General features: G+C 39.6%; 2 protein-coding genes across 3 annotated transcripts; one reads left to right on the top strand and one right to left on the bottom strand.

The window, feature by feature from the left end:
* Window positions 1–50,482: 50,482 nt before the first annotated feature.
* On the bottom strand, window positions 50,483–81,078 carry NHLRC2 (NHL repeat containing 2). 2 transcript variants are annotated; one of them, XM_030453095.1, is made up of 11 exons: window positions 80,837–81,075; window positions 78,532–78,684; window positions 73,796–74,251; window positions 71,351–71,472; window positions 69,580–69,709; window positions 59,925–60,024; window positions 59,289–59,520; window positions 58,713–58,835; window positions 57,444–57,653; window positions 56,124–56,349; window positions 50,483–54,428 (listed from the first exon to the last, which is right to left on the bottom strand). In XM_030453095.1, the coding sequence occupies exons 1-11, from the start codon at window positions 80,997–80,999 to the stop codon at window positions 54,163–54,165; spliced, it is 2,181 nt and encodes a 726-aa protein (XP_030308955.1). In that variant the 5' UTR covers window positions 81,000–81,075; the 3' UTR covers window positions 50,483–54,162. The 2 variants fall into 2 exon arrangements, with proteins under 2 accessions (XP_030308955.1, XP_030308956.1); XM_030453096.1 differs by lacking the exon at window positions 78,532–78,684 and having other exon boundaries at window positions 80,837–81,078.
* Window positions 81,079–81,489: 411 nt separating this feature from the next.
* On the top strand, window positions 81,490–98,901 carry DCLRE1A (DNA cross-link repair 1A). Its single transcript, XM_008490121.2, has 9 exons — window positions 81,490–82,594; window positions 84,198–85,760; window positions 87,665–87,798; window positions 88,983–89,101; window positions 90,746–90,889; window positions 91,773–91,918; window positions 92,642–92,796; window positions 97,497–97,638; window positions 98,276–98,901. The coding sequence occupies exons 1-9, from the start codon at window positions 82,177–82,179 to the stop codon at window positions 98,440–98,442; spliced, it is 2,988 nt and encodes a 995-aa protein (XP_008488343.1). The 5' UTR covers window positions 81,490–82,176; the 3' UTR covers window positions 98,443–98,901.
* Window positions 98,902–108,778: the final 9,877 nt, after the last annotated feature.

Raw genomic sequence — 108,778 nt, 5'->3', positions numbered from 1 at the left:
TGGGTGGATCTGAGCCAGTGGGTTTTGACTTGAAAACAAAGAAAACTCTCCTATGAACTGAGAGGTCTATTACTATCAGTTTGTCATTGTTTGAGAAGAACCATTATCTGCTTCCTTAGGATCAAAGGTGAATAGTTCATGAACACAAGATAAAAGGAAAAAGGAATTCTCTAGCCAGAGAACTGGACATTTTGAGGCAGCCTGGTGACATCTGAGGCAGTCATGGGATGGCACGGCATGGTGTTCCCATTGTCACAGATCTGATCAAACAGAGAAATAGTTTTTTAAAAAAGAATAAATTCAGTTGTTTTCATAGCCATTGGCTTCCTGCAGTGATCAGCATCCAGGGGCTTCAGGTAGTGGCTGTTGCATTTGGACACTGTCCCTTTAATTTCAACTCAACCAGCCTGAGTGGGTGAGTATTGTGCCACAACTCCACATGTGTATTTATTAGTGCTTGTGTGGAGTTCTCTTCTCCCACTCTATATTTTCCACCTCTTTTACAGTCTCAGGGCTGTGCTGCATGTTTGATCCAGAGCTGCTTTTTGCACCTTTCCTGGTTGGATGGGTTGAGTGTGGCATCGCCACCACGCAGAAGAGTCAGTTTGCAAGTCAGCCTGGAATGGGTAGTGCTATATTCTGACTGCTGTTCTTCTAAGCACTAAAGTCTCCATCTAAATTATAGAAAAATGCCAATGACAATGTTAATAAACATGACAATCCCAATAGGTTTGAAATAGCAATTCACAGCTTCAACAAGCCTGCCTCAAAATTTCCTTGCAAATGAGAAAGTTAACACCTGGCTGGAAAATTTATTAAAATTGCAAATGCTAATTTGTTTCTAACTTGACTTGGGTCACTCATTCTCTGCAAGAAGATTGGTCTGAAAAATTTGACCCAAACCACTGAATTATTTGAAGAATACTTCAATTTCAAGAATATCTGAATTGGTAAAAATTTTAATGGGAACAATTATGTACTTGAGAATACATTGATCAGAGCCAACCCTGATGCTACAGAATTTTCCAAAGTGGCCTGGTAGCTGCTACCAGAGTCTTTACCTATGATCACAGCATGGAAAATTCCAGTTACACAATTATAATTTTTTTTTCCCTAAGAGAAGTAGTGCCCCTTCAGGCACCTGCAGTGCCACAGCAAAAGGTCCTTGGGAGTCCCACCCATGGTGAAGTGAAGCTGTGTTTGACACATAATGAGATTTAATTGCAAGTGGGTTTGTCTCTGGGGAAAGAATCTTCAGCCTTAAACCACCCCCTGAACCACTCACAACCACGGGACTTTCTGCATCACTAAAATATAACACAAAATTTGTGTTATTGTGTGGCCAGTGATGGGAATGAAATGTCTTTAGCTCTTGGCATGCTGAAGACACCACATAATAGGATCTGGGTATTAAGTTGGATGGAGGATCCTTTCTTTGGGCTGATGCAGTGAAGATCAAAGGAGAGCAAGAAGGATGGTGAAGGGTCTGGAAAGGATGACTTATGAGGAGCACCTGGGAGTCACTTGATTGTTCAGTCTGGAGAAAAGGAGGCTGAAGGGAGACTTCACTGCAGTCTGTGGCTTCCTCAAGAGGGGAAGAGATGGGGCTGGCACCAATTTCTTCACTCCTATGACTGAAGACAGAATGTGGAGAAAAGGTAGGAAGCTGAATCATGGGAGGTTTAGGTTAGATATCAGGAAAACATCTTTCACTCAGAGGGCAATAGCTCCCCAGGGAAGTTGTCCCAGCACCAAGCCTGCCTGAGTTCAAGAAGCCTTTGGATGATGCTCTTAGGCCCATGGTGTGATCCTGGGGATGTCCTACACAGGGACAGGAGTTGGACTTGATGATCCTGATGGGTCCCTTCTAACTCAGCAGATTCTATGATTCTATGATATAAATCAGTCACATCTCCAAGTTTCTTAATCTAATTTGGTACCTCAAGCAGTGGCTGCTGGATCTGGGGAGGATCCTGGAATACAATACTGCAGCTGCCCTCACTTACAGCTCTTGTGGCTCATCTGGTGGAGTAAGGCAGGCAGACCATATCTCCTGGTGAGGTCCTTGCCACCACTATTTTCTGTCCTTCTGTATAAATTGCAACAATTTGCCCAATACAGCTGCCTGTGTTGAATTTGCCCATCCCACAGCAAATTCTGCCCTTTCTGGTACATGACCTCATCTGTTCCATACCCAGGGGGCACAGATATCTTCCCAGAGGGTCTGTCCAGATCTCTCTGGCTCTGTCCTTCTGCCTGATGAGGCCACTTGGGTGCCAAGACTCACAGATCCTCCCTCTCAGCAGCTGCTGTTACTTCAGCATGAAGAGAAAACAAAGTAGGTTGAGCTTGATTTTAATTAAACATTTCCTGCTTTCACAATGAAAGTGGAAAACACATGTGGGTGTCTCCTCACTAAGTATGAAGGACAAAACAATGCCTTATAGGAAAGGCGCAGATGTTAAACCCTTTGGCACATCTTGTCCAGCTCACTTTCCTTTGAAGTCAGGCTGGGGTGATTTACTTAAAATGCTTCCCTCCTGTGCACGGCCTAGAGTCCTGTGGATGGTGAGGAAAAATAAAGACGACCATAGTGAGAGTGCTCTTTCAAGCAGAAAGGATTCTTCAGAGAAACAGCCTGCTTTTCCCCAGTTCCTGGCTCTGTAAGGGTGTGAAATAGCATTTAGATGCAGTCTGAGGAAGGGGCGTGATATTTGGATTTCAGGATGGCCGTAGGGAATGGGTTGTTTCCCGTGTGCACAAATTGTGATGCTTCTACCTGGGCAAACCCATTCCTGATTGCAACTGCTACTAGTGCCCTGCTGCATCCCTGCCACTTGCCAGGTCTGGAACTACCTCCAAAGGTGGCTTCCTTCATGGCATGATAGTCTACATTTCCTAGAAAACATGGGGTTAGTGCCTACATCTACTGTTGTTTTGGCTAAAGTCCTATAACTGAACCCAAACTCGTTGATCATGTGAACCCATCAATGCTCTGGCAGAAGGTTGAAGCTACTTGGCCTCCTGAGCAAAGGGATTAACTGGGGGCACTGAAGGTTATTCAGGGATGTTTTCCTTGGAGTGCTGCCTTCTCTTCATGTTGTACGGCCCTGTGGGCAATGAATTAAAATGAAGACACACTGGGGAAGCACAGGAAAAACACTCTGTTCTCCTGTACAACCCATGATCCTGCACAAGTCCTGTGGACGTAACTGGCTCTAACCCCAGTTGATTCTGAGAGCTCAACAGAATTCCAACACAGACACCAAAGACAGGACCATGGAAAGGCTTCTCTAGCCCATGCCCCTCTTCCAGGACAAATCCATCTTTGTCTTCGTCTTTCTCAGAGTCCTCACTTGTTTTTTCAGAATCTCTTGTGATGCAGGTTCTGTGTCATCCTCAGTGCCACCTACTGCCCTGCTTCCCTACACTGTCATCTGAATCTCCTGTGTTGCAATTGATTAAACTCAAGTGTTTCTAACCCACGTGCAGGAGGGTTACCCACCTGCCTTTGCAGACTTGGCTCCCAGCATGGTGCTCACCTCTTTTCCAAAGGGACAACATCAAGCTCAGCATGGAATTCACTCCCTTTTTTGCAGTTATGTTTGATTATCTCTGCCCTACTCTAGTCCCTATGAAATTATCTTTTTTTTCCAGATGTTTTCCCCCTATGTGCCAAAATATTTTGGCATTTTAACTGTGATTTTCTTGCAGCCCGTCTCAGATCAGTGGCCTCTGAAAATTTCGCAGGTGTAGTCTCTCTCGGTAAAATCATGAGATTTGAAATACAGCAAAGCTTTGAAACTGGAAGGTAACCTGACACCTGAATTGTCCAGCTCTCCCAGAACCCGAGGGGCACTGGCTGAACTTTCCCTTTTAAAAGCCTGCATTAGCACCAAAAATGCAACTGTGGCCTGATACAAAGCTATTGTTAGAGATGTTTGTGCTTTCCTAACAGAATATGAATTTCCTCAGAAAATAAAGCTGCAGCAAAGCTTTGTTATAGCAGTCTAGTGAAGCTCAGGGGATGGAAAGGGTAGCTGAAGGCTTTCAGGTGTGAGCCCTTTCTGTTGTCTGTCTGCAGCTTTATTTCAGTGTTTATATTATATAGAAACCCCATTTGTGTGTGATCAGGCAGCAATAATTACTACCTCATTTTTGGACACTGCAGGGAACCAAAGCATATTTCTTTCTTATGCACAAAGGCAAATGTTTCAGGATAAGGTAGATTATAACCAAATATTAAGAAAATAACTTCCAAAAAGAATTTTTCTTTCCTGACCTTCCTCTTGATTTTAGTCTAGTTTTTGTGTGTTTTTTTTCCTCTTTTAAATAATTCAAAAAGGCTATTTACTATTACTTTGACAAGGTTTTGTGAGATTTGCAGCCCTGCACTGTCAGGCATGAAGAGTTACTGTGACAGCATAAACTGTAATACCATCCATCTAGCCCATTGATCACACTTCCCAAAAAAACCCATGAAAGAAAGCAGTGTTCTAGCCGCTTCCTGACTGGTTTTACTCAAAAGAAGAAAAACTACATGAGAATTTCCTGAAGTTGTGTAAACTGATCCAATGCAATCCTGACTCCATGAAGACAGATGTATTGCAGTTGCAGACCATGTTGATGTTTTGATGGTGTTCACTTCTGTTAAACAAACTCTTCCCTTTCACTCTCGTTCCAGGGACCGTACATTCCCTCTTAGTAAGGCCACTCCAAAGGCAGGGACAAAGACTTAAACTCTGGTATCAGGTTACCCTAATGCCCTGTGGGTCTCCTTGCCAAGTGGCAGAAGAACCTGACTTGGAATAAGAATTGTCGGAATTCTGTTGATTTCTATAGAGTTGGGAAAATCTGTGCGAGCAGAAGTTTTCTCAAGACTCTTAAGAGGAAAGAAACTAAAGGATTACAGGGAAAACTGTACTGGTATTCATGGAAAAGGCTAATATTGTGTGTGAATATTGTCATGCTCTGGCTAAAGTAATTGCTGGCACTAGAAAGTAACAGAAGTCAGAATCTGTCACTGAGAACAATCTGTCCTGGCTCATGTTGCAGTGGTTATCATGAGAGTTGTGGATCGGGCAGATTATGCTGACCCAGTCCCATCTGGCAGGGCTGGCTTGTCTGGGACTGGGGTGCTCTGGGGACAGCACTGGAGGGATCAGCACATGAAGCCCCTTTGCCCTTTTAGAGCAACTTCTCTGTGCTCTTGTGCAGCCTTCTGCAGAAGGCAACAAAAAGCATAGTAAGGGAGAGGGCAGAAGATGCGTGGTGTCTGAAGACAGGAATGCTCTCCTCCATGTTTCATCAGTGGTTTTAGTGATGCTGAGGTCTTGGGAGGACAAAACAAAAGAAGGGGACCTGTTGTAGTGTTTTTTAAGAGTAGAGACCATCCAAGGTCAGCAGGGATAGCTGGCAATATGAAGAGTAAGTAAACGTCCTGAGATACCCCAAATCTCCTCAGAAGTCAGAGGCAGAGCCAGGAAGAGTGCTTTTCTAATGATTGATGCTTTTGTTTATTTTTAAAAATTATTAAAATCCTTCCAGCTCCCCACCCCAAAAGTTTCTGGAATTTCATGTAAAGAAAACATTTAATTTCAGATTAAATAATTGCAAGATGTTCCAACATCTATTTTCTTGACTAAAGGGTAATGAAATTTCTAAATGAAGAGCCATTTCCAACTGGAAACCAAATGTTCTGGCTGGAGTTGCAAACATGAACAATTTCAGCTTTCACCATTTATTGTGGTTTGTTATTCATGGACAGTTGAGCACAATGGAGACAAATTCAGAAAAGGGTTATGTCGCTGGCTGATCTTCTGAAGCTCTGCTGAGTCCCATCATGAGGAGCTCTTCCTGCACGTGGCCTGCCAGGACAATTTGCTTAATCTATGGCTTTCCAGTTGGCACCTGCCTTACCAATATTATTGCCTGTGTCCTAAATCACTTCATGTGCTGGTAGCAGAAGACAGGAGCCTCTGTACAGCTCCTTTCTAGACCTGGGAATTCTAGAAACCCAAAGGGATGTTAGTTCTCTGTCTGCCTTCAGTGGGTATGGTCACAGTTTGAGCCCATGAGAGCCACCTGCCCAAGCTGCACTGCAAATGTTGGGTGCTGCTTCATGAAAACATAAAACCCTTGAGAATCTCAGTCAGAAGCTGCTGTTTTAGTTGAAGCTAATTTGTGGCCAGCTGGAACCTGCAGCTCAAAAAAGTCCAGAGTTTGCTGGACTGAATCATTCCAGGGGCATCTTCAAGTTGGACTATCTGCAGGATGGCTTAGGTAAATTCAGTAGCCAGCAAATTTCTCTGAGGCATTCAAAAAGCCTTCAGCTTCCCAGTTCTGATTCTAGATTAAATTCTCAGTCACCCATATCTTTCTTAGCAAGTTCATTCTCACCTGATTTAAAAACCCATTTAGTTTAAGAGGGCCTGATCCTTTTTGCCACAATATCACCATAGTGCTAACAGAAACTTAAGTTAAACTGGATATTTGTGGAAAAAAATGTGTAGCAGCTGCTGCAGATGCATTTAGCTTGGCAGATATTAAAATGACATAAAACTGTCACCTCCTTCAGACGAATCTTAAAGCTATTTATAGCTCCTAGCTATTTATCTGCTATTATTATATTATTACTACTTATCTCTTCATAGCTGTGTGCAGCATCATGTAGTTATGAGACACAGGACTTCAGCACCACTGGGTGTTACCATGGGGTTTGCAAGGAACAGGACATGAAGACCTGAATTTTGGTACTATTTCCATTTGGCAGCACACAGAGATGCACACAGACTCTTTCAGGGCCAGTTACTGGCTGGTACAGAATCATGAGGCTCCCTGGTGTGCCCAGAACAGGACCCATTTGCATGAGCTGGGAGTTTGGCCTCTCTGATTTGTGCCATGCTGCCCCAGACAAGTTCTGTGGGGTCTCTGCTGAAGATGGGAATGAAAAAATTATTTCACTCACAGCAGCTGCAAGAAGATATAACTCAAATTCATCAAAGTTTGTATGAAGGTTTCAACAGCTTTACTTTTGAATGGTGTTCTGTACGTGCTCCTGGGCTTCTGGGACTTGTGTCAAAAAGAACTTCAGAAAATTATGAAGTAGAAACCTCCATCTCTGTGTTGAGAACATAAAATTTTGAAAAGTGGGAAAATGAGTTATCTTGTATGTCCAAAGTTCTAGCAGCTCTCTGTTTAAGAAGAAGAGAAACAGAGGTAGACCTCTGCTTTTAAACATGGACATTTCCTTTGTTAACACTTTTTTTTTTCTTTTCTTTTTTTTTTTCCCCTTAATTTTTTTTTCTTTTAACCTGCACTGGTGCCTTCTGTTTTTTCCATCTCTGACCATTTTGGGTAAAGACACAGATAAACAGAATTCACTGAGTCTGGGTTTAAGCTCCTGGCACATGTTCCCAGGACAGTTGCCAGCTCAGTGAACTTTGCCCCTGGTTCTGTTTGGAGTTTTCACCCATGGTTTGACAAAAAGTGAAAGGTATTAATGATCTGATGATTTAGTGCTTTTCATCTAAGATACCAATGTTGTATCACCAAGTTTCATAAACAAAGGGACAGATTCTTATTTATAGTCCAGATGCTTTGTGCAGAAGTCAGCATGGCATGCACAGAAGCTGCATGAAGTTTGTTGCCATATTCCTTTAATTTTGCTCCTGCTCAGCACAGGCTGGTTCACCTGTGCTATTTTCAAGCTGTTCATTTTTCATTACCTGTCAATGGTAATAAAAGGCCAGAAACAATTCAGACAATGAGTGGGAAGTCAATTCTGGTCACACAGCTCCCACAGCCTCCCACAGAACAGGAACTCTCATTTTACTCCTACACTTCTGGGAGATCATTCTTGCCTCAAAGTGACCCACACTGGGATGGGGTGTAGGAGCAGTGAGAAACTATGGCTTTGCACAGGAAAATCTAATGCCTGTTCACTAAGCTAACTAAAAAATAAATATCTCAATATTTCTGTTAAAACTGATTTGGTTTGGTTAAGCTTGTTATTTCCCAGCTTATAGAAAAGTTAACCCAAGGAGTAAGCAACCTAGAGTTTACATCTCCTCTGAAATGTGCTATATGTGAGCATTCAGATTTATTTTCATGAGGAATATCACAATCATTTGCCATTTGCTAGACAAGGGGCACGGTCAACTTATTTTCATTACCCAGGCAGGTGGGGAGTTTGCTTTCTCCTGAGTGATCAGAGCTACTTGAGAAATTGTTTATATTCCCAGGTACACTTATTGGATAATATTGCTTGTATTTCCTAATACTTAAATACTCTCAAGACTTCTCCTGAGGTGTGTAACACAGGCAAAGTCTACTGTCTGCAGCTGTAGATAAAACTAGGACACATGGAGTTAAATCCTCCTAAATATCTGGAAATTACCACCATAAAATCCTTGTCCTACCTTTTGAGTCCAAGGAAATAGGATTGGTAATGGTCCTATTTTTATATGTACTCTTAAATATATATGTTATACATTAAAGACTGCTCAGGCCACTCAAGCCCAAGAGGAAAGGCTCTGCTCTCTCTAGGCAGCAGTGGCATTACAAGGACCCAGACATTTATTTTTCCCTTTGCTTTAGGATAAAGATGATTCAAAGATATCCTGGTGTGTGAGACATGGCTGAGAGAAATAATGGGTCTTCTGTGACATACAATGACTGGATGGGAGGAAATGGAAATATCTAAAATTGGCAAAAGTTGGTGTGACACAAAGCTCATGCTCCTAGTAAGACTTCCAAGAGGCCATGGTGAGCTCTGGAGTGGTGACATCTCTGCAGAGCCTGTGGGAGCAATGCTGTGGTGCAGGGATAGGAAGGGAACTGCTGGGAGTCCTTGGTGACAGATCATTGATTTCCTGTTTTTTTCCCCAGCTTATCTGAACCTCTGGACTCACTCATATGGAGAAAGGGGAAAAAAAAACAAACTGGCACTTTCTATTGTGTTTTGCCAGGTTTTGTTTGGTTTTGGGTTTTGGTTTTGTTTTTTGTTTTTTTTTTTTCAACTGCTCTGTGATTTACAAAAAAAAAATCCATTTCAGCTTGGAATAGCAGAAATGGTATGAGAGAGTTTGCAGACAAAAGGAACTATCTCTTTTAGGTGCCATTGAAAAGGATTGTTTTCCCTAAAGCAATTAATCATCTACACTTCCTTCAGGCTATTTCCCTGCAGTAAATGGAGGTGTTTCCCCTGTGTAACACGTGGAGGAGGGGATGCTGAGACCATGTTAGCCTTGTGTGCCACGAAGCATCAGTGTGCCAGGTGCTTTCAACAGGACACAAGTGTACTGTGGGTTTAGGAACAGGAGTGCTCACCAGAAATCAGCAAATAGTTAGGAAGAGGAAAAGATGAGGTGTAGAACTGGGACTCAGAATAGGACTCAAATGCTGACAGGTATCAAGAGGTACAACAGAGATTTGAAGAGAGTGTTGGTGAGGACTTTGGTATAGGTTTTCTTTTCAGTGTGAAATGGAGCTGCGTGGACGAGCTGCTGGGATGTGTTTGCCTTCTTACTACAGACATGGTAAATCTCCATCTTCCAGAGCCTTTCTTTCACCTCCCACCTTTGGTCTTGGTAAACACTGAGAATGGTTTGGAAAGTTCTTTCTATTACAAGTCTTCAAAGACCCCACAAAAACAAGACCACAAGTCCCATCTGGAGACCCTTCCACCAACTAAAACATAGGACTTCAAGATTCTTTGTCAATGAGTTATCTCCCCTCCGGTCACACTGTCTCTATTTATTGTTATACAGAACCTTATGTAAGCAGAAAAGTGTGGAGTTTGCTAATGATTGCATGGATAGTAAAATTTTCACTAGCACCAAATACCACGAATTCCTTTTCCACAGTTGGCTTCTGCTGCTGATCTCCTACACTTGTTTTTTCACACGATGTTAAGCTTTTGACTTCTTTCAGGAACAAAAATTATCCAAATCAATATTTGTGTAACATCAGCAATTGCAGGTCCTAACAAAGGAGTTTAAAAAAAAAAAAAAAAGTTTAAAAAGTGAGACTTGGCAGAGAGCTCTGTTAGATAATCCCCAGAGTTACCTCTATAGAGGTCCTGCATGTGCTATGCCCACTCTACAGCACATCCCACCCAATGCTAAATTTTGGATTCCACCTTACAGTTACCAAAGAGTTAATTATTGGCACATATAAGGAAGTTAAGAATAATGAACAAGAGGCAGGCATAGAGACAGTAAACCACATTAGCAAAGAATTAAGACTTTGAGGTCCATTTTTCTATGCAGAAGAAACATAATCCCTGACTATCCTATTGTAGCTCTAGATCCAAGCACCTGTAGAGTATCATGGCTGTTCTTTTGGTTGGTACTTTCCCTGAAGAGGAATAAAGTACCAACACTTGCTGGGGGATGAATGGTTAAGAAGTAGGAGCCTTAGTTTGCATTTTTGTTAGTAACTGCAGTGGAGATAGTGCAAGACACTCTTAGCATGCAGGAATGAAGAAAGAGTCTGTCCCAAAGAATTTTCTGCCCTAACTCAAGTTATAAACAGGAGGAGGAGAGTAAATTGAATTTGATTTTTACTCTTACTGAAGTGTAGCTGGCTCATGAGATCTGGGAACCTTTGGTATTAAGGATCATAACACACATTAAAAAAAAAGCAGCCAGCTTCCCTCAAAAGACAATTTATCTAACATTCATGACTGCAGAAAAGCATGAAAACATAATGTATAAGGACAAAATATATGTTTTTTAAAATACTTATTAAGTCAAATTTTTGACCTGGAGAAAGAGCAAGGAAGAACACATCATGTTTTATCTGCATGATGTCAATACACTTACTGTGAAATTAGGGTTTTTTTGTGAGAGGAGAATCAAAACCTACTTCGAAATATTTTTATGATTTCTGTTGATTTTTTTTCACCAGAACTCTGAATTGCTTATTAGAAGCTGAGTCCTATCAACTGGTAAGATCTCTGAAAAGAAGCAAGTGTGTTTCTTCTATCCAGTTCTATTTATAAAAATACCCAGCAGCTGGCAAAAAATGAAATCTCTGTATCTCCCACTGCCCCAGAATTTGTGAACAGCAGCTAAATGCAATCCTCACAGGCCAAGATGCTGTGAGCCAGGAGCTGCATCTGTTCAGTTCCACCATGGGAATAGATGAGTATAAAGGCAGAGAGCAGGAAACCTCTTTGGGCTCTTTCTTCACTGTTTGTTGCAAAGAAGTGATGGAGGAAACAAATTTCCTAAACCTAAGAGGATAGTTTGAAGGTAGGAGAGTGACAGGGCTGATTCCCTACATTCTAGCTGAGGATTTTGAGTCTTTGGAAAGCCACTGCAGTTAGTTCAGGAAGCTGAATTATTTTCACTCTTGCAGCTCTGAAACAAAATTAGAACTTAATTCAGAAGCCTTAATTAGGACCCCAGCTGGCTGTTGCCAGCACAGCTTCTTTGAATTGACAAATTCTAACAAGAGAACAGAAACACAAAGCAATGCAGGAAAGCTTGTGAGGTGTCAGGAAGATGGCTCTGGTCTTGGCCTCACCTCTTCCCACTGCAAAACAACAAAAAAAGAAAGTTAATTTGCAGGTTTAATTTCATTAGCTAGTCATTATTTACTACACCCCAAACTGTAATTGGTGGCAGGTTTTACATTCTGCGAAGTTAAGATATCACTTATTACCCTAATAACTGATCTTGAAAAGCTTTACAATGCAGTGGCAATTTTTTTTAAACATATACAGAATTCCTGAATGCTCCTTCAAGCAGAAATCAGAATGCAGGTGTAAAGGAACATGCTATTACACCTACATTGCACAACAATGCTGTAACCATGATGTTTAAAAACCAAATCACAAGCATTTAGTTAGAACCAAAAAAAAAACGACATCCTTCTGTAGTTTAAAAAAGCATTAATATAAGTAAGTCAAATTTTCCCCTGCCTCCCTGAAGTGCAGGGCAGAAATCACAGCCTGCGGACAGAACATAACAGAGCTCGTAATATTGCAGAGAGATATTTCCATCCCATTACTTTTTCTTGAAGCCTGGACCTTTTCTGCTGACTTCTGCTTTCAAAGAGAAGCCTGGGAGCCTGGGCATGCTCTTGGTCTGTAGCTCCCAGGGTCACAGAGCCCACCCATGGGTTACAATGCCCGGGGAGGAGCAGGAGACCCCGGGGCCGGGTTCAACCCCTTCTGAGAGGCACAGTACTACCCAGGAGTCAGAACTCTTTTTGTCTGACTTTGAACATAGCTCTTCACATGCGATATTAGGTGCATCAGGAGGTGATATTCTGATAATTAAATATCAGAAAGCTGTCACTTCTGACACTGTGGCCTTGCCGTATCATGTGGCCCTTGTGTCAACCCCTAGGCTACTCCTTTCTTCTCACCCACTTTCCAACCACTCACAGAAGCTTTTTATTATTTCACCTCAGCTGCAGACCCAGCAGCTGACAACTGCTGTGCCAACTGCAAAGGTTTCAAAGGTATTTTTAATATCTAGACCTGGCTGATGCCCACAGCACTCGCTGTGCCTTAGTGAAACATCACAGGAGGATAGTATGAAGCCACTCCACTCCCTTCTGGTTCAAAGCTGTAATAGAGGAGGTTTAGACTTGACATGAGGAACTGGACATTCTTACTGAGAGGGTGGTGGAACACTGGAGCAGGTTTCCTAGAGAGGTGGTTGATTCCCCGAGTCTGTTGGTGTTTAATGGGGCATTTGGTCAATGCCCTTAATAATGTGATTTAACTTGGTCAGCGCTAAGCTGGTCAGGCATTTGGACTAGGTGGTTGTAGTAGGTCCCTTCCAACTGAGATACTATTCTATTCTAGTCTAGTCTAGTCTAGTCTAGTCTATTCTTATGCCCATAGGCCAATAAGCTAAAAAATTTAAAGGCTGTGAAATGCATGACTAAATTTGTATGGAAAATGTGTTGGTACTCATCTCCTTATGTTATTCGTGCCGAATAGAGAAATTTGCTCTCACCCTTGATTACCTGACGTTCAAAGTATTAATTTTCCAGTTTTCATTTGCAATGTGAAGACTCCCTTCTCTTTCCTTTCCTTGTAGTTGGCTTCATGAAGTCTTTTAGTTTCTATTACCCACAACTAAAACCCTGTGAATGTACACAGAGCTATCCTTTCAGTCAACATGAGCTTTTGACTGCTTGTAACCCCCAAACTTTTACGGTTTACTGAGCCATGCTGTGATGCCTGGCTGGCTTCTGCTCTCCAAAGGCAGAGACCTGAACCAGCTTCAGCAGAGATTTTCTCACGCATTTATAACATATTTAATCGGTGAGAATTCCTCACCACAAGCTGTGGTTTCAGCCAAGGGTGGAATTCAGGACTTGTATCTGGTGAAACACCACCACCTCAGGCTGTTCCAGTCCTGTATAACCTCAGGATGTTAGAGGAAACATCAACTACCAACTTGAGGCTGTGTCACCTCTGGATTATGCTTTTCAAGTGAGCCCTTACCAGGAGGCAGAAGGAACTTCTCTACTGTTGAAAGATTAGTACCAAGTCTGACTGACAGGGTGTCAAGCTTTCTGATTTAAAGCTCTGGTTTAAGAAATCATGCAAATACACTCGTATTGTTTTATAGACACAAATCTCTAGGAACAAAGAGCCAAATTCTCTTCCCCAATGTAAACCCTGCACCATTCCAGGTGCCAGATGTCCCGTTTCTTTGGGATTATACCAGACAAATCAGGATTTGCTGGTTGCTTTTTTGTACAAGATTTATTTTTCTCCTGTTTGGTCCACCTCTGATGTCAGTTTAATTTGGTAAACAGAATAGCAAGAAGAAAAATAACCTGCTGCCTAAAATGCTTTTGTTCTTAAAAACAGCAACATTCTCACTTCCTTTGCCACCTTGCTTACTGTTCCTCATACAGTAATATTAAAAAGAGCAAATTTCTGCAGCCAAGGTTTTAAAGTGCAATCACCTTTAACCAGTTAAAAGAAAATTAATTTGTCAAGCAGGCTGACAGCTTAGTCAACCCAAGCAGCTGTATAATCCTACCAGGGCAAGTTCCCAGCTCTGTGGCAGCATTAGTAATGTTGCATCTGCTGAGTTGATTTCATTTTTCTGTTGTGTCAGATGTAACTAAAGAAGGAAAAGAGAACAGAAATTTATGTTGGCATCTGCCTGCTGCAATGATCAGCAGCAGAGGTTAGGCATTAAGGAGGAGAAAGGCATAGAAAACAACTCCAAATTGGTATTGCCTGGATTGCACATTATAATTTAATAAGTTCCCTCTGGTCTCCTTTATCGTCTCCCTAAAACACCAACCAAACAAAAAACCCAAACCCCTACATTGAAAGGTAAAAACACACCCTTATGGCTAAAGATGTTATTCTTTTAGCAGTGCATTTCACTCTGGAATAGGAAGGAACCAGAGATTGAAACTTTCTTTTGTGTTTAAGTAGGCTTTTGAATCACAGTGGGGTTCTTTGTATCATGGCTTTTCTGAGGGCTGCAGCTGAACTTGTTGCTTGAAGGTTCTCTGAAGCCCAGTTTTGGGGGTGGGGGTCAGTAGCCAGTCCCTAGTTATAAACATCTGATCTCTCTCAGAGAGGGAATTGTTCTTTCTTCTTCAAGGAAAATTAAGACTTAGAGGAATGAAGCTATGAATGATGTCTGGAGGGATCCAGGTAGAGGTGGCAATGGACTCCATAATTCAGCATTCAGTGCTCTGGTCTGGATATTATAGATTTTTCTGGGTAGGCATTTTTTTTTTTCCATGATGCAGCAATGAAATATGAAGCCAGTCCATCACAAATCAGCTACATGACTTTTCTTGGAAGGGAAAGACAGGATTCTTATCTTTGATGGCTTGCCATGCATCTAGGTTGTTGTCTATATCTTTTCAATCTGTGCAGGGGACCATGACACTAGTTTCAGCCGTGGAAATTTTCTTACATGAAAGAAAAATGACTTAGAGACTGTACAGAAGCAAACCACCCATAACTAGAAGATACATGACAGAAATCACTTTATTAACATGAGAAGCAGATAGGTTCATCAAGGATTCTAATGTCTCAGCCCTCTGCAGAATACAACTTATCTTTGAGAGAGAATTTTCCATGTTGTATTAAGATAGAATGTACATCAGATTTGTGATTTAGTCCTCCCACAGCTGCACATGGGAAAAGTCTCCAAAAGGCTGACTAATCTTTTCGCATGGTACCTGGGAAAACTTTGGCTTCTTAGCATTAGAAGCATAGAGAAAAGATACAAACAGCAATTAGCTTACTGCTGAAAATTCAACCACTTCCTTGATATCTGATGCAATTTTTTGCCTGTTGCTGGGATATTTTGAATGTGGGGGAAAAAAAAATAACTTCAGAAGCACTACCTACTGTAAATGGCATATAAATAGGATTTTGGAAGCCTGTTAGGTTTGTTTAGTGCTATATTTTCTGGCTGAACACAGTATGTGCCATGCTGAGGATGATTTATGAGAAGAAACAGCTAAAGAGATCTGAAGATACAAGGCAAAAAGCTTTGGAGGAACAGAAAAGCAGGTATCAAAGCAACCAGCCTTGGAACAGAGATTCCCATGCTGAACAGTTCTTTTATCTGCTTGACTGGCACTGGGGATGTAGTTAGACTGACACTGGCAGTGACCAGAGAAAGGTCTGTTTGACTCTCAGCTGATCCACTGAATGACTGAAAAAGGTAAAGAACTGCTGAGATGCTATGAAATTTTCTTCTGTGCTTTTTTTTTTCAGTGTAATTTAAGAATTCACCCATATCATCAGCATTTGTTGATGAAAAAGAACATAAATATATCTGGCAGAGCAATCATAGAAGAATAACCCCAAGGCTCTGATGCCTGGGGGAAGCTGAACTTCACAAAATCACAAAATGCTTGAGGTTGGAAGAAACCTCTGGAGAGATCTTCTCTAATGCCCTACTCAGAGTGTCTCCTACAGCAGGGTGGCCAAGGCCATGTCCACTGGATAATGTTCACTTCAAATCCCATGTTCATTGCTACGATGGGGATCACACTGGCAGAAGGATTTTTGCCTTGTGTCTCACTTGAACCTCGTGGTCCATTTGTGTAGAAACTCTGCTGAGCCAAGGAGATGTTCTGCATCACCAGAGGGACCAAGAATGACTGTATGAGTGAATGAAGTTCCAGGGCACAAAAGAAAATACAAATCAGCTTTTAAAGTCTTATACCTCTGAATTTTCAGCATGTAGAGCAGAGCATGCTAACCCTCAGAGAATTTGTTAATTTGCCCTTCCAGAAGCATGCAGGAGGTTTCAGACTGCGTCAGCCCGCCCGGGCTGCTCCATTTACAGCATCAGAGGGACACGAACTTGAACCTCTGCTGAAACCCAGACCATTCTAGATAGTGCCCCAAGATTAAGCAATGTTTTGAAACCAAGTTCAACATAAGTCTTCTGTCCTCTGTGGAGTACCTTATCACTACTTCTGCAAACAGAAAAGAGTATCTGAGGTTTCCCAGAGTAAAAGGAAGCCCACAGGCTGAGAATCCAGGCAAAATCAGAACAACATCACAATGCATCATAGTTTTTTTAGCTGTATATCTTGGGCTAATGAAGCAATCACTCCTGCAATGGGCAAAAGGACAATATTTATAAAGGTTCAGGCAACCAAGAATTCAAGGTTTTATGTGGATGCTCACCACTTTCTGAGGAAGCAAGCATGCAGCAGCCTGAATATTTTTCCCTCTTTGAAATAGAAGGAAAGCTGAAGAGGCTGAAGAGCCATTGTGTTTTAAATACCATTAAATGGATAGGTGCTTTTCATACCTATATTTAGCAATGACAAACATTGCACACAGAGATTCATAAACCTAAAGAGGTTACTGAAACACCTTTTGTGCTGCTGTGTGAAACACAGAAATACCTTTTCCCTTTGTGAGGCAAACTGCAGCAACTGTTTAGCATGAGGGAGATATAACAGTTCCCCAGGAAACTATCTTGTGGTTAGTGCAGGTATTAAAAGGCACCTTTAATTCACAAATCCTGTTGGAATCATGCACCATTCTTCCTCCTTTTTATTCTAAGATGTAAGGATGTGAGTCAGAGCCACTTTGCATTCTCACTCAATCTGAAGAGACTGAAAATTGAGTTAGAGGCCTGAGGAAGACACCACAAATCTGCCCACCTCTGACATCTGTCCTGAACCAAATCATTCAACATCTTGTGACAATCTGTGCTGTTTCTGTGGGCATTATCTAGTATGCTACGACGGGGCTTTGAGCAACCTGGTCCAGTGGAAGGTGTCCTTGCCCATGAAGGTGGGTTGGAACTAGATGATCTTTAAGGTCCCTTCCAAGCAGAACCATTCTATGATCTCATAAAGCTCAAAAGGCCAGCATCCAAAATGTCCTTGTTCTACTTGGGTGCAGATGAGGTGTTTCCTTGTGTGCCTAAGTTGGTTAAAGAAGAATTCAGAGGCAAACAAGGGCAGGTGTGGTTTCTTGTTCTGCACCTGCACATTTCCAAGCATGTTGCCATGGGCTGGATGTGCCTCCCAGTGACACTTTGGAAGCCCAGGTGGTAATCTGAGTAACAACCCGAAGTAAAATCTTTTACTAAATTTAACCACCCCTGATACTCAGTATTCTGTCTCCTTTGTCTGTGTCTGTGTACAGAGGTTTGGCCAATGTGTCTCTGACTCATACCCAGAGACAAGAATAGCATCAATGAATTACTTGAGTGTTTATGGCAGGACTTTGCCAGAAAGGTGCCTCCTTCATAATTTTAGATGAGGCTCCAGCCCTGGTTTGTCACATGAAATCCAATTGCTCTGAAACATGAAAAACTCTGTGACTTTATTAAGCTCATCTCAGCTAAAAGTTGCTATTTCCCTATCTTACATTAGCTGAACTTCCACATGGGTCTCGTATTATTCCAAGACTGTCAGAAATCTCTCAGCAGGAGCAGTAAATGCCAGTGAACTGTGGAAGGAAACCATCCATTTCTAATAGCATACAGAAGGAGGGTGATAACTTGCTGAGCAGATTATCAGGAAACCTTCTTATGTGATGAATCTCTGTAGTCATTCGAAAACATGGAGAGTCTGAAAAAAACCTAGAGAAAACGACTCCTGTCATGAAGATCTTCTCAGGTCCTTCATCAGGGCTTTTCCCCAGTCCCAGCTTTACTAACAGAGAGTTACCACTGCTCTCCAGAGATGACCAGAGATGCACATCTTATCTATAAGCAGCGCACTTGTGAAACAGGGGTACCAGTCCCAATGTTTGCTGTTGTTCCTGGTATTAGAATGGCAAGTTTTCTGCAGAGAATGCTCTTGTCAGATGCAAAGATATTTTTATTAAGTTTTGATTTGAAAAATGTTTGAAATCAAGTCCAGTTTGGTGGTAAAAGACAATAAGTTGCAAATTATTTAATCTTTGACTATAAGACTATCCATGGGACTTTATCTTTAGGTGGTTTCTTAAGGGGTCAAAACCTGTATCCCTCTTAGGAGCAGAACTACAACCACAGATAAAAAGTAACTATTGGATTGCTCCAGAAATCTCCAGAAAGAGTTAAAAATCTGACATGTTTAGTGATTTTAAAATAAAATACGTGCCTTTTTCTTTTTACTTCCCATGGATTATTATGAAAAACAATTCACTTTGAATCAATATTTATGTGCTAGAAAACTTCAAGAGCTGTGAAAGGGCTGCTCTGGGGTTTCGTGTTTACAGGCATCTTCATTCAAGGATCTCTAATGTCTCCATGCTCCCAAGGTCTGAATTGCTCTACACAAATATATCTAGGGACACAAACACTGTTCAGGCACAATTCTACTGGCTTGAGCTCTTCCTTTCCCTTTTCTGGTAACGCCAAGGTGAAGTTTCTGTTCCTTGTGCCCATTGCATGACTCCTTTGGGGTGGTAGCAAAGCCTACTCATCTGTGAGTCTGCTATGGAACTTGTGGTTTCATAACTTAGCAACTTCAAACAGAAACAGGTATGGTACAGCTCTTCTACCTCTAGCCAAGTAAATAAGTGTCTGAATGTGCTGTGACCAGGCTGACACAATCAAGTGTTGTGGAAAAAAAAAAATAGTATTCTCTCTGCAGCCTATCACTTCATTCTTCTATTTCCCAATCCCATCCACTCTTCTATGCTTGTTCAACATCTCATCAGTTCATTAAACAAAATATTTTAGTTCCTGTGGGTAAACATCTCAGAGAACATGTTTTTTGGTGCTGGGCAGAATAAGGGCATGGGACAACAGAGTCACCATTCCTGACCTTTACACAGTCCCTAGCTACCACTTGTCTCCCTAATGTGCTTCTCTGGGTTCTATTTTATAAATCACTTTAACAAAGCTTAACTCAATTCCCCATGTAATTTCCAGTACTTCACTATTCCCAAATGCACAGTCTCTTTTTGCTTACTATTTCTCCTCTACTCCTCAGTCACTCGAGGATTACTGATAAGTCAATGAAGACCAGAACCCACTGTGCTGCTATCACACTTACATCTGTTCAGCTGCTCCTTCACCTTGGAGTCCTTATATCTACATACACCAGGCAGATAAAGGAAAAGAAGTGGACAGATGGTGGGCTCTGCAGTGAGGGTAGGATCAGCTATAAATCCAAGTCCCCAGTAAATCCTATTTCTTCTTATAAAATGGTTTCACTTCCCCTTCCCTTTCCCTTTCCCTTTCCTTTTCCCTTTCCCTTTCCCTTCTCCTTTTACTTTCGCTTTCTTTTTCCCTTTCCCTTTCCCTTACCCTTTCCCTTTCCCTTTCCTTCTCCTTTTCTTTCTCCTCCTTCTCCTTCTCCTTCTCCTTCTCCTTCTCCTTCTCCTTCTCCTTCTCCTTCTCCTTCTCCTTCTCCTTCTCCTTCTCCTTCTCCTTCTCCTTCTCCTTCTCCTTCTCCTTCTCCTTCTCCTTCTCCTTCTCCTTCTCCTTCTCCTTCTCTTCTCCTTCTCTCCTTCTCCTTCTCCTTCTTCTCCTTCTCCTTCCTCCTTCTCTTTCTCCTTCTCCTTCTCCTTCTCCTTCTCCTTCTCCTTCTCCTTCTCCTTCTCCTTCTCCTTCTCCTTCTCCTTCTCCTTCTCCTTCTCCTTTTCTCCTTTTCTCCTTCTCCTTTTCCTTTTCCTTTTCCTTTTCCTTTTCCTTTTCTTTCTCCTTTCCCTTTCCCTTTCCCTTTTCCCTGCATCTTTTATCTGGAAATCCTTTATTTAGCTCTGAAGTTTTCAAGTGGCACTAGTTCATTTTGCGTGTCTTTACAGTAAACTCATCTCAGTTGAGCAAGTGGGAAGACCTGAGCTGAGCTGGGAGAAAACTGTCACCCATGTCTGTGAGTCACACAAACATTATTTGCATTTCAAGCTGACCTGGTGCATCTAGCTGTTCCTTAATGAGAAATGTACTGAAGTGATGCTGTGCCTGCCTACACAGCCCCCCATAGCAAAGCACTGATTGCACTGGGGATCAGAGTGAGCAGCTTTCATCTGCATTTTGGGACACTTGCCAGTTAAAAAAAGAAAAAGCTAATAAGTGTGTTTTGGGGTTTTTTTAACTGAAAAAAGGTTACTCAGAGGAAAACAAGCACTGTTTCTGGTCTTCAGAGTATGTTTTGCCATGATACTTATATTTATCCTGCCCCTTCAGCAGTACTGAAGCAGCAAGTGCCCTTAGTTATATTAAGAAGGATGGCATTTGGTGGCCATTAAAGTCCTTACAGAAGGGAAACAAAACTCACATAACCAAAGACTGAGCTGTCAGGGAAGGAGTTTGAACTCCATCCTGCTTCCTTATGGCCAAGGATTGTTTTATTCTGAGGCTGCAAACCAGTCATTGAGATTTTGTTGTATTTATACTGATTATTAAAGGCCATTTCTCTGCATTACAGGACATTTTATCCAACATGAGGTACTTCTAGCAGAAGAGCTGAAGGAAGAACAGGCAGGAAAGCTAAACTTCCCTCTCACCCTAGGCAGACAGAGCTACAAAGAGGTGAGTGGAGCTCCCAGGCAGGTCTAATAGCAGCAGACTTGTGTCTCCATGGCTGTTAATTCAACACCCTTCCACTCACTGCAGCCCAACCAATTTCCTTCTTCACCCTGCTCCCCACTGAGGGTGTGAGCCTCTGAATTTGCACGTCTGAGCCCTGGTGGCAAAGAGACAAGCTAAGTGCTGGCAGATGCTTGCTCAGAGTGTACACATGCAGTGCTTAAAAAGGAAGAAAAAAAAAAAAAAGAGAAGTAGCACTGGGTGCAGTGATAGAGTCTGCCCTTAGTTTTGGCTTAAAGATGGGGAAGATAGAAAAGAAGATAGGTGGAAAACTTCAGGAGGATGGTGATGGAGGTATAAGATAACCAGTAGCTATTTCTGAATGAGAAGCCTTCCAGGGGAACTGCAATTAGGTGGAATTAGGTTGTACCCCATGGCTGAAAAAGCTGATTGAGGGTATTTTTCTTAAATGTAAACACATTTTCCTTTGACAGTTTTTAAAATGAAATGTTTCCTCTTGGAAACAGTGGAACATTTTTTTATTCTGATGTTTTCCAAATGAAATTTCTCCTTTTGAAAGGGCATATTTTGCTAAAATTGTACTTAAAACTAAATGTCTCAAAAAAGAGCGTTAGATGAACTGAATTCTTCAAAAAGCAGAGCATGGAGGGTAGTGAAACATAAAATGTCTGTGTCCCTGAAATATTATCTCTGTTTTGTCCAGAATTAAATCACTTTCCTCTGACTGTTTTTTTAGAGTTGGGATACACTGAGTGAACCCCCCCGATATTTTCCTACAGAGTGAAAAACATCAGTTACAGAACATGAATGGAGGTTAAGCTCTGCAAAGCCTTCCCAGGACTACTGCAAAACCACACCCTTGTCACTCTTAGGTCATTTTGCTTCACAAAATCAAAATAAAATGGTTTGGAAAGATGATAGACTCTGTGTCAGTGGCAGTAGGAGCCCACAGGAGCCCAGCAATGGAAAATGTTCCTGCAGAAGATGCTGTGTTTGCTGGGGCTCTTCTTCCCTCACAAGCTAAGTTTTAATTAACACAGCCAGTGGTAAAGGCTTGACTTTTAGTGGTTTCACATAGATGGAAAACTTACTGTGAAGCTTACTTTGACTGCACATATTCTTGTTGTTTACTATTTGTGGGAGTATGCAAAAAGCTGCTTGTTGTTTAGCCTCACAAACTAAACAGGGGATTTCTCTCAGATTTTGTTGTATATTCAGGTGGCTGGACCTAAGGGGACATTTTCTTTTCATTAACTGTCAATGGCAATAAAGAGCATGAAGAGAAAACTGGGGTTGCTCTGAAGTTATACTGAAATATGCTACTTGCAACCTTGCTGAACGAAGCACATAGTAATACACTGTTTCATATGAATTCCTACTCTGCAGAAAAATAAAGCACAGACAGGGCACTGTGACTCCCTTGAGATCCCTGGAGAAAGTCAAAGGACAGTTCTGGGCTGCCACACTGACACTTTCTGCTTTTTAGCATCTGTTATCATCAAATGACTGCACTGCACTGGTTTATTGCCCACATCTACATTTTCAGCCCAGTTCAGTCTCTAAGTGCTGCCACGGAGCAAACCAGAAGTCTGATCCATGTCAGGGGAGTTTGCAGTGTCCCTGAATCTGTCCTGACCCTGTATGCCATGGAACCCTGTGACCACACACGTCAGTGTTGGGCTCTAAGGCAGACAAAGCTCTTTGCACCTCTCAGAAGGCTGTGCCAGCCCCACAGAGCTCTCCTGTGACACCAGCTGTGGATGGTGTGTTCCATATCCGAGAGACCTTTGTGGAGAAAGTGATCAACTCAGTAATTTTTACCAATTTTTACCTGGGGATTTTGGAGAGCAGGTTACTGACATTGAACAGGGATCAGAAGGTCCTTTTCCTCCCTTACGGTAACACAGAGAGGTTTCTTCATATCCCGCTACTCAATAGCTAAAAAACCACTACATGGCACTTTCTATAAAATCATTATTTTTCTGCCTGTTACTAAGCAAAAAAGGTACTTGGTTCTATCAGTCCACCCTGCAATGGACTGGATATCTCTAGTTTGCCTTACCAACTTTTTATGCAGCTCAGAAACACAAAGCATGAAGTCACAACAGCTGGCTCAGCAAATCACTCAGTGTGGCATGATTTAATGCAAATATATTAAAATATGATTTTAATGCAAAACGAATTGCATTTCATTTTGATTCATCAATGTGAAAACAATTCTAAACCAACATGAAAGCATCTTTGTTAGATGTCTAAAGGAGCACTGAAAAATGTCAAGAGAGTGGGGGGTTCTGGCATATAGTATTGTATAGGTTTAAAACTGAGGAGACCACATGCATTATGTGTGTGTGTGTGTGTGTGTGTGTGTAAAAACCTTCCTCCCCATATCTCTAGTAAGCAAGCAGTGTACTGGGATTCTGAAAATCAGTGGCTTTAATTTTTAGCATCACCATTGGCCTGGCAGGTCAATTTTGACCAAATTAATTTTCTTTCAGTCCACACCCCTCAAATACTTTGATGAAGTCTCAACAGGATTAAAATTCAGGGTACTGGCAGTGTTGTCGAGTCATTACAAACACCTGGACCAACCAGTTCAGCAGCAAATCTGGGTGCAGATCTGTTTATCTCTGTTTTCTGGGTGCAGTGGAGGTCAGGTAGGGCCAGCTTGCTGTTTGAACCCAGAGCAATTCAGGCTCAGAGGGTCTCTACAGAGCAGCTTTGAGCTGGAGCACAAATCAGTTCAAGGTACTGGAGTGACCTGACCACAGCCAGGGAGCTCTTCAGGAGTCATTCAGCCTGGCTGTGCCATAACAGTTGCCTTGTTATGCATGTCACATTTTAGTTAAACAGTGAAAGGCCAGGAAATCTGGGATGGTCCTCTAATATGTTGTGCTCCAAATGAAAAATTAAGCATGGCCAGTGCCCATGGTTGTAGGAATGTAGATGGTTCAAAGATGTGTTTCTAAGCAAAGGAGTCAAATAATGGTGAGCTGAATGATTTGTAGTTCCTTGATAGTGTGGCTTTCTCCAGGCGAAACCCAAGAACTCTCTTTTAATTGGTGGCTTCTTTGCAGAGAAGAGTGTGCTCCCTCCTGATGCTTGGATCACAGACAGGCCTGAACCAGACCACCAAGCAGCATAAACTTTGGCTGGTGACTGATGGGAAAGCAGACTCAGATCCAGGAACAGGACACACCTCTGTCATTTGTCAAATTCAAGCAGTCAGGGAGTGTACAAGTTCCAAAGCTTATGAAATCCCATAATGTTTTGGGGTTTTTTTAAAGGCTCAACAGGAACCTGGAATTTAAATGCTGCTCCATGCCTGCAGACTAATGCAGGAGCAAACTTAGATTTCAGGAAGGTATCCCAGGTTGATCTGCATTTCTCAGTTTTTATATAAACCTTCTTTGCCACTTGCTTTCTGTAATGGAGGAGAAATGAGGCAAAACCTGCCTCTTCTGGTCTGAAACATAAATGGGGATATAAAGGGGGAGTTGGGCACAGGTCCATCCTAGCTGTATTTCTGTCATAAATAAATAGTCTGTTCTGCAGGTGCTCATCAACATGCCAAGTCTCCCGAAATACAGTGTTTCCTTTATACCCCAAATTTCTTTTTAGCAGTGGAAATAGAAGGCACTTTATTAAATCAACAGTGGTATCTCATGGTCACTGGATGGCATATACAGTGCTTTCCAGCTCTCTCTGAAGTTTGGAAAACAACAAGCAGGTTGAGTGTAGCCACTATTCCTTGCAGATCTCCAGCTGTTTTGTGAAATAGTCTATCAAAAGGTTGCAAAAATGAAACTTCTGTCTCTGGTTCCTAAGTCACTGCTGGAGAGCAGCTGTTCCCAGCCTTACTTTATATCCTGCCTCCAGCTTGAAAACAAAAAAATCACCAAATTATTATTTTTTTTTTCCACATACCTAATCCTAGGTTATTGCTTGGTTTTGAACACCCTCGTGTTGCATTAGATGTTTAATATTAGCACAGCATTAAATCACAGGCACAGAGCTGAACCCGCAGAAAGCATTTCCCAGTCCCAGGCCAGCAACTCCGCTGATCCTGCAGCTTGCTGGGTGGCTCCCTGGCACAAAGGGAGTGATGGAAGTGGGTGGGAATGGCAAGGAGCACCATGAATTCCAGCAGCAGAAAGCAAAAGGCAGCAGAAAGGCAGCAGCAGAGGCAGCACTGAAACAGCCCTTCAGAAATCAGATTAATTTATGTGGAGTCAAGCCTGAGTACTTCTTGCTTTCAGCCTCAAGCTTTAGAAGTGGTGTTGCTGGTTAAAGGGTGACAGAGAAAATGGCCAAGAAAATGTGTGTGGCAATCAGATTTTGATCCACACAATGTATGAAACGCCAGACACTTCAGGTAACACTTGGCAGAGGAAGCAGAGTGGCTGTGTGATTGTTACACAATCTTTACCTTACAAAAAGGTCCATTTGTGGACATTTACCTGTGAGGAATCAGAAGCATGAGCTCTTCAGCTTAATGAAAATGGAATTCCACCCTAGCGAGACCACATGAGAACAGAAGGTCCTATACATCTGTGGCCATCACAGTACCCATGCATGAAGGTGAGTTTCAGGTAGGCTTTGAATCCATGCCTGAGTAGGTGACAGGGGACAGTTCATGTGTCTCAAGTTCTGTTCCTTCCTGGCAGAGCTGGAAAAAAGCCATATCAAGCAGTCATTCAGTTCAGTGGTTCTACCTAGCTAAGGGCTTGGGGAGAAGGAACCCCCTCCATTATGTTCAGGTTTTCTTTGCAACACAAAAGGATGCAGATAATTACTCCAATTAGACTCCTGTGAAACCACTGAGTCACTGGAGAAACACTGGTAGGGAAGTACCTCTTTGGTACAACACACACTCCCCTGATACAAATTACCAAATGGAACTTTAAGCTTTACTTTAAGAGAAAACTCGGAACAGCAGAAGTACCAAGGTCCACAGCAGCTTGAACCCTGGAGGCTGAATGGAGCCCTCAGGTAACATTGTTCTTGCTAATGGACTTCATGGCCCCCAGCCCAGCTCCTGCCTCTGCTTCCTCTTTCACCTGCCTTTCACTTGGTCTCTCCCCTCTCACTGAAGACAAAAGGTATTTTTAGAGCCCATTAGTTCTTTTCTGTAATTTCTTTTGTTCAGGCTTAAAGCCCATGTAATTGGTTCATTGTGAAGGAGGTGTGAAGGGGTTGGGTTCTTAGGACACACCTTCTTGTCTGGGTATTTTCCTTCAAAACTAAAAAGGAATGAAAAGGATGCTGAACACTCTCCTAATTAAAACAAATATGCGTGGCTGACTAGGGTATTTAGATTTAAGGAACAGTAAAGGGGAATAAGACCTGGCTTTTCAAAAGGATTTAACATTTAACTTTCAAAAGGATTTTAACCTTGCAGCCTGCAAAAGTTTGCAGACATGTTCAACAAGTCTCCAGATAATCAGGGCAGTTTCTGGCAGACCAAAGCAAGTTGTTTAGGTATTTGCCCCTTTTAAATCACAGTATCTGGAATGCCCTCATTGATAGCAGAAGGATGAAGCTCAGAGGCATAGAATATTTTGTGCAAGAAGACAACACAGCTGTAATGGTCTTCTCCATTAAATTCCATGAACTTCATTCTTGGAAGAGAACCAGGCAGCTCTCAGAGCTGTGCATTTACCTATCTCTGCTGTACCTGTAACAGGAGCAAGAAGGGGCAGCAGCATCTCTGATGGATGCAAAAAGAGCAGCTGAGTGATCTCCACTCTGCCTTCTCAGAGCCCTCTAATGTGTTGCCATTTCCATTATTACTGAAACGAAAACATACAGGGCAATCCTGCTTATGGCTAATCTATGGATTCTCATCTATGCATGCATGTGAAGTCGATTAAAAATTAATAAGAACTTCATTTTAATACCATGCTGAAAAGGTTTTATTCTCTGAATCTCCTTGCCTCAAAACATGCTGCAGCCGTAGAGCAGAACTCCCACTCATTCTGGTTTATTACCAAAGCTCATAGTTTGTAGCCAATTCTTAATCCTCATGTTATTTTGTTACTCAGACAAATTTATCGAAATCTATCTGCAATTTTTTTTTGCAAATACAGACTATGCTGTCTGAGGATGAGGGAGTCTGGGACAGTTGCATAAGGGAATACAAATGTCGTGATTTTCATTTGCTTAGAAGCCAGGAAGCTCCTGAGGCCATTTGAAAACTCCTCTTTGCTGCACTTGGGGACACAAGGGCTGGCCAAAGGAGGCAAAACAAACCCCACCCCAGTCCAGCTCCCATGATAGGAAATGCTCCAAACTTATTAAAAGGAACTCCTGGTCTCTCCTGCCAACTGCCACTTTTTAATTCTGGGGAGGAAACCCTGCAAATTCTTGATAACTCAGCTTTATTATATATAAAATGATGGAACAAGATTGTGGTTTTAACCCATACATTGACTCCTCCAGATGCAGAGCACATGACAGTAGAGCACATGACTTAGATCTTTCTTTGCTGTGTGTATTGATTTCTGGATGATTTTCTCAGTCTACAACAGCTGAGAATCTGTCCAAATGGTTGTCAGAAGTTTTGTTCATAATAGCTCTTCCTTCAACAGCAATGCATAATTTAAGCGTGTCCTTCTATTGTTCCTTAAAAAGGTCAAAAATCCTATACTCTGTTGACTCAGGAGGATGCACGAAAGAGGGTTTTAGGAACAGATTTGATTTTTTAGTGTCCATTTAAAAACTACCTACAGTTTCTTTGGGGCTATGGGAAAGGTTGAAAGCTCTGTCAAAGCTTAAATATTTTAAGTGGAAGGCTTTCCAACACAAAGCTAAATAAAATATGCACTGGAGCAAAAGAGAACTGAACCATTGTTTCATGTATTATTTCTATATGTGTATTTGTAAAATGTTTTCCAGTGGATGCACAGATTCATTTATTGCATATAAGCAGATTCACATTAGGCTTCACACAACACCCACATGATGTTCCACCAAAATACAGGGACTCATGGATCATTAGATGGAAACAATTGAACTAGATTTCCAAATAGTTACTTATGCTGCTCACAGATACATGCATCAATTCCCCACACATCCTGCTACAAGATAAAGAAATGGACCCATAGTATCCCATAGTTCACCCAGTAAGGATGGCAGAGAAGAGGGTGGCTAGCAGGACAGCTCAAGGCATTGGGTACTTGCTACTTGTCATGAACAGGGAGAAAGAAACAGCTCCCCAGCTCCTGATCTCAGCTACTTCAATGTCATCCTGAAGCAGCTGCTCTGAAATTAATGGATTTGCACTTGCATGATTGAGAGCAGACTCTGATTCTCAATTTATAATTTAGAGGGGGATTGCACTGGTACCTTGCTATTTTCCACATTTTGGACAGCTCTAAAGTGCATTTTGCATCTTTAATGTGCATCATCGATTTGGGGAAAAGGCATCATTAAACTAATTTCCTTTAGACAATTCTTTTCACCTGAGAGTTCTTATACTTTTTATTCCATAGAGAGAAAAAAAAGAAAGGAAAAGTAAAAGGACAGAGTCTCTAGAAAACCAGGGCCATCACCTAATCATAGTGTTGAGATAAACTATCAGCTTTCCATTTCAGGCTTGTTGAATATGAAAATTATAGAACAGTTGTAGCTATCAGTTATGGGGATAATTTGAATCCACATTGCAGATATCATCTTGTAAAGATGTTAAAAAGCAGTAAGATGTGGGTTTGTGTACAATCTGTTAAAAACTGCACAGGAGAATCTTAGTGCTAAGCAAATGACAATGCTCTGGGCTCCCAAATGCCCTGAGAAGTATTGCCAGGATTATGTGAAAGCAAACTTCATTATCATTAATTTTCACATGTGAGGCACAGAGGTTAGTTAAATGATGCAGCTTTTAATTTTTGCCCTTTTAAATCTCTGTACAGTACTTGTGATTTAATAGTTCACCTCTAGCAGTCTGCCTGCTGAGAATACTGATGTGTAACAGGAGTTTGCTTTCTCACTTGAAACTTTGGAGTGACCAAACACATACACAGCAACAACAAAAAAGCTCTGAAAGGATAAATAGATCCACTTGGTGCTGCTGAATGTTTCCCACTGAAAACTCTGTAAGGATGTAGCAAGAATAAAACCAGGATGTAATAACTGGTCTGGATTTTTTAGAGGAAAGAAGGGAGAGAAGCCATAGAATCGTAGATTCGTCTGGGTTGGAAGGGACCTCTGAGATCATCAAGCCACTGCTAAAGCCTCAGGCTGAATTGTGGTAAACCAGTAACATGCAGTTTAACAAACCTCAGCTGAAGTGTGATAGATACAGCAACAGAGGGATTGCTCCCTTAGATGAAGTCTGCCATCTCCCTGAACACACAGACAAAGAGCCAAGAAGTCCTGGAATGGGCATGTGCAGGATGCTCTGCCAGGAAAACCTGTGCAAACTCTGGAAAGTTACAGATGGCTTTAAGATGGAAAACCCATGGAGCTGGGTTTTCCCACTTCAAAATCAATGTCAGTGTGTCAGCTCTTATCACTGCTGAAATTCTCAAGTGCCACTCTAACATCCCATCTACATGGACCATCTGCCTCTTCTTCTTGGAGCCTCCACCAGTGGCTGGGTGCAACCTCAGAGCTGGCTGCTGCAGTCTGTCAGCTCCCAGCAGTGAAGGGCCACGGGGAGAAAATATTTTCATTATCAGAAAATAATAAAATAGGGAAGAAGCCCTGTGTAAACAAGCAGGCTTTGGGATGCAGCTCTGTAAGTGAGCAGATCAGAAGAGCAAATAATCCTTGGTGCTGCCAATGAGTCACTCCCCCTGTGTAAAGGATAGAGATTTTGTGGAACTGTTATTTCACAGCTACTCCACCAAAGATAAAAATCTTCATTAGGCTATATTTATTTTTTCTCAAGCTACAGGAAGAAAGAGGATGCTATGATAAAAGCATGGGCTGGAAAGGACAGGAGGGTTCCAATCTGAACTCCGTTAAATTATTTTTTTTAGGAGCCTGTTATTTTCTCTCATCCATCTTTCTAAGACAGCTATATCCATGATACAGCTGAGGTCTGATGCATTACTGTTTGAAGAGATTTTAAATAGATGTGAAAGAGCTGCGTTTAAACAAAGATACATGCACACCAATTCTGTGCTGACTGGCTGTCTTTGTATACAAATTTCTAATAATGCCTTCGTGTTTAGCAGGGCTTGTCTGAATTCTCAATGTCATAAATAAGATTGAGATTCCATCTTGAAAAAGAAATGACTGTAAACATGAAAGGGTTGGGTACACTAATTCTGGTTCACTTACTACAGGGCTATAAAGCTATGTCTGTAGATCATTTGCATGAAACTTTATAAATACATGAAGCTGGGAGATTCAATCTTCCTTTTGTTGTCATATGAAGTGTATGAAGTCCTCTTTGTGTTTTATTAGGAACACAGGACAGCAAAAGGACATGTACATAAAATGTCTATATAAATGTTACTGCTCTTCATGTGATCTGGAGAACTTAAGGTTAAGCCTTAAAGCAGAATCTAAAAAATTCAACTTTTTTTCAACTCAGTTTCCACCACTTTAGAAAGCTAACTTAGCTTATTTTTCTTTCTCAAAAAAGTTTTAAAGTTTAGATTTGTTTGTTTCTGCTTCTCCTACTGGTATTGAGCAAATTCAAGAAAAGAGGGTAAAAACTGTTCTCTGGGCTGGGGAACCATGGCTTGTTTAGAATTGTGAGCTAGAATTCTAGCTAGGTGCTACAATTACAGCTCTCAACAACAATAGAAATGAAGTAGATGTCCCTGCATTGACCAGGATCATATGCTCGTGTGCCTTTTTTAATCCTCTGTTTAGCAAAGTGAATTGCCACATTATGTTCATTTCCATAGACCTCAGAAACAAAATAGTTTACATTTAAAAGCATGTGCTAGAAAGAAAGAAATAGAGAGAGAGAGAGAAAGAGAAAGAGAGAGAAAGGGTGAGAAAGATGTAAGTTTAATAGAAAATGGCTACATTAGAGAAGGTAGTGCGGTGGTGAGGTCCTCTGCTCAGCTATTGTAATGGAAAGTACATTTTAAGGCAGAAAAGGAGGAGATTAAAGAATTGCTCAGAGAGAAATAGAAAGCCAAATAGTCATACCAAAAAAAAAACCCCAAAACTATAACTGAGCTGGCAAAGCTATGTGCCAAGTTTCAGCTAAGGACACTGAATTTCAGCTGACAGGTTCATCTAATTTACTACTTTGTTTTGGACATCAGGTTAAAACTCTTTAAAGAAAAGCTGGACCAACACAGCTACGTCCTGAGTTTTCCAAGCATGATAAGCTCAGCTTGGAGAAGGAACTGGGTATTTGACCTTACTCTGCAGGGTTCTCCATTTCTTTTTTTTTTTTTTTTTTTTTTTTTTTTAACAGGTTATTAAATCCTGTATCTTATCAAGAGAATATGTTTTCAGGGCAAGGATTTAAAAGCTCAAGGAAGACTTCAGACAACACTGAAAGAAGGACTTGTGCTTCATGGTGAAATTCAGAATGCTTACTCAGGTGGTGTGTAAATCCAGGCTTGGGCAGCAGTCAGATTGCTTACACACCACCAGGCTGTGAGGGGAGAAGAGGGATCCACTTTGGTACCATTGGCCTTTCCTACAACTAAACAGAGAAGTCCTGGCATTTTGTTTAAGTATTCTCCATCACTTGCAGGCTTAAGTATCAGTTAGCAGTGGTGGGATGAGCCATCTCTTAGGCATTCAGTTCCCAAGCAGGGTGTGTAGCAGAACTCATGCAATTGGGTCAGTTTTAAGCACATATCCAGCATCTAACATAACACCATTAAATTACTCCTTTATCAAATAATACTCTAATACAAATTATTAAAATAGGGGCACTGTCTCCAGATACCAGCTAAGGCAGTTACTTTCACTTCACCTCTGTTTTTCAGGTGGTAGTATGGCAGGAAGCAATATGGTTCAAGTTGTTACCTGTGTCATGTTCCTGTACCACGTGCCATAGGATTGTGTTTCCATTTGACAAAAGGGGTATATTAATATGCAGGACCGTATTTCTAGAGTCCTTAAATGATCTCTCATCATTTATGCAATGTAAACTTAATTGCACATTAAGAACTGCAAACTCACATCCATAAAGCCTTGTCTCAGTCTGTCTAAGGCTTAGCTTGAAAGTCCAGCTCACAGTTGCAGTTCCTGGTGTCATCTTATGTCCTGTCCTCACTTTCCAGACCTTAACAGAAAGAAAGACACTTTACATATGGACCTTGCAGCTCCCAATGCCTTCTCTTTGCAACTGATGTGATTCTAGCACTGGTTTGTTATTGAATCCTAGATCTAACTTGCAGAGTAGACCACCAAGCCAAATGAAGTTGCTCATCCAACTATATTCTTCATGAGCATATGTCATTTTTTTAATATGACAAACAAAAGAACAGACAAAATGTTTTGGAATGCTGCAGCATGACTGAAGAGCTCAACCCCAAGGATGTCTTGTAACCAAATAGTAAGTGATGCTGCAGATGATGACTTGGATGAGCTGGCAGAACAGCCCAAGGTCTGGCTACTCTGTTGCCTACCCACATTTTTAAATCATTCTAATTACCAAAATAGTTTAGAAAGTCAGCTTTCTCTTTCACCTTCCCAACATAAATAAAATCATGAACATGTTGGCTGGATTTAATTTGCTTTCTGCACATTCTTTCTGGTTTGGGATAGAGAGGTATATTCCTCTCATCCACAGCCCCAGTGCTGGCAGCAGCTACTCAAGATAAACCACATCTGGGGATGAAATGTACTGCATAAAAATGGCTGTTATTTTCTCTTTAGCACTTCTGGAAGGACCTGCTTAAAGGCATTTCTCTTTCCCACTTTTCTCAGTGTTTTTCTTCTCTGCAATCAGACCAATGCCAGGTTAGTTATGAAGACTTATTCTTGGGGGGGTGGCTGCATGACCCCTGACACCACCAGTAATTGATATTAAGCAGGTATGAGGAGGGCAATGCTTGGTTCTTCCTACATGGAAGTCTTCACCTGAAATATTATGGGCCCCTTCCAGTTGGAGGTATTCTGTGATTCTAACATTCTGTGAGTGCTTCTGTGCTTCTTAACACTGCCTGAACCACTAGAACTCGTTTTTACAGTTCATGGATATTGTTGCATATCTGCTGCATGCACTTCTGCAAATTTTGCACATGGTCTTTCTCTGAGTTCTGAATCAACTTTACAGGAGCCAAGATCTAAGGATTTTGCAAATGTGGTGGTTTAATCAACTCCAAGCCCGCATGCCCAGGTATATATTTCCCTACAGTTTCAAAATAAGTCTTTCATAGCTGAATGATTCATTCACTTTCTTGTCTGATGTATATTTTTAGCAGTGCTATTTGATGAAGAAGAAAAGCAGCAAAGGTCAAGCTTTATCTGGAAAGAAATGCACAGTTTTGAGACACTTGTCATTGTCAGGGGAAGCAATGCAAAAAAAAAAAAAAAAGACAACAAAGTGAAAACCACTTTTAGATTCCAAGGTTGTAGAAATATTTGTCAAGTATTTGCATTCTGCAATGTTTCTAATATGCCATTCTTCTAGCACTTTTTAAAATATTCTTCCTTTAAAAACAGTCAAGTTGCTTAAAATATCTCAGTGAGTTTGTCTAGAATTTGCAATATTATACACGACTTTGCTTATCTTATTGCTACCACCTTGAAGCTGTGGTCTTCTAGTCCACAGCAACTGCAGAGAAATCTGTTGTCACTGTGGGCTCAAATAAATCTTGTGGTGACACAGGCCACAAATATCCAAATTATCTTATTAAGTTACTGTACCTTCACTCAAGACATAGGAATATTCAATTTTCTTCTAAATACCCTGATGATCTGAGGTGCTAAGGGCTCTCAGTTCAAGCTTGATCCCTGTCACACTCAGTCAACAATGTTCACAACACGAGAGAGGTCTCAGGATTTGCAAAGCTGAAAGACTATGGTAGATAAACACTGCATTGCCAGATTCCCACTTGATACATAAATAGTTTTTGAACTTAAAGCTGACTGGATTATTTGATTTTTTAAAATTGTGTTTACTGGAGGATGTGCTCTGTGAAAATGTTCATAAATTTCAAAATGAAAGGAAAAGGATTCCAGGAGATTAAAGATGAGAGCACATTAACCCCTCAGATTTAGGATTATGGAGCATTGTACAGTGAACAGCATCTTGCTTACAGGATGGAGAATGTATACTACTGAACTGGCATGCATAAAAAAGTTGACAATAGATACTAACCACCTGGCCATACCACTGAAAGCTTCTGCTTTAAGACATTGTGTAAATAAACTTTGATAGTTTGCTTAATAGCATGTTCTTATCTTCTCTGAAGCTGATGAGTTAAGCAGCAGGACACAGGAGATTTGCAACATGAATCTTTCTTTGAAAGTGAAACTCAGATTCATCTGGACTTTGAACAAACTGGAACATTTATTTTTTTTTTTTTTGCCACTGTGAGATATTCTCATAGACACAGTATAGATTTGTTGTTTTGGTTTGGTTTTGCACTCCTACATATTTATTTTGCCAGGTAAATGGTACTTACAGGGTTAATTCAGGGCTTTTAACTCCTTTTTAGTGCTGCAGAAGGGTTTTATTAAGAACACAGAAAATGCAATGCAACCTTTCAAACAGGAGGCCAAGAGCAAAACAACCCAGGAAATGCTTTTTTTGACAGGGATATTTAAATATAATCACATATCTGCCATCATCCAGGCCTGCTTATAACAGGTTGTCAGGTCTCCTGGAGAGGGGGTGATCTGCAGTCCAAGGTTTTCAGTAAGAGTGTAGGACTTTTAAAAAGAGAGATCCCATCATTTTACTCATTTGTTTCTATTAAAGCAACACGCAGCAATCCCACATTAGGGCTAGAGCCCCACTGTGCTAGGCACATGAAAAAAATCAGTCTGTATACACATGCTCCTTGCCGTCAGCAGCAATACTCCTGGACAATGAAGCATGGACAGAGTGTTGAAAAGCTGAAGACCAACAAGCAGCCTCTACAAAGGGGACATTTTTCCAAAAGAAATCTTTTGCAGAGTTCATTTTCTAGGTTATTCAGCCACAGATGCTATGCCCATACCAGCAAATCAATGGCCCAGACAATAACTCTACCCTTCCTTGGACATTTTGGGGGTGGCACATGTAGGCATCAGGCAAGCCAAGAACTAACAATCTACTCTTGCTTATGGCACTGATCTGAAAAACTTAATTTTTCTTTCATTGCACTCCGTCTGTGTGTAGTAATCAACTCCTGCTCTCACTTTATTTCCAGATTGGTTCTTCTGGGCAGGCTGCTCCTTCTGAGCACTGTCTTTGCTGGGCATCTGGGCCTGGTACCAGCAGAACCTCTACATCTGCCACACACAGGTCATCAGGACACACAGTTTTGTCCTGGAGAAATGATGACACTCAAAATGGGATTTCTTTCTCAGTAGGAAAAAATAGTGAAAGTTACTTTACTCTGATTTAGAAGTGATTTCGTAAGTCAAAACTGAGAACTGGATTTGAACAGGTAGATATTCAGAGGCATGGGAAAGAAAAGTATCCCAAAGAGCTGGCTCAAATACTTTATTTGCATTCCTCTGACTGAAAAAAAAAATTGAAGTGCCATTAAAACTGTCAGTTTTGCAAAAAACAAAACAAAAAACCAAATTCCATTTGATAAAACAATAAGCAGAAAAGCTTGCAAGTATTAGTAAGCCAGCATCTACAAGAACATGTTTAATTATGGTGTAGGTGATTAGGAAATTGATATTTAATCACAGAGAACTGATCACTCTCAGTTCCCACTGCCATAACAGACAAGACCTGACTCAGACTTTGCTGTGTTTTATGACAGTTTCTGTTATGCATCCTTGTACTCTCAACTAAAATATTAACTGCATTAGTTACAGGGTTTCTTTAATCTTAAAAGTTGTGCAACTCTCTTAGGAGTGTAAAATAAATAAACCGAAGTTAGGGCCTCTGGACAAATAAAATCAAGTTCCTAAGGTAGTATCTTAAAATTTTTGCTGAATTTTATGGGTGTTAGATGCTTATTTCCCAATGTTTACTTCATGTCCTAGGTCCTTCCATTTGACAGAAAAAGGGAAACCATACGTTTGTTCCTTCTGATATTTGCCATAGATACTGTATTATCTTAAAAGGAGAATCAACTAGGGGGAGGAGTGAAGGAGTTAAGAAGGCAGCTTTGAGTGAGAAGCTAAGCTCTGGATCCCACGCATACTGGAATGAGGCTTTGCAAGCGAGTTCTAATAAAACATGAGAAAATAAGGTTAGAATATCAGACATGAATTCTTCAGGATTAAAGGTAAAAATAAACCAGGCCAGGCCAGAAGATTTCTGTACAATTGCAGAAGTTCTCCATGAAAAAGCTTCCTGACCACCTACCTGTTGGGGCACTTACCCTGCACCTGGAATACTCCAGAATTCCTCCCTGACATTGAGCTCTCACACAACTCCACCTCAGGGCAAGGCTTCCCACCTTCTCCCTTTGACCAGGAGAAGCTGATCCTGGCAGACCTGGCCTCAGGTAAAAATGTCATTCCCACTTCCTCCAAATAAATGAGTGATGCTCCAAACAGCCCAAAGCATCCCCTTGGCAGCAGGAGCTGACAACTTCTTAGGAGGATCCACTCCATTCTGAGCCACTCTGCAGGTAAGGCAGTAGCACATGTCCCCCCACCTCCCCTCCCCCCCCCAAAAAAAAAGTATTTGGTGATATGGAAGATCTTTTCAAAACTAAACTTTTCTGTGGTTCTATGGATATGGGAATGATGGGAAGCAACTCCTGCTGCAGAGTGTGTAGAAATATGCAGCTTATACAGAAGTGTAGAACTGAGAATTTCAAATCCTTCTGCTCAAAATACCAAGTAAAATCCATGAAATTGTTCATGACCTTACAGGTGCTCAGTGCCAAACATGAAAAAGTCAGGTAGGTGTTCAGAAATAACATTGACCAGTCACTCAGATATTAATTTCAGGGTAAAAACCAGCAGTTCAGGACACATCCTTGTGGTTTGTCCAAAGCCATGGAGTGAACCATTATGGGAATTATATTATGGGAATTATGGGAATTTCCAATTATGGGAAAAATAGCCACAAATCTCAGCTCCTACAGACACTCCAAATGTGCCCTTTGCAACAGCCATCAGTGGGATCCTTTACTTCCTTCACTCAGATGATTGGGATCTGCTGTATTTTGGTGGAAGACGAAAGGCACCTCAGTGCAGGATCAAACCTTGTGTCCAATACTCATTTGTTTTTTTATGTTACAATTAATTGCTTCTTTATCCACTAGAACAAACTGAAAAAAACCAGATGCATTTCTAGCCAACTTCAACATTTTTTTCAGTATCAAACATCCCTATAAAAAGCATGATAAAGTCTTTGGACCCTTTAGAACTTGAACCTGGAGAGACATGCAGTTTAGCTGAACTCTGTGAGCCCTTCCAGAATTCCTGGACTAAGGATGTAATCCCCCTGGTTCAGGAAGGTTTTTAAATTTGTTTACTTGTACATTGCTGAAGCTTCAGTGGGACAAGAAATGGAAGATTCATCTACAAATAGATAGGCAAGAGCAAGGCATTGGAATGATGGAAGAAGAACTTCAAATTTTGTAAATGTACTTTGTTTTTCTGGCTCCTGAATCTATTTTTAAAGCTGTTTTGCTAAGATTAAGCCCTGCTAGGGAAATAAACCTGTCATACCAACTGCTATTATCATTTATATCACCATAGTGTCTAGGAGTTGTTCTCGGGAAAAATTCTATGGCATTAGGTCTTGTGTAAACACATAAGGAGAAGAAAGTCCTGTGTCCACCAAGACCTTAACAAGAGATGCACAACACCAGGCAACAAATGATAAGTGCAGCCCACAGATGGGGGCTGATAGTGAACAATAAGAGAACTGTTGCTTTAATAGTGAGTGATCTTAGCTCAGGAGAGCATAAATGTTGACATTATTTGAAAGAAATGTTGTAAGGAAGGCTTTGACAGTGCTGATAAGGAAATGCTTTAGAAAATTAAGGGACGCTTCAAATGTCTTTCTTGCAATGTTTGCAAGATTAATAGTGAATAATGGTGCAGAAAAATGAAAAAATCAGAGGCAGGAGTTGGTATACGGAAAATTAGTAAAATCTCACAGGAGAGGATATGACTATGCTGTGAACAGCATATTGAAATATGTGGAGGTGCAGCATATGCTTGATACTAGCACGTAGGAAGAGCTGGCAGGGGATTCAAAAAGTAATGTTTCACTCAGCACCCTTCGGGCTACAAAACCAACACTTGACAAAGTCACATTTTGGATAGGTAAGAGCAGGGCAAGATTCTGTTAACTAACACAGTGTGTTCTACAGGCTGGACACATGAGGTAGAAAACCTTGAACAAGTGGTCAGACAAGAGAGAGGGAGAAGATGAAAAGTGGAAGAAAAATCTGCAAAAATTCATAATACTGTCAAAACCTAAGAAACCAGTGAGATGCTGAAATCTGAATGGTGAAGTTCTAAGGCTTGTCTGTCATCAGTGGGATTGCGTGATAGAAGAAAGGAATAACATGAAAGAATAATGTAGATGATTAGGACTTTTCAGATATATTAAATATTATAAAGTCAGAAGAAAATCAAGGATGAGATTTCAGTCTGATATAAAGAGACTAATCTGGAAGAGAGAGAGGGGGAGAGCTCTGAGTCCATCACAGGTGGTTGTTGAACTTTTTACCATCCAGAGACAAAGTGTGCAATGGAAAGAGGGAAGGAGGAGTGGAAGTCCAGGGGAATTCCCACCAAAAGGTGGAGATGGGAAAGACGAGGACTATTCAGACAGGTACACGATGAAGGAGCAGTTTCCAAAGAATTCAGAGAACTGGAAAAAAGGGACATACAGTAGCAAAGAATGTGAAAATTTCAAAGTTAAAAAAATGTTTTAAAGCAACTGGCAGGCCAAGCAGATTGAAGAGATTTGGCTCCCAACAGATCATTCGAAACCTTGCTGAGAGCAATCTGAGTGGTCAGCATGGGGACAGCCAAATTAGTGGGATGTAATATAGAAATCAGAGAGAAAGCAGGAGTTCCTGCCAATAGTACATTTCATGAGCATAAAAAGGAAAGGGAAAGAGGTGTACAGGTTAGAAATAATTTTTTACAATACAAGAGAAATTAAGCTACTTTTCTTTTGTGAATGAAAGGAGCTACAGGTAGACAGCCAATGGCCTGCATGCTTTAGGAGAATTAGAGAGATAAAGGTAGAATGAAAAGGCTCAGGTGACAGTCATTAAGAAACTCAGCAGAGATGAACAAGTGTGGCAATGTAGGGATAAACACATCTATTTATTGCCTGACAGAAATATATAAAGCCCACTGTCCAGTTAGAAGCAGGAAAATTTATTCCACCTCAGAGTTCAACCTTCACGTGGTTTATGTCACATAGTCAAACTTTCTACTGAATTGGAACAGAAAGAATTCAGTAGATTTTAATGCTGAGTATACATATATATATACTACAGAAATACTGTGCTGGAACACAGTCCTAATGGATTTTCCATGCTAATTTCCCTGGCTGACAAAACAGTGGCTAGGATATAGGATTATTTACAATAGTCCTCATAATTCTTAGGATGATAGGTCAGAATTGCTTCAGAATAACTTGATCACTTTCTCTGAAAACTTCTTTACTTGACTGTAAGCATTTCTCAGTTTAAAATACACAGGTTTGCTAGGTTAACAACATAAGGTACAAGGCACTTCGCAAGCCTTCTGGCTGTTAGAAGGTGGATAACAATTACTATGACAGGTTCACCTACACTAGACTTGTCTTGGAAAAGAGATGCACACCTGCTGTCAGGTAATTGTAATAAGGAAGATTCTTCTACTGTCAAAACTGTGACATGGAGAGCACCAGAGGGCACCACAGTGATTAGGGAACCACAGGCTGTGAAAGCAGGAAAGACCCTGAACCAAGTATGTAAGAAAAATACATAACATGTGAGAGGGGATATACTTACATAGACCAGAAGTAGGTCATAAAGTTGCTGAGACTCTCCATCTACTAACATAGAAAAATACATTTTTTTTAATACAGCAAGCTTGCTGTAGATCAGAAACAAAATGCTTACACTTTTTTTATAAAATATAGCACCCCTCCTACTTCTCTTGGTAGAGTTCTGTATTTTTCCTTTATTTTATGCATTTCCATGTAACAAACCATAGTGGAAAGTGGAAAGTGAATCGTTCTGTTCAGCATCCTCAATTAAATAAAGAAATGTAATGCCCTGCTAGTTTAAATTCATAACTAAACCTGTTATGATTCAGTAAATGTTTCATTTTGCACTTACCAGTGAATTTGTGAGGCAAATTCTGTCACTCTTTGAGGGACACCATTTCTAAACATTCCAGTGCATCCTCTCTACTTTCCTCATGCAATCTAAGGAGTTCTGTCACATGCATCTCCTTTGATTCAAGTCCACAATAACAACAGCACTTCTACTGCCAAATGCACAGCAAAAAAGCTAATTAAATCCATCTTCACTCAGCTGCATAAAGAAGAGAAAAAACTAAATGGAGGATTTCTCAGTAGCCCCCAGCAACTTTCCCTTGGATTTAATTGCCATTTAGGCATCAATGCTCCTACATACTGGTGCATTTCAATTTTATATTCTCTCCTGTAGTTCCATTTGTTGAATGTATTAAGATTCTGAAAAACTGGTACATCTCTCATTCTTAGTGGTATCTGTATCAACCTCAGATGACAATATGGAGAACGTAACAGCTTTAGACAAGTCATGAGTGTGTCAGAGTGCAGAAGGAGAGGGAGGGAAGGTGCTTATGCTTGCTGCTGACCATTAATTAAACTGTTGACTCTGCTTTGCTTTGCTTAAAACATGTCACACTTCTGTGCTGTCATCCCAGATGCAGGCTAGGGAAGTGATGTCCTTTTCCAAAGGAAAAAATAATATATAAAAAAATATATATTAAAAAGAATATAGTAGAACTGATGTGTAAAAACACCTTTTCAGTTCTTAAAGACAGTAATTGCAATCATAGCTTCAAAGACTAAAAATAACATTGCATTTCCATGGTGAATGCAATACACATATGAATGTACTGCGCAGGGGTAAATTGGATTAAATATTTGGTTTTACTGAAGCAACTTCTTTGTTAATATCTAACTAGTCCTTAATTTTGCAGCTTTGTCCAGTGTTTAGAAAATATACCCACTATTTACAGCCTGTTGTGAGGAGCTCTGAGAATTGTCAAGCCCACATGCTCTGCTTAAGGGAACACCTGAGATAAGAAAAATATGGAGAGATTTAAGTAAGGGTTCCAACTTGCTAATGTTTTTCCAAAGAATGAAAGAAACATCAAGTGCTGCTGTAGCAATACTTTAGACAGCTACTCTTTTACACTTGTAGGCTGAAATTTTCACCTCTATTTTGATTTCTGTACTTCAGGAAGAGGGCAAAGGAGGCGAACTGGCTCTACAAAACCCAGTTAGAGAGAGGCTGGAACTTTGCTACAGACTGCGGCACATAAAACAACCATCAGGTAATTTTTTCAGTGTCTGCTGGTACTGTGTGCATGAAATACCAGGCTGACAGGAAGAAAAGATAAAATTCAGATGAGGTAGCAGGGTCATGATTTTGAACAGCTACAGGAAACTACTTCAGCTGGGAAGGACAGGGCAGGGAGAGAAGCTCTTTAAAGCCCCATCTACCCAATCTCCGGATAAGTTCCTCTTGGCAGGAGATTGAAGAATCCGTTGCAATAACAAGAAAATATCTTGGCCCAGTTAGCCAATTTCAAATGAAAGGCTCCTTTCCCTTGTTTTCAGAAACAACCTAATTAATCGTTTCCTAGAGCAGTGACTTTACAACCCTATAGATCTCTACTGGGCAGTGCCTTCCTGGCTTCTGGCACAACACAGGAGTCCAGCTCAGTCACACAAATGCCATTAGTACACACAGAGGAATCTGTAAGATTTCACACAGAATGTACAAATCTGTGGACACACAGAGTTGTTGTTTTAAGAATATTTAGATAAAAGCTGGGGGTGAAGGTGTCATTCCAGAGATGGTGATGGAAGCCAAGCAAACTTTCAGCTTTATATCCAAGGCAAATGCTCATTAATGCTGACAGGTGACACCAAGCCTGCCTAAGCTGCCCAAGTTAGGCTTGGCACATATTTCAGATCCACTTTATAATAAAACATAGGCATTACAAATTCCAACTTACTGCATCATGCTAAGCTGAACATCTGGATGGAAATCAAAGAAAGTCAGATGAGTTTTTTAAGTAGTATTTATAAATGTTTTCAATAGTTGAATGAATTGTCATGAGGAATTATCTGTAGCAAGAAGGGACATACCTATAGTACACATGCCAGAACTGTTGGCACACAATCCTTTCATTAGTGATAAATCACAATATCAATAAAAGGATGATAGGCAGAATAAAGGATTGTCTTTGTAGGTATGTTGGTGTCACTCCTCAGTTGAACTGGTGTACATGAGAAGCCTGTATCCATTTATTCTTAGTCAAAGCCAAAAAACAATTACCGAAGGAAAACAACTACACCAAAACAATTACATTTTTTTGGACACTACTGTTAAAATATAGCTCAACCATAATTATTAAACATGTTATTGAACAGGCTCCCACATACTGCAGCCTGTGGCATATTTTAGCAACAATAACATGGATAACAAACTGAGAGAGCTGTTCCAGTAGCTGAGCCTGTTCTGGCATCTCTGCAATAACCTCAAGGCTACAAAACAGGCAGTCCAAGACTCATGCAGCAACTCCATTTCTCATCTCTCTCATGTGCAGAAATGGAATAAAACCAGATCTTGTTTCCAGACCACTGCATAACACTGAAATTGGAGAGTCCCCACAACTCCATCTGACTTACCAAACCCTTTGGTCACTGAGCATCCAGGTGACACTCACAGCTGCAGAACCCTGTGGGAAAAAGTCTGTGAAACTAACAGTACTTTTAATGACAGGATTTTAATCAAGGTGTAATCCTGTACAGCAAGTGCATTTCATAACTTCCACACCTTCATTGATGTAAAGATTGGAGACAAACCCAGCCTTGAAAGAAAAGGTGAAACTTTTAATGTTTATTTTTCCATGAAAAAGCTTTACAGGGAGAAAGAGGTTTCATAGGAGAAAGAGTACATTCTTTCAACACTGCTTATTTGTAAAATTGATATCTGATGCTGACATTTACTTGCTCTCATATTACAGGACATTTACCTTTTATTTAAAAAGGATCATAATCCATTAATATTTTTAAGAACAGTATTGGGCAATGCTGTGTATGAAGAATTTACACAATATGCATCAGCAGTAAATGAAGAGCCTTCAGTTTTAATTCTTTACCCATTTTGTAGCAACAAATATAAAACACATCCTTTTAAATGTTCAGATATTTGAAAGGCTTTGCATCACCACATACAATGGAAAATCAAGAGGTTTAGTATCTCGAAGAACAGAAAAAATATTCCAATGTCCAAAAAGTTCTCATGGAAGAAAACCAATCCCTGTCTTTACTCTTAACCCATATGGAGGCATTAAGATGTTAAGTGCTCATATGAGACTTTCTACACTACTATAATACTGCTGGGAATTTTGGACATCCACCAGCATCACAACTTAAATGAAGTTACATGGTTTCACAGTGAGAGAACCTGACCTTTTGCAGCTGCCCCTACATACAAATCTCTGCCATTTAAAGAATTTTTGCTGATCTGTAGAGAAGGAAAAAAAAAAAACAGAGCAAAGCAAAATCAAGGACAAACTCTGCACCCCTCAAACACCAAGAAGCATCATCCTCACCCTTTCAGATCAAACTAATGTTTTGCCTTCCATCTCACTCACATCACATTTTCAGCAAGATGTCTGAAATCCGCTCCAAGTTTGTTTCAAATTGTACAAAAGAACAATAGTTTCAGAAGTTGGTTCACAAGATTAAGGAAAAAATCAATTGGACAGAAAGCACCCTAATTTCAATTTAATTCAAATACCATGAAGAAAAATTCTTCATAGTTTCAGATTTAGAATTGAATTTTAAAAAAAAATGAAAAATTAGAAATCATGAAGGTCAAATATCTTATTTCAATCAGCACTCCAGCATTTCTGTAAAGATACATTTTCAAGTATTTTTATGCAAGGCACTGATTTTTTCCTTCAGCCATCATGATGAAATGAAAATGCAGAATTTTGGTCATACAGGACTGAACTACTAAAGCTATTTGCTGCTAACCTTGGAGCACCTGGATTTCACCCAGAAGCAGTTTTACAACCACATTATTCTTATTATTTAATTTCTCTATAAAAATCACATGGATCCATCACAGATTTAATGATACATGATTAATGTCACATTAGTGGTAACGATTTACAGAAGAGAAAGTTTTAATCTCATTAATTCTCCTCTAAAAGGGAAATCGTATAGCTTTGAATTTAAATACTCAAAATATAAAACATTTAACAATCCTGCTCCTCTACTATCAGTTCTGTTTTTAAAATCTAGAAGCCAGTTATCTGACATAGGCAACTCTCAGGACAGACTCCTCCAATGTATGGATCAAAACCAAGTATTTTAATCAAAAGTTTGAAAAATAAGCTATTAAAAAAATAAAAAAAAAGAATGTGGAATCAAATTGAGAGTAGTTATCTTGCTTTCTGTGAAGTCTGGCCATGGACAGATGGGCTGAGTTTCTAAATACTTAGTTTAAAAGGGTAAATACACAGTGTAGAATAGTTTTCTTTTGAGGCATGTTGAGTACAGAGCATTAAAGTAGACTTATGAACAGATTTTTACAAGTGAGATTTCTTTAGCTCAGAACTGTCAATATTTAAAAGGAATCAGGCAAGACTTTAAACTACTTCTCATTCTTTTGCTTAGCCCTATTGCCTGCAATTGGACAAAATGTTCTCTGGTACACTTGAAAGCAATGGACCAACAAAGCAGCACACTAAGCAGTAAGTAATTATATCCACACAAACACTCTTCAACTTATATTCAAGGTTTTTGGTTTTTCAGCTGTGACAAACCTCTGGAAATAATGAAGCACAATCTGCAGCAAGACAGAAACTTGGGTGTCTTTCAAATCTTCTAATACTCAAAGTATTTAACTTTGAAGTATCAAAGTTTCCTGGAATTAAGAACCATCAAAATCCCTGCATAGGCAACTCAGGTTTGATGGGATGCTCTGTGAGATCCAGAAAAAGCTTCAGGACCACAATGAACAGGGCCAGAGGTAAAGGTAAAAAAAAATGACAGTAACTGCATCAGTATAAAGCTTGATGAGGCTAACCTGAGGACATCATCTTAATCTAATGCTATCTAGATTCATGGAGGAGGGTCTAAATAGGTTCTAGAATCTGGTAGTTATTACCAGATTTTAAGAGTATCGTATAAAGAGCTCTGCAGGAATAAGAAGGGGAAAAATCTTGCCCTCTTTATGGAGCAAGGGTTTAGAGACCATAAACAGAAGCAGAGCTAAGAATCATAGAATCATAGAATCATAGAATTAGCCAGGTTGGAAGGGACCTCAGAGATCATCTAGTCCAACCCTTGACCCACCGGAGCAGTTGCTAGACCATGGCACTGAGTGCCACATCCAGTCTTTTTTTAAATGTCTCCAGGGACGGAGAATCTACCACCTCTCCGGGCAGTCCATTCCATAGCCTAATCACCCTCTCCGTGAAGAAATTCTTTCTAATATCTAACCTAAACCTCCCCTGGCACAACTTAAGACTGTGTCCTCTTGTCTTGTTGAAGGTCGTCTGTGAAAAGAGTCCAGTTCCCACCTCGCTACAGCCTCCTTTCAGGTAGTTGTAGACAGCAATGAGGTCTCCCCTGAGCCTCCTCTTCTTCAGGCTGAACAGCCCCAGCTCTCTCAGCCTCTCCTCATAGGGCCTGTGCTCGAGTCCCTTCACCAGCCTGGTTGCCCTCCTTTGGACCTGTTCCAGGACCTCTACATCCTTCTTAAACTGAGGGGCCCAGAACTGGACACAGTACTCGAGGTGTGGCCTAACCAGTGCTGAGTACAGGGGAAGAATCACCTCCCTGGACCTGCTGGTGACGCTGTTTTTGATACAGGCCAGGATGCCATTGGCCTTCTTGGCCACCTGGGCACACTGCTGGCTCATGTTCAGTTTCTTGTCGATGCAGACTCCCAGGTCCCTTTCTGCCTGGCTGCTCTCCAGCCACTCTGTGCCCAGCCTGTAGCGCTGCATGGGGTTGTTGTGGCCAAAGTGCAGGACCCGGCACTTGGCCTTGTTGAACCTCATCCCGTTGGAATCGGCCCAGCTCTCTAGTCTGTCCAGGTCCCTCTGCAGAGCCCTCCTGCCTTCGAGTTGGTCCACACTTCCTCCCAGCTTGGTGTCATCTGCGAATTTGCTGATGATGGACTCAATCCCTTCGTCTAGGTCGTCGATAAAGATATTGAACAGAACTGGGCCCAATACTGATCCCTGGGGGACACCACTAGTGACCGGCCGCCAACTGGATGCAGCCCCGTTCACCACCACTCTCTGGGCCCGGCCCTCCAGCCAGTTTCTAACCCAGCACAGGGTGCTCCTGTCCAAGCTGTGGGCTGACAGCTTTTTCAGGAGAATGCTATGGGGGACGGTGTCAAAGGCTTTGCTGAAATCCAGGTAGACCACATCCACCGCCTTCCCCTCATCCACCAAAAGGGTCACCTGATCATAAAAGGAGATCAGGTTGGTCAGGCAGGACCTGCCCTTCCTAAACCCGTGCTGGCTGGGTCTGATCCCTTGCCCATCCTGCAGGTGCTGTGTGATTGCACTGAGGATGATCTGCTCCATAACCCTGCCAGGCACTGAGGTCAGGCTGACGGGCCTGTAGTTTCCCGGGTCCTCCTTCCGGCCCTTTTTGTGGATTGGCATGACATTCGCCAACTTCCAATCGTCTGGGATGTCCCCCGTGAGCCAGGACTGTTGGTAGATGATAGAGAGAGGCTTGGCGAGCTCTTCTGCCAGCTCCCTCATCACTCTTGGGTGGATCCCATCCGATCCCATAGACTTGTGGGGGTCCAAGCAGCTCAAGAGGTCCCTGACTGTGTCCTTCAATATTACAGGGGGGCTGTTTAGATTTTTATCACCTTCTATAGGCTCCAGAAGCCTGCTGTCAACAGGATAACCTGTCTTTCTGTTGAAAACTGAGGTAAAGAAGGTGTTAAATACCTCAGCCTTTTCCTCATCTTTGATAACTATATTCCCACCCACGTCCAGTACAGAATGAATGTTTTCCTTGCCTCTTCTTTTGCTATTGATATATCTGTAGAAGCATTTCTTATTGTCCTTCACAGAAGTAGCAAGATTCAGTTCATGTTGTGCTTTTGTCTCTCTGATTTTCTTTCTACATGATCTGACTATATTCCTAAATTCCTCTTGAGAAGTTAGCCCTTTTTTCCATAATTGATAGGCCCTCTTCTTAATCCTAATTTCTTTCAGAGTCTCCCAGTTCAGCCAGACTGGTTGCCTTCCCCGCCGGCTCGCCTTCCGGGACTCTGGGACAGCCTGTTCCTGTGCTATCAGAATATGCTCTTTGAAGTATGTCCATCCCTCCTGGACCCCTCTGTTTTCAAGGGCTGTTTCCCAGGGTATACTCTGAACTAGTCTTTTGAATAGTCCAAAATTTGCTCTCCGGAAGTCCAACACAGAGGTTTTACTGACAACCCTCCTTGTATCCCTGAGTATTGAAAACTCTATTATTTCATGGTCACTAAGTCCCAGTCGTCCATCAACCACCACATCTCCCACCAGCCCCTCTCTGTTTGTGAAAAGAAGGTCAAGTGGGGCTCCGTCCCTGGTGGGCTCATTTACTAGTTGGAGCAGGAAATTGTCTTCAATACACTCTAGGAATCTCCTAGACTGCCTCCTCTCTGCGGTGTGGAGTTCCCAGCAGATGTCTGGCAAGTTGAAGTCACCTACGAGAATAAGGGATGATGATTTTGAAACATCCTCCAGTTGCTTGTAGAATATTTCGTCGACCTCATCATCCTGATTGGGCAGTCTGTAACAGACTCCCATCACGATATCGGCCTTGATGACCTTCCCACTGATTCTAACCCACAGGCATTCTGCCCTATTATTGGTGGTCTCAACTTCTACAGTGTTGAGAGATTCTCTAACATATAGGGCTACCCCTCCACCACTCCTACCCTGCCTGTCCCTTCTGAAGAGCCTGTATCCACCCATGGCAGCACTCCAGTCATGGGAGTCATCCCACCACGTTTCTGTGATAGCGACTACATCATAGCTTTCCTGCCGCACGATGGCTTCCAGCTCCTCCTGTATGTTGCCCATGCTGCGTGCATTGGTATACATGCACTTCAGCTGGGCTGCTGATTTGTCATTTATCTCAGGTAGTTCACCTTTAGGTTCCTCTCCGGAGAGCTCAAAGAAGCAGGTAATCCCAGAAAGCCAGTATGCACTAGAACTATCCACTTAGAGAAAAAGTGTCACGATGTAGCTCATCTGGAAATCCTCACCTCATCTGCATCCTTTTGGAGTGAGCTGCCAGGAAACTGGACATCCCTATTACTGTTAACATCCCCATCCCTAAAGCAGGGGAGGGGCAGGGAATGGTGGAGGGAATTATCCTACTTGGATGCCTCCATGGTAACAAGATACTGGCTGCATTTCATTCTTGGGGAAATCACAGAAGGGAAAGATGCAGCCAAAAACCTAACCAAAATCCCCCATAATATTATGACAAAGAAACCAAGATAAACTCAGGAGCTAGTGCTAGGTATGCTGAATGTCTCTTCAGCCTGGAGAAGAGAAGGTTCCTAGGAGACCTTATAGCAGCCTTCCAGTCCCTGAAGGGGGCCTAGAGGAAAGCTGGGGAGGGACTTTTTACAAGGGCAAGAAGTGACAGGGCAAGGATGGCTTTAAACTCCAAGAGGGTAGATTTAGACTAGACATTGGGAGGAAATTCTTCACCATGAGGGTGGTGAGACACTGCAACAGGCTACAGAGGAAGGTTGTGGATGCTCCATCCCTGAAAGTGTTCAAAGGAGGGCTGGATGAGTCTTGGAGCAACCTGGTCTAGTGGAAAGGGCCTCTGCCCATAGCAGAGGGGTTGGAATGAGTTGATCTTTAAGGTGTCTTCCAACCAAAACCATTCTATGATTCTATGAATACTTAACAATAACCAATCCTAATCTTTAACTAGAGTGATTTTATGTATGATAGTACAAAAACTATAAGAATGTAAGAACAGCTGCTTCTGATTGAAGACAGTACTTAAATTTGGTTATATGAACATAATGGAATGTAAGATATTAAAAATACTGTTTCTAAATTTATGATCTGTTGTAGAAAACAAAGACAGATGTGGTGGTCTAATTAAAAAATAACAGGGTCTCACATTTTCAACAGCTGTTTCCAACTTACTGTCACAATTTGTACTGTTGTACTATCACCATACTGTCACCTGCTTGGGACAAAGAAGATTCCCTAAAGAGTGACAGAACAATTGAAATTAAAATTAGAATGATCAATTCTAAAGACTACATTTTTGCTAACATTAATCAGTAGTTTTAATTGATTATTTAAACAACTGAGCTGGCAGACTTGAGAGGAGAATTACTGTGGGTGGTTGGTGAGCTACTGTGCATAACAAAATCTCCTCAGGTAGCACAGCTGCAGCCTGGAGGACATATACACAATGTGTCACAGCATCTCTTCCACATTATACAATTAATAAAACTTACTTTTGAGTTGAAACACACAGTTTATGAACATAATTCTATGGGAGTTTAGCTGCAATGTGTAAGTCACTGAGTAAGTCTCAGTGAATAACAGTGATTTTAAAAAAACTACAGACCATAAGAATGAACATAGATCTGTGCTGCTGAATGCTAAACCATCAGCTGCTTTCAACTTGATTTACCACTCACAATTACAAAGGCAGACATTTAAAGCTCTCATGTATGTAGAAATTCTTGTTAAGAATCAAATTAAAGAGCATTTGTGGTCAATAACAGAACTCTCTTTGCTAAAATAAGTAGTCAGGAATTAATGGAGCAAAAGGACATGTTCCTGCATGAGAAGGGAAGTCACTTGATTCTGATCATCCTCCTCTTACGAGCAAGATATAAGGAATAAGTTTTTCTTTATGTTCTCACAAAAAGTAGTTTTGCCTGTGGTTTGAGCTACAAGACTTGCACAGTGGAATAAAAAAAGTGCATTAGGAATATATACCGTGTACTGGAAGCCATATGCACCTTTTCTGAGGCAAAACAGACAAGACATTTACATGATGCTATAAAAATGTTCTCATGTATTACTTATCTGATCTGTACTTAATGTATGTATTAAATATGTGCCCATCAATAGGTTTACACAGACAGCTCCCTTCCTTCAACAGAAGGGAACAAACTACAGAAAATTACTACTGAATTCAACATAAAAAAGCTATTAAAACACAATACACTCCCTCTTCAAAATCACATTATCTTTCTTCTCATCTAATGAAAAATATTGTACTGTAATTAAATAAAATTTCTAAAAACATCTCATAGAACTATTAATATTTCCATTCAAAACTAAAGCTATTCCAGAAAAGCAAACATTACAACCAAAAACTGCAAATGCCACTGAACTTGCTTTCATTATATAACCACGACCAATATTCTTTACAAATTTGCTACAGTAATTTATTACTTTATTAAGATCTGATGCAAACCCTATTCAAGTCTGTAGAAAGGTATGTGTTCAAAAGACCTTGAATTATTCTTTTACTGGAAGATACAAATCTGGGAGTGATGAACCATACCAAACTGCTTAGAATTTTTGTATCAGGAAACACTAATAAACTAAATTATCATACGAAGAGATACTAGAAATCAATATATCTGATTTTTCAGTATTTAGACAGAAGAGTATTATTTTCTATTTTTGTAAATCATATTTTGAAGATGTTTTCTGGTGCTTAACTGAAATAAATTACTGTAGCTTGTACATGTTATTCTGTATGCCTGTCTCATTACATTTATGGCACTTTCTGCTTTACTGTAAGAGCATCTTGTGAACCCTGGAGGAAGCAATGGAAACAGTATCCCATTTCCACAAGCTTTTAAAAACTATTTTTTCTAATTATAGAACATTCAAATGTCTGTACACCAAAGGTGAAGCAGAAGGAGTGACTGTGGAAACGTACATGTTGTTCCTCGGACAAACCAAACACAGAAATATGGTTAAAGGCCAATCCCAGTGTGAGCAAGAAGCAGAACCCCAGTAACTTCACCAGCAAGAACTGGAGCACACTGAGAATCAGCTGCTCCTAAGATGATGAAGGAGAATGATTAGAGCAGTGTCTCTGTGTGAAGCCCACTGAGGTGAGTTAGGAAAAGCAACTCTCCTTTGCAAACTAAAAGGGTTATTGCCTGAAATGGCTTAGAACTGGATGCAAGGGGAAAGCATTTTGGTATATATAGCTTTTCTTTGTAAATAGTGGCTTGTGTGTCTTTGAGATGGCAGCACACCTTCTGCCTTCCTTTAACATAAAGCCATTACAGTGCAGTGCCAAGCCATGCTCTGAGGCTTTGTAGAAAGAGTATTAGTAGCACAGATAGAGCACACCATCCCCCACTCCCCTAGTTTATATAAGATTCAGGCATCTGCTGCAAGGAATGGATGCTAAGAAAACATAAAGAAAAAACTGGTTCAAAAAGATATATTCCTCCTCCCCACTAGTAAGGCTGAAACTGTTCCCTTTAAAAACAATTGCTTAAAATTTGGCTACATTAAATATTTAAAGGTCCTGTACAGTTTGATCCCAGACTTCATTTTGATGCTTATGCAACAGTTTTCCTACTATTTACTAGCACCTTTCCCAATAAGCTTTTACAGTGGTCCTGAGTGTGTCTACATACAGTGACTGAAGTTGAAAGCAAAAAGGGTATGACATAAATATATATATTTAGATAGAAAACATTTCCAATATTATATTGGAATATTACACACTATAGTTAAATAAAGTTAAGAATACAGTCTTTACACTAATTAAGAAGAGTCAATAAGAATATAAATTTGTTGATTATTCTTTGTTTGTTTGTGGTTTTTTTTAAGACTAGAATACAGAATTTGATGATCCCATCTAACTGAAATAGAGAAATATAATGTCATTCTAGTTGAAAATGAGAGGAAAAAAATCCATCTCCTGTATTTTATGTTCAAGATAACAGTAACAGTTTAGTTGGTTATTCCAAACTTCTGAAACTAATGCTTGTTTTTTTTCAGGAAGCAACAGAAAATTTGTGGGCTAGCTGGAAGCTGATCTGAGGTTTCCTGGCTACCATCCAAAGTTAAAAAAAACAAAGAATTCTAAAGGAGTGAGCTGTACTTTAGTGTAAAAAATGATAAATGCCCATATCATTTTCTTTACCTTCATCCTTCCAATAGCATTTGCCATCTGTGAACAAAGCAGTAAAGCTTCCTCTTTCTTCAAAATGACGTGAGAATTGAAAGGCTTACCCAAAAGAGCTGAAACACTGAACTATAGAAAAGTTGCTCAAAAAGTAAACACAAGAAAAATAATAGTTCAGCCCTTGCCTTGCTGACAGGTGAGATAATAACCATTTCTGGTACTACAGAGAACTTGCAGATAGACTGACATTTCATTTCAATGGAAGGAGAAACCAAACCAGTCCATGTGGTTCCCTTAAAACAAAAGCCTCTCAGTCTCATGACCAACATTTCACTCAGCCTTTAAGTAAGAAAGAGCAATAACAAATTATACTGGAGATTTACTGACAGTTGTCAGGAACAATGGTGAGTATTTTAGAAAAGACTGTATAAAAATTATTTCACCACTGTACTTTATTATACATGTGAAAATACTACCTTCAAACATAAAGCAAAACCATCTTCTCAGAACTGATCCTCATGACCAGACCACAGAGCCTAATCCAATTACCACCCAAGCACTGTGGAAGCTCCATTTCAAATAAAAATCCTCCCTGTTCTTTGTTTTTACTATGGAAGCTGAAGGAATTTTACTTGCAAAACACTTCACCACCAAAGGCAGAGTTCTGTAATACAGTTTTAAAGCACCAAGATTAGGTTACAAGTTTTCTAGCAAAAGCTCAGAACCTCTAAACATGAATGCAAATAACCCATTATTAAATATATATTTCAGGATCAGTGGCCACTATTACAAATTGGGGGACTAACAATGACTTCAGAAGACTCTCAGGCTTCAAGAAGATAATATTCTTCTTAGTATTACTTATTTGCAAGACAGAAGCCTGCAGACAAGTCTTTATAGAGAAATCATAAAAGTAGGAAAGGAAAGTGAACCATTGTGCTTGGAATGGGTGACATCTAATTTTTGCAGTTTAGATATTCAACCATTATCTATCACTTACTGCAAAATGTAAATTCATATGTATAAGAAAAAGCTCCAGCATGGTTTTGTGCTTCTTTTTTTTTTTTTTCTTTCTATACATACACTAGAGAGGCACATTCTTTGTTGGAAATATCATGAAATTCTTTTGTAGGAACTTGAACACTTCCTTTCACAGAAATTTTTCCATGAAACTGAGCTCTTCATATAAGGCAGTCATATCTGGATAAGCAAAACACTCACTTTGTATAAAATCAGAGCTGCACCTAGTTTAAGATGTATTTTTGAAATACATGTGTCATAAATGCCATTACAGAAAAATAAGCAAGATAGATAATCTTTCATAGCCTGGAGAAAGAACGTATTCATTTTGACATTCCATTAAAATTTAATAAGTGCACAAAAGGATTTTGTAACTTTTACTTCAAAGTTATCAGTATAGTATATACAGTGCAAAGAACCTCTTACAGTAACATCACAAAGTAACACCAGCTCTTTCAAAAGGACTCAGAATTGTTGCTCAATGCTTGGAATGGCATACATCCAATATATTTAAAACTGGCAACAGAGTCCAGAGTATTACAATATTATTAATGCTACTGTAATTAATAGAAATGAGGTTGTGATGATAAATTTCCCCATCAAGTTGCAGAGAATTACTTAACCTTACCACATATATAATTTCTCAGCTTTGCCATAAGCTCCAGGAAAATGAAAAACTGAGAAATGTTATCTATCGTTATTTTCTCCTACAGAAGCAGTGGATAATAAAGTATAAAACTGGCCAGCTTTGGATTAGTTATTTAAAAATGTGTGTATCAGTTCAACTTGAGTCAAGTTGCCTTGGTTTGTACTTGCTATGTGTAAAGGCTGATTGAAAGAGATTCCTTTCATCAGACAGGCACTGCTACCTTTGCTGCAATAGTAGAGGCATGCTTTGATAGCCAGGATAGCTTCAGCTGACAGACAGCTCCTGGGCAACTGAAAAGGAATGATTGTTTGATGGGAAACATCCTTTATTTGTCCAGAAAGACACTGTCCTTGAAGCAACCAGGTATTGTCTGTAAAAGAAAAAAAAAATTACCATTAGAATATCTAACACCATGCCTGAAACCTACAGAAATCACTAATTTTACATATAGGGCAACACAGACTTTCTCTCTATATGCAACATCAGGGGAAATTTCAAGGATGATTATGAGGATGACAAGAGAGCTGGGGCACCTCTGCTGTGAAGAAACTGAGAGAGCTGGGGTTATTCAGTCTGGTCTGAGAAGACCTTACTGTAGCCTTCCAGTATCTGAAGGGGTCCTACAAGAAAGCTGCTGAGGGACTTTTTAGGATGTTAGGTAGTGACAGTACTAGGGGGAATGGATTCAAACTAGAAGAGGGGAGATTCAGATTTTAAGTCAGGAAGAAGTTCTTCACCATGAGTGTGGTGAGACACTGGAACAGGTTGTACAGAGGTGGTGGAAGCCCCATCCCTGGGAGTTTTTGAGGCCAGGAACTAGATGATCTTAAAAGTCCCTTCCAACCTTGAAAATTTTATGATTCTATAAATTTCCTTACTGATTTTTCCAGTTGTGGAAAAAAAAAGAAGAAAGTAATTTAAAAATGCTTCTTTAGCAGTCATAAAAAGATTAGGAGATCCATAGGGCTGCTTCAGAACCATAAATACAGTACTTAAATGCAATGGAGCTGCAATTTGTCCCATATACTCTTTAAAGTTTATTAAAATTTATTCTGAGATATGCAAACAAAAATCTTTAAAGTAATGGGATGCTATGCATTTGTATCAGAGACCTGATACTCCAGGTTAAAGAAATGCCATAAATGCATAAAACTGTAAATCATTTATGGCATTTCCAAACAGAAGTGTTGGTTTCACAAGTGGGTTGCAATTTAGCAATGTTCAGACTTGATTTTCATGTTTATTTAAATATTTAGTATATAAACTCAAAAATTAACTGCACAATAAATGTATCTAGCTCACTGCATTGTACTTTGTATTTTACTGTGAGGTGTATGAAGTTCTCTTTTTGGCATTTTTCAGAAATAATCTAAAAGTTGACACTGGAATTTATATGCCTGAAATGATTTGCTGAGTTGCCAACTCAGTGTGCCAACTCTACTGGATATAGTCTATTTGAACTCCAAAAGCACACTGGGATAAAGAACTACTACTGATGCATAATTTGTTCATACAAATTGCTGTGTATTTCTTGCCTGAATTTAGAAGTACAAATAAGCAAAAATAAATGACAATAAAGCAGGTTCAGACTGGTACAGATGTATCTCAAATACTTTTTGGAAATGACTAAAGAAAAAAAAAATCTCTTTCAGGAATGTGATTGAGTTTAATAGGAAGCTTTCTCCCAGAAACAAAGGGCAAGGTTGGGATAATCTGTTCACAGTGATGGAGTGGAGAGGGCAAACATTAAAGGGGGATCAGTACCTTTGCAAACCTCCACTAGCAGCTTGTTCCAATAAAGTTAAAAACAAATAACAATGCAGAATGTATTAATTCAAGCAAAAAGGAACCTCAAGTCTTTTTTTTTTAATCTTTGCACTCCAGCTGTTGAATGTATCAAGTCTAAATAACATGTTCTGCATTATAAGATCAAATGGGGACAAAGGTTTGGGAGGTACATTTATTCATCAGAAAGAGATTTCCTGTATTGCAAGGACAACATGACATAGCCCCCTCTGTATCTTCCCAACTCCTGTTCAACTGATAAACACCACAGGAACTTTACCTTCTGCTGTGACAAACCAGGAACTGGGAGCTTCTTCATTTAATTTTGAATCCGGAGGAAGAGTCAACTTTAAGAAAAATTGAATTGTCTGGCCAGGAGCTACAGTAAGTGAAGGAAGTTGAATATTTGGTGCAGATTTAGGCAGTTTTGGAAGGTTTGTCACTTTATCCTTTTGCACTGGGAGGTTATCTGGAACATCACATGCTTCTGGACTCAGGATAGGCAACTATCAGTAGAAATCAAACAAAATATTTGTATTTGTAGTGAAAGAAAACAGACTTTAACAATACAATCACAGTTTCAAAGTTGCCATGGACTAAGAAATCTAATATACGACAATTTGGCCATCAGAATAAAACATTCTGACAAAGTGCAACAGTACTACTAATACAAATTTATTTTTTTTTAATTATAAAGATAAAACTGATTTGATTAATTCAAATACATTTTTAATATGAAAACCATAAAATCCACATTACTTAAGAGTAGCCACTGTCTAGAGTATCTTTTAAATTAAAATGTTAACCAATTGCATTGTATTTTTACTTTTAATGCATTTTATTGTTATTTCCTTCAATCTGGTGCTAAACTGCATGCTTCAGTAGTAGAATTCAAGATTTTAACCATGCACATTGCACAGGAATGTAAAGGATAATTTCCCAGAAAAGCTCCCAACATGCTATATGGTATGGAAATTTAAACACATGTTAAGGTCATGCACTATTAAATGCAAGACATATGTTATGTCATATAGAGACGTGTTTATGTATATATATATATGTATGAATGAAAACATTAAGACATAGTGCCCTTGTAAGATGGACAGAATTTTTTTGCCCTTGTATAATCAAATACAGTGTGGCTCAATTATGACAGGGGTTTTGGATAGACAACTTGGAAACCTGCTATTTATCCCACTTTAAATCTCTGACCTCCCAAAATCACCTCTTACAGCTTCATCAAAGGTCACAGTAATGGTTTCAACTTCTAATTACTACAAAGTGCTCAGAAAATGCTTTTCATACTGAAAAATGAGGCTGTATTTTTAAATAACTTATGTGTCTGTATTATTGTATTCAAGAAAATCATCACTTCCTATTTTCATGCAGAAGCTGCATTTCCAAAGCTAAGGCTTTCAACAACTCTGCAATAAACACAGACAATGCTTATCTGCCAGATCATCACAAAACTTGCTCTAGATACAGCTACTGTACCCAAGGGTTTATTTGCTATATGATTTTTATACCACTTGCCAAAGTCTGTAATAGTAATTTATATCAACAAACACCACTATCAGCCTGTTTACTAAGTATTACTTGCCATGGAAAGAATTTTTGTTTCCAAATCCAGCACTTTAATCTGATGATTATTTGTGTCTGCAACATACATCAAGTGGCCGTTTTCTTCAACACACAAACCTCCTGGTTCATTAAAAGTTGACTGTGTAAAGCTGGAACCAATAACATTGCTTGCTTCTCCTGTACCTGCCAGGGTAGCACAGTTCTTCATCTTGGGATCTACAACCTTAATCTAAGATAACCAAAGAAACAAACAAACAAAAAATTATCTGAAAAAAATGCACCAAAATTTAGAAGTTCTGTATTATCTTAAGTCTCACATTTTCAGAAGCCAGCACTAACTTCCAGTACCTTAGTTACCAAGTGTGTGTCCTAGATGCTATGTTACCCTATCTTATCAAATTACATGTCCCATCTACCCTGCCATTCCCTACTGGACTTCACTTCCTCCTCTGGCCTTCATAGTTCCCTTTCACAACTCTGAAGGCACCTCTCCCTCTGGTGAGAAGGCACCAACAACTCAATGTTTTGTTTTCTACCGTTTGTTGCCTTTCTGGAAACATTTGCAAAATAGCAAAAGTGTAATGAAACTAGTAGGCTAAGTTATAATATTAAAAAAAAAATAAAGTGTTGTTTTTTTCTTAACAAAAAAAATGTACGATACTTTATACAATATCCGAAACAAAATCTCATTTGCCACATATATTTCAATAAGCACTTAATGTTACATACTTTATTCTTCAAATTAAAACCAATTCCTTTTCTTTTAATGTATTTAATCAAAGTACAGTTAAAACCCCTCTACAGATGAAAGCTTAAATAGCAGAGAAGAACCACATAAAACAATCTCTCTTAACTCAGAGTTCCATGGAGGCAAACCATAACACTTCTAAAAATTGGAGTTAAGTGGCTTTTTAAGGGAAAAGCAACTCCTCTTTTTCTCTCGTTTTTTTTAAACCTGCAGTATTCCTGACTCCTAGCTCTTCTGCTCTGCTTCATATTTTGGAAGATATAAAGAAAGGGTCTTTAGCCTGGACTGTAACTTGGCACTTCAAATTCCCCTTTCCCAAGGGACCATCATATCAACACAGCAGCATGTGACAGCAAAACAATAGTAAAGAGAAGGACCCATAAAAGAAGGAAGGAAAGAAAAAAAGAACCCACAAAGGAACCCATATAATCTTGTTTCCTCAGCTGAAACAAATGAAGCACAATCTTTCTGTGTTCCTGAAATAATCTTTCATAGTGGTAAATACTGCAAACTGTATATAACAAGCTACTATATGCTTACCTTATGATTATAGGAATCTGCCACATACAGCAGTTTTCTTTTCTTGTCCCATGCTACCCCTAAGGGATGCTGCAGCTTTGCATTTATGCCTGCTCCATCCACATCACCAAAGGCAAACAAATTCTGAAAAAGTATTTAATTAATACATTTAATAACTCAATGTTGACATGAATTTAAATCATCACATAATAAATAGAAATTCACAGATTCAAAAAAAAAAAAATCAAGACAAATTCAAAACAAGGATACTGAAAAGTGGGAAGTGTGGATGCTAACCATGGAAATGGAAACTCTGACATTTAAATTATCCGTATGAATCCAGCTGGCTCTAATGACCACAGAAGGCTGAATCAAGTTGGCTATTTTAAAAATAAGCCAACTATTTTATTATCTGAGGAGCAACAATCTGGGCTACAACCTGAGCGTCACAAACGGCACACATTGGCATTCCAAGCAGTGAAGTTAAAAAATTGACAGCCACGGAAACTGATTTACCCTCTCACCCCAAAAGTGGTTCCTCCAGGTCAGGCTTGAGGAATATTAGTAAGGCAGTGTGGGAAGTTTTGAAGTGATTACCAATGGATCTCTCTCTCCTCCTACAAGGTGCTTCACTACTCCGTCTTTCAGAGAGATGGTTCGCACGGTGCTGCTCTCGCTATCTGCTACAAAAAGGCAATTCCATGGTTCCTCAGAAGCCAGTGAGAGGCCTGAAGGCTGTGCAAAGCCTGCCTTATGTGGGTATGCATTGTTTCTGTTCTCCTCATTTCCACTCCCAGCAAAACGAAGGCAGACTCCTTTCTTTAAATCACTAAAGAAAAACAGAATGCATTCAAGAATGAATTTGTAATACTTCAGACATTTCGAATTGACAGAAGCTACAGGACAAGTGTTTGTGAGATATAAAACCAACAGTGCTGCAGCACTGGGAATTATTCAGTGCCTTTGTGCTTATTTATTTCACCTTATCATTCATCACTAATTCAGTCATAGTTTTATATCAGAAGTAGCACCTTTATTTCATCTACCAGATGCAGGGAAAAGCAGGCTAACTTCCAAGGACACGTGTCTGCTTTACAGAAGCTTAACAGCAAGTTTCAAGCTAAGTCCAGCTGAAAAAAAGTCTACTTTAATTTTATTATCTCTCTCTTTGGGGGTTGAAAGTTGTTTATCAAGACAAATGGCAATTCCACGTCTCTTATTACAGTTCCTTACCTTCCCTTTGGTAGCTTTCCACCTTCCAACATCAGTGCCCAAATCTGATGAGTTCCTGCCATTGCTATCCATAAAACATCATCTTCTTGGCTCCCTGAAACTTTAAAAAATGGGTCTATAAAAACAGATGAAAACCCCCTACACTTTGGGAATTTTTAATGAAACAAACCAATGAGCAAACCAACCCTAATGTCACCCTTACTCCAGCTCACGTTTTGCCATGGGGATGGAAAAAAACCCAGTAACAAGCCAACTGAAAAAAACAGAGGAAGGGAAGGAAAGAATGTCTTTCATCTATCAAAATCTCTACTATTTTTCTTCAGTTCTCTTCCCAAGGAGATGAAAAATATTATTTTAGTACTCCTAAATGATAAGGCAGTATTTCAAAGAGGTTATGCTCTTTGGAACATTTTGCAATTGAGTCCGTGCTTCACCTGTTAATTTTTGATTCATACTGATCAACAAATATGTACATATCTTTGCTAAGCATGTTTTTTGGGGAGTGAAAGATACATGTTCTTTTTTATTATTATTATACTAGTGACAAAATTAGCTAGTCCAAAAAACTACTGGCAGTTGTTTACAGATTCTGAGAGAAATAACCATAGCAGTATCATTGTTACATTATACAAAGAGAACATAATGTTTTTAAGATAAGGGTAACTGATGCTTGTGTGTCATGTAGATTTATGCTCTGGAGAGCAACAAGTGCTGTTCAAACACTAAATGCGATGTGGGCAAGTACTAATTTCCCCATACAGTTCTCAAGCCCACCTGTGGCATTATAAATGCAAGATGCAGATCTGAGGAACAGTGACCTGATCAAGAAATGTTTAAGTATATGTCAAGCACCTAGGTTTTTCACTCCAAGTATCAAAATACAATTCACCAGTCCAAACCTATAAATTATACTAAGTCTCCCCAGATAATACTTTACAAATGAAATAATACAAAGAGAAAGAGAATATGTTCTACAGTTTTAAATATATCACTTCACATGCATGAAGGTAAGTTGTGAAAGACTATTGAACAACCCAAAACCTAAAGAAATTTACTCATCTTGGCCTTTTCTAAAAATCTTAAGGAAAAAAAGTTGACCTTTAATACCTGCATTAAAATGGGGATACCTGCATTAAAACGGGGACACTGTTGCCTTTCTAACACCATACTAGCCTATGCATGTGGCATCCAACTGTTCCATTTAGTTTTAGAAGTTTTTCTAAATGAATGTATCAAGTACTAGAATAACTGTTAGGCAGTGAATAGAAGAATACCTTCAAATTGCTCACAGAGGATTTTTATTCTCATGAACTTTTAAAATACTATGCATCTCACAGCTGCTCCTGCAAAGAATCTTATTGGTCCCTCCCCACTGTATTTTGGAATTTCAAAATAAAAGCAAATATATGTAAAATGATTGCAAGAATTTTAAAACTTTGTTAGTTCAAATCTGTCTTCCTAAAAGGAAATCATCACCATTCCCCCAACTTAGATCCTGCTGTTGCTCTGCTATTTCTAAACCTTTCCTACATTATACATTTCTGACATTACAGTCACTACAGGAAGGGGAAAAAAGCATCATTCTGCTTCCAGAATCAATTTCCTCCTATTACAAGCCCTCTTCAGAGTAGTACTGGTATGATTTTAACACAGTTTATCTTCATCCTTTTCTGGTTCTTGGATCAAGTCATAAGTATCCAAGATCAAATAAACTCTGCTGACTCTCTCCTGCACCTCCATGTGGCTTCATGCAAACTAGACCTCCAAGAATAAAAGTCAAAATTCCACAGCACCTGAAGTTTTTCAATGATCAGGATAATTTGCAAAATGAATTGGAAAACACACATTTTGAGTCATCAGAGATGTTTCAAAGTACTGGCAATGCCAAACCCACACTATTAATAATAACAATAAAAAACCCCACTGTACAGAAACACCTTTGATTAGAGCTTGTTTCTAAGCTAGTTAAATTGAGAAAATGGCCTGTGAGTTAATTTCTCTACTTCCTGTATATGACATATTCATCTGCAGGACTTTATGATTCCATGATGTGTATATTGCACTCTCCAAATGCTACTGCCTGAGCACCCCAGGATGAGCAATGCTAAAATCACTGGTCAATTCCAAAAGTGAGCTCTTCATCTTGCTGTGTTGTGCAGTGGATCCTGAGGGAACTCACAAAGTGCTTCGTCAATTATTTAATATTTACTTCACCCACCAATGAAATGAAAAAGCACTTTGGAAAAATTTATTTCATTCTTCATCTATCAAATGTCCTAATTCCACCCACTGAAAACTCCCTTGTGATTCCCTTTAGCGCTATGCTAAAAAACTGAAAAAGTTTTACTCTAATTCTGCACACTTAAAAGCTTATAAAATATGAGACACAGGAGAAAAGTATCAATATTAATTTCAAATTATACTGAATATGTAGGATCAATAGAAAGAGATCCTTTCTGCAACTAGAGAACAAGACAGGAGAAATAAGTAAGAGGTCCCTAACTTCTAATAGAGGTCCCTTAATTTTAATGCAACTTAAATATTTTTCTACTGGATGGCAACTAGAACAAAGAGAATGGATGCACACATGGAAAGTGCACAAACATACTTAAGTGTGGAAAATGTGTCAGCCCCTTAATTAAAAAATAATTATAAAATGTCTATAGTTGCACAGTTAAAGTATTGTCATATAATGGTCCTCAGAGAACAGAGTTTAATGCCTTATGTTCTGCAAGAAAAGATAGAAAAATCTCTTCTCTGCGGGGGACAGAACAGTTTGAGGATATCACCACTGTTATGCTTGCACTGTTCTCCCAGAAGAGGGCCAAGGAGAACTGGCATGCTAAATTATGGTAATGCCATCATTATCATAATTTCTTATCATCCTTGAATGGAAAGAATTTATTTTTTAAAAAATTTATTATAAAACAACTTAAAAGAACAAAGCAATTATTTTACATTCATTCAATTAAGCACTGCATTCCAACCGATCTTGAGCTGGTTTAAAATTCAGTGTATTTTCTCCTTATTAGGAGATGTGGCCTCTTAATCTTTAGTGCTGCATGTATCAAAGTATGGCTTGCAAATGTGATATACTCATGTTATAGATTCACTAGTGATGACCTAGAGTTCTGAATGCACTGGTGTTGCATATCAAATGATGCTTCAGTGCTTTTCAAGTTCCTGAAACTGCCTTTGCCATGTATCTGTGTTTTATGAATTTGTGGTCCTATTTGTACACATACACAACTTGGAAACAGGTTACTAGTACTGCTGATCATGAACTGAGAGTCAATCTGAACACACAAAAACTTTATTTTGTACCAGTGAACAACAATATCTGTTTGAAGAGATTCCATTCCCAGGACTATCCCCTTCTTTCAGCTTCCCTGTCTGGGGACTGCATTCTTATTTCCAGTCTGGGAATCAAGAGCCTGGGAATCTAAGTTACATTTTGTGGCTGGCACCACTGACATTCTCTAAACAGACTGAAGTTTGAAAATATTATTCTTGCCTAGTAATTTTCTCTTTAAAAAAGAAGTAGCAAGGAAGAAGTCTGTTGGTACAACTCATCCTCTGCAAAAATAAGGCAAAAAGGGTGAGACAACCCGCCCTCCACTTTACAGACAGGTGAGCTGCCTATGTGCAATGTAAATGCAAGTCTCATCTTCACTTAAAGCAGTAGAAGTTTAGCAAATTAAATCCAAATCTAAATGACAGAACAACTGGAGAATCATTGTTCTTCTTCAGTGAGACAGAGACAGCAAAGTCCCAAAAGAACGCTTAAGCACCTTAAGTCTGGACTGCTACAAGAACACATCATCCTTTCCTTTTCAGGGGAGTAAGAACTAATTTTTTTTTTTTTTCCTGTGCTGCCTGGCACTTTTTCACATAGTGTTGCATCACACAAACAGCATAACCCTTTATGAAATAAAATGCTTCTGGAATTTTCCTCCTAGGTTAACATACTTGTCCTCTCATCAAAGGAAAACCTTGGACAAAGATACCAAGGAGATTTCAAAACAATGAGAGAGAAAAAGGAGCTAAAAATTATGAGTATGATATAATACTTTTTTCCTCAAGTTTTCTTACTCAGGCTTTATAACTGTAATGCCAGTAAATAAAAAAATCTGAAATAGGAATAGTAGCATTTGTTAACATAAAAGAACAAATTCATATTATTTAGTATTGGGATTTTTCTATCTAGTATGTATTTATTCTACATATAATATAGAAAAATAGTATTGCTATAACTATAGAAAAAGCTAAGTCTGGTTATGCATTTTATGCATTCCTATTTAAGCATTGCAAGCACATGCACTTGAGGGTACTTCAGGGCTGCAGTACCCCTGATCCCCAGGACCCACATTCCATGTTCAAAAGCACTTTCAGCATTGACCAACAACAGTTAGAAACTGTGTCTCATCCTGATGCCTGAAAAGTCTCTGTAAGACTTGTCCATGATGTTTATTTTCAATATTTCTGCGTCTGGAATTTCACATTAAAAACAGTGTCTGACACCTGAACTAGTTAGTGTTAAAAAATCTGATTTGTAACTTCAACTACTTTATCATAAGCATATATTTAATTCCCAGAACAAGACTACAGACTGTTGAACAAACAGAATGAGAAATCATCATTCCAGGTACAAATATAATTTTTCACAGAGGGCAGTTTCAAATGTTACTAAATTTGACATCTGTTAACATGTTAAATTTGCTACTCCAAATGTTTCTTTTTTAATGCAGAAAGCAATCATCAACATCATCATCCATTTTGTCAAGATGTAGAGAAATCCAATTTACTAGAACAGTAGTCTGTCAAACTAGACTGTTTGGGAATGCTGTTGGATATTCAGTCACAACTCCCATTACATCCTTATGTTAAGACTTCAGTCTTTATATGTTTCTGTCAAAAGTATGTTTATACTACAATCCTAACATAAATACCTACTTTCTTGACTTGTTTCTATAGTAAACATGTGAAATATTGCTAGTTTTCATTGCTATTACTACCCAGCAATATAATAAATTCTTTAATCTCCTACTTCTGGCATGTAATACAGAATCAGAGCATTCAATCAACCATGTAACAGAGTTCCCAGAGAGACAAAGTCTGTAGGGTTGACTGCACAAAAGGCTACACAAAAAGTTCTGGAAGTTCATCCCTTCCCTGCTTTCTTTCAGGTGCTTAAAGGAAAAAATAAAGGACAGTTTAGAAGAAGGAATGAAAGCTGCCTAGGGATGACAGAACCCATACATAAATTATATTATCACATGTGAAAACTTCAGTGAAATTTATTTGTCCTCCTCTGTGATTCTGCCAGCAGTACGGAGTTGGTTGACCCACCCAGATAATAAAAAGAAAACTGTGCTTCAGAAGTCCCCCCCAAAGCAAGACTGAGTAACATTCTGCTTCACTGCAGTCCTTCACTGTAACTTCTTCATGTCATATCTCTCAAAAGACTGAGTCTAGAAAGACTTTCAAAACCTTATAACTCTTCCACTTTAGCCCTATCCTTACTGAAGAATTTACTTTTTCTTTGAAATTTCTAAATTTTAAAATAAGAAATAATTACTATTTACAAGTAAATTCAGGCTCTAGTTCAAGAAGTCAGACAATATTTTTTCATGTCAATGTCTCTAACATAGCATTCTGTGGAACTGAACTTTTACAAGGTCAGATGAAGCCTGAACCTGAACAGGGTATCTTTGAGTTTGCACTTCCATAGGAAACTGATAAAGACATGAGAAGGCCTTTTGCATTCCAAGCAACTACACATTGATACATCATACAGACATAATACACATGGAGCATATGTTTAGAGTAATTGAAATTTTGAGTTGTCCAGAAAAATGATTCCTAATTAATTCCTGATGACCACAAGAGTAACTCTTCTTTTCAGCTACTGCCAAGGAAAATTCTATTCACAGGACAGTGAGGAGTAGAGCCTCAATGTCAGAATGAGACCAGACTAGAAGGAAAAAGAAAGGTGATATGTAGAAAGAATAGTTTCAAGATACAGGCACTTCAGACATAAACAGTTCATATGTGGTCTGAGCTCATCAAGGAAGTGCTAATTGCTTATAGATGAAGTGACTATTGCTTTATTTTTTGTAAAATTACAGAAGAATCACCAGTAGCAACTCAGGAAAAAGAAAAGTTTTCATCTGGAATGCAGTGGTACTAAATAATCCTTTAGCAGAAACATGAATAAAATCTTACATACTTTTGCCTTTTAAGGAATACAAAAATTGTAACAATAAGGTAGTGTTCTTTCATTTAAATAATATCTACATAAAACCTAAATTGACAAAAATTCCCAAGTATTTTACTGAAAGCACGATCAATAACATACTTGAGAGTTTCTAAAAAAAGATTACAATCATGCAATTTAAGACCAGATTTTGGGAATGTGAAACACCCAGTTATGTCACCAAGCACAGGTCATTGTCCTGTTCCTTCCAGCAAGAATGCAGCTATCAAGAACACTTCACCCTCAGATCAACTGTGCATTGAAGTATCACTTGCTTTCAACGCCCACTGAACAAAAATAGAAGGGGACAACAGAGAAAGCTAAAAAAGCACACAGTAATTTAGTAATGTATTTTTAAGCTGCTGGCCCTCCCCCTGTATTTCCTGCACAATCTATGTCAATGCAATTTTCAGCACCAACTTGAAAGAAGCCAGAATTTAATCCATGGATTTCATTCAGGAATTTTAAAGGGGGAGGATGAAACACCAGTTCGTTGGCCACAACTGAAGAAATCAAAAAGATGACAAGGAAGAATACTGTCTGCCTGATTCCTAGCATGTGTTCTGTCCCCATTAACTCCCCTTCCTTAACGAGAAACTTTTGTGCCAACTTTCTTTTTAATGGTATTTAACAGTCACTTAACCTTTGCCTCAGTCTTCAACATCTGTATAAAAGCGGGAAACAAAAGCTTATTATCCCATGGAAATACTATAAAGATGCTTAAAAATATTCTATCTAGAAGCATCTGTTCTGAATATTAAACTTTTCTGCACCCTCATAAAATATTTTCATTAATATTTGTAATTTCACAGCCGATTATACATTAAAACTTTAAAATGCAAACAAGTCTTAATCAATCAATGCATTCTTTAAACTGTATGTAGGAGTAATCTCAAGAAATAAAAATTATACAGAAAAAGATTTTCTATTAAGAGGTAACCTTTCCTATTGAGACTTCAAAAAAGGTCAGCATAAGCTGTTTAATACTATCTTGTGTAGTAAATAAACAGCTTAAGCTTTTAAACTTGTTTTTTTTCCCCTCTCTTTCATGTTCTGGATAGCATGGCTTTGGACGTTGAAAAAGAAACACCCAGAAGTATCACTTGTTTAAAAAATGTAAAATCCATAAATCTATCTTTTGAAAAGAAAAAAATGCCTCAAGTACATAGCTTAAGCTACACAGATCTAAGGAAAATGGAGAAATGTTACTAGTTCCTGCATGTCAAGATGAAAGTCAAATTTATAGATTTCATAGTCACGAACCCAAGTTGTTGAAGTTTATGTTACCTCCTGCAGCTTGCACAGATACATACAAGCACATGTAAAACATGGGCACTGCTGTGTGCAGGCAAACAAGACAATTTTAAGATGTTCTCAATTTTTTCATCCACCCAAATACACAAATAGACACAGGCATAACAGTTTTAATATACTGACCAAAGGGTACCTACATGTAGGACAGCACGCTGAGAATGACCAACAGAAGGCTGAGTCTCCATCCAGGTGAGCAAAGATTTCCCACAAAACTGTGCTTCACATGCACTTACTTAATGACAAATCCACTCCCTGATACACTGGGTCACAACAAAAGATCCAGATGGGCTCTAGCCATTTGCAGGAAGAGCACAACTTTAACAAACTCTGTTGCAATGCTGACAATTTTGATGTCTGGCAACAGACTTTAAGGAGTCATGGCAGCTCATGACAGTATCCATGCCCTACAAATTCACTGCAGTCTACAAGACACAGTCCTGCTTCCTCATGCTCTGGGACCAACTCCTGGTAGTATTCCACTCAACACAATGCTCCATTTTGACACCTCTCTGGTTTCTGAAGAGTTTTATATAGCTATTATCCTTAAATAGCTATTAGTAGTAACTTAAATTTGTCCTAGCTAAGTTAACTCACTTGAAAGGACATGAAAAAAAACCTTAAAGAAACTGAAAGCAACCTTCCACACAACCATTTTATCTATTTGGCCTATTTTCATCTCAAAGAAAGAACTGGAATTGATTTAATCTCTTCCTAACTGACAGTTTATATTATATTTTGTAGGGATCTGAACAGACCACTAACTAGAAGGTTCCAACTGAATATGAAAAGGTCTACACCAGTCAGAACAGAGAGTATTCAGAAGATCTGATTTTTATGTAAACACTTAAAAAAATTCAGCAGTGTTGAACAGTGCAGATGACTAATACTCCACAGGTGACTAATTCAGTGATTACTGTGTTCATGTCGATAACAACCATATCAACTAACATTTAAAAAGCAAAGCTCTCAAAAGTAGGAGAAAAATTGATGCTGTTTATTTAAGAAGTCAAGGCTGCTGGTGCTACACTGCCTATACTGACAATGTCATATGTACCAGAAAACTATACAATTAGCATTTATGAACTACCTTCATGTTCCCTTAAACTTAATGTGAGTGTGGTTTTCTCCCTTATAACTGACCCAAGATTGTAACAAATGCTTTCAGGTCAGTAAAATGTTCTAATTTACCAATCTTGCAAAGGATCTTTAAATTAGAGGTATCAAATTAAAATTATCCCACTTCCCCATCACATACAAGAAGTCTCAACACTGACAATTTTTATTCATGAACTACTGACCTATGGGTTTTATACCACATTAAAGCATTGTTCTGTCATTGACAAGAAACTGGCATTTACAACTTCTGAATTATATTGAAATGGAAACATGAGAAAACAGAGTGTAAACTCACAGTTGTTAATAGTTGAAAATGCAGTTGTTATGCAATGTCAAGCTCAGGTGTGTGTTAAGTGAAGAAGCAAAAAAACCCCCAAACTACTTAAATCCTCAGAGGCTGATTCTTGCAACCTATTACGCAAAGATTTAATTTGTATTCCCCTGATGCTTGCAAGGTTATTCCAAGGTATTCCTCTCCTATCTAACTGACTCTCTCATAATCTCCAGTCTAATGATTTTATGTCACCTAAACAGGAATAAACAGAGGTCCCAAGGAAAATTACTTTTATTTCCTAAACTCAAATATTTACAACTGGTCAGACATGCCTGTATAGCCAAGGAAAGGAACTTCCTGACAATGCCCACTTCCTGTAAAACTCAGTTGGTTCTTAAATGATCCTGGCATAAAGCACTGACCTAAAAACACAATCACAATTTCCTTCTTTATTTGGACCCAGTTACCATCCAACTGATTACAAAAGAACTTTTCTTCATATCGAGTAACAATTCACATTTTAAAGCAGAATTGCAGCTATCACTTTTAAATGAAAACACCAGATTTCAAACTCAAAAGTAAAGTAAATCTTTACTTTTTCATACCTCAGATTATTACCAAGATGGGAAAACATTTAGCAAACAAGTCATACACATGTAAATATGAGAAAGTTAAGAGCCCAATTGATACAATACTTGAATTTCCAAAGACCACATCCCACGGTGAGCTGATGGGCTGTTCTTCTCCTTGTGCTCCACCCTCCTTATCAACACCTTGTAATCCAATCCCTGCTACAGTGGTCACCACCTCTAATTCCAAGTCAATCTACAAGAGGCAAAATCATACACACTGAATGTACAACATTATTTGAGATAGGTAACAAAAACAGAGTTTTTGATGACAAATAAAAAACAAATTATAACAAATTACAGTTATTTGTTTATGTGGGAAAATTTGTTTACCATGATGCTTGCTGGGAGGGAGGTGGTGAGGGGGAGAAGGGAGAAGCAGTGTGGAGCAAGAAAACCATGTGCCTGCAATTCTCTTTCACAGGCAACAAAAATATTCTGACAAGGTTTGCTCAAGAATCACAGAAGAATGCATGAAAACTTTCTAAAGAAGCACTCACATGGCCAGTAGATCCAGATTGTTTACTTTAAACTTCTATAGGAATATGGTTTTAAAATTCAGTTACTGTAACAGTATCTGCCACTCCTATATAAAATAACCTATACAAAGCTAATTATTTTTGCAGATTATTCCATGCTGTGGCAAAAAAAATTTGTTTCATTTCTGCAATTTCAATCTCTTCAATTTTCCTTCCCCTTTTGCCTATTTTCTAAATTCCTTCCAGTACCTCTTATGAACTTATTGTGATAATCACATAAAAAAGGAGTCCTTCACACACAGCAACTTCTAACTTTTGTAGCAGTAAATGTGTTCTTTCTGCAAGGCCCATGGCTGGCATAAAAACTTGAAAGCATGCCCTTAGGCTGTTGTACTACTTTAATTCTTGTATAACTTCATGGCACACTTAGCAGTATAATCCAGATACTAAGATGTTTTGGTGCTGTCTTTGCTACCTGTAACACTCAGTTTCCTGTGGTCACCAGGCTACATTGATTAACTTTATTAAGATGAGGAGCCTGGAGCAATCTGCTCATTTTTAGAAATAAAAGTTTCTTTAACAAGAGGGAGTCTTCATTCTTTCCAGGATAAAACCTAGTAGCCAGCTGCAATGAATACAGAGCAGTGAGCTTGTGGACTAGTGATTTGACATGAAACACAGAAGTAGCCCAGTTAACAGTACCAAGGCACCCCAAATTCAGTAAGGGGACACCTACTCTAATCATACATCAGACATACTGCTGAGGATCTGAGTACAAGATCTTCTGAGAAGCATACAATACTTTTAATAAGGTAATAATTATATTGCTTCAACACACAACTTCTGATTATCCTACATTTCACATAACCAAATGTAAGATCCAATAGAAAAAATAACATTCTGATAAGCTAAAACCTTGCAAGTGTTTTATGAAAAAAAAGAAAAAAACCCACATGAAATAAAAATTCTGAGATTAAAGCTGTACTTTAGAGACCCCAAAAGCTACCAAAAGTTTGTATTTTCACTGAACTGGAGTAGTATGATACTACTATAACACAGCAGTAGTACAATAGCTTTAGGTAAGAATCTGATACCACTGGAAATGAAAAAAAAAAGAAATTTGCTTCCAGTACTAAGAATAGCTGTATCTTATAACAGGAAAGTAAGAGTCACTACAAAAAAACAAAAAACAAAAAAAACAACAAAAAACTCTGCCCAAAGCACTTAACTATAAGATATTGGGCCAAATTTCCTTCCTGATCTATTTTGAGAATAGTTAATTTGGTGTAAATATTCGTGCTTTTAAGTAGAATAAGGTATATGAAATAACATTTTGAATTTTGCCCTGAAAAACTTACCTTCCTAATTAGGTGATTTTCTGTATCAGCTACATAAATAACATTATTTTTAATAGCAATCCCTTGTGGCGAGTTGAAAGCTGCCTCTGAAAATCTTCCATCTCTCCTTCCACTGTTTGGACCTATAAGTGTAAAAAAAGCAAATTCAAAAGTAATTACAGAGAAAAAAAACCTTAAATATACTGCATACATTTAGCTCTGTGGGAAAATTATAAATTCACATATTATATATTCACAGCACCTTGTACAGTTGACATGAGAAATATTTTGTGCAGTCTCATTTAAATCACTTGGTTATGTAATTACAATAGACTGGTGCTATTAAGTTTTTAATTAATTTTCCTCAAGTTTTCTGCTTCTTTAAGCTCATCTTCCTAAGTGAAGGCTTGATAGATAGGATCTAAGTGATTCCTGCTCCCTTGCACTGAAGGACAACAGCAACAACAGAAGACATACAGAAATAAAACACTACCTTTTCTTTTTGTTTCCAACAACATAAAAGCAAGACAGAAGGAAAAACTTTAAATTCCAATACGCAATTCCCATTTCAATGGTTTAGCTTTGGTGTAACCACAAATGAGACTCATGTTTGTTTAGCAGCATTTTCTCATTAATAATAATAATCAGGAAAAAGATTATGTGGAACTAATTACACAAAAGCACAGTGAGAATGATGGAGTGACAATCTTCCACACAGAAAAATCAAGAAATAGGCAGGAACATGACCTGAATATAAAAGTATGAAGGCAAGCATTCTATTTCAGAGGGAGTAACATTTAAAGTGCATTAGCAGCATGTGCCAGTGGAAGACATTTAGATATGAGTTGTGTGCATCATGACTTATGATGCAAATATAGTTATTTCAACCTTTGTGCATGCCCACATTTATTACTTTGCTATGAACTTCATTACATTATTTCCTGCTCACTGAATCATTTAACTGAGTCACCGAGATACATAAACTTTTACAACTTACTGTTGGAAAACAACTTAAGACCTTAACAGACATGAAAAACAAGGTGCTAGCATGTCAGGTTCCAGAAGTTCCTCTTGTTAGGTGTCATGGTGCATCTCCCCAGGGAAGGGAGTAACAGAGTGCCACAGGAAGGAAGGGTACCCGTGTTTAGAGGTTTGAATTGTCATTTAATGACTACAATAGAACACTAAATGGTACCTTCTTGACAGAGACTTCGTCTCACATATCAAATGGAAAACATTCTCTGTTTTGTCATTAAGAAATCCTGTCTGCACTTTCCAAAAGAGAAGAGGTTTAAGAGTAATGCCTTTAGCAGGTTAAATTGGATAATTATTCTCTGTCTAATGAACTGCTGCTTCAAATAGCAGGAGATTATTTTCCTTTCTTTAAACAGCATTGCCACTGATACAAGGTTTGCAGGACACTACCATGATTCAGTCATTAGTCAGTATCAGGCAGTAATAGAGGACACATCAGCAGACAGGTCCTGAATCTGAGCCAGAAATGAATTGCTGCTATCAATGATCAGGCAATTCAGCCCCTTCCTCAATCTGTCTCTTATGGCTGCTCATAGCTGGACTGTCCTAACTACTGAATACTTTTTAGATTAATGTGTAATTTTGACTACTGTAACAGATTATAAAAAGGAACAAGACTGAATGTTTCATTTATGAAAGAGTAAAGCATAGAAAAAGTGTGCAGGCTTAACTTCATTTTCTTCATTCCCAATGAAAAGCAAACTATATCAAAAAAGTTAAGATTAGTTTTTTTAAAGCAGAAATGTTACTAAACTTTGTAACATATGCTACAAAACTTAAAATACTTAACTTTCACCATTTTCAAAATTTGATTATATGTTGCACCTCAATTTTGGTGAGAACACAGGACTTTTTATGCACACTACTCCAACCTCACTTTCAGGTGCCTATGAACTAGCACAATGCCATTGCTCTTACTAATTCTCCTCTAAAACCAAGGAGGGGATCCTATAGAGAAATGCTCTTGATCTAAAAAGACAAGCAAAAATAAGAAACACACCCCAAAAAACTTTCCCACATGATACCACCACCACAAATACAACATGAATTTCTTCTACTGCAAAGGGAGGCATTGAGTCCTTTTCTTTACCTTGCTGCTTGATGCAGATGTACATCATTTAAACCTAAACCCATGTGGAAATCTTTCAGTAGAACACAAAATGCTTTTTCTACTTCATATTGGGCACAACAAAAACAACAAACTTAGACAATGGATCAATGAAAAAGAGAATCAGACATCTCAAGCAATTGCATTAACAGCTTCCCATTGATGGTACTGTGGTATATCATGCCAAATCTAATACAAAAGAGTTCAGTTGGAAAAAAAAATAAACAAGCAGCACTTATAAGCTCCTAGGTCCTGTAAGAAAAGAATCAGTCCCGTAAGCTCAGCAAACATACTCTAAACTAAAATTACTAAAATACCCTTACCTCCAATAATGTGTAGGATTTGTCCATTTTTTCGAGTAACCAAAATCCTATGATGTCCAGTGTCTGCTATGACCAGCTTTTCTCCTGACTTATCTACAGCCACTTTGCCAGGAAAAAGCAGGGGAGAAGGTGGGAGGGAGTCTCTGTATAGCTTTATTCCAATTTTCTTATCTTTGATTTGTCCTCTCTCCTTGTAGAATTTCAATGTTATAGAAGTAAATAAAAACAACTTCTCTCTGTGTCCCTCTCCAACAAGAGAAAAGAGCATATTTCCTCGAGGCCCAAGAATGACCAGAGTTGGCCAGCAGGACACTTCCAGTTCATGCCACAGAGTTGCATCTGCATCATTTACTACAGGGTGGACAATATTATATCTCAGAACAGCACTTTTAATGTTATCCAGAACTTTTTCATTTGGGAATTTTGCTGAATGGACACCAACAATAATAAGACCATCTGAAAGAAAAAACAAATAAAGTTGTGCATTGAAACATATCTGTGTTGGAATTTAAGAAAAAATAAAATTTAATAGGTCATAAATTAATTCTGGTTCCTGAACCTCTATATACTAAGGCAAAAAATACTTTCAAAATAATTATGCATAAGCTGCAGCAGTCACTATTTTTTCAGATGTTTATGATACAATCTTTGTCTTTTGATTCCTACACACAGTTAAAAAAATTCATTATTTTCCACTGTTAACTAGGAATCACAAAGGAACACTGAACTCTGGGAGTCCAGAGTTACCTTAGCATATCTAACTCCAGCTAACCAGTAAAAAAAACAAACGTATAAGCTTCTGAAATCAATACAGTGTTTTATATTTCAAATAAAAATGGCAACACTGATGACTGACAAAATTTATTTTTGGTTTAGGTTTTCCCACAGCAGGGATAACTGCACTTGAAAGCCTAATAAGAAGGTGTTGCCTAAGCATAAAGTAATGTAATTCTGCTTGTATACACTCCATACATAATAACAACCTTAAAATCAATCAAAACCATGCAATTATAAGCTTCCTTTAATTGCTTCCTTAATTTCTTTTTTTTATGAAATTAAAACAGAAATAAAAATCTTTGGCTCAGACTTGGAGTCTGTATAGGGTAGCATAGAGGAAGGACAGCCATTTACCAACCTAATCCAATGCAGATGATGCTTATACTATGAAATATACTGTGTATGCTCTTGAAGGACACAGTTTGGAATGGAACATGGTATTTACTTTTATTCTTTTCTCCTACCTTTACAGCACAGGTGCAGTTTGGCTAGTTGAACACCTTTGTTCTACCCTCACCTCTGGTTTTGTGGTAGAAATGTAAGAAAGGCAATTATTTTGTGTCCTAAATAGTTGTATTATTTGAGCTCAGACAGATTTGTTTCCATCTTAAAAAAAAAACAACCCTCATTCAATCTCAAGTTGGCTTCTTATTCAGTTACAGAGAAATGGAAAAGTATTTTTCTTTCAGCCCTTCTCCTCAACCATAAAACACTGTTAATGGAGAAGAATATCATCTTCAATTTGACAACAGAAAAGGGTGGAGTGCTGTACAATAAAAGATTTAATTTAATATAACAATTTCACAGAATTGAAAAAACAGTATAATATACTATAACATGCCTACAGGAGCAGCATGCTGCATTTTCAGATAGCTGAAGCTGTAACATTATTGACTGCTAAATTCCAAACAGCAGGTTAAATATTTTAACTAGAATTGAATTAGCAGTAGCACTTATATTTGTCCTTTAAAATATCATTAAAGCTAGAAAGACAATTCTGTAAGGAACACCTGAATAGCAGAAATAAGTTATAACATTCTCTTGGGAAGAAAACTTGTGAAAACTGATGGATGCTATGCTGAGATATAAGTACATGCACAGCATTTAAAACACTTTATTTGAAGGTTTATAACAGAGCACAAAACTGGATTCATGCCAAGCTATTTCTGAATATTAAAAAGTACTACCTCTTATAGAAGTCATTTCTGGACTGCTGATAGCATGAACTGAATAAGCACTGGGGTTTAAAATAGCTTTCTGAATGCCACTTGAAAAAAAACAGAAATAGCACCACTGAAGATAGCAGCAAGAACATATCAGATAAAGATGCTAGGTGACATTTAATCCTATGGAAAGCAGTTTTCTTTTTAAAACAGATCTTCTGAAGTTTCAGACAAAAGATGTACCTGTGAACAATGATGTATATAATGGATTAGCATCACTCTAAAATTACATCACATCTTATGATTGCAAAGATGACTTTCAACATACCCCATGTAAGAGGGTATTTGAACCACATTTTAAAAAAACAGAATCAAAAATGTACATACACAATGTACAATAAAAAGACATTTCTGTAAACTATGTCACTGTTGATGTTTGTTCTTAGCTATGCAGAAAAACATAGGAAACATTCCTTCTAATATTCAAACAGTAGATTAAAGATCCAAATGCATTATGAGGAAGATGCTTTGTCAGAGTAGGATGCTTGTTTTCTTTCTGACTAATATCATCTGCCAGGCCAGCACCCTCTGTCACTTTTGCAGCATGGTAAATATATACATCAAATGTGTAAATAAGTGCAACATTTACAAATCTGAACTTCAGTGAAGTTGTACTTTCACTGTGTATTTAATCCGGTTTGCTGCTGCCTAAAGAAATTGTGTTGCTCATCTTCTGCACCAAAAGCAGTTTTTTTGCAATCATTAGTTGACAGATTCTAGAATTAACCCAACCAAAAGTGAACCTGTCCCCCTGAAGGGACAAGGGATGTCCGTCAACTAAAGAAAGGGCAGATGAAAATACAAAGAATTATCCTCCAGAATAAGGATGAATATCAAGATATCTGCATTAATATGTCCAGACATTTTTGAAGTTGTTTGGGTTTTTTTTGGTACATATGACATCCTTTCTACTTTATTTTTCTTCTTTCAACTTTTATATTTCTCAAGTCAACAGCTCTCCCCTAGTGTTTATCCTAGCAATTAGTAAATCACGTTTACCTTTGGTGAAGTAGATGCACACTGATACAAAGCCACCTACTGAGGTATTTTTCTATGGCTTAGAAAACCCACAAGCCTTATTGCCTTGATATATTTATTAATACTACCGTAATTAATCCTGTTACAATTTACACAGTAAAGAAATATTAAATAAGCCTGAAAAGACTGACAATCAAAACATGAAAACAGAAAAAACCAGGAGGGAGATCTATAGTGAAAAAGAATCTCTTTTGGTTTGAATCATCAAGCATCTTAATCTCTTCCTGAATCCAGCTGCTACCCTCTGTTTCCTAGCAGATTAAATTTAAGATTAATGTTCCACACACCTGCTCTTCTTCCCTTTCACCTCCACTTGTTTTTCCACTTTCATCCCAAGTATCTTTTTTTCTCACTCCATTTCCCTTTTAGGAACAGGACTGCTCAAATCCAAAAATAACTTTTTTTTACTATTCAAATGTGTCTCCAAGTGGATCCCCAGTTCAGAGTGCTGCATCCCTCTTATACCAGTATAGAGATGTTCAAATAATTTAGAATCAAAAGCTTGTGATGAGAATTTGTTATAAATTAATCTTTTGTTAACAACTGGTTTAACAGGATAAAGGATGTGACAGCTATATCAATACAGTAACACCATACTACAAAATGTTTATCGTTTAAAAATATTATTCATTATATGATCAATGGAATCTTCTGAAATCTTTCCCCCTGACCCTCTTTAAACCATGCCTCATGTCGACAGCAATCCATTATCATTTCCAAATCACCTTCCACTTAAAACTGCCTCCCTCCCCCAAAAATGCCACTACAGTTTTCTCCTTATTAGAAAAAAATCACTCAGATCTAAAACATTATACTAGATCTCAAGATTTTTCAAAGCAAGCAGCTAAGCTTTCTAATGTAGATAAATTAATTCATTTGAGTCTTCTGGAAAGTGCTTTGTAAACCTACAATATGAAAGCAAATTGTTTAGAGAACCTGAAGTTTCAAAGACACTGTAATTTCTTTTTCTAGTGACAGAAGGTAATACATGAAAATAAATGCTGCTAAAATTAAAACTTCAGTGGAGAATCAGAGACTCAAACATTATAAGGTAATGTTATTTGCTACATATGTATATATTACATTTAACACAATATTTTAGGGCTCCACATAACTCTGCTCTTCATCAGACAGTTCAGCAAAATATCCAAGATAAGTGAGTAGCTGATACATTCTGTACAAAACCACAGCTTATCTCTGACAAGTCATCCTGATGACAAGAGACTGCATTCTCAATAGTAATTAACCTGCATTTTTAGTCACTCAGAGAGAGACTTCATGTCAGTTGTGAATTTAAAAGAGCTTAATTCTCTCTCCAGGACTACCAGTGGTATATAATGTGATGCTAATAAGAAACAAAAGAAATCTAACCCAAGCTTACATATTTTGATATTTCAGTTAGAAGGGAAAACCAAATAATCTGAAGCATATCAATTCTCCCGCCTTTGCAATATCAGATTTGGGCTTTAAGCATGCATCCTCTTTCTTTAATTAGACACAACAGCTACCTTACTTCACCCCATTTAAAAATGTGATGGCAGTATACACAGTCACCATTTTCAGGCTGCTTAAAAGATTAGAAGACATTTTTAGGCACCCTTGAAATTTTGCCAGCTGTTTAGTAACCAAAGTGACTCAGCTACTCCGCCTGCAACCCTGCCAGGAAATTCTATTCCAAGCAAGCCAAAGCACTTTTACCTTTATCAGAGTACTGGTGCTCTAATGCGTGGAGATCAGGCAGGAGGTGCAAGCAATTGATGCAGCAGTAAGTAAAGAAATCCAACACCACAACTTTTCCACAAAGGTCTTTGTGAAGAGAAATAGGACCTTCAGTGTTCAGCCACTCCAGGTCTGGAATACAGAGAACAGAGATACCCAGTCAGGGGAAGGGAAAGGGGAGGCAGAGACTTAGACCTAATTTGCACACTGCCACAAAAGGCTCCTGGTACTTTCAGTTAAAAAAAAAAAATGTTCAACATCCCCTTCTAAATAGGTGGAAAAGCAAATGAAAAGACTTAAATTTATCCAGCTTATCCTTGTGTTTCACAAGTCTTTGTAATTAGTAAATGAAATGTTAACAAGATTTGATGTAACATCAAAAATGCAATTTATATTTAAATAGGCACCTTTTAATGGAAAGAATTTGCAGGCCTCAGGGCAATTTTCATACATTTTAAAACATGACCTACATGATTCAACCCTTAACAATGTAATATGGGTAACAATTACTTAAAACTCACATAATGCTAGTAAACTAAAAAAAAAATGTAAAATGTCTTAATGATTCTTTTAAAAGTTTTGTGTAGATTTCAGAGATGACTGAAATATTTTTATGTTTACAGTTTTGATCTTGATTTTCAAAGTTTGAAATGACAGTTATAAATGAATCCTGTTACATGTTATATCTCCTTGAGATATACCTGGGAGTCCTCCTGGTCATTTATTTAACCACTTCATATGAGACATAAAAGCATTCTCTTCTAACTGGGAACTGATATTCCTCTGATGCCATTAGAAACTGGTATCATGGTCAGCAATAAATATCCCAGAATTTGGTCTCCTGTTATTATCACTTAACATTTCTGCAAATAATGAGGGGAGGGAGGGGAAAACAGACATGACAGAAAGCAAAGGCCATGGACATTTCTGAAGGCCTGTTTTTAAAAATGCATGTTGACCAATCTAAAAATCCTCAAACACTCCACAGCTTCTACAAAGGTCTTATTGATTCAGGAGAAGCTACTGCTGCTGAAGTTTGCAGGCATCTTCTTTACTGTTTCACTCTGAGGAGGACTGATCTCTGCCTCCATATACTGATGAATATGAATGGATGCACACACATTCAGATTTGGTGACAATAATGAAAAATAATTCATCAAGGTCAGGCATTACTTCCATAGTTTAAGGGCTTTACTGTTTAGTTCTTGAAAGGGCAGACTAGTTATTTTATAGTACTGCTATGCTTTTCATTAACATTAAAATAACCTTCATTTAAAAATACTGGAAAACAAAAATATGGCTACCTATCTGAGCTCTTTTTCAGAAGAAAGACAAGGTTTGACAGGACACAGAAAATGAAATAACGTTAGTGACAAAAGTGAAAATTCAGTTCCGGCATCCAAGCCTAGACAGAAAGACACTCACTTTGCTCCACCAGTTAAAAGTCAGAATTCATTCCCATGATACTCATGTGATTTTAACCCTTAAGTTTACCTCCTGAGGTCTCTGTCTGGCAGACTGATGTGAGCTCCCAGAGCTGCAGAGAGTCTCACTAAGTTTAAAAGGACCCTTAGGAGGATCTGCAAGATCTTACAAGACTCAACCTTTGATTTCACACTTAGCACGAGAAGAGATCTAGAAATGTGTGAAATGTGGGAAAGGGGCACACCACTGAAGGAGGACACTGATCAGTTCCTATTATCAGGGATATGAAAATGGACAGGTAAGTCCTCAGAAGAAAACGGTGGAAAACATTTAAAGAGGCTGCAGGGAAAACAAGGGAGCTGAGGAGAAAAGGTGCAAGAAACGGTGAAGTTCTCATTATGACCAGAGAAAAGAATAACAATAAATATACCATACAAAAGGGAAAGGCTTTATTAAAAAAAGCAAACAAACAAGAAAACAAATAAAAAGGAAGCATATCAACGAATCTGTAAGGTATTTAGAAGAGAGGCTTTAAAGAACAGGGTTTTGCAGCCAAAACCAGGGAGAGCATTCAGAAAGGGGCTCCTTTTTCTCCACGGCTGCTGCTGGTGCTGTCAGGAGTGACATTTCCTGTACCCAGCAGCTCCCTTCACGAAAGCAGCTAACGGGGCCCTCTTTACACAGCCCTCGCAGGCAGCGGGTCTTCAAAAAAAAAACCCAAAAACGCCACACGGTGAACGCCGGAGCTGAGCCACCTCCACCACCGGGGAGAGACCCGACAGCCGCCCGCCCGGCGGGCCCGGGGACGCCGAACCGCGCTCCGCCGCGGGGCCTGAACCGCTCGGGCCCCACCACCCACCTCCGCCGAGCTCGGGCACCGTGAGGTCCCGCTCCCGGCTGTCCATCTTCTTCAAGTATTGGTAGACCAAGTTCTCCTTCTCCTGGGGAGTGTCAGCGTCGAGCAGGGCGTACTCCAGCTGTGTCTGGGCGGGCAGGAGCCCCGCCAGCCCTCCCGCCGCCATGACACCGCCTGGACGAGCCCGCCGCCACCACGGGCCGCTGTTTATAGACCCGCGGATTCACCGCCGCACATTCGGCACCTCCGGCAACGCGGAGTAGGAACACTAATTGAAAAAAAAAAACCAACCAAACAAACAAAACAACAAAAAACCCCTCAAGAACCTTAGTCACAAGTACGCAATACCGCGTCTGCCTTAAAGGGGAACCTTTCCGTTCATTTCGTGTTTTTACATAACTGATATCCACAGAAGCATATTCGCGAATGAGAATCACCCAGCGGTGATTTCAGCTCAGCAGATTCCACACACCCTGCTTTTCCCGCCCGGCTACTTTTTTTTATTATTTATAAGTGGAACAGATGAAAATCGCGCAGTAGGAGAACAAATTCCAAACAAGGCACCAATCATTTACACGTTGGGATTTTTTTTTTTCCTTGGGGCCCTGGGATGCCATGAGAGAAGCGGAAAGTCGGGTGACAGATGCGGTGGCGAAGCTGCGGACGCGAATGCCTGAGGGCGGGAAACGGCTGAGGAGAAGCGCGGGGCGGGCAGCTCCGGTACCGGCGGGACGCTCCGCGGAGGCGGCCCCCTCGGCGGGACACTCGGGGGGTATCAGCCCCCTGTGGGCATCTGTAGGCCATTCCGTTAAGGCAGCCGCCATCGGTGCCCTTGGCGGGAGCTCGTCACGGAGCCCCTCCCGCCAGCGCCGTGCCGGTGTCGGCCATCGCCGTGTGGTGGGTGACTGCCGGCAGCGGTCCCGTAACTCAGCTCTTCGTCGGTTTTCTTTTCAAATGGTCCCGGTTCGGGGCAGCGAGTTAAGGGAGCGGGGTTAGCAGGGCTTGTAGTGTTCGGAGAGGGATTGGGTGCGTAGGAGAGGGGTACCTGAAGGAAATGGCTCAGCCCGAGAGTCTCTGTGGATCTTGCGGGCTGGGTTTCACTGCGGTGATCAGCAATATTGGGAGAGACGAGCATTGAATTATTTTTTGGGGGTAGGGTCCACGATGCTTCTGCCCCACCACGGACTGCTGTTTGGTTTGTCATCCAGTGTTACTTTTTTAAAATGGAGTTCGGGCTCTTTTCTTCAGATAGTGAAGTGGGAAGGGAAGATAAAACATATTAGCGGAAGAGAAGGTGGATTTGTGAAGTGTTGGTTAAAAGAAAGAGTATTTCATGTGTTGCCATGTCTGAAGAGACTTTATTGGAAGAGGACATTTGGGGGTACAAATCCATTAGGAAGCAAAAGCATCAGAGTTACTCAGAGAGCAACTCTGCAGCTGGGCAGAAAGTAAGAGATGGCAAGTGCAGGCCGAAGAGAAAGAGAAGTAGAAATAGGAAAAAAACTGCAGAAAAAACTGATACCCTTCAGCAAACCCAGCAGAGATCCAGGCCGAATCAGGATGCAGATCAATGTGAAGATGACAGCAATGGGAACTCCCAGGAAAGTGTGAGCAGCCTGACAGAACAGAGCTCACAAAATGCAAAGCCACCTCATGATGGATACTGTCCGAGCTGTCAGATGCCTTTCTCTTTGCTGCTGGTCCAGACACCTCGATGGCACGTAGCTGAATGTTTGGATGCTTTGGGATCCATTGAAAAAGGTATGAATAGAGTTAAGAAAAAAGCCTTCAGAGAAAAGTTAAAGGCTCCTTACATGATGTTGCTGTGAAGATTGGGTTTCATATTTAGTTCAAAATGTGAGGTGGCAGTTTGATTTGTAGAGTGTTATTACTGATAATTTATCAGTATTGTTTTCACGTGGGATTTTTGGTTCTTTGTGAAGAGTGTGGAAATCAATACACAAATGTCTCATACCATATATAATCTCAAAACTGTGGAATAGTAATAAAGATTCATGGTTGTTTATGAAACCCCAGCTTCAGTAGTTTATTGAAGAAACTGAAAGTGCATATTTACCATTCTAATATAAAGGCACCTGCTTCAAATACTAAGTCAGTGCCAGCAAAAAGCTACTACAGTTAAGAGGCTGCTGCTTTTGACACCAAATTTCTTCTTGATAGATGTTATATACATGTTATGATCCTGCATCCATGTTGCTGTGTGATTTGTCAAGTTGGCTATGGACAGTTGGAAGCTGAAATCAGTCTCTTGTACTAATTGGCTTGAAACGTTAGTCCCTGGTCCAGCATCCTCTGGAAATTTTATATAGAAATATACATGAACATTCCTGTATCATAAGACAACACACTTTTGTTTTGACTTCTAAAGGAATAAAACTGGCTCATTCTAAATGCTAATTCCATATGGGGAAATAATCACATATGAACAAATCCAAGTATCCAACTTATGGTCCTAATACAACTCAAAATAAACAAACAAACAAACAAAGACAAACCAAAAAGCATGTGGTCAGAAAATCTGAGTAAATGCTGTTTATGTATCACAGTAAGTTTCCTTTTTATATCTTTGTAACTTTCTGTATAGTTTCTGCTGCAGAACAGTGAAAGGTGAGCCCTTTCCTGGTTTTGGCACTGATTTTAACTAAAAGCAGATGTGTTAACACCTCATTTCCATCTCTTACTCCCATAATTAATAGATGAAAAGTCCTTCTGTTTGGTTTATACTTTCATCTTAAAATCTTCAGAAGTCAGGCAAACTCTCAGAAAAAAAATGGGTTAGGTAATAGCCACAGAATTTTTGCTGAATCCAAAACACTTTTTTTCACATGAGTAAATACATGATTTTTTGTTTTTTTTTAAAATAAAATTAATTTGTAACCCAACAGGCAATTTGAAACGGAATTTCAGGTTGATTCAGAACTGAGATTTGGTTTGTTGTGTTAGGATTGGTTTTCTGTAGTTTTCTGTTGCTGCTGGTGTAAGCTCATTGCTTGCATGTGAGACAGTTCTAAACTGGAAGCCCGATGATTACATTAGCAGGGCACTGAAACAGGGTTAAGTACTCCTGGTGCTGTTAAGGGTCTGCATTAACTCAGGCACAGCTGTGTGTTAGCAGCACGTAGCAGTTTGGGTTTAGGTTGGAAGCATTTTCATTGCTGGCCAGCTCAGGGCAGGAAGTTTTGGTGGTGTGGAAAACTTTGCTTGTGCCTTCCCTCCTCCAATTGCTGCATTTATAAGAAAAAGCTTTTCAATTGTGTGTCATGCATGATTTTTATTTTAGTAATTATGCCAACTATATTTGCAAAGGTATTAACATTACTTCTCTCTTTAATTCTCTTCATAGAGTGCCCTGATGGTTTGCAGTGCACTTCTACCATTCCATCCCACTACAAGCGTTTTAGCCATTTTCTGCTTGCAGCAAGCAGAGCAGGAGATTATCGTGTAAACCCTTCAACAAACACTTTGGAGAGTGAGATGACATATTCTGCTGCAAAGCCCAGCTGCTCCCCAAGTCATGCAGAGGAAGTTTCACAGAATGAGAAACCATCTTATAGTATAAAAAATTCCCCAAACGATGACTGTACGTTGGTGGTACAGAGCTCACCACAAATAAAGTCTCTAAATGCAATCAGTGAAAGTACTTCCTCTTTTGCAGATGGCCAAAAGCCTCAACAGACATTTCAGTTTACACAGACCACAGATGATAGTTGTAAATTTGAATTTTATGACTTTGCATCCTCTCAAGAAAGTGGAACAGGAGAAGATCTGTGTAGTCAGAGAGATACAAGTCAGCCAAGTTTACTGCAGTCAAAAGCTGACTTCAGTGACTGTGAAATTTCTTATTCTCCACTGAGTACTTTTGAGGAAAGTGAAGAGGAGACTGAAGAAAATGAGAAGAAAGTAAAAACTCCACAAAGTAAATTATTCAAGGTCCAGAACTCTGAAGATGAAGAATCTAACTCCATCATGCTTAAAAGATTCAATGGACGTTTCTTACAGCAGAATCCTCATCATGAGCATACCAAAAAGGAAAATTTCATAACTAAAAAAGAGAACTGTGAGGAAGTAAATAGGTTGAACCATCTAGATCATCATGTAACAACTGTTTCTCAGAGTCACATGAACAGCAAGTTCTGTAGTTCACCATGTGTAGGTAATCAGCATCAGGAAGAGGTGCTTCCCAGTGGATCCTCTTTCCCTTTTAATTGCAAAGAGGTTAAACAGTCACAATTGGTTTCCTCTGCTGCTAAGGTCAGAGGTACAGAGACAGAGGATGCTGGTGCTTTGGATTCTACATATGTGAGTTTTACTGAGACATCTTTGCTTCCAGTTGGAGTAGTTACTGGATCTCTTCTGACACAGAAAAGTAATTTTTTGAGAGACCCAAGTAACATTTCAACTAATGCAGATAAAATGACTGCCAAAGCAATTGATAGAAGAGCTTGCCAGGAGAGTCTGCAGTCAGTAGTGGAGGAAGAAGGAAATCTTAATACAACTGCTGTGTGCTTTCCCAGCCCTATCTCTAAAGCAGTGTCATCTCCTTCTTCAGCAGGTATGAATGCCAAATCCAGTTCTGCCAAAGTACTCAAACAAATGGACATTGGTGTTTTCTTTGGTTTAAAACCCAAAGTAAAAGAGGAAAGCAAAGGAGAGACATGTTTGAGTGAGGGAAAACAGATAGCAGGTTCAGTAACTCCCAATGGAAAGAGGCCCAGACAGCAAAAAAGGAAGGCTGAAGAGTCTGTGGAAGATGTAGAAGCAGTTACAGAAAATCCAAGTAAAAATGGACTCATTGGAGATGTAAGTGCTGGTGGCCAGCGAAGGTGGAGAAAAAAATTTAAAGAATTATCTACTGCAGGTGAAGGAACAAGAAATAAACACTGTCCTTTGTACAAGAAAATACCAGGTGAGAGGTAATTTTCTTTCTGTAGAGGTTAACTCATTTTGGCTTGAATTTTTTGTTTTTTTTTTTCCTAATTTTAGGCTTCAGTGTTCTTCACTCTTCCTAACCATAACTACAGCTCATAATGAATTTTCTTGCCTCCATCTAAATTGATAAAATCTTGTGTAAGTGCAGATCTCCAAAAGGATTGCAGAACCAGAGTCAGCAATGGCTGAAAATAGTTGGTGAAATAGTTATCTCAGGAAAACTATTTCAGGGACTGAATTCTTAATACTTTTGACAAAGCTAAAAACCAGTATTGAAAGATGGTTCTGTTTTCTTAAAGGATTTTGGATATATCCCTTGTTGATGCTCACTCCTAATCCTTGAATTTAATCTTTTACATTGATTCAGTTGTACCTGGAAATAGGGCTGTCAATAGCAATTATTTCCTGACTTAACTTAAAAGAATTGAGCTTATGTTTGCATTTGGAATTCAGTAGCATGAAATATGTGATTTACTACGACCATGAAAACAAAGAAGTGAAAAACAAGCAGAAGAGTTTAGTTAGGGAAAAAGCCAAGAATTTCTCAGAATCTCCTCAAGCAATTATATAAATTGCAGAATGATGGATCAGAGGCTTAAAAAGCTTCAGATCCTCACAGTTCCATTTACTCCTCAAGGACTAAGTCTTGAGTAAGCCAAGGAAGTCTTGAGGAAGCCAAGTAGAAACATGTCAGTGGTCCTGAGTGTCTTTGTATTGCTGTATCAGTGTCATGGGTTCCATGGGCTTAGAGAATTTTCAGTATTACATAATATATACATAATAAAATAGAAGAGCAGACTCCTATGCCTAAAACACAATTTAATTTTTTTTAATCATCTATATTATTTTTGTTATGAATATCATTGAAGTATAGTTGACAATATTTCCTGTGTTGCTAATGATACAGATTTATCTCCCTATGGCTTAGAATAATTCAACCTCCCTGAAATTTTGAGTGTGGTACCTCTCAGACACTTGGGGATCTTTTTAGTTTGTGTTTTTTAATTAGCAGGCTGCTATGGTTTTCTTGAATTGCAAATATTTGAAGTTCTAGTCTCAAGTAGGTAGAACTACTTCTGGTTCTAGAAGATCTGGGAAATTTGTGTAACATAATATAAATGAAAAAAATTTGAGTGCCACCAGAGAATTAGTTCTGTGTGCTGTTTAGTGGTGTTAAGAAAGTATAACACAATGTGAAAGGGCCATTTGTCAGTATGTTTGCATTTAAAAACATTAAATTTGCAGAGAAAAGGGCTGTCTTCCACACAGCTGTCTTCATGCACCAACTTTATGCAAACAGCACCTCACTGAAAGGACATGATGACAAATCAGACAAAATTCATCTTTAGGAAATGTGTTCAAAGACCTCAGATTGCTTGCTTAATAATTATTATAGCATGTTTTAAGTGAATTTTTAAATGTAGAATAATTGGAAAATGGGAGTTTGATTGCAAAATGCCCTTTGTTAAGCTGTAGCTAATGGCTGTCTTTTGTGTTAAGAAGTTGATACAAGATTTTGATCTATGTGAACCTTCAAAAATACCTGCTCAATGCAGATAAATGTGTTTTATTTGCTTAACCAGTTGCCATCTGTGTAGAAGGTCAGCTGGACAACAGATATTTGGAGTCCCTGTGAAAGTCTTTGTGTGTGGACACTCTAACTTTTTATCCTAATTTTAAATTTTTATTCTAATAAGTGAAAATTGTTTGTGGCTCCTCCACAAACCATGAACATCTTTAAATAGCTCTGTCAACTATATGCAGTGTGATTGTATCCACTTTTAGTTTGGAAACAAGAAAAAAGAACAGGTACCTCTAATTAGAAACTGGTTCTGAACTGTGCATGTTTACTGATTGGCTTCTCTTCCCTTTTTGCTGTAGGGACTGGTTTTACAGTTGATGCCTTCCAGTATGGAGAAATTGAAGGCTGCACAGCTTATTTTCTTACTCATTTTCACTCTGACCACTATTGTGGGCTAACAAAAAACTTCATGTTTCCAATCTACTGTAATAAGGTAAGGTTTTCCAAGATTAGTGGAAATTTTCAAATCTGTGTGCAGCTATAATCACTTTTATACTACTGAAAGTAAGTAGAAAACAGAGGTTCCACTGTTGGGTCAGTTAGGCACAGTGAGTATATACAGGGGAATCTGGAGTTCACTTGTAAGAAATTCTTCCTCTGATTTGACTGGTGTTTAGTAAAACTTCCCTATGTAGATGCCCTGAAAACAATGATGTTCATAAGGATCCCTAGAGGTCACATAGTCTGATCTCCTGTGCAGTGTGGGTCTAACTTCAATGTTAGGTCAGACTGCAGGGAACATTTGTCAGTCAAATTTTGAGGATAGGGCAGATTCTACCCTGTCTCCTTGCACTTGTGGTGGTGCTTACCCATCTGAATTTTATTCCTGCTATACAATTGGAATGTTCCTTTTTGCAACATAAGATTGTGTCTTGGTCTTTTTGCTTACATCATGGAGAAGAATGTCTGTCTTCTCTATAATTACATCCAAGTGATGGCATTCTGGAATTAAATTCCACTCAGAATCTCTTCTTCACATCCAGTCAATGGAGCTGCTTTAGCCTGGTCCTGTGTGTCCCATGCTTCAGGCTGCTGATGGCCAAGACTGCCATTAGCTATGATTTGTCCAAGCAGCTCTTCTTTACTGGTAATGTGTTAGGGCACCTTGCCTAATCCAGTCATCCAGAACCTGCATCAAAAATTGATTTCTGATTTACTCTGAAGTCTGCCAGAATGCTTGTGCCCAGCATTGCCCTTCCAGTAGATGCTGGAAGTCCACATCTATACAGCAGTCCACACATAATAAGATCCAGGGGCTGTGACCTGGAAATGTCTTCAGTTAAATGTTGTTAAAAGAAGGCTTTGCCCACCTTCTCCTCTTGGCTTGACAATAAGTAACATATTATTCCCCCTTGTTTGCCTCCCCAGATCCCCATCTGTAACCTGTTGACAGTCTTTAAAAAGTTTGCTTTCTTTAAGACAGGCTTTTTTTTTTTTTTTTTTTTTTTTTAATTTTGCTTTTTGAGAGGTGAAATGCTACTGAAAGGCTCTCATAGTTTTCTCATAGTTTTGCTCTAAGCCAGAATGTCTGGCTTTGAGAGCCTTGCTTTCAAAAATAAACAAAGGCTTTTTTTAGATTTTGTTTCTATTCCATCTGAAATCCTTTCCCTGATACAGATAACTGGCAACCTGGTGAAGAGCAAACTTCGAGTCAAAGAGGAGTACATCCATGTGCTGCCAATGGACACAGAGTGTATAGTGAATGGGATCAAAGTCTTGCTGCTTGATGCTAATCAGTATGTATCATTGCATTTGTTGTGGGATGCTCATACATATTGATTATTAAGAAGAAAATAGCTGTACAGATGGAGTTTACATTTTCAAGATTTTTTTGTTTCAGTGGATCTGAAAAAATACAGTGAGAATACTTCATGTTCCTGAGTTGGCTTAGTAAGATGCATTTTCATTGGAGAAGTGAATTAGGCATGGAAGAGCCTAAGCCTCTTTCCAGTATTTAACTTTTGAAATAGGTGAATTGGTTTTTAACTTAGGCTTTTTTAATACTCTAGCTTAACTTTTTGTTGTTGTTGTTGTAATGAGTACGTAGAGTTAACTGCACATAGCTCCATAATTTTAAAACTTGTTGAGAAGTTGAATGATTTTTCTGATGGCATGGATGCTAGCTTTTGGTGAAATCTTCAGCTGGAGGAAAATGTGGTACTTTGTATCCTGGGAGAGACAAAACACAGCCAGCATTTTGAAAATTGAACTTTACAGAAAGTTCTGTGGAAACGTGCAACAAGATTTCTTCTGGATTTGGTGATAATGGGTGAGAGTTTTGGGCAATGTTACACTGGCACTGTCTGATAAAGCTGGATTTAAAGCCCAGTAGCACCTGACTTCCAGCCCTGTGCTCTTGCTGTTCTGCCTCTTGGTACCTTATTTGGCTATGGGCTAGAGGAGAAGTCCTTTCCCTGAAGTATATATTGAAATGCAGCACTGTGTCACAGCTGGTTGGAATATTACTTATCTTAGGATTTGTTTATAGTTGGACAGATAAGATTCCATGAAGTCATCTGAGAGTCCTTTTAGGGAATGAAGGAAGCTTTGTTGCTTATGTTATTTGGACACTTCTCATTTTTCCTGTTTGTCTCTCTGATTCCCTGCTTCAATTGAAAAGGCATACATACCTTAGGTACAAAGTTCAGCTTTTTGGAAACTTCAACAGTTCTGTCTTTTTAGCTGTGACTCATGCCAGTGTTTTCTTTTTTGAGATTCCATTTACCCTTTGCAGATGATTCATGTCCAAAGTAGCCCCACTATGGTTTTCCTGTCTGAGCACTTGTCCTTCAGGCAGCTTTGGTGAGGAACTGCAGAAAGTGCAGTGGATTTGCTGTGGCCAACAAGAAAATTGTATTTGTAACCAGGGAATTCTGGGTGGAGGATAAGGTTTAAAATCTGCAAATAGAATTTAAAAGGAAATGCTTGAGTAAGTCCTGCAGGATTGAAAATGCATCTGCAATAATACGACTATGTTTCTCCTGAGTAAGAGTGCTGCTTCTCTTTGGTGTGCTGTTTCCCCTTTAAATCAAATAATAAAACCTCAGAGATTGCAACTGAGGCAGCATCTTTGTCATACCTAGAAGAAGCATGTACCAAAAGGCAATTAATGCTTGACTGCTGTTGGTGTGATGGTTTTTTTTTCCTCCCTCCATCTCAGCTGAGAACTCAAGTCTAGATTGTCTATGGCCATAAGGTTAGCTTTAGAATTCCTTTAGAAATGGGGAATTTCTGGGTAAATTAAGGCAGCAGAGTAGCTGTGGTTTACAAAGCTGTTCTGCACACTTCCCTGCTGCTGAAGGGTGGTGTATCTTGTAAGGCAGCTTATCAGTACAAAGAGCTAGCATAATTTTTATGACACTTTTATTTGTTTGTCTCAGTTGTCCAGGTGCAACAATGATCCTTTTCTCTCTGCCCAGTGGAACTGTTATTCTGCACACAGGAGACTTCAGGGCAGATCCTTCCATGGAACGTTACCCTGCTCTGGTTGCTCAAAAAGTCCACACCCTTTACCTTGATACAACGTAAGTTATGTTATTGGTGGTTTTTTTTCTTTTCTTAATATAACCCTCTTTTAAGTTTAGGAAGACTTCATATGAACCAAATAAGTGTAAGCATAAATGACACTACTGTTTTAACACTTGCTAGCTCTGTTAAGTGTAATATAAAATGAAGTTTTCATTGAAAGTCCATGTGTGTTTAACTTTTTCATCTGTTGTGTTGTTACATGAGAGAGACTGAACGTGGGTGGGGAAAAAGATGTTAAAGTATTTTCTGAGATGTTAAGATTTACAAGTGGCATTAAATTCTGCATGTCAAAATTCATGCATTATGTTCAGCTCTAAAATGAGGTTCATGGAACATAGGTCTTTGTTACGAAAAAGTTTGTGGGGGAATTCAGAGAGTAAAAGAATGCCAAATGGTGAAGTCAGTTGTCCAGGTTTGCATTAGGCCTTTCTCTGACTCGTGTATATGAAATAGTTTTTGTGTGTATGATGACTAATGCCCAGCTGCAGTCTTTTATTTCTGTTCCATATGTTTCTGTGAATGAATAATGCCTTATGGTTTGTATGCATGACAAAAAATAGACATAAGGATGTAATTAGTACATGGTACAAATATCTGGCTTGAATGAGTATTTGGTATTTATAGAGAAAAAACCTGCAGAATTGAGTGTCAGTGAATAGTTGTAGAGAAAAGACTGATACACTCAATGTAAATTCCATCAACAGTTTCACCTTGGCACCTCAGTGGTTCCTAATTAGTACATTTCAAGTAGAATGAAATTATATAGAAGGGTAATATCTTTGTGATTATTGAATGCATGCAGTTTTAGGGGCCTTCTTGGTATATTCAGGTGATTCTATCTTGTGTAACAAAGTGCCATGTCTTCTTTCCCTGCCCCAGATACTGCAGTCCTGAATACACGTTTCCTTCTCAACAAGAGGTTATCCAGTTTGCTGTCAATACTGCCTTTGAGACAGTGACTTTAAACCCACGTACTCTTGTTGTCTGTGGAACCTATTCCATTGGAAAAGAAAAAGTTTTTTTAGGTATGTAAAGAAAGTGTACTGGATCAAATAAGTACAGAAATATGTAAGTCAGTGTTAAAATACCTTTTTATTGAGTGTGTAAAGGGCTGCTTAGTCGTGGTGTTCAGATACAGTGTACAGAAATTATTTACTAATCCCACTGCCATTTTTTTTGTTTTCTAATCAGTAAGTTTAACTTTCTGAGAGATGAATTGTTTTTTCTACCATGTTTACAAACTCCCCTGGCATACAAAAAGCCAGCTTGGATGCTAAATAAAAGCCTGCTGAATTGATTGTGGTGGGAAAATTGTTAATGACAATTAAAAAAAACCCCATAAGTTCTTTATGACATTTTTGGTGCTAATAATCTCATCTTGTTGAGAAACAGCAAGAGGATATAGTTATTAGCCAACTTGGTTTTTGCTAACAGGTTTTCCTTCCAGGTTTATGGTACCTATTTTCCTAATACCAAATTTCACAAAGCACTCCCCAAACTAAAATATCATCTCTTAATGAAAATCTTGTGTGTTGTGCTTCACTTGGTTATAGCATTAGGAACCAACATGATTGTTCACATGTATACTCTAGAGCAGACAGCCATGTGCTGTTTGTGCTTTTGAGTATATTTAAAGTCATCAATAGAAGATATATTTTCACTGAATAATTATGAATGCCTCCAAAGCAAACAAAAAAATGAACTCTCATAATTGCCTTTTTCCCATTTCTTCCCAATTAATCCTAAAGCAATTGCTGAAGTCCTGGGCTCAAAAGCAAGTATGTCCCGTGATAAGTACAAAACACTGCAGTGCTTGGAGTCAGCAGCTGTTAGTTCCCTCATCAGTGTGGACTGGGATGGTACTTTACTTCATGTTCTTCCCATGATGCAAATTAATTTTAAGGTAAGTTCAGAACATACACTCTGTTGATTAACCTCCTGGCTTATCTTGCTGATGGCTTCTCCCAACTGGTCACGTTTGGTGCTTTTTAACCTCTTGTCAGGTCGTATTTATTTTGTAAAGTTTTGACATGTAGCAATACATTGAAAATAAAATGCAATTAAACATTAATATCTGTCTCCTAACATGATGTCCAGAAAGCATAATTTCACTTTAGTGCACTGCTTGTAGAAAATCAGATGAGGTGTGTTCAAAGGGTTTCTCTGGGTGAGCTTTTTTTGATGTAGGTTATGTAATGATTGCAGGATCTGTCCTGTTAGCAATTAATAAATTGTGACATGGCATCCCTGTTTTCAGCCTTTTACCTGGTATGATGTAGGGACAGACAAAGGATTCTCTGCCTGTGAGCCTCTCTGTTTTGAGGCAGCTTGTGAACATGTCCAGCATCCTGTGTGGTGTTTGGTAAAAAGGGAGTAAGGTTCTCCATGTTCCACTCAGGTCAATTTCCATTTATTCATAATTGTATTTTTATCTTTCAAGTGAATACTCTCTCTCCTTCTGTGCTAAAGATTTACAGGGAGTTAAGGATACTTGAAAATCATTGAGAACTTGCACACAAATACAGAGAGTGAATTGCAGAACACCTGATCTATACACATGCCTTGGTTACTCTTGCAGCAAAAGCAAGTGAAGTAGTTTATTTGGAGACATTGTTTCATTTAAGTTGACCTACTTGCACCCTTCAGTCGATGTTTGATACAGTGGGTTCCTTGCTGGAAGTTTTTGGGGGAATTTCTTATTTAAGAAATCTAACTAATTCTTGGGGTAAACTTCAGTTTCTCTAAATAGGCTACAAAATACAGAATGGCATTAAGACAAAGCAGCAGGCTCTAGATGAAAGGTGACCTCTAAGAAAAACAGTGGTTGCTTGGGCCTTACGGAGTTGGACTCATTTTCCTGCTTTGCTTCAGGCCTGCTGTGCCATCTCAAGCAAATCTTTCAGAGCAAGATGGTATTTAGCTGCAGGACCAGTCAAGGTCAGAGTTGACCTAAAAAGGAGAAAAAAAATGTACAACTTGGATGGGAGCTTCAGGAGATAGAACTTAATATCTTCATGTTTTAATGTTGTTGTATAATTTTTCCATGGTGGGGCAGAAAATGAGTAATGGAAACATGTATGGCTTTCTTTTTAATTTGTTGTGTTGTCTTAAACAGTAATATATTTTCATTTCTTCTGCAGATTTTTGGGTTGTTACGCAGTTCTCTCTGTCCCGTGTCCCAGTGTGTTTAGCAAACTCACATAGTTGGACTTTCAGGCAAAGGGTGTGATTAGATCACAAGGATGTCTAAGGCAGCCTTCTCAGAGAGAAGCAGTGGTATCATGTGCAGAACCTCATCTTGGAGAGCAGGAGTTTCTAGATAAATCTACAGTGTACAGGCATGGTGATTTAGGAGATGAGTCCTGGTGTAAGAGCTGTGTTCCTCTGTACTGAGGCTTTGACTTCATGCATGAAGCTGTTGGATGGTGGTCTTGTGCTGTCATTAGGAACTCTGTATAGGTTAGACATCCTACATAGACAGCCAGAGTACTAAACATCTGATGAGGCCAGTAGCTTGGTGAATGGCCAGGTGGAATGGAATATCAGTAAAATGTGAAGAACATTAAATGCTTAAAGATCAGCTCATATGACCATTTGTGCTATTTCTGCTCCAGCAGAATCAGTGACCTCAAAGTATTTTTAGGAGTAAATTATCAGATCACTTGTAATCTCATTCTAGTTAAAGAATGCTGAATGATATCATCCTGTTTTCACAGACCATGTAAATGTTGATGTCACCATCTCCAGTTGCATGTTTTTGTCTTTTGTGGGATTATACAAGTTTTGTCTAGAATTACTGGCTCATTACTGGGGAAGCCAGAATTTTTTAGTGATGTACATCACTAAATGCCTACATCTTCATTATCTTCTAGGTTTCTCCTACCTCTTCTGTTTTGTTTGATCCCTATTCAGAAACAATCCTACTTAATTTGGGCTAATTTCCTGTTTGTGTAGTTTCAGCTGTGAACATACAAATCCTTGAAATCCTCATGAGAGTTTTCTCAGTCAAAAGCTCGGACTCATTCCTTATTTAGTAAATTGAATACATCTGTCATCTTGTCCATCAGTTGCCTTTTTAGTGGAATGCAAATACCCAAACCCTGATGGTATATTATAGAATTTCCCAGCAGCCCTAATTTTATACCCTTCTTTCCCTGTTATAGTTGTTACCAGGAAAGAACACCAAACCTATCTGTGCTCCAGGCTTGATAGTTTTAGTGTAGCATAATTCTTCTGCCTTTTATGATTGAAAAAATTCTCTGCTCTGTTTCTAGACAAAGAACAAAAGCAAACTGCATAAACTACATGTGCTTTCCACAGCTGAAGCCTGGTTTTTGGTAACTGTTGATGAAACTGTACTTGCCTAAGGAAAGCTTCCATGTTCCCATAGCTGACTGCCCCTGGGACTAAATCTGATTGACCACAGCTTTCCTTTATACCCCAAGTAGAAAGAAATGAGTTCATCATTTTGAGATGCTCCTGCATATGATTCCTTGTTCACAGACTTACTGCTGTGTTCAGGGACTTTTTTTTGCCAGATTATTGAGTGTTGAGATTGCTGGAAAATGTTACACCTTTTTTTTTTAGGAAAATGGATATATTTTGCTTGCATATTCAGGAATTTTAGAAGTATTTTTGCAGGCTCTATGTTGTGAATATTTTCCTCTTGGTGTCACTGTCCAGCTTTTTAATTCCAGGCTTAGGACTATCCAAAATCTGCTTTTTTCCATGTTGATTTTCAGCAGTATCAAGCATGCTTTTTTTTTCATTTTGGAGTCAGCTATTCTGTTGTTTATGAACAACTATCTTAGCTGTTTATTTTTACTTAGTAACATTTTTTAACACTGTATTGATTCAGCAGAGAGCATCATTCATCCAAAGCCACAGATACTTAGAATAAGTACAGAAATGCCTCTGCCTTCCCTCTGGTTACCAGAGTTTGAAGACAAATGTTGGTACCTTCTGCCCAGAACTGAAGAAGAAAAAATTAATATTAACCATAATTGTCTTAAAGTCATCATGGAAAAGAGGTGCATCAGTGATTTTTTTGAAAGGTGGAATGTTAATGTTTTGTAAATCCACAGCATCCTCAGAATATGTAATTTCCAGAGACCTGGGGTCTTTAGGTCTGTGCACCTCTTCTGTGTTGCTTAGGTCAGTAATCTCTTCCACTGGCACTGAGGTGAGATGTTCAAAAGTGCTTGCTGCTGAAGTACACACATTTTTATGAGATTAAAATTATATCCCTCATGTAAATGTTGGATACTTGATTTACAATAACATTTGAAAGCCATTTGCATTGGTCAATACAATATTCATTGTACTTTAAGTGATGTATTTAATTACAGTGAGGAGAGAAAATGTGTGAATTATGACCTTGAGATATGTTAATATTTCTGAAGTGGAGTATGAAGGAGAATTAGACTGCTACAGTTACATCTTTAATCTATTGAGGACTGAAAATTTGCAGTGCATTAGGAGATGTGTCAGCGAGCCATAATTCATGCTGTTGAATGAAATGTGTTGTGGAAGGGTTTTGTTTGTTTGTTTTGTCCTTTTATGTACCTGGTTTGGTACATAAACCATAAACTGCCATACTGTGTGTTGCTGCTGGATGTTGTGCTGAAGGTGATATTAAATGTGGCAGTGTCACAGGCAATTTTCTGCTTCCCTGCTTCCAAGTTTTCAAGTCAGGTTAGTTAGTGTTCCATCACAGCCTATCCATCCATCTCTCCCACTTTTTTTTTAGTTAATCTTCAATTTGTGTGTGTCTCTTCCTGCTGCTGCTATCAAGTTCATGATATGGAGTTTTTAATCTTGTAGGGCTTTCCAATGGAGAATGTACTTTTAAGATTTTATACAGGAAACATGAAACTAATTTCTGGTTTTGGCTTGAAGTAATACTGACTTTACTTTATCCAGGAATAGGACTGTACATTGTTTATATTTCCATCTCATCCTTGTCCTGATCCTAGCTTAAATAACACTGAAGGCTAACTTAGCCAACTTGGGAACTTTTTCAAGTGAGTTTCTGTTGGAGTGAAGAGATGTGAGGTGGTTTCCTTCCTGTCATGAATGGAGGTGTGCTAAAGCATGGTGTAATGATCAGAAAAACACTCAGCTCCTGCCCTGGGTAGCATTTTTTTTAGTAGCTTGCTTAACTGACTCTGCTTCTGGGCATAAACAGATGTCAGTGGCATTTTAAATTAACCAAATGATTTTGCACTGAAGCAGACTTTCACCATCTTTTATCACCACTCAGCTGCAAGAGAGCTGACCTCCAGCTGAAAGGAGGAAATTATTGACTTGGAGCAAGATCTGTAAAGATGATGTGACTGTGGTGTATGAGTTCTGATCTGTAAAGCATAGCTGTTAATATGTGCTTACTCAGATGAAGCTACTGGGGTCTTAATGTGCTCTGCAAATCAGTCTGTAACCTATCAATAATTTCAGATTGGTGTTTCAGATAGTATTTAAAATCAAAAAGTTCACATTAAAACATGAAAATAAAATTTCATCAGAAGTTTATTCATCATGAAATCTTCAACCTTTGAAGTAATGAGCTATTTAATGAGATTAAAACACCCTATATTCTTTTCACAGGGCTTGCAAGATCACTTGAATAAGTTTTCTGAGAATTTTGATCAAGTTCTGGCTTTCAGACCTACTGGATGGACCTACTCTGATTCATGCCTTTCTCTGGTGGATATCAAACCTCAGAAAAGAGGAAAGATCACCATATATGGTATAAGAGTGGTAAAGATTCAGTGCATGTAGTTTTGTGTGGATGCTTTCCATGTTTTTATTCTGGAAAAACTCTTACTGTTCATTGCAAGCTATTCTTTTTGTGAAAAATTGTTGAGAAACTGAACAGATGGTTCTCTGCTGGAGAGATCTGTGAACTATATAATCATGAACACTGTAAATGCAGATTTTTACATATATTTTGCTTCTGTTCTCCTGCAAATAAAGGCTTTTATCTGATAGATGTAGACACCTCAGGGGTGAAATCTTGGTTTAACTGATGCTGGTGGCAGTGCAGATCCAGAGCCAAGATTTCATTCACTGTTTCACTAATTTGAGAGCCTGTGAGTCTTCCTCTCAATCCTTATTGGTGAATTGAGTTGAATTTCTTAAAATGTTGACATTAATTTAACCAAATGCTTGGTGTCACTCAGTTTGCACTGATGAATGACTGGGTAACTTAGTGCAAGGTAATTTTGCCAGAAGGAAAATCTGGGTTTTCATTTTAGCTATAAATTTTAGACCTACAGTATAAAGTTAAAAAAAAAAAAAAGTATTTCTTAGCTAGGATGTTTGCAGAAGTATTTTGGCAAGAAGCTAAGTGGTCTGATAGATGGCTGTGATTTGTTTCATTTCAGGGATTCCTTACAGTGAGCACAGCAGTTACCTGGAAATGAAGCGTTTTGTTCAATGGTTGAAGCCACAGAAAATCATCCCCACAGTAAATGTTGGTGACTGGAAAGCCAGGAGCTTGATGGAGAAGCATTTTAGAGACTGGATGACTGAGGGCAGTAGGCATAAATAAATATAAGGAAGAATCTGTCTTTCAAAGGAGGTAGGCTGGAGTGGGAATTAAGTTCCTTTGAACTTTATTTAATTCCTTTTTCCATGGTGCTTTCTTTAGGAAAGGACTGAGCTGCCATTCTCCTGAGCAAGCTGAATTTTTTAGGGGAAAAAAAAAAAAAAAGCACCTTCCTTTCTCATGTCTCTACTACTATTTATTTTTTCCATAACTTTATAGCTTTTCTACATGGGTCGTTTTTATCTTACTCCTCTTTTTCCATTCTTAATTTTCCTCAGATTATGTAGACACCCAGACGTATAATGCTGGGGGAGGAACCTCCTCCAGGTTAATAACTTCTGAAAATAAGTGATTTTAATAAATTAGATGATGTGAAGCTTATGTCACGTGCTGTCAGTTCAGGCTTCAGAGAAGCTCCTTTGGTGAGGCAGAAGTGGCAATTTAAATCTTGTAAAAAAAAAATTTACCTTGTGAGAGAATATTGACTCAGGCTCTTGCAGAATGTGTTCTTTGGAGAAAAAGTTTTATAAAAGGAATTGCTACCTACAGTCCATTCAAGATTTTCTGATTTTTTTTAATTTAAATAAAGAACCTACATGAAGCTTGTGTGTTCTTTCTGAGCAAAATGCATTTCTTTTCAGTATTGCAGATGTTTGTCTAGGAAACTTAATCTCTAATATTTTTGAGTGTCCTATGTATGTTGCTTGTGTAAGGTTGCTCTTGCATCCTGGCCATGCAAATCCTCAGCACATGGTGAAAGCACAAAGGTGGCTCCTCTGAGTCCATGTAGTCTCCTACAGTGCATTTGGGTTGTCAGGGCGGTACATAGAGGTTTGTTACTTGAATTCTGGAAAAACTAGAAAACCAAGTAATTGTTCTGGCAGCAGAAAGGTAAGTTTCATTTTGCATTTTTTCCTCTGAATCCCACCAGATTATCAATGGTGTTTTTTTCTGTATCTGCTTGGTATTTATGTTACTGAAGTGTGTGATTGCATGCAGGCACACTAGTATAATTTTAAAGCACTAAAATAAGAACCATTCCAAACCAGACTTAAAAGAAGTTGCTCCATGCATAAAGAATTATTCCCCAGCCCCTCAGAATAGCTCGTCTGAAAATTGACATTGAATTTTTTTTGTCAGGAAAATACTACTTGAATGATTAGATTTTTATGATTATTGAAGTATAAACAGATCCTTGCCTTTGAGTGATGAGCCCTGTAATGTGAAGTCAATTTATTTCCATCTTCTGAGAGAAATGACTGAAAAACTGATAGGAAAAAAAGTTCCTACACTGAATCATGGTTCTTTCAGTCCCTTCCCTGAAACATGGCACTGTTTTTATTTTACATAATGCATCATGATAGCTTTTCTTATCACCAGACTGCTAACTGTCTTGGATTGGCATGCTCATTACTAGGATTCTATTCCTTTTTGGAGTAGGTGTGTGAAAAATCATCTTTTACAGCCCTTGCAAATGCCAAACCTGAATTAATGCCTTGTACAACTCAGAGGAACTTTGAGGGTTCTGTTTGGGAGGCAAATACTTCCAGAACTTGAATCACTAAAAAATTATGCATGTTTTTTTGTCCTTCCAAGTCTTCTTCCTGACTAATTTTGGAGCAAGTATGAGGCATTGGAGCAACAACCCCAGTCAGAAATCTTAATCACAATTCTAATGTTCTCTTGATTCCATAATTGCAATTTCAAGAATTAATACTCCCCCTGAGAATGAGAATGTGTGTCCTCTTAGAGTGCAGGTGGAAGGTGTGGGAAATCTGTTGCCTCTCAGTTCTTCATGTTATGCTATCAGTTTCAGTTTCTACCCTTTTAGCCAATATGAACAGTATGAAGAGATGGGGCATATTTCTTGTTTTCTTTTTTGTTTTTTAACTTTTTTTCTTTTTTGTTTATTTTCTCTTTTTCTTTTTTCCTTTTTTCTTTTTTTTTTTTTTTTCCTTTTTTTTTCTTTTAAAACCAAGCTGATTTCTGAAACTAACCACAAAAATAATGTATCTTGGAAGACGCTGCCACTGACATCTGCTGGACTAACCCACTTGATGCTGTCCTGGTTTGGAACAGATGCTGATGGCTTACTTCAGTCAGAAAAGCAGGATGGCTTTTGTGTTGGGTTCACTTTATGCCTGTGTGCTGGGCTCTGTTTCAAATTTTTCCAGTTCCTTACTCTGCTGTAGGTATTCCTGCAGCAGCCCCCTGTTTGCTTTCATGCCTCCCTCTTTCTGGTTTGTATTTGCGCTTTTACCAACTGGTTTTTGTGGGTAGATTTGAATTCTGCAGCATTTCATCCACCTTAATGTTAGGAGACCTCAACATTACCCAGTTACCTGACCTCTCCTTCATGTGGAAAAACATCTTTTTGGAATCCAAACTCAGGAAAAAATTATTTTTGTTCTCATTGTAACGGAAGAAGATCAATAATAGGATTAGATTGCCAAGAAGGCCACATAAGCATATGCAGAAAACCATTTAATTAAGGATTTTGTGGAAAGATTTATAGCAGGAGGTTTTTTCCTTCTCTTGTTGAGGCTGTTCCTAGGGATACTCTCAAGTCACAGCAGGTTAAATCCAATGGGGAGCACAGACCTATGACAAAATGCATGTTTAATTAATTAGAACTTAAGAAGTTCCACTTTTTTTAAGGAAGGAATGAATGTTTTCTTCAGTCCTCTGGCAGTGTTGGCAGTGAATCCAGGGCTTTTTCAAAGGGGAGACACTGGGATGTTTGGTCTCTGTGTTAAAGACTGAACCAGAGACCTCAGGATAGCAGGATGGAGGAGTCAGTCTGTGTCCTTCACATCAAACAAGTGTCACCTGTTGACATAAATAATAACAGATTCTACTCAAGAAAGTAGCCTGGGACCATCCCAGAGGCTCTTCTAGTTTGCACAGTACTGACAGAGTCGGGGCAGAAGTCAAAGCAAATGAAAGGGGCAGCTGTAACACTGGCTTGATCAGTGCTTAGAATGATTTTCAAAGCCATCCACTTCAAAGAATCACTTTGTATTTCCTGCTCTGATTACATATCACCCCGAGAGGCAGATAAATGAGCTAAAAGCAACACTGAAAAGGGGAGAGGAGGAAAGCCACTGGCTTGCTGTGCCTGCTCAGGAGATGGGTTTCAGGCTGGCTGTGATAAGTGAAAGCATCTGCTTCGACCCATGGGCACTTCTGAGGCTCCTGGGAAGGCAAGGCCAAAGGCATTGAGGAATAAAGACATGTGGACAACTAAAGGAAGCTTCAAGGTGCTGGGTTTCCTTTTCAACCTTGATGCAAAATAATGATTGATAGTACCATGGAGTGGAGAAAGGAACTGAGGGGTCATTTGGGTGGTTAAAGCATTTCTCTTATTTGATCAAACCTCTCTGCTTATGTGTCTATTAAGATAAATTGCCATTTAAGCTTGTTTTTTAAGATGGGCTGACCAGGTACATCCTCAAAGAATCTGAGATTGATTTTTACTTTTAAATTTGAAATTGGAGGGATTATGTGGCAGACTTGTTACCATGTCATGCTAAAGGTGCAGTTATTACCCTGACGTGGTTTTTGTGTTGAAATATTTTTGGTGAGGGTTTTTTTTTTGTTAGGGTACAAAAAGTTAAGTTTTGAGAGCAAGAGAATGCAGCCCAAACTTCCCCATCCTCCCAAAGCTACAGAAAATCTGCTGCTTCTTGATTCAGAATCAAAGCATATCAGCATCTTTCAAGGGTGGGGCACAGGCTGGTTCGTGTCTTTAGGATTTACAGTGAAATGAGGCAGTTTGAAGTTCCATTTGATGTTTGCTATTCCAACTTGCTGTGTTCACAAAAGTCTCAGTGTTAGGATATGGGGGGAAATATGACAGGGATGAATGAGTTTCTCAGGAATCCTTGAAAGTTTGTCAGTGCAAGAATTAGAAGTTCACATGTTGGTTCAGGTCATAAATGTGCTCACCCGGAATGTGCAGAGGATCCAAAAGGAGCTTCCACAGAAAATGAAAGGACAAGGGGGGCTGTGCCTGTCAGCAGGGAAGGAGAACTGAGCAGAAGATGTAGCTGCCTTTCCACTGGACCTAACCCAGCTCTGCCTGCTTTCTAGGGGCACAAGTTTCAGAGGAGGAGCTGTCGCTTGCAAAAGCAGAGCCCAGCACTGCCTGGGTGCCTGTTTCCCCTCTCTGTTCTGAACCTTTACCCCCTGCTGTACAATGGCACCTTGTTATCAAATCCCTAAATACTTTGGCAGGGAAGAGGCTTTTCCACTCTGTCACATCTGCTCTGCTATCTCCAGAACAGATAGTGACTTGTTTGTGCTGGTTTCCAATAAGTGCTTACATAAACCTTACAGTTTTTAAAAGCTCTAAGCTTTCCCATCCAGCGTTTGATTTTACCTTTATTCACTTTTCCCCCTGTATGTTATGTTGCTTCTTGAGGATGGGAGATGGAAAAAATTCCCCATCTTGGGGAAAAAGATGCCAGAAGGGAACCTGAGGAAAAGGTGATGTAAGGACACATGAACAAGGGTGACTTGGGAGCTTGAACTCAGCAGGGTCAGAGCTGGATGTGTTTCTGCATGCACCAGCTCCTGCTGCCTCCGTCCCACCCGGCTGCCCACCACTTCCCTCCGTGCAGGGAAGCAGTGCTTTCAGCACACACTGTTGTGAGAAGCTAGATTTTTTTTTTTTTCTTTTCTGATCGCTTCAGTCCTTTCTCAGCTCCTAGCAGAGCCATCCCCAACTGCAGCACAAATTCACCCACTTTTCAGCTGTTTTAAAGAAGAGAAGAACCGGGACATTTATCCCAGCAGGGCTTCCTCAGTCAGAGGAATGCTGCACTTCAGTTGGTACCGGATCTGGTTTTTTCCCCCGCTCCCTTCCCCGCTCTTGGTCGCATCTATTGCCTCAACAAGGGAGGTAAAGCTGAAATTCAGTTCTTTGTGCTGCTACCCAGCGACCGCCTGAGGAATTGAGCTCCGCAGCGCAGGGAGATCCTGGTTTTCCTCCAGCACCTTCCTGGTCACTCCCAGCCCAGCTCATTCCTCCCAGGGAGTGTCAGGGGGTTCCAGGGCATAGCAGGGGCAGGGACCGAAGCCCCGAGAAGGGTAGAAATGGGGTTCTGGGCCATGGGGTCACCCTGGGGAGGCAGGGCAGGGCTGTAATGGGCTATTGGTGCCCTCAGGGCCACGGCAAAGTTTTCCATCTGTGTGTGAAGGTTCCCGGGTTTCTGCCATATAAACCAAAATGTTTAATTTTTGACAGCAGCAGCAGTAACAAAAGGTGAGGGGCAAGAGCATCAGGAGAGCGACGTGTAGTGATGGCTCATTAGATAATGCCCAACCACCAGTCTGTCCTCTGGGCTAAGGGGTGGGGGGAGCTGGATTTCTCCTTCCCTCCACTCATGTAGCAAAGGATGCCTCAGGGCACTGGAAAAGCCCGGCTGAGGACGGCAGGGTAGGCAGGGAGCTGACATTGGCTCCAGGGAGCTGCTGCCAGCAGGAGCTGGGGGTCCTCAGCCTCGCTGCTGGAGTGATGCTCACACCAGCACCACCTCCAGACCTCTCGCTGGCCATGTCAGCTGGAATTCCTTGGATAATGTTTGTCCTGCCTCACCTGCTCTGATGGCACTGCTAAACCTTTTTCAAAGCCCCCTGTGTGCTGGCAGTGCCAGGGCTGTGCCTTGCTTGAAGGATCAGGAGGGCAGGAACCTGCTGTGAGGTTCCTCTGCTTTGGAGAGATCTGGCAGCTGCTCTGGGGTCCATAAGTTCTGTGAGGACTTTGGATGGGGCAGTGCAGGAAATACAATGGTTTCCTCAATAAACAGAGCCAAAGGGACAGCTGCCATCCACTTGGCTGTGTTCACTGCCCAATTTGTACCACTTTGGTCAAATAAAGTGTGCAAGGAGCTGCCAGTGACCTGCTCTCAGTTGTGAATGAGAGCCAGCAAGAGCTGTAATAAAGAACTGGGGGACACCATCAGTCCCATAAAACACCTCACCCACCAACTGACCCAAATCAAGTAATCTCCTTCTCTTGACAACTCTTTTTTTCCTTTCGTTCTTTCTCCTCATTAAACCTTTGAGGAATACTAATGTCAACGGGTGATGCTCAGGTGCAAAATGGAGCCCAAGTCAAAAGCAGACAGAAAGACTCTGTGCATCTCTGAAAAATGTGGTAGTGACAACCCTGCTGGAGTGAGTGAACCTTTCAGAGGGTTGCACACACACCAGCTGTGAAATGATGCTTAATCAATCAATCAATCAATCTGGGAATTAGAGTGGGTGTTTCACCACAGTGCCAGAGAGACAGTCTTTGGATGACCTTGAGAAGCAGGTGCTGCTGCCACTTGTCTGATGCTAGAAAATAATCTTAAGCTGAATTTTGGTTTGGGTTGGGCTTTTTTTGAATCACCAAATATAACAAAAAGTTTTCCAGCACAGACCTCCAGTTTTGCTGTCTTTGACTTAATTTACTTAATTTTTTTTTCCTACCTGAAGTTATTCTTGCTCTTGATAGCTATTCCTCATGATCCAGTTTTCCTTTCCCTCTTTTCTTTCCCTCCCCTTCCCCCCCCTGCCCCAGCTACCTTTCCACTAGTGGGAAATTCTCAGAAATGTGATGCTGCCAGAATTCACCTTTATTCTTAAAAACAGGGGCACAAGGACATTGGCTTGAAAGCAAAATATCATCTCTGAAGAACAACATGGCCACTGGACATCAAACAAAATAGAAAGGGGCAAATCAGAGGGCAGAAGGCCAGAATTCCTGGGGGCATTTAATTATTTCAGTGGCATTTAGCATGCAAATGAGTTTATTTTGGCAAAATGAGTCTGTGTGGAATATGCAACTGATCAGTCAGGCTTGCCCTGGCCAGTCTGCCAAATGGGTGCATCTCCAGATATACCTCCTGGGCTCTGAGTAACTTGATCCAGTTGAAGATGTCTCTGCTCATTGCAGGGGGGTTGAATTTTGTGACCTTCAAATGCCCCTTCTGACCCCAAACTATTCTATGGAAAAGACACGTCTGAGAAATGCAAACATGTGGGAGGTCTTTCCAAGTGACTTTCATAGCCTACAATTACTGATCCAGTGCTTTCCATGTAAAACTAACGGCACAGAAATCAGATCCACTAACTCTTCCAAAAGTTTTTCCATGATTCTTTTTTCTTCCTCTGGGATTACAGGAGACAGGGGCTTAGATTGATTTTTCTCTTTTGGAGGAAGGACTCGGGGATTTCACTTCTACAGGGAACTCCTCCCATGTGGATAAATGTCAGCATCCCTTTTTCTTTGGGCTTTTTGTGTAGTGTGTTTGTGTTGGTTTTCCAGTTCCCAGGGCCATTGAGGACAGGTCTGCACCACACTGCAGTGGTTCCAGATAGATGCTGTCTGGAGCAGAGCTGCAGCAGCAGCCAGCTCACAGGAGAAAGGATCCCTGCCTACCTGGCAGGTCTGTGCTCACAGTAACACTGAAAGAGGCAGCAGCATCCTTAGTGTCCATGGCAGCAGCTGTCTCAGTTTTACATCTAGGCTTGGTTACAAATCGTGTAATTATCCTACAGCACTGCCCAGGATTATGTACGCTTAAAACTGCATTGTGCAGTGGCATTTTGTCTGGCATGATCAGTGCTGATGGCCTCTGTCACTAGAAGTGTCAGGACCAAAGGTGGAGCAGGTGTATGGATGGCTCATCACCTCTCTGGCCACCTGGGAACTTCTTGCTGGACTTTGCTCTTGGCTCTTATCTCCTTTAGTGAGCCTCATCAACCCTGTTTCTGTGCCATAATGGAGGAGCTCTGGACCAAACTGGGAAAGGGAGTCTGAGGAAACCTCGAGGGTCAAAGCTCTGGTCCCATGCAGAGGGTTTGTTTGCTTTGGTGGCAGAGGTGTTGAGTTCTTCAGAGAAGAGACACCTGGGCTAGCAGCCTGTGACTGGAACAGCATCTGAGTGATGGCAATAGCAAGCATTCAGCATTAATACACAAGGTTAGCACCACTGATAGCCATGGCCTGCTTAACTTCTTCACTCTTCACCACTGGGTTGTAAAAGAAACCATTTCTCAGGCACAGATTGACCTGGGCACTCCAGGATAGAAAATTCAACCCAGCTCAGTGCTGCAAGTCCCTGGTGTGACAGAGCTGCTGCCACCACAGTGGCTTGGTGCTCCCTGAAGAACTGGTCCTGCAGGGAGCTGACACTGGTCGAGCTGGGTCACTGGGTAGCTGTTAGCAGCAAGCAAAGGGCTCCTGGCCCTCACTGCTGCTGTGCCCAGATGTGGTTTTTCTGAAGGTGTTTTTGCTGAATGAAAGGTTTGCATCAACCTTGGCTGGCCTCTCCTTTTCTTTAAATGATGCAATAAATTAGAAAGGGATAAGGGTCCAAAGGGAACATTTGAAATTCCAGTGGCATTTCTAGGAACTGCCCGGCATGCTCCAAGTTTCTCGCAGCAGCTTGCTGGCTGGCCTTGCAGACTGGCTGCAGTGAGGCATGTACATGGGATAGCTGCTCCTCATTGGGAAATAAACTATAAAAGCCCTCAGAAATGTCTCAGATTACACTGTCATCTCCCTAAACCTGAAGATAGACAGCCCTGTGATCAAGACTTTCAGCTGAGGATTCAGCACACACTCTTTCTAGCCCCTGCACTGGCAAAGAGAGCCCCAGCAAAGTATCTTATAAAGTATCTTACTTTATAAGTACCTTACTTTGCTTGATGAGTATCTTATAAATATCAGTATGCCCTCTAATGGGGCCTGAGGTACTGGCTGAATCCATTTGACTGAGAAGATTTCCACAGAGCCTGCTTGGCAAAGCTCTCTGTAAGCAGCACACAAACTGAGCCACCCTGCAGGGCAGTGGGAGCAGCACCTGATATTGGCTCAGGACATCACTGGCTGAAGGGGGACTCTGGGTAAGCCATGTTTCTGCAGGAGATTAAGGATGGCTTCTCCGTTTGCACTGAATAGGCACAGCAGCATCTCTCTGATGCTGAAGAACCAACCCCCATGCCTGAAAAGGTCTGAGGGAGGGGTTCTCAGCAGATGTATAGTGGAGTCCCCATCCCTGTCCCCACCCTTACATTTAAGGATGTGTAGATGTGGTACTACTTAGGGACAGGGTTTAGTGGTGGTCTTGGCAATGCTGGGTTAAGGGTTGGACTTGATGATCTTGAAGGTCTTTGCCAATCAAAATGATTCTATGATTCTATGATTCTATGTTCTGTGAGGGAAAGCAATCTATGGTGGTGAATGCAGTGCTGTTGAGATCACAGTCATGGTAAGAGATAACATCATGCAAATGTATCTGAAATCACCTCTTGAATTTTACTGTGTGCAAGGAAACAGCTCCCCTGGGGGCACCAGAAAATCTGGGGCAAAACATTAAAGCACCTGGTGTGCCCAGCTCCTCACTGATCTGCTCTCTCCCCAGGGTACAAGGTGACATTGCTCTCCTTTACTGCAGTTGCTCCTCTGTTGACACCACTTCTTTTCAGTTTCATTTTTTCCAGCCACACTGGTCAGGTATCCCAGCTTGGAAGAACTGTAAAAACACATTGCCAGACTTTGCACTTCACTGAGCTTGTCTCTGGCTGGGTTCAGGCTGGGCACAGAGAGCACAGATATCCTTTCCTGGATGGACTCATTGGCCTGCAGGAACTGTGCCCTCTTTGATCTCTACCTGAGTCTAACCCCACTTCTCAGTAGCATTGCCCCTGAGAGGAGTGGGGGTTGAGTGGTCTTTTCTGTGCTTTTTATTTTTCCTAATTTAAATGACCTCACACCAATTTGGAGACTTCTCTTACCATTAATTTTTTTGTTTATTGTTTGTTTATTTTTTGTTTGTTTGTTGTTTTTTTGTTTTGTTTTTTGTTCCAGAACTTGCTTTTCTCCTGGACAATTGCCATGTTGGTGCTGAAGGGTACCAGAGTGATTCATTTGGGAATTCAGGGTGGGAAATTAGCAGCCACTAATGAGTGAGCAAGGGAATGTGCCAGGGATTAACAGACAGGGAAACAACCTCAAGGCAATGTTTGTACTCAATGACAGGCAATGAAACAGTTAGGGAGGAGCATGTTAATTGTTAGCTAATCATGTAATCTATGTTGCAATCAGTTGGGTTTTATCTCTGGTACACCCAGGCTGCAGATGCTGAGCAGTTCAGAGCAGTGTGGGACGCAGCCAGTGATGGCCCCAATGCTGCCAAGCAGTTTGCTTCATGGGGTCAGTAGTGCAAGAAGGTTTCAGGATCTGCAGCCTTCTTCCAGCTGATTTGCATTAGACATGCTGGTCTCTGGATTCACTGAATTTCAGCTCATGTCAATTTAAACACCTGTGCCAGGAAGCCCCATTGCC

Source organism: Calypte anna, chromosome 6 (genome assembly GCF_003957555.1).
Source record: "Calypte anna isolate BGI_N300 chromosome 6, bCalAnn1_v1.p, whole genome shotgun sequence".
NCBI classification, from domain to species: Eukaryota; Metazoa; Chordata; class Aves; order Apodiformes; family Trochilidae; genus Calypte; species Calypte anna.
The sequence above is the reverse complement of the archived record's forward strand: the minus strand, read 5'-3'. Positions and strand labels throughout refer to the sequence as shown.

Excerpts from the sequence above, each read along its gene's own strand:
- DCLRE1A (XM_008490121.2), top strand. The coding sequence starts at position 82,177 with ATGTCTGAAGAGACTTTATTGGAAGAGGACATTTGGGGGTACAAATCC. Across the intron at positions 82,595-84,197 it reads TTTGGGATCCATTGAAAAAG|AGTGCCCTGATGGTTTGCAG; the intron begins GTATGAATAGAG and ends TTCTCTTCATAG. Across the intron at positions 85,761-87,664 it reads TTTGTACAAGAAAATACCAG|GGACTGGTTTTACAGTTGAT; the intron begins GTGAGAGGTAAT and ends TTTTTGCTGTAG.
- NHLRC2 (XM_030453095.1), bottom strand. The coding sequence starts at position 80,999 with ATGGCGGCGGGAGGGCTGGCGGGGCTCCTGCCCGCCCAGACACAGCTG. Across the intron at positions 59,521-59,924 it reads GGAAAGCTACCAAAGGGAAG|TGATTTAAAGAAAGGAGTCT; the intron begins GTAAGGAACTGT and ends GTTTTTCTTTAG. Across the intron at positions 54,429-56,123 it reads CTGGTTTGTCACAGCAGAAG|ACAATACCTGGTTGCTTCAA; the intron begins GTAAAGTTCCTG and ends TTTCTTTTACAG.